This window comes from Diuraphis noxia, unplaced genomic scaffold (genome assembly GCF_037042655.1).
Source record: "Diuraphis noxia isolate RWA-SAM2 unplaced genomic scaffold, SU_Dnox_SAM2 contig0005, whole genome shotgun sequence".
Taxonomy (NCBI): Eukaryota; Metazoa; Arthropoda; class Insecta; order Hemiptera; family Aphididae; genus Diuraphis; species Diuraphis noxia.
The window spans coordinates 14,105,406-14,249,584 of record NW_028301715.1 but is presented as its reverse complement, the minus strand read 5'-3'; the positions used below and the strand labels follow the sequence as shown (position 1 = coordinate 14,249,584).

The 144,179-nt window shown below is 30.1% G+C and overlaps 1 protein-coding gene and 1 long non-coding RNA gene across 2 annotated transcripts; both read left to right on the top strand.

The window, feature by feature from the left end:
• Positions 1-35,449: 35,449 nt before the first annotated feature.
• LOC149054947 (uncharacterized) lies at positions 35,450-68,706 on the top strand. The gene is made up of 5 exons (XR_016192130.1): positions 35,450-35,753; positions 35,852-35,926; positions 39,162-39,301; positions 54,510-54,634; positions 68,245-68,706. It is a non-coding gene; the product is annotated as an uncharacterized LOC149054947 (long non-coding RNA).
• A 4,913-nt stretch (positions 68,707-73,619) lies between these two features.
• On the top strand, positions 73,620-123,278 carry LOC149054946 (sperm flagella and cilia-associated protein 1-like). The gene is made up of 11 exons (XM_089229776.1): positions 73,620-73,758; positions 73,951-73,996; positions 78,433-80,160; positions 83,413-83,474; positions 120,548-120,680; positions 120,761-121,074; positions 121,986-122,161; positions 122,229-122,344; positions 122,417-122,618; positions 122,695-122,786; positions 122,959-123,278. The coding sequence occupies exons 7-11, from the start codon at positions 122,002-122,004 to the stop codon at positions 123,043-123,045; spliced, it is 657 nt and encodes a 218-aa protein (XP_089085902.1). The 5' UTR covers positions 73,620-73,758; positions 73,951-73,996; positions 78,433-80,160; positions 83,413-83,474; positions 120,548-120,680; positions 120,761-121,074; positions 121,986-122,001; the 3' UTR covers positions 123,046-123,278.
• Positions 123,279-144,179: the final 20,901 nt, after the last annotated feature.

Below are 144,179 nucleotides of genomic sequence, written 5' to 3'. Positions count from 1 at the left end.
CTATTTCGATTGTTATTGGATCACTGCACGTGGCTATATCTGGACGGTTTTGGATTTTCGGACCGGTATACAACCATTAGGGGGGGGAGGGGGTTACTGAACGGGCAGGTGAAACCTCTAAATAGCGGACACTCTTTGTCACTGAAATCACGTCCGCAATTCGGAGGTGACCGCTATCCAGAGCTATACGGTTCAGTTTGTAGAAACTCTGTAGTTTGTTTTAAAAATTACATGCTCTAATTATATAGATGTCGGTTGACGAGCATTATACGCAGTTGCCCTTAGATTGTCTACAGTGAATGAGTGCACTTGATGTAGGTACTCGCTGAAGTAACGATAAACGCTCTGCTGTTTTGGTACAAAAAACTGTTTATTGCGTATTATAAAGACCAGACGAAAAAATAATGTTTGTAAATTATAACTGAAAATTGAAAACGTAAAATGATTATGTTACGAAAAACGTCGACTTATGATATGTGGCACGATAAAAACGTGCTTATACGATCGTTATATATCATACTCGAGAGCGAGTAGAACAACTACGGTTAAAAACAATGACTACGAAATCGTATATCTCTATGCCCGAGTACCTACCTTCAGTTTTTTTCTGGACGCTTATGCAGAACACTGATGGCTGATTACGACGACGACGACGCTCTCGCGTTGAACGAAAACGTGACGGTAAGGGTGGGCGACGTGTAAACCACCGGAATTAAGTGTAACATATTCGCGCATAATAATGCACCTGCGTTAGATTATGCATCGTGCGAATTTCGAGACACGTGATGGTCAAAGTTTAGGGCCGCGAGTAATTCCTTCGCATTTGCATACCACGGTCAGCGTACGCGATGCGAGAATCCGTACACACGCGAATTCCATTTCGAGTAATGTGGTATACGGTAATCGCGGATCGACCAGCCGCTGCATAAATCGAAATCGCGCTGTATTATATACGATCAGTTTACTCACTCTGCTCGTCTAGTGTAAAGAAAAATTTGTGGAAAACATTATATATGTTCCGTACGAGTGTTCATCATAAGCTCGTGATGCATAACTTTTTGGCAGGGTGGGTCAAACCAATTATGATTTAGATATACTTAAAGAGATACTTTAAAATATTTTATCAATCCAATTTTTCAACGCATTTGATTAATTATTATCATTGAAAATTGTATATTGTAATTGTTGTTTTATTAAAATTTTATTATAAAAATGTATCAGGTCGCAATGCGTATAACGAGTGCAGTATGGATCGCAGAGTGGGCCATGCCTAGTCTGGCCCACCCCGTACGCACGCCTATGCAAGTATTATATTGGCTTACATAATATGATATATATTGTGTTTATCAGTATAATATTATGTTATGCATAATATTTTAAACTCCCCGGTAAACGACGACGGACCGAGACCATAAAATATAATATAATCGCCTAATAGGTGGTCGTTTCAAGTGCCACATCACTTATTATATATATTTTCAGTGTAAATAATATTATGTTCAATAACTATAAATCTGAATAGGTACGGATAAAAAAATAATTTTTGTCTGCAATAAAAATCAAAGATATTAAGATATGTTTTTTTCATAAGTTATAGACAAATTCGTTGTACATGCTATGCATAATGTTGTGCTGCTTTAACTTTTGTCTTACACTCAAATGAAATATATACTTATTGTATGTATACGATTTTATCCGATATACTGCGTTGATTAATCAGCATAAAATTAGATTTTGATCGTCACATATCATCAATTATTTCTGTACATACGAAACACGTAAATAATATCAAATGCAAATGCAAAATAAAAAAATATATGTACGATATACGATTGAGTTTGTTGGTCCAAACTGGCGTAAAAAAAAAAAAATAATAAATCTCACCGGGAACTATAACATTCGATGATTTAGTGCGAACATCCGTATGCGTTTTTGGTTTACACCGGTTATTTGAGCGAACAAATTTCCCTGTTTAATGTTTAGACAGAATAATAAAGTATTACTCGTCCACCAAAATAATTAGTGTATGCAAGACCGGATACAAGGGGGAAAGGCCACGGGGGAAATTGCCCCCCCGCCTCGTTAACAAAAAGATATAAAATATTCCATTTTTAATTTTTTTTTTTTTTTTAAATGGACGATGATCTTTTTTAGTTGATAACTAAAAAATTGCCCCTTCCCCCCGTTTAGAGCCACTGCATTCGCCAATGAGTGTATAGTAAGTATTACATACGCAAGTGCACGACCCAAACATTATTTTTAAATATTTAAAAAAAAAAAAAAACATTGTTTTTTGCATTCAAAACGTTGCAATGCATTTTGGTGTGACTTTCGTGTTGCATCAATATAATAATTTAACGCATACGTTTTAAACAGATATTGTGCGATAGATGTTGTTAATATATTATGTTATTTATTTACAGGAATTCGTATCACCCTCCAATCATAAGCGTCGTTGATTGATCATCTCATACATTAATGTGTACTTTTATTTAGTTTATGTACGCGAGTTGCCTGAACGCAAAGATTTTCAAATTTATGTCTTTCAAACTTAATGGTTTATATGAAGTATGAGACGTAAATACATATGTATACGTATATATGTATTGGACGTTTCGTCCGTTTCCTGTTTATATAAAATACATGTCTATATGTAATGATATGTTCGATGCCACATCTCGTTTCCGGAACCGTCGTATATGTATAATAGCCCTAAACCCTTTTCCTCCGGGTAACCAGACCAACCATCGATTCAAACCGTCACTACCACAGCACGTACCCAAAACGAATATTGACTTCCGATACGCCTGCTGCGGCGTCGAAGAAATCATAACAACCGGAGAAATCTCCAATTGCTGTTCTTCCGACAAAGCCCGCGAGTCGTCTGCCAGTTAGCGAATAATATTCGTTATTATTTCTGGTATTATAAGTATAATATTTTTTGCAGCCAGTTTGCACGGCGCATCGGTATACCAATAATTTACTAACTAAACGTTTTTTTCTCATAACGATTATATTGTCATTGAAAAAATATCTAATTTTCACAGATGTCACGAGACCTGCGTCTTGTTTTTTTTTCCTATATAATAAACATAATTTCAAACTGTGGTAGTTTCCCATTCAGGTTGTTTTTTAGCGAAATAAGGAAATGGGTCGTCCATACTAATAATTTGATGTAGAAATACGTAAAAATAATAATATTATAGAGACACTATATACTTATATAGCTATGTGTGGATCGAGTGTAGACAGGAAAGTTTAGGACAATATTGTTAAAAAAAAAAAAATAGCATATACAACTCGCAGGTCTGTCTAATACACCCATCATTATAAATAGTGAGAGAGAAAGATGAGTTAAACAACTAAGACAACAGCATTTTCGGAAACCTAACGTTTACGATTTGAGACTACATCATCGTGTGTACAGGTATTGGATCTCATTCTAATAATTTTGGCGCCATACATGACCTAATTATAAAATCTAGCACTAGGCAACTATGTCAGGGTATGAGGGACGCCATTGCAGGATACGGAATTTCTGTACCTTAATTAAACATATACTTTTGTATCAATATAACGGAGAAAGAAACGACTGCTGAAGTTCTCTCTGGCTTCAAAATTATAAAGTAACTAAGATTTAAGTCAACGAGAAAAGATATTCGTTCGGTCGATTGTTTTATGTAACAGAATTTTGTATATTGCTGCATACATATAATATGTCTGATATAGATTGGAGGCACACAGTCCACATTATTATATTAACTCATTAAACTGATGATTGATGTTTCGTCTATTGCAAGACGTATTGACTGTAGATGATAATGTTTGCCATAATAGTTTCATATTTTATTATTATTTGATTTTATATCCGAAATAATATTTTATAATTTTTTTTTTTTAATAATATAATTTTAAATGAATATTAAATTGTTTTAAGACAAAACGTTACGTTCCGTTCTATCAAAAATATTATTCTCTATAATTTATGTGATTGATGATTTTACTTTAAGATTACTCAAGGCCAGATAGAGAGAGAGAGAGAGAGAGATAGAGAGAGAGAGAGAGAGAGAGAGAAAGAGAGAGAGAGAGAGAGAGAATATTAAATATTATGTCTTACATACGTCTGACGGCGATGGAAAGTTGGAAATTGGGTATGGTCATCGGCCTGCAGACCAAAACACACGTCTTCGTTTCGTCTGGATCGTTAACCAAGTGTTGAAATTCATAAATTTTTGTGTACGATGTATGTGTGTACCACAGACGATGACAACTGAGAGCGTTTTTTTGTTTTCTTTGGACGAGATCCAAAGCTCTTCTGGGTTCTTATAACTCAACGGTTCGAACGCGTCGATAGAATGTTATTATATTTCACGCCGGAAGAGAGAGAGGTAAGACGGTGAAAAATAAAAATGGCGAAAACACTTAAGTTTCATATTAATAGACGAACCGAAAAAAATTGGTGTACTCTCTATAAGCTGCACAATATTGGTACGTGGCATTAAATTATATGGCACGAAGCAAAATAAATCTCATAAACAAATGTTTATCAAAATACACAAAATATATGTTAGTCTGTAAACTATATGTATAATATAATACAGTCGAACTCGAAGTTACTGCAATAAGTCAAGTGATTTTTTAAGGTGGATAAAAATTCGCTTCGAAATATGCATTATTCTTGAGATATCTAACTAATTAATAGGGGAAGAATTTTCTAAGAGCATAAAAAAAATTGAGTTTTTAAGTTTTTCTATTTATCGAGGTTCGAATTATCGCGATTCGACTGTATATAGATCGATCGAGTGGTGTGTTCGTATACAATTATAAGTGTATTATTTTGTTAGTAGGTATGTATACATTTTTTTTTTTATTGAGTTAGGGTCTCGACATCTGAAGTCATTAGCCGCCCGAAGGTTATTATTAGTCGGTTTTTACACTGTGCAGGGGGGGGGGTGGAGTATACGTTTGATTTGGAACATGTGTAATATGAAGTGAAGATTGGTCAATATAAATACCCGAATGGTCACCCATCCGGGAGCTAGCGACGCCGGGACGATGCTTGATCTCAGAACACGTATTAATGGCTGTGGCCAATTACCGAGGCCACGGCAGGCCACAAGTCGTATATTGTAAAATACAATAATTTACTTTAAATTTCTTTCTACGCGCATAGCAATATGCGATATAAAAATATGTACCTACCTATTCTGTTTCATAAGTAAATTAGTCGATATATATATATATATATATATATATAGGTATATAATGTTAATAAGTTAACCACGTTATGCGGGTGAGTTAAGCTCTCGACTCAAATTGTATTACACACATAGGTCGGTAACTACACGCGAAAGTTATCGAACTGAATAAATAATAACTACTTAGAATATAAATTACATAATATAATGTTATATACAAGGACGCCGCCGCGTAGTGTACCTACGTCCTACACGTACCTACACGCCGCTCTTACGATAATATATCTGTATAATTTGCAGTCAAGTTTTGCGCTAATTTAAAATGGATGGTGCTATATTATGCCTGTTTATATAATTTAATCAAATCGTCGTCGGGAAATTGAACTTTATCGTTACAAATCTAAAAGACTTTTGAAAATCTATTGTGATGAGTTTATACGAGTGTAGTGCGTATTGTAGGTACCTACACACACATATTTAATAGTAAGACTTATACATTTAATAAGTTAATCCAAAACGTCAGCCATTATTCACAGTGTCGTGTAAAATTGTAGTTATCATAGTAACATATACCGTAATTATGTCTTCTGCTCGGTAGGATATTAAAGTTAAAAGCAGCTATATACAATAACATTACTGCAAGAACGGCGCTCAGTGAACGTAAAAAAAAAAAAAATGCCGTCCATATTATTATTACGATGATTACGTCAACTAAGGTTCCATAAAGTTTTCCGACATATTATTATTATTATATAGTTATTTCAAGGGGTACCAAACACGGTTCTAACCGTTATCTTGGTCATAAAATGTTCGGAATACTTACGCGAAAAAATTTCTAGTATATAGCGAGTTAGAGTAATTCAAAATGTGAATAAAATATAATATAATACATAATTGAATAGGTATAATGTATATACAAATAATAGTGTGATCGATTTTTTCTCACATATAATATATTAATAGATATTATTAATCTTCATTGTCAAGCGTTGAAAAAATACATTTTTTATGCTCATATTTGAAATTAAAAAATCTACGCATATTTTATGCAATTAACTTAAAAGCCTTTATGTTGAAAGAAGAACGTTTAAGAGGAAGGCTTGTTGTAGATAAGAAGTCACCAACTTATTACACTCCTGAATTGAGCTTATATTGTATATAGGCTAAAGTTAGAGGACACGATTAAGAAGAACTTAGTCTTAAGGAAGAATTACCGGATTTTATATCACTCAATTAATAATAATAATAATAATAATGTTGGGCATAGTAGCATATTTTTGCATCGGACAGCCGATGGCCATGTCACTGACTTTTTATTCTGAAATTCCATTGGCAGTTTTTATTGGGATACGACGAAGTATTGACCTATTGTAACTATTCAAGACTCTATATCAGGGGTGGCAAACATAAATACGTCCACGAGCCAAATAGATAGATACAATTATGTCGTGAGCCACAATGTTTATAAATACATTTCATAATTTTTATTATTTTATCGTTAATTGGTAAATATTGTTTTTTTTTTTTAATAAGTCGCGAGCCGCAAGTTCTGACTAACAAAAAAAATTAATACGTTCCAGATAAATTTAACCAAAAAAATATCGAATTTAATTCTAAAAAATAAATTACTTGACTTAGATAAATATTTTTATAATCAAAATTGTTCTTATAATCAGATTCACAAATAAGCTATTTTGAATATATTAAACAATTTTTTAATTAAATTTAAATTTTTTATTTTCAGTACTAAAATATAAAGACAAACAAAATGTATTATACATGTAGCGCTAGGGTCACTTAATGAAAAAAAAATAAATATTAATTTGAACAAAAGTTATTCCAAAAGTCAGTTCTGTCTGTTACGCCTTGTATATAGAGTCTTTAAGTACAGTGATCGTTGTCATAACACCATTTTTGTGTGTGTGTGTGTGGGGGGGGGGGAGACTTTAGTCTACAACATTTTAGATACCCATCTTTATAACATATATTCTAAAAATTATAACTAAAAAAATATACGGGCTTCGTCTATACCAATTCTTCGAACCTAGCTTCTTCAAAGAAACAAAACGCCGTTGTCACTATTATTATTGTTATATTGCCCTAATAAAAATTCACTCGTCATCGATCCTATATAATGTACGGTGTACATATGTATTGCGAACATTGTTTCGTGGGCGAGTGGCGAGTGTTATTTAAACGCAACAAACAATTATTTTAATAAATCTTAACATAACATACACGTCACAGTTCATTATCATATCAAACGGTTATGCAATGTCGATTTCCGCACGCGTCTTATACCGTTCATTTATACATATATCCTATCGATTTACCCTTTCGTCGCACTATTAAAATATAATATGCCATTAATACGTCGCATTATTAATATTCCGAGTGGATTCGTTTTATACTCACACGTCGTATAATGGGTACACAATACACATAACACCTACTGACGATTGCTTATCTTTTTACGTTAATTTCGCATTAAAGCGAATGTTGTAATACACCGAAGGAAAAAAAAACGTTTCAGAGTCACTTTCGTATTGCTATTGCTATATACAATACAAATAAAATATTATGCGCATAACATTATTTACATAAACATTACACAATGGTTAGAGTTTTTTCCTCTGTAATTTGATATTAAATATATATATATAAATTATAAATATTATTTCTCTGAATTTTCTTATTCATCTGTTAATATTTAAATGGATCAACATAATATTATATTTGATGCGTTATTCTTGCGCGATACCTACTACAGTACAGAGATTCCCAAACTGTGGTACGAGTATGGTAAACAAAATGTGTTATGTATACATACATTTTAGTTTAGTAACTAAGAAGGGGTACCCAAAACAAAAATTAATGGTAAAAAGGGATACATAACATTTTGAGAATCACTGTGCTAGTAAATACATCAGCAAGAAGTGTAAAACGATACGATAATAATAATCAACTCTTCACTTAAAATCCAAGTACAGACGTAGTTGCTGCAGTGTCTGCGTGATTATGATATACATAATATTATTGTCTTATGGTGACCATACGAACTTTTAAACACATCTGTTCTTAGTTTTCGTGTCTGGTTTAGAACCTTCCGAACTATTCTATCGTTGTTAATACGTTATATTATGTAAATGTTTGAATTCGATTTTTTGATCCGTTCTTCAAAATGTTTTGTTTCTATATAATATATATGCATCATTATGCGATATTGTCTATTTATAAATAATTATTATTATTGTATCTCGTGAACCAATTTCTCTGAATAAAACCGACAAAAAATGTATCATGATACTATATAATATATAATATATACAAGGGGTAACAGATAGAACTGACTTTTGGACTAACTGTTTTTCACAATAATATTTTTATTTTCATTTTTTTTTTTTTGTTCATTAAGTGAACCTAGCACTACATGTATAATACATTGTTTGATGTTTTTTATTTTAATACTGAAAATAAAAAAAATAATTTAATAAAAAAAATTTAGGATAAATTCAAAATAGACTATTTGTGAATCTGATTATAAGATCAATTTTGATGGTAAAAAGATTTATCTAAGTCAAATAGTTGATATTTTTAAAATTTTTTTTTTAAATTTAATATGTTTTTGGTTAAATTAATTTGGAAGGCAATAACTTAAAAAAAAATATGATTTTTGGGAATTTGCTGACATGAGTATATTTCTAATATTTTTTATCATACAATATTAAAAAATGTTGTCATACAATGAATTGGCATAATTTTTTTTTTTATTGTCAGGTTTTTCTCTTGCACCCTGTATAGCGATGTAAAGGAGGTATTTTTTTATTCGTCGTTGAGTATTAAACAACCTATACTTGATCGTAGGGCTGTTGCAACTGCGCCTTCGAGGAACGCTCGCGAGAAAAATACCGGTACGTCGATTTTCATGGGTACCTACACTTTTACAAATTATTTTCATACGATAAATGTCTGCTCTCCATAAAACAGTTTTCTCGATAAATCATTTTGTACAGGTGTACAATAAGTAGCTCGTCGTTTCTGGAAATTTTCTCTCCGTAATCTGAGAAAAAGCCATAAGATATTACATGATGTATACAAAATTTTTTACGATGTAAATTTGATTTTCATACATTCTACATTGTGTTATTGTCTATATTTAAAGTATACATCATTATATTCATGACAAACGTAACTCAACGGCGTAGGTTGCATAACGTCATGATAATAATATACTTTTGAAGAATGCCCAGTACACGAACCAACCCGCACTCTTCTCAACATACCACTCAACATCAAAGAAGCTCTAAATGAAGAACACACTTTAAAAACTATCGAATTCATCACCAAAGACAACCTTATCAACAAAATATAGTTTTCAATATAAATCAAATTGTAAATCTATTTAAACAAATATTGTAATTTTCAATATTGTAATTTACTTTTCCTTTTTTTTTCTTTTTTGTCTTGTTAAACTTAAACTTAAATGTTGGCTAATAACCTTTGTAGTTGAAGCCTGTAAACCTTAAATAAAAAAAAAAAAAAAAAAAAATAATATACTTTAAGGATGATGCTTTCTACATAATATAATATGTTTGTCAAGATTTGTAGCTTTCGATGGATATTGTATTCCCGACTTTTGCAATATTATTAATTCGATGTGCGAAAAACATGGCACGCTCCGGGTTTTATATACGTACCTCGGTTCCGCAGAACATAATAATATTATTGTATGGGATAGAGTTTTTGAAATCGAATTAATAATAGTTTCTTAAAACTAATTTTGACAAAATGAAATTGCTTCGACTGATATAGCGTGTAACGCAATAGTCGTCGTAATTTGTTGTATTGCTGCAGTGTGCACACACGTCTACATCAAATTCTTATAATACAGAAACTTGAAATAAACAAAACTTATTTTCTATTTATTTATTTATTTATTTTTTTTTTTGTTGTTTAACGATAAACCTCGGCATCGAGGCCATTAGGAAAGTACAATTTTCTCTCTTTTTTTTTCTAAATATTTGTAACAATGTTACAACTTAACTGCTAAGGACAACAGATATAGTAATATGTAATAATTAAATTTCAACATATACTAACACAATAATATTGCTTAAATTGGCCAATCCTGCAATTTGCTGTGGAGGGAGGAGATGTCGTTGAATGATGGAAAGTTTGGTCCGAAGTTTTCGAATATGTCCTCTCAGGTAATTTATCACTGATCCTATTGTGTTATGTATTACACTCAGTCGTCAAGAATGACTTATTTGTATCGTTATGAAATGCGATTTCCGAAATCCGCAGCTGTAGTCCGGCAGAATTCGCGTCGCGGCCGCCGTAGACATTTTCGGTTGTTATTTTGCACCGAATTCGAATGTGATAATTTAATAATATTATACGTAGGCACCTAATAAGACGTTTCGCGATCAAATATTAATAACTGACGTGAGCACGCACTGCGTAAAGTGTAAGTTCGAACGTTTTGTTTGTAAATCAAATCGAAACTTTTGAGAACAAAAAAATAAAAATAAAAAATACGAAAGCCGTAACGCCTCAAAAATGTGGGATAAAACAGATCATAATGTAATATATAATATGCCAAAAAATAGACATGCACGTACGTCGATGTGCGGGTGTGCGTGTGTGTGAAATATTCTTTCGCAAAACGAACGAAACAAACACATCGTTTCCGTCGTCGTCTTCGTACCGTAAAAATGTTTTATTTTTATTTTTTCAAACTTTGCTAGACGCGGTCTGCTGCGAAAGCTTTTAGAAAAATTGCCGCCATACATACTCGCCAATGTTGTCATATTTATAGGTGTATAGCAGCGGTAATGTCAGTATTCATACAAGTTACAGAGTTTGATATTATGTACGTCAGTCGCGTTTTGCTGCAGTCGGTGAATCGTTTATATACCTACATATAGGATATAGGATACCGCCCCGATTCACTCATCGACCCCCAGACCAGACTGCTGGACGGATTTGGCATACTAAATTTAGCTACTATGACATAGGAGTCCGCTAAGATGAAAGGATTTTTGAAAATTCGACATCCAAAGGGGATAAAGGGGATAAGGGGTTGTAAGAATACAACAGTAATGCCATCTATCAGGCAAAATCAAATTGTAACATGGAAATAGATTAGTGTCAGGATGTCAAACTTACGAACTTGATAATTGAAATAGTGGTCTCTCTAACGTAAAATAATCTAATAGTGCAACTAAAAAGGATTTTTCGATATCTGCATTTTAAAGAGGTGGTCAAATCTTGGGGTTCACGATGAAAATTGAACATTTTTTTTTTTTTGTTTCTAAATGGTTGCCATCGGTCACTCGATTAGATCAGGTACAAGCATGCAATAGTTTACAGTAATTATGCAAAATTTTAAAAATAGAATTTCGTATTGTCACAAGACATTCCTTAAGTCGTACGAGTAATAATCTCGACGGTTAGAAAATAATAATATGGTCTTTACTATATTTTAAGTACGTATGTTAGTGATTCCAAAAATTAGATTTTGAATGACAGGTAAGCATAATACTTGTTAAATCACTCTGTATTTTAGTTATTTATTGATATTGAATACGGGACGAGCCCTATTACGTTGTTTTGCATTGAAAAATAATTACAAGATTATAATAATACATTATTAAATATTATGGTATTTAATATTATAGCATATAAAGCGCAATTTTTATTTTCGTACATTCATTATCACGTATTATGTATACTTACACTGTTGGCGTTTTTTCGTGGTAAACACACACACACACACACACACACACACACACACACACACACACACACACACACACACACACACACACACACACACACACACACACACACACACACACACACACACACACACACACACACACACACACACACACACACACACACATATCAGTAATTAGTCGCAGTATAAACGCATATTGTGCACTGGGATGTGCGTACAAAGGGGTTTATTTTATCGAGCAGATATCATCGAAACGTGCGTAGGTCGAACGTTTTTATTAAAACAGTTATAATATGCGTTCGCATAATATTATAATACGCATCGTATACGATGCTGTTATATATATATTGACGATGGGCTAGACATTGTGTAGTGTAGGAACGCAAATGCACTAAAATAATATCACAATGTAATATTAAAAACAAAACGGAAGGCGGCACTGCCAACACTGTATAATATTATATATATACAGGATGTAACAGAAATATATGACAAACGAAACGTATAAAAACATATTATAATACCTAACCTAACCTTTCTGTTACACACTATATATACATATAAATAGGTACTTGGTTAATTGACTACGTTTTTTATCTTCACTGCAGATGAGCTTACGAAATTAACTGGCGTCAAGTGTCATAATATCAATCATTGAACAATTAATGATATTATTGTCAGTTGAATGAGTGCATTATTTTAATTTTGGTCTTACCACCCCTTCATAATTATCACGGTTGGTAGGTAGCAGTTTGATGAAAAAAGTATATCAATAAGTCACATGACAATGAGGCGATGTATCGTGTATATTATTATTATTATTATTATTTTGTATAAGAAATGTACAATCTGTTCTTAGCTAAGACAATAAGTAAATGTGCACCGATTAATTTACACGTAAATCTTTTGAGGGAAGAAGCCACCCGTTAGTGACACTACCTATTTTGAGTTTTTATTTTTATTTTTTTGATTTATTAAGTTAAGCTATTTTAAATTAGAAGGTCGCGACAACATCTCCGTTTAAGTCGTCTTGGGGGATTAGGTATCTGGAATGAACAAGGAAGATGGTTATTTTTATAGGGTCGATTAGAATGGAGAGGTAGTTTGGTGTGAAATCTTTTGTAGCAGCATTTTACTTCATAAAGTTCTGTTGCTATTTTTAGATCATTATGGAGTGTAAGATTGGAAACAAAAGGAGGGGAATTTTGTTATTTTTTTTACGGACATCATGTTTATATAATAATATTTTACGTAGACTTGAAAATTTGATACAATGTGTAACATTTTAACGACGATAATTATACTGTGACGACTTAAATGACGATGAGGAATAAGCCAATAACATTATATAACCTCCTGAGGCCCAATGCCCATTATAATGGACAATTATTATCACTGATTTAGCGCCCAAGCTTAATTTAGTTTTTGTATTTTTATAAACCCGTTGTCCATTACAGTGGACATTTTCTCTTATCCCCACAAAAGCCCGCCAATTTTTCTTTGCTTATCTTATACTTCTATCAATATAACCTTAAACTAGTAATAATTTGAGAGGAAAAACATGGGTTTGATAATTTTTTTAAATGTCCATTGAAATAGACATTGGGATTGTAGTACTACAAAATGGAAATACGTGATGGGCCTCAGGAGGATATTAGTATTATAACAGGAAGTGCGATCACTGGATGATTTCTTCCATCGCCCTTTTCATGTTTTATTCTTAAATTATATTGTAGCACATATTCTAATTATGCCTTTGTGTATAGATTCAAGATTGTATATATTTTTCTTATAAAAATTAATAAAAACAAAACAAGTCAAACATTAATAATAATAACAATAATAATGATAGTATATTATATATAATATAATAGAAATGTAGTGCTCACAATGAGCTCGTTTTTAAATGCATAAAATAATCCTTAACCTATAAAGAGTTAACGAGATACAGTTTCATATTATATATAGTATAATTGCTATAATTATTGTACAACACGGATCACAACTGCAGAAGTGTTTTATTTACTTCTATACTTGAGACACGTGATGATGAATATATGCGTTCACATGGACAATAGAGACTATATTTTTATTTTTTTTTATTTAAATAAGCCTCGGCGTCAATGGCCATTGACATACAAGGAGTTTTTAAGCTTTAAGGTTACCAATTTTTTAGGATACAGTATATTTACATGTTATACACTATCTATAAGATTGGTTTTAATTAAAAAAGGTCATCATGTGACTTATAATATCTGTACGGAAAGCTTCCGCTTCCGACATGATAATTATTGATATACTACAGCTTCTCGTTTGTCTGTTTCATAGAAACGGTTTTCGGATACAATGTGTTTGATTGATAGGTTATAGGTACCGCAACTGGCGCATATAATAGAGACTCGTACCTATCGTGACATCGGTGTGGCGCGGTCGCTGCAATCAGCCACGCGACGTGATTGAGAGTACGCACCGGATGGGTGACCGCCCGGGTCCTTAGTGGAAAAACCCTTGGTACACATGCTTGTGTTGCCAACCTACCGTACCAATCGCGTATTAACCCCTACGGTAACCCCCTACAACAGTTAATGGCCATAGTTTCCGGACTCGAGATCAATAAAAAAAAGACTCGTTCCTCTACGGCGCACCGAATGTAAACGAAACTTTTGAAAAATCAAGTCGAATTACTAACTCGCGCGTAGCGAATGCTTAATACTTATATACAGTAAGTTTAATAACGTTATGGTGTTGTTATAATATAAAATTAAGTAGCAGTAATGTTATACTACGGAAATCCTGCACGAGTCGTCGTTTAGCCATTATTTTTAATTGTCTTAGAAACCCTGCGTATGCGGATTAAGGAAATCCTGATGCAAAAAGTTGCTTACAGAACTTTTTTCGTTCCCATCTTATAACGATCTTGGAAGGGATGAGGGAGAAGAGATTTAATTATTTTCGACTGACATTAAAAACCAAACTTAGTTTTTAATCAAACTCGATTTCTTCACATATTAAGTATAGTATTCATAATTTGTTTTGCTAAAGTAAGCGTACCTACTTTCAATAGGTTGGCAGGTATATGTATTAAGACTCATTAACATAACAAGATATTTTCTGAATTTTTTTGTTTCAGTAATTATCTACAATTTGTTTTTTTATGTTTTTATCGTTAAACATTTGAACGGTTAAAAAAATATCAAAATTATTGCAAAAAATAAAAAAGGTTTGTTAAAAATCATATGCCGATACTTACATTGATCTTACATCAGTGGTAACCAAACATTGTTACCTATGATCGTAAAAAATCTCAGAATGCCGTGACTTAAGGGTTTTGCATTTTTCCTTTAAGTCGATATAACTAAATTGATATTGATGATGAATAATGTTAGTTTTCTTGCAAGACGATAAGTACAACAGACGTTATTTATACTATTAAACGACGCATGTAGGTTAGGACGAAAACGTTACCTATACCATAAATTCCTATTTCTGATCAACAACGCATATATAGGACGGCGATAAGCAATGAGAAATGAAGAAATATTTATTTATATAAACAAAGGTGCGTTACATATTTTTTAAATCAAATTTAAATCGATTTATTTTTAAATTTTTCAATGTTTATTCAACAGTCTCGCGGGATCATAATCATCGATAAATGATCGTGTGCCGTGTGTTTGGGCACCACACTGTACAAACACGATTAAAAACAAAATCTATATAGATAGTTCTATTTCAGATTAATATTCTGATCAACTATGAGTGACAAAATCCAATTCTGAATATTTAGTTTACAAGATAGTCATTTAAACTTTGTGGTACGTAATTCTCGGTGGAAACGTTCGCGAAATACATTATTTCGCTATTTCGGCACGAACTTTAGACACACCGTTCACGCACGCACGCGCACACATACGCACACATTTTATATCCCAAAGACTTTATATTATATACAATAATACGTGTTCTGAAATATGTCATTATACGCATGGTTGCAATATCAAATGAATTTCAGTGTCATACATATATATTATACTACTACATATGGACCATTAATTCGAACACATAAAATAAAATATTAAGCTCATATGGATTTAGATTGTCTTTCAAATAAATTTTAGATTTTACTCGTCAAATTTTAATTTCCGTTGAGTTCCCGTACGAAAAATACTCGATTCATCATAATCGTTAGTAAAACAATAATAATAATAATTAGAGAAAACATTTTTACTCACACTCGTGGTTTGGATTTTCGAGATAATAAATTATCATACATGCTGTATACCTACAATAATATACACACAAAATCGTGGTATAAATCATATACCTGCACGTTTTCGTTACCAACATACATCATAATATATCATATTATGTGCTTACTTAAAAAACGTTGTATTGGGTTTCTTGTCTGCGGGGAAACGGTGATGTATGCACATATTATAATAATACGCTCAGAAAGCGAGTTCGGTCCAAACAATAAATGTAATATATGGTAATGAATGTCGTGTTTCTTCCTAGTGACAAATGACAGTATATTAAAATGCACTTGACTTTCAGAATGCGTTATTAAATCAGACGATTTGCTGGTAAAAACGGAAGTAATAAGACAAACCTATGTATATGTATTGTAATTGTAGTCGTGCAAAAGCTTAAAACTGTGCAGTTTTTATGCAGTGAAGACACACACTATCGCTGTGTAGACGAAATTGTTGCCACTTTGAAAATGTCAAAGAAAAACTCTTAAGCTGCAACGTCTTACCGTTTTGCAATTTAAAACATGTCACAGGTTTTCATCATATCATCGTGTTCTATGATATTTTAAACTGCACAAAGACTATACAGGCTGGTTCTTTTAACAGTAAGAATTAATTATCTATAGGAAAGTATTGAGTTATTTAAAAAAAATAAGTTGTTTTTTACATTATTTAAAGAAGTTATTAGAAAAAAATTTTTTCCATCGATAACGTGTTTTTAAGATTTTAGAGTCTTACTTTATTGAATGACGAATTGCATTTTTAATTTCACAACTCCAAGCAATTATAGGTCGAAATATTGGTCCACCACTATCCACTATCATTTATACTTTAAATAATTATAAGTTACGGTTAATTAACTGTTGGTCCGAAATTCGATTTGTATGTGTTGAAACTATTCAAAAATTATCTAACTTGATAATATGACCCTTGAGTATAATATTATGTATATTACACCTACTTAAAATTTCAAAATTAAGAATTTAAATAATTTAAATATATTACAATAATAATGTGAATGTTATATTTCCATTAATTCCAATTTACAACTTAGACGTATAATATACATACATGTTATAAATATGTAGACGGATCACCTCCAAAGTCAATGATGGGTGAGTTGTAGAGTTTAGGAGAGAGATACTGAACTGTATAGGGTATATTATTAAATTACAAAAATTGGGTTGAGGAGCATGTTGGCTGTTCACCTTGCAGACATAATACATAATATTATATTATAATATATATGCAAGTGCAGGGTATGGCACACGCTAGCTAATGTCTACGTCCCGACGAGGGAGCAACCGCGCGCAGGATGCAGGATGCAGGATCCAGGAGGCTCGCTGCGATAAATATCAAAATCTGGCATGTGGCCATTTATCATAGGTCATATTTTAAGGCGAAGTATAACGATGTCGCAGTGCATTACGGTTCGCCATTTTCGGCTCCGCGTGTAAATAAATGGTATGCAAAATACTATACGTATAGGTAAACATCTTTCGATATAAATTTTGTTATGTACATTGTACATTGTTATATGTGTTTATACCTATAGTGTTCGTATACAGTGGCTAACATATACCTGGTGGTTGGTACGTTCTGGTAGCGTTGTTACGACACAATTTTCGTCACAAAAAGTTTTTTATCTGTTCATGCCGAAGATATTTCACCCGGAATTGGTCCATATTGCGTATCCGTTTTCTTTGACGAGGTGATTAGTGTTTTTATGTTTTTTTTCATCAATGGAGATTGTTATACTATAATACGTTAAATACTGATCATCGTGCCTCAATCTGAGTATGACTTAAAGTTTTATGTCTTGCAGATGATATAATAATTTTGAATCTAAATATGCACATATACTTATTGAAACCATTATTATTATAGCGTTAGATCAGATTTGTTTGGAATGAGTAACTTTGGAGTACCTACGATTTGATAACAATTTTAATAACTACAAAAAATATTCGGTATGCACTTTTTTTGTTTTTAGCGCAGTAAGCGATGACGTGTTTTGTGCACCACACTTAAATATATATATTTTATATTTATTGATAGAGTTATTGTCTATGATGCTGGGAATCCGATTCTGCAAAACAAACGACTGAGCGACGAATATTATTGTAATATATTTTGCGGTAATGCGATTCGAAAGTTCCAACACAATATTATGACAATTCCGTATTATATATAGGTACTTGAATAAATATCTGAAAAGCATATATGACCGTATCATACAATAGATACCCTGAATAGTATTGAAGGTATGAAGGTATAATAATAATCGGTTTAATTTTTTGTGTCAAATACAATTTTTTATAGTATATAGAAAAAAACAAACAATCAATACGTCATATTATTAAGTATGATTCAATAATATTGTATCTATACCTGACTTTGGAATATAATGCCCCTATGTATAATGTACGTAATATTATATTATTATGAGACTAAAAAAAAAATGTACGAATTCATGTCCATTCAATTTTAAAACGTATTAAGGTCCATTTCCCCAGCCCCCCCATTTTGGAATTTCGAACTTTTTTTTTTTTTATTCGATTGTGCTACGTTAGTGCCGTTTGTTCTACATGGTCTCACGTTTGTGCTGACTTCCTAGCCCTATGAAATTAAATTTTAAGTATGGCGGGGCTGACGAAATGTTAGCCCCCCCATTTTGGAATTTCGAACTTTTTTTTTTTATTCGATTGTGCTACGTTAGTGCCGTTTGTTCTACATGGTCTCGCGTTTGTGCTGACTTCCTAGCCCTATGAAATTAAATTTTAAGTATGGCGGGGCTGACGAAATGTTAGCCCCCCCATTTTGGAATTTCGAACTTTTTTTTTTTATTCGATTGTGCTACGTTAGTGCCGTTTGTTCTACATGGTCTCGCGTTTGTGCTGACTTCCTAGCCCTATGAAATTAAATTTTAAGTATGGCGGGGCTGACGAAATGTTAGCCCCCCCATTTTGGAATTTCGAACTTTTTTTTTTTTATTCGATTGTGCTACGTTAGTGCCGTTTGTTCTACATGGTCTCGCGTTTGTGCTGACTTCCTAGCCCTATGAAATTAAATTTTAAGTATAGCGGGGCTGACGAAATGTTAGCCCCCCCATTTTGGAATTTCGAACTTTTTTTTTTTATTCGATTGTGCTACGTTAGTGCCGTTTGTTCTACATGGTCTCGCGTTTGTGCTGACTTCCTAGCCCTATGAAATTAAATTTTAAGTATAGCGGGGCTGAAGAAATGCTTACGTCGCAATATTGGCGTTTAAAAAAAAAATAACACAGTTGATTCTTGATAAACACTATCAATTAGTTGCTTAGTAAGATCACTAAAAATTTCAGTTACTTAATTAAATTATAGTATAGTGTTAATACCTTTTATTATTTTATTATTTTCCCATTTTCATGTCCTTATATCAATCACTTAATTAATATATTACTATAATAATTTCTAATTAAATATAGAGCCTCCTATATCTATATTATATATAAACAAAACTGATATGCCTAATCAACTTATAAACTTCCGATATTTGGAGGTGTTTATTTTTATCATTTTAGTATCGTCTGTTTATCAGTTCCAAAATATCGTACATCAAATGTACATCAATATTCCGAACATTAAAAGGGTATAAAAAATGGTATTACATGATGTATAATATTATATAGATAATGAATGATTAAAGATTTTTAAACTTAAAAATAATAAAGATACATAAACATTTTAAGTTGAATTTTGACAAAACTCATTAAAAACTCGAAAACTTAATTGTATATAGTTAAATGTTTACTAAACCAAAAAATCCCAAATATACATATAGTTTGAATAAATAAATAAATAAATTGAAAATAAAATATATACAAATAAATAAATTAGTTAATTAAACTCTTAAAATAATTTTATAATTCAATTCTTGGTAATATTGTGATGCCCGTTATTATTTTTATAATTAAACCTTTTTATCTCACTGGTGGTGTACTTAAGACAATGTTGTTCAATGTAGTCAAGGTTTTAACGTTCAGGAGACAGTTATAAATGATTTTGCCGTGTTATTAGCAACTGATTAATACAGTACATTGGTGCATACCTATATATTTTAAAACAGAAATAAATATGCAATAACTGAGAATTTAATATTGAGTGAGTAAATTTAGAGATAAGCTAATTTTAAGATTAAAGTTAGAAAATAACTTTCGCTTTTAGGTGAGCACCTTTTTTTAAATTCTGTTGTTAAATAATATTGATGCACAAATGATGTAAAACATTAAAATGGTCCAGCGCAAACATTGTATAATTCAAAAATTGAATTATACGCAACTGTCTCACAATTATAGTACTATACTATATTAACAATAGACAATAGTAATGCGCAAACGACAACTTGCATTATTTTTTTATAATAATAATTAAAAATGCATTATTATTATCCAACATAGGCTTTCTGTATTAGCAATATTATGATTAGGTATAGAAATTAGAAGGTGATATAACTACAGCAGTAAAGTATAAAGATGTTAATCAGGAAATTTCTCAAGGCCGTACATGACTAATAATATAAGATCATTTTTAAATATTTTTTGTTAAAGTATATGTATATTTATATTTAATACCTATTGTGCTACGTTAGTGCCGTTTGTTCTACATGGTCTCGCGTTTGTGCTCACTTCCTAGCCCTATGAAATTAAATTTTATATAGAGCGGATCAGGCCTGTTACCTCAGTAGGTACTACCAAAGTATACATATATAGATACACGTAAAAAAAATATTTTATCGATTGTTATTTCATTTGTATTTATGTGTAATCATAATTTAAACATTTTTTCATCTCCCCAATCTCGGAAAAATAAATTTTCTCGTGGTGTTACTAGTGTAACCTTAAACCAATACCATTCTTAATATATGCAATCGTTTTATCGACTCCAAAATGGTTCCAAAAATGGCTCAGAAAAAATTGTATAAAGATTGTACGAGAAAAAATATTTATTAATATTATTATTCAAACACAATATTGTTTTAACTACATATTTTATGGCATATGTTCTATAATTATATATTATATATTATGTGTTAGAATAAAGGGTGGTTCCATTTTCCTCCAAAAACGAGATATCGTTTTTCTCCCCTGTTCATTTTCCTTGACACAGAATTTTTGACTAAAATTATGTCTATTTTCCTCCGATGTTTCAGTCCAGTGGCATACCTAGGCCTCTCTTACGGGGGGGGGGAGGGGGGGAGGGGGGTGAAATATATTTTTACCTAATCTTAAAATTTCTTAAAAATTTACGTCACAGCTAATCTAACTTAACGGAAATTGTATTCTAGTAAAATACCAGATACCTATTACATAAAACATTTTAATAGGTACATAAAAAAGAAATTATTGTTTAATTTAATAATATAGTATAATTCATGTTATAAAATAATTTTATTATAATTATAATTTATAATACAAAGTCTAGTCTTCTGTTTTTCATACGAGACAATCGTGTGAAAATCAATGATAAGAGACAACGGTCGAACCACAGACCTCGAATTAATATTACAATTATTAATTATTATTATATTAGATTAGATTATATTATTATAATATATTATTATCAAACTAGCTGACATCGGAAACTCGGAGGCCCTGTGGATTCGCTGAAAGTGGATATTGATTTTGGGGCCAAGTCGTTGGATTTATAAAAGTCGAAAGTTTGTGGAGGTGATAGAGGTTAGGATTTGTGATAAGAATGATAAGAATTGGTGATAAGGCTTGGAGGTTTGCGCATTACTATTGTCTATTGTTAATATAGTATAGTACTATAATTGTGAGACAGTTGCGTATAATTCAATTTTTGAATTATACAATGTTTGCGCTGGACCATTTTAATGTTTTACATCATTTGTGCATCAATATTATTTAACAACAGAATTTAAAAAAAGGTGCTCACCTAAAAGCGAAAGTTATTTTCTAACTTTAATCTTAAAATTAGCTTATCTCTAAATTTACTCACTCAATATTAAATTCTCAGTTATTGCATATTTATTTCTGTTTTAAAATATATAGGTATGCACCAATGTACTGTATTAATCAGTTGCTAATAACACGGCAAAATCATTTATAACTGTCTCCTGAACGTTAAAACCTTGACTACATTGAACAACATTGTCTTAAGTACACCACCAGTGAGATAAAAAGGTTTAATTATAAAAATAATAACGGGCATCACAATATTACCAAGAATTGAATTATAAAATTATTTTAAGAGTTTAATTAACTAATTTATTTATTTGTATATATTTTATTTTCAATTTATTTATTTATTTATTCAAACTATATGTATATTTGGGATTTTTTGGTTTAGTAAACATTTAACTATATACAATTAAGTTTTCGAGTTTTTAATGAGTTTTGTCAAAATTCAACTTAAAATGTTTATGTATCTTTATTATTTTTAAGTTTAAAAATCTTTAATCATTCATTATCTATATAATATTATACATCATGTAATACCATTTTTTATACCCTTTTAATGTTCGGAATATTGATGTACATTTGATGTACGATATTTTGGAACTGATAAACAGACGATACTAAAATGATAAAAATAAACACCTCCAAATATCGGAAGTTTATAAGTTGATTAGGCATATCAGTTTTGTTTATATATAATATAGATATAGGAGGCTCTATATTTAATTAGAAATTATTATAGTAATATATTAATTAAGTGATTGATATAAGGACATGAAAATGGGAAAATAATAAAATAATAAAAGGTATTAACACTATACTATAATTTAATTAAGTAACTGAAATTTTTAGTGATCTTACTAAGCAACTAATTGATAGTGTTTATCAAGAATCAACTGTGTTATTTTTTTTTTAAACGCCAATATTGCGACGTAAGCATTTCTTCAGCCCCGCTATACTTAAAATTTAATTTCATAGGGCTAGGAAGTCAGCACAAACGCGAGACCATGTAGAACAAACGGCACTAACGTAGCACAATCGAATAAAAAAAAAAAGTTCGAAATTCCAAAATGGGGGGGCTAACATTTCGTCAGCCCCGCTATACTTAAAATTTAATTTCATAGGGCTAGGAAGTCAGCACAAACGCGAGACCATGTAGAACAAACGGCACTAACGTAGCACAATCGAATAAAAAAAAAAAAGTTCGAAATTCCAAAATGGGGGGGCTAACATTTCGTCAGCCCCGCCATACTTAAAATTTAATTTCATAGGGCTAGGAAGTCAGCACAAACGCGAGACCATGTAGAACAAACGGCACTAACGTAGCACAATCGAATAAAAAAAAAAAGTTCGAAATTCCAAAATGGGGGGGCTAACATTTCGTCAGCCCCGCCATACTTAAAATTTAATTTCATAGGGCTAGGAAGTCAGCACAAACGCGAGACCATGTAGAACAAACGGCACTAACGTAGCACAATCGAATAAAAAAAAAAAGTTCGAAATTCCAAAATGGGGGGGCTAACATTTCGTCAGCCCCGCCATACTTAAAATTTAATTTCATAGGGCTAGGAAGTCAGCACAAACGTGAGACCATGTAGAACAAACGGCACTAACGTAGCACAATCGAATAAAAAAAAAAAAAGTTCGAAATTCCAAAATGGGGGGGCTGGGGAAATGGACCTAACGTATTATACATTATACGTATTACATACATATTAATACATATTACGTATATTACATATTAGGCGTCTGCCAAACGAACAATGTACAATTTAATAATATATTATATGAAATACCTATTCATACGGACGAAATTCGCGACCTTTGCAGAAACGGTCAGTGGACTTTTTCGATTGTGATCAGAACTGTCAACAGTCACTTTGTTTACGAGACGATATATATTATACTTTTAATGATATTTACACTCGTCGTGAATTTCAAACGCCTCTCCGTGATGCGTATAGATATCGGTATAGACTATAGATATCGGTATGCGCGTTGGTAAGTCGAAAGTGTAGGCATAATACATGCAATTTTTTTTCAATTCTAACTCGGCCGTCATAATATCATCACACGGATCGTTGCGTCGTTACGACTCAGCGTCCGTAATTAAACGTGTCAATCCGATATTCGATAACGGCGACGACGTTCGCGATTTATTTATTTTTTGTTTTCCGTGCCAAACATTCGGTTTAATATTGAAATATTATATACCTGATGACGACGCATTTTATGTACGATAACGCCATTTTACCATATAGACTGCAGTATACAATGAACAGTGAATGAACCCAACCAGCTGCTATAGCTAACTAATTTTTGACAATCTATCTAACATTAATTAAAAAATTTAACTGACATATCCTTACGCATTATACATCGTCGTAAGTGTCGATTTGAACGGTTTAATTTTGCTGTCCACCGACCGTCCAGGGAAAGTATTTATTGACCGGTAGACGGAAAAAATGTCGTTTTGCTGTACGATTTAATCGGCATCAAAAATCGAAATTTTCGTGCATGCGTGACAAAAAAAAGAAAAAAAAGAATTATATTATATTATCCGTCGCGGCGGCGAACTGCACTCTCTAAAGCTTTCTTACCGTAGTGTTCTATTTCAGTCGGTATCGCTTTAGTGAAGTATCTATATCATATCTACCTGCCTCTTTTTTCTTTATAATTTTTATCCACACACCAGCTTTTCTGTCATTAAATTTTAGTTTTTTTTTAATCTCTCGTTAGGTGAGACCGGGAATCTTCAAACTAAGATTCACTGACAAGATTTTACTTGCTCGCTGTATAAATACAGTGAACAATTCAAAAATTCATTATATTATAATATATATATAATATATATATATTACTTTGATTATTTTTCATTTTTTATTATAAAATATAGTACACTTCTATCACTTTTAATCAATATTAAACATAATTGTTGTATAAAAAAATTCGATTTCAGCACTAACTTTGATTAGGTACTCGAACTCATCTAAGCCACGGCGTATATAAACAACAGTTGAAAATGTACACTTATTTATTACATTTCTCATTTCTGCAACATTATGATTATAAAAATCACAAATATAATTATACAATTTATAATATATATATATAGATATATGATTCAGCACTTAAATTTATTTTTATTTTTATATATGGTCCTAGAGTAATACGCAGTTTGGAGATCTCATGTTTCCCGGGGTTACACTAAAAACATATATCTAGTATTTATAGATGGATGGATGAAAAATCTATTTCCGCTCCACGTGTTCAAACTTTAAAATCTATTGAATTCTATATTGGATAACCACTTTTGTTTTTATTCGATATTTTACGAACAACCATTTAGTGAGAAAAAAAGATTTTATCCGTTGGATTTATCACTCTCCGGCTATAAGAAAACCGAATTTTCACCATCAAAAAAGAAACTTTACATGTGCAATATATATTTTATTATTATTCACAGTTTCTTTTATTATAATTATTCGTCATTCGCTCTTCATGACTGTTGTTATAGTTATTACTATCGTATGCACTCACTTCTCTTTTCATATAGGTATAGTTGATGTTTTTAGTTTGTTGGATTACATGTTAGTGTTGTCAAAAAGTCACGCGGCCGTTGCTTTGCATAATAATGTTACCTATAAATTAATATTTCGAGAAAAATATAATATAGCTGTGGTTTGGAGTTTCTCGTGACAACGGCAGTCATATAAAAAAGTCAATACATTTTGAATAACCTTGAAAGTTATAAACGTCAATTAGATTGTTTTTATTTTTGTAAAAATGTCATAATTACGCGATATAAAACACTACATTCGCTTTCACTTCATTTATATAAATTATAATATTTAATAAAAATTTACATCAACAATTCGCCGAAATCCCTTTTTTATTTTGCTGTTTATGTCAGTACAGCCATACAAGCTCAGTCTATCGTATGTCTAAGCCATGCTATTATAGTGCTCGACTTAATTATATGCAGGTGATTTTTTCCATCATTTCTGTCATTTGCAGTTAGAACAAAAAACGTCCGTTTTACGGAAACGAAATCGTCGATGCTAGGTACTTATTTTTATCGTATCTTTCTGTTTTTTTGAATGAAACAATAATAACTGTTGTAAATATTATCAGTTATTTTATATCGGGGGGATCATCAATCATGGTTTAGGCTTTTATTCTACTTAATAATGCAGTTATTAAAATCTGATTTTTAAATTTTTAAATGTATTTAATTTTCTAAGACTATTTTCGAATACCTACATTAGGATTTTTCATACTTCTGGAGTCAATTGTCCAGAGAAGATTCTAACTTCTGTTTTTTAAATGAGAACTTCGTTTTCATAGAAGATTGCTTAGTGTATATATATTTTATTTTATTTTTTGAATATGTATCTAATTCAAAATTCAAACGAGTGGTCTCTCGATTATTTAAATTTTTATACAACTAACGATAAAAGTCCTTAAAAATAGTTTTATAAATATATGAAATATATGTGATATTTTATGTAATATTTGTTATCCTTGTATTATTTTTCACAAATTATGAATTTTATAATGGATTAATCATTAAACTACGATAATTTTTAAATAACTATAGGTACCTCTTATAATTCTTATTTCCCAAACTCATTATCTTCAACCTAGGTACGTGAATACAACTCTTGCTATACAAAGGTAAAGAACTCGAAAACTACTCGTTGGAACTTTGATTTTCACATTTTTGTCATTCTTAAAAAAATGATCCAAATAATAATGTATAGTTTGAGGGGGGGGGATTAAAAAAACTATATAACTTGTACAGGATATACACACAACGCTCGTTAAATAGGTTATACAAAAAAATCTCAGGAATTAAAAAATATTTTTTTTTTTTAAATATATTTTAAATTTAAAGAAAATCAGATTTTGAATAACTGTATCGCCGAAGAAAAAAAGCGTTGAGCATGCTTGGTGAATCGCTTTGTATAATATCGTGATAGTTTGAAAATCAGTAAATCGGACTGCATTTATAATGCGTTGAAATTTAGTTTCAGAGTGCACGTAAAACGGATGTACTAATAATTATCTATTCATTATAAAGTATTAAAGTCGTGTTATTGTTACATTAAAGCACACGCACAAGTAAATGCAACAAAGAGATTTGATAAGGGTGGAAGTATTGTATTGCATATGTGTCGATCAGATAATATCGCATGAAAAAAATTGCCCGAAGTAGAAATTAAAATTCCCTGTGAAATCGACTCGATGTACTTTAGTTCCTTCATCACGATTCACGAACTAAACTATACATTATATATTTTATATTATTATACCATTTTTGGCTGGAGGAGATATAAGGTACATATACGTATTATAATAATATAAAATGTAAAAATATGATACAAATGCCGACGATATTCTTATCAGAGATAGATAGTGAACACGTGATCATCAGTTATTATTCTTATCCGACATCGTAGAAAACAGAATATATTATACACATAGATCAATAAATATTTTTATTTTTTTTTTAAATTCATGCACATACAGTTAATTATAATGTAGGTATATCGCATGTAATGAAAAACGTCAAACGCGTGCATGGTAATATTAAAATAAGCTAATGTAAAACAATCGAATCGAATCGAAAAATTTTATGATATGATGGATAATTTCATAAAATTACTATTAAAATTATCATCAAAATCAATCCGCCGTTTTTATCGTCCATAACAATATCGTCTCTACTGTCATTGATATAATTATAATGTTTTGTTCGCATCAGATGCATTAAAATCGCAGTACAACGTACTAATGTTATAATATATCGACAGATCAAAATATATACAATGTCCTATATTTGCGTATATTACAAATAAAATATAAAACAAAATGTAATAATCTGAAAAATTGTGGGGAATGTGTACGCGTATATATTTATATTCTCGAAAGGTCATAACTTTGAATAGAAGTATAATAACGCGTTCAAGTGCACTCTTCGTTGTATCCTATGGATGTTTAATATTCAGCTCACACTTTTACTAATACACTTGACCCGTGAAAATTTGTATTTCGGTCTTGTTTTACTACTGTTTCCATAGAATACGATGGTATACATAATTATGTGTCAGGAACAGTATCTCACCGAGAAATATGGATTTCAGCAAACTCTGTATACAATATATTATTACTATGTGATATTAATTCGAAAATTTTAGGGCCGTTACATAAAATGTGTGACGATGACGTTGTGTTTTACAGCAACTTAACTATTTAACATTATAATAATATAAATATGAACATATAGACATAGGTAACATATTATTATTCGACTTTCGAGTGTAATGTAGTATTTGGTTAAAATTCGATTGTTTAAAAAAAAATTTAATATATTCACCTGAAATATTTGGATTGGCCAAAATCGTTCATTGAAAATCAAACCGAAGAGAATGAATATCATGTATATTTACATGGAATAAATTGTTTTAGTGCGATGGACGTCAATAAGTATTAATGACTATTGACTATATTATTTTATTAGTCTGGATAAAATAGCCATACGGGTACTTACTCATTCTGCAATCATATTATAATGTATGAAAATATTTATCTGATCCTTTAATATTGTTGATAATATATTAAGTCAGCAATAATCATGTTTCGTTTAAGTCAATTATAAATAACAGCTTTCAAATATTGACACTGTGTTTTTCTGATAAAATCGATCACATAATATTATATGTATTTCTTTATTATGTACACAGACGATCGTCTGTCCTCCGGCGTCGTTGAACTTTCTTATTGTAGACGTACTATTATAGTATACTTTACCGTGCTCTGTGTTTTGTGTACAAGTGTACAATAACAGCAATAACAACAACAACAATAAAGGTTTGGCCAGTCAAGGGTCGTGTGAGTATGCGGTTAGTGGTTTATACACATCATAATACACATATTATAATAGTTCTCAGTGTTCTTACCAACCAACAGACTGTGTATTATAGAATTAATAACCACGTAAGCTCGGTATGGTACAATAATTATATTGTTATTATACTGTCGTTTCTGTTTATTTATTCGTTGAGGGTACTCAGTTTATCTTTATAATATCGACAGACCTGAAATCGTTCTGAAATCTTGACTAAATCCGATCAGTATATTTGGATATTATAATTTTAAATTGAATGTTACAAAATGTATTGTATTTATTTTTATGAATATGTTTCAAGTGTACATCATACTAGTGTGAGTTGCCTCCGTCTGACTGTCATACAACATGGTAAATTTTACGTTCAGAATAATCTATTTAACTCTGTTCTTTTCAATATTATGTATAGTATTGATTTATTTTAAAATTTGAAAGTAAGAATATCATATAGGCATGTATGCCCTTTCAATATTTTTGAAGCAAGTTATGAGTATTTTAAAAATTTTGAATGCTCACATCTTGAAGTCTTAAAATAAAAAAACAAAAATAATTCTACGAGGGGTGCTAAATATTACCATACCTCTAAATGTACCTTAACCAGTAAAATAACTCTAATATTATAAACAACACTGTTAAATGGATTAATCTGTCCGTAAAATGTTCTATATTATGCATTAGAGTAATACAGCACATTTGGCTGTGACCATGACTTCCTCTTAATTGGTCACAGATTGACATTTAAATGCAACGGTTTAGGTTTTAGCTTGTTAGTAGTATGGGATGGAGAATTATTGTAGTTTTGACGGGGCCAACACTCTGCCATCCTCTAAAGACGTTTCTGATAAAATACAAACACCGTAATATATATTATTATTATTTAATGATATAATGCATTAAAATCGACGTTGTCAAAACACGCGGCCAGAACTCACGAACGTGCAGTGCGTTCATTACGTCGAGATGACTAATCGATATCGGCCACGGCGGATCTATATGACGGGCAACGATAATAAAAACGGATCCGCGACCTTTATATTACTACCTATATACCCGGTGTGGTGTATATACATCCTCCGAGACGTGCACGTCCGATGCACGACAACAATGATAGTATTATATTGTTGTACTTATACCTATACGAATGACGATGACAATAATAATCGATCATCGACCGGTGCGGCGGTGACGATGACTGGACGGCTATGATGATAATAATAATAATAATATGCTTTGCGACAGCGGTGAATCGACGGCTAATTGCAGCCGTGCACGCGGCGTATTGTACGACGCCAGTGTTGTACATATAAGTAATAATATTATATTATATTATTATAACCGTGCAAATACGATAAGTAACGTTTTTTCCACACGTTTATACACACACTCACATCATCTCGCCGACGTTTAGCTCCTCTCAAAAGATGTCTCGCGACGATGACGACCGTTTTCACCGCGTCGCACAATAACCCACCTTTACCTATAATATATGCCTACCTACCCATATTCTACTCACAAAAAACGAATAACGTATAAAATATAAAATATGTTGTGTGCGTAGCCACCGGCGAGTCGATCGTGACGGATCGTATAAGTCTTATATAATAATATCATATCATTGTACCCAATGCTATACATCGCGCATTGTCCGTGATGCCGCGGTCTCCTCTGTATATAATATTATTATATTAGGAGGTACCTATGTTTCGACTTTTTTCTTCTTCTCCCGGGCCAAAGGAACCGCGCGTCACGTCGGATTGTGTATGATTTATGTTGGTTAGTGTTTTTTTTTCATTCTTCTTTTCGTTTTCCAATTATTATTATAACAGTTGTAAATGGTCTGTCAACCCAACCGGAGACGAACTTGGGAATCGAACGCTGAGCCGGCGGACCACATTGTAGATTTTGTATATCATATACGTACATATTATTATTATTATTATTATTATTATTCCATTTGATAAATGGCGTCTGCTGACCCGAGAGGATAATAATATAACAACATAACGTGTGTTTGTGTCGGAAATAAAAACGCGTCATGCTTTTTAATTAACGTCGTTAAATATTATATAGATTATAGGTTACCTATCTGTCAGTTCTAGCGTACAAACATTTTGATTGTAAATGCAGTGATATTGCTGTTATTCCGATTGGGCACTGCGACGACAAAGTGACATATTAAACGGTTCTAGATGCCTTATTACTTTTAAAAGTGTACCTTACATACGACGTACTATATAAAGGATTTAGAAATGTGCACGATATTTATTTAATCAAGTATGATCATCTTATCATTATTATTATTTTTGAATCACTCGTTTTTAAATACCGTTTTTCCTGGAAAAAGTTCTTAAGTATATCGACCGCTGTTTCAGTTCAAAAAAAAAAAAAAAAAAATGTAAAACTTTAACAGTAAATATTACGTATTGTATTACTTTTGTTTCTTACGACTTACAATTTATACACAGTATCGTTGTACAGAACACGTCTTAAATATCATAGAAAGTCCATGTTAAAGTATTTTAAAATATTATGGTTCTTAAGTGTTTTGAAAATCACTATTAATGAAAAAATGAGGTATGTATGCTTGGTGAACGCCTTATGTATAATAATAATTTCTTTGACAATAAATGTTAAAGATGTCGTAAGTACATATAGTGTGTACTTATAATAAATAAATTGTGCTTAAACCATACACGGATATGCGTGTAACATATAATAATATCTATACTGAACGGAAAATAATAATAGCAGTATATATTATAATAATTAAATGACACATTATTATTGTTATTAAAGTTGTTTAATTTTTATTTAGTATGATGTTGAGCTTGAGTTAATGAAACGAGCAATTTCCATGTACAATTAACATCGCTACCCACGACTATTATAATTAGTATTTTATATATTTGAGACGACGTCACTTGAAATTTTAAATTTCTTCAGAATATTTTAATGAAATATATCACAATTGTGGTACCGTGGTATATTGTTATGATTATAGAGAGTATAGTCGAGTACATGGCTCAAGAGTTTTCAACAAAAAATATGAAAACCAAACTTGATCACGTTGGTAAATATTATTGTACTTAAGATACTTACTTACAATTAATTTTTTTTATTAATAATTAAAAAGTTCAAAAAACAGTTAGCGTGATAAACAACTATTTAAACAGCATTATTTAACAATTAATAATTTCTATATAGGTACATAATACACTAACAGTATTTATAGACCATCAAGATCGTGAGGTTCAAAAGTTAGGTTAGGTTGGGTTAATCGGCCTTATGACCTTTAATAGCTAGGATCGTCTCGATCACTGACCAAAGAGCTGTTATTTATTTTCAATCAATTTTCTAAAATTTCACATAGGTGCATATTATAATAGGGTGGCAGTATTGTGCTAAACAGTTCCCACCCGTTCCCGGTGTTTCAAGAAGGAAAAAAAAAAGGTGCATATTATAATATAATTTATGCTATAAGGTGTCATATTATTTTTAATCGTGTTTTTAAATACAAGTACTAATTAGTTCAAGAAAGTATATGTGCTATATAATATGTTATTATAATATTATTATGTACGATAATTTCTAACTGCTGTCATATAATTTTTTAAACGTATAAAGGTATTAAACTATTAGAGTATATGAAATGATAATACACTTAAAATTGAAAAAAACGTTTATAAAAAATGCATTGATGTAGTAAAAATTAATGGTTCACGATTTTTCGAAATAATTTAAATTTCAAATATTATAATTTTTCGATTTACAGTGGTTGCTTATTGCAAAAGTGTTATTTCTATGATTTTTATAATAATAAATAATTTAAACACACGCATACACTGAACTGGAACAGCAGATCAACGAGTCACATAATATATGTAGTTTACTTAAATACGTGTAATACATGTTTGTGCGTGTACAGAAAAATCTACTAAAGCCTAATGATATATAATATATATGTGTGTTACTCTGTATGTGGATTTTGAGCTAAAAGAAAGTAGAAACCAATTTACTGTTATTCGTGGCAACAGCCAATAGTTAATCATTATGTTACCATACGATGAAAAAATACACGAAACCAATATTTTTTTACTATAAAGTGTTATACGCGCATATTATAAATACTGCAGTATTGAACAAACGTACGTATAATTTGTGTTCCGAAGTGATACGGACAAAGAGGGAGGTGCTTTAAGGGATTTCGAGACCGACATTATCATATACCCCTTACTGAGTTTAACGCACATACACAAGCATATCTATACAGTATACACATACATATTATATAGACAACTCATGACACTCAAGCATGTACTGTATGTATATGTGTGTATGCGTTTTATGACCAAAAACCATTATTGTATTTTTATTTAACTATATAGAATGGTATGTTCTCTGGTATAACCCACATAATAACAGTAACCTAGCAACGAGCCGAGTATAAAATATTGTCGGAGGCGATTAAAACTGAATGATTATAATACGCGTAAATAAATAATAATTGAACCGTTGGCGGTATAATAACACTCTTTGGTGTGTTACGTTATACGATGTACGCATACAATAATATAACACACAATATTACGACGTAGAGACTTGTCATAATTCCTAAGATTATTTTCGAAACACTCGCCAAATATGCTCTCACCTTTATATATATATATATATATATATATATATATATATAAATACTATATAGGTTTAAAAGAAAATATAGAATTGTCTGTGCTTACTTCATAAAACGTACCTATCTAAATGTGATCAAAAACTGATATATCGCATGCACGTAAAAATAAATAAAAAATAATACAACAACCATTACTTTTAATGACTATATACTATTATACATATTTCCTTAATCATGCTCAGCACGAGGGGGCTTTATAAAAAAATCAGTTTAGTGGGCGCAAAACTACATTATATTATAAATATATTCTAATATACTGAGTACTGACCTTAACTTAGCTTCCTCATCAACAATCTCCCTTGAGAGTAACGTAACAGCCAATATGTATTGAAAATGTGTTTACCTTACGTTTCTGGATAATTTGCTAAAATAAATGCAAAAACATATTATTACTTTATCAGTATAACCTATAGTTGGGTGTTTTATTATTGAACTGTATTTTTGAATAGGCTAACGATAATATATCAGCCGTGTTTCTTTAAATAAATCAATTGATGCCCTGTGCACACACAAACGTAGTTAACGTAGCAAACTATATTTAATGATATTAATATATTTGTCTGATCACGATATTGTCGTGGATTGTCGATACAATTTTATTTTGGGATTACGTTTTCACCGAAAATCAACCGCTTAGGTTTTCAATATCTACCAACGACATGCATCATTCGCTTTGTATACGGTTATCACTAACTTATCACGAATTATTGTTCGGAATTGCATACCTATCGCTTTAGAATAATATCTAATGCATACACCATAACTCCGTCTGTTAGTCGTCAATAGAGGGTGTGTGTACGTACCTATGCCGTAAAATGTTGTAGCTTTTGGTTTTTTCTTTCGGACGCTAGCTGATATAAAAATATTGTATTGGGCAATAGTCGATATTATAAGATCGGTCCAGACGATTTCGTTTTACTTTTTTCAACTTGGGTACCTATCTAGATCCCGACCACGAGTCGGATTTATTTTTCACATAAATTCGTTCAGTAAACACAGTCCAACCATGAATGTATACAAACATCCGATCGTTTTGTATGGCAGCTGACGTGACGTACATAATTCTGCTGCTTTATTCCCAAAATATTTAATGTCGCCGGGCAATCGCCAGACAACGATCATCGATCATTGTCGTCTTTGGCGGATAAATAATGGTTGCATCGGGCACGTTGTTCGGCGAAAAGCTTCCGCCGCCGCCGTCATCCACTATCGGCTGTCTTATTCGTGTTATTCTCACGAATCCGTTGTAAAATTTTTCATTTGATCATATCGTAACAGGTTAACTTCCCGGTAATGGCTGGTCCAAATCGAGCGTTACCGATGTTTATGTCGACCAAACACGGGGTGCCAACCACGCATGTCGAAATTCCGTTTGGAACAGAATAATATTATATTGGATTTTGTTAGTGTGTGTGTGTGTGTTTTTTTTAATGTAAATGGAGACAATGCGTATATTGAATAGGTGAACTTTGAAAAAATATTTGTTTTTCTTTCATGACAGAGGCGACTTGGACGATGTAGTAGAACTTCCCGCCTTAGAAACTTATACACCCACAATTATTATTTTTTCGTCTCGATGTTGGCAACATTTTCTTAATACAAATTCACCAGTTGGTTGCTGTGGTGGTGGACCTGCAAAGTGTTCGCTCACGCTTTAAGTGACTGGAAAGTGGAACTCATCATTTAGTCATGACAAACAATAAAATTGACAGTTCTCTCGGTCGAAACATTATGTCTAAAAGTTATATTTTAGACCGAATAAAAGTCATTAAACATTTACTTAATTGTAGGTCGTTGCTAATATTGCGGTTTAGTCTAATAAAATTATCATGGTTTCACCTGCAAAAATATTTTTCTTTTTTCGATTATATGATTGTTTTTATCAAAGTTATTGTATCGGCGTTCATTTTGTGTGTATTATTATGTATATTGCTTTTTTAAGTCGCGTCTTATTAGCTGAATATCTTAAAAATCAAACTGCAACGTTTGCATTAACGATTATGTGTGAGTTAGAAATTGATAAAAAATTGTTTTAAATGATTTAATAGATAACCAAACAACAATGATAATTAATAATTGGACTGTGTCTGTTCTAATTATAGGTGTAATGTTGGCATGTTGCGCATGATGGTTGAAAACTATTTCATTCATTTTGATATACTCATCATACAAGAATGGTATGTAATGAATTATATTATTATAATGAATGTATATTTTAGTAATTATAATAATTGTTAAGAAACACAGAAACCCATTTTTATATGAACGTCATCACCATCACCCATATTAAATAATTGTAATTGTCACCATTGTTCTATCATTTTAAATATAGAAATGATTGTCGCCGTGAACTTAACTATGGGTTCCTAATAATATTTATACCCTTTAAATGTTGTTCTAAAATATATGAGCTGCATTTTAACCGGATTAATAATTTGTGCTGACCACAACCACACGCATAAATCAATTGCAATCGCAATAATAATAATAATAATTATTATTATCGTTTTGTTACCACATATATAGTATATACAGCTAGGTAATATACCTAGTGATTATTATATATTGCCATTGTATACACAAAGCGCACACCCAAGAGAATTTTTAGACAATGTAGAATGCATGCATTAAATTAGATGCAATATATTAAATCAATTTCCATGTACCTATATATAACAATATTGGAAAGTGTCATAACCATGCATAAGTCGTAACTTATAATACGACTGTTTGATATTATTACTTATTCTTGTCGTAGTATACAACCCTAAACCAAAGTCGTCGATACGATTCTATCCGCGGTGATTTGTTTAACGCTATCGTTTGATATTTTTTTCGTTTCTAGTGCCATATAGACTCAGCTAGTGTGGGTTCAATTGAACCTCATAATACATATATATATATATATATATATATATATATATATCAACGGTAGTTAAAACTTCGTTCTTGATGTCACTTTGGACTTACCGAATGTCCCGGCGAAATGTATTCATGATATTAGAGTTCAAAGTTCAAAATTATTTATTTTTTTATTTATCATTCAATTTCACGATTATTATTATGCTATACGCCTATATACCTAAACCATTCATTTTAAACATTTTCCTGAGTAGGTATTAGAGTGATTGAAGCTGAAGATGTATTGGAAGCTATTCTAATTTAATATTGATGGTAAATACTATTCCAGGTCATAACGTAAATAATATGATAGTTGCTTTGTGAACTAAAGAACACTCTACTACAATATTCGAGTATAGGCACAGTAATAAGTATCACTCAATGCAAATTCAACTTCAATATGACTTTTTTTTTTAATTTCACGAGTACATAAATGGAAAATTATAGTCACTAAAAAGTCTAAAACTTAAAAAGTATAACAAAATTGAAAATAATTAAATTAATTTAAAAAATTGATTTAGGTAAGTAAGTAGGAACCAAGTACCTACCTATATATTTATTTCGATTAAAAATTTAATTTATTTATTCATACGTGTATTAAAATTTAAGTGGTTGTGTAATAATGTGTTTCTGTCACAAACAATTAAAAAATTTTACTCCAAATTAATGAAGATAATTTTTTATATGAACAACAGATATAAGATGGTTTTTCAAAAAATAGGATGATTTTATTATATGCATAAGCTATTCAATCATTAATACCTAAATGTCCCGGCCAGTAGTCAGTACTTAGATGTTTATGATAACTATAAATTTTAGTATAACAAATAATAATATATGAATATTGATACACGAGTTTATTTTATTATTTTTTTTTAATCAAATGAATTGTGTCAATACACCAAGTATTTTTTAAATGTTAATTATTTTATTATGAATCTAATAATATTATAATATAGACTTATTTGCAATATGATTTAAAATTATATATGTAGATAATTGTATTAATGTGTATAGAGAAAACTTTTTATTTTATTGATCACAAAAAAACATGGACAGCAAAGGCTAGTTACAGAAAGTTAAAAAATATGCATAAACAAGAGAAAACTTTGTAGATGTTTATTGAAAATTGAAATTGAATTAATTTATATTTTATTATAATATGTTATTTATTATTGTTAATAATAAAATTGTTTTTTCTGTAATCAAAAATTAAATTTTAATCTTAAAAACGAATGAATATAAAAATAAACAATTTAAAATATAATTTTTTTTTAAAAAATACTTTTATAATAATAAACGTATAAAATGTATAAATAATTTAATGGTATTTAAATGAATGCATAATAAATATCTTGTCATTGTGTTTTATTCGAACTAAATTATTTACGGTGTAGTGATTTTCCACAGCATCTGTTCAGTGTAAGTTCACAATGTAAAACAATAACAATAAATGGCACAATGTTAGATACGTAATATGTACTTTCCGACTTTCCTTTGGACGTCTGCAATTAGAAATACATTATTGCGATGAGCGCGCGCGCACGTTCAGTGTATAATAATATGTTATTTTTCATTATAATAAGCTGAAAAGGAGGAACGGAGACGTCTATAGAAATGATGAAAGAATAGATTTCTTAATAAAATATGAAATAAAAAACACAAAGGTAATTTTTTTAAATAACACTATATAAGTGTATACTATACAGAATACAGATACGATATTATTCGAGTTGTGTTATATATAATAATAGATAAATGGGCAGCAGTGATAGGCCAGTATAAATGTTATGTGTTCTACGCATGATTTGTAAGTAAGATGGAGGTAGGCTATACAGGTAATCAAAACCAAGGTACGGCTGATATATCTGCTTAAACTTTAAACCTTTTGACAAGTATTTTATCACTGATTATCATAAAATGGCATATTATATCCATAACATTTATGTATTACAAATATTTTTATCATTAAAACGAATAACAGTTGTTTTCAGTTTTCACCATGACGTTGTGATATACTTTGCACCCAACAAAACACATTTTATTATTAATTTATGCGTGTATTTTTAAGAATAATAATTATTATTACCTAAATTTCATATAAAATTGTTCATTTTTATATTATCCATTAACTTTTCCATTTAAAAATTAAATTTAAGTTCTTATAGAATATTATATAATACTGCCATTTCAATAAATAGCAATTTTTTCAAACCGTATGGATAAAACAGAGTAAAATACAATATATAAAAAAAAATTAAAAACGGTTATTTATTGATGAAAATTAGGACTCAAGTTGTGAAACATGTAAGAAAATAATGCTTGCAACAAAAACTATCTATATAGGTACTAGATCAAAATGATTGAAATAAGTTTCCCTAGTTTCATCCTTATTACTTCATCCCTATAATTACGGTATGCATACCTATGTAAATAATGTAACTTAGTCACAATAAAGATCTCATTCAATTATGCAATTTACGTTTTATTCATAATTATTAATGTTTACAGAAGTTCAACAGAAATTCGTCTGTGAAATAATATTTATGATACGTAAAGACGACAGGTACCTGCTGCAGACGGATCAATATTAGATAGGGGCAGTACGAACTGCGGCTGAAGAATAAATATCGCGACATCTTATTATTTAGGTGAGTTAGTACATAATTAATTTTATAACCCAATTTCACAAAAGGACAATAAATCCTGATTTAAATACCTACTATACTTAGTTTATACAGTTTTGTATAGGTACTTACAATATAATATTATAATGTAAATTTTTTATACTCCACATCTGTACTAAAACTATATGTGCGAACTGGTGAATATCATCACTTCTTTAATATGATTTTGGTTTACCACAAAAGTCAACAATAGAATATACCGTTTTGTTCCTCAATTTTTTTTTGTATATATTATGAATTTGCTGTCACTGATTATAATAATAATATATTATGTACACTAAAGTCGTGAGGGATCGGAGGAAAAATATTTGTGTTAACGAACCGCGCGTGAAACTTTTTTAAAACACCGAATATTTATATTATTGAAATAATGGAATGCGATGTAACTATATTATATAACTGGCGTGTACCTACTGTACCTATTATACACCTATTAGCTATATAATATATAGCTAATATAATTTTGTGATTTTCCTATTTTCGATGCATTTTTAGTTTATTATATATATTATTATTACAATAATATGCATTTATTCGATAAACCTATCTTATCACGCCAAGACTGTAAATTGTTAATATGCCTCATAAGATCCATGTCCATTGATCATTGGATTTAATAATATTAATATTTATTCATTACATTGCTTTAATCCTTTACACAAATTTGCCACTCTTATAATATGGTCTACGCCCTATGGGCGATCAGTGTACATCATAGACCTATACATAAGCGTGCGTAGGTATTCTTGGCAGGGGAGGCAATATTTTAGCTAAGGAGGTCCAGACTCCAATCCACCCACCCGATTTTCTCCAATTGGTAGGTATAATATTATATTTTGGTGTAGAGGAAAATCTCGCAGGGGAGGCAACCGCCTCCCCTGCCTCCCCCGTGCGCACGCTTATGGACCTATAATATACATTTATTCTTTTTTTTGGTTCACGTTCTGCACCATTACATTACATATACATATATGTATATATACTTAAGCTAAGGTTATATATTTGTTATTTATTAACTACGATAGTCTATTTTCACCCACTCAGTAAATTTTGGCGCTTTTGAGATATTTTATACTTTAAATTTAACTTATAAATTTCTGTAGAGTCTAGGGACTATTCCCAGAGAAACTCATCGTTATTCGAAGCTAGTCATGGTACTTTTGCGCATGTGCATATTTTAAACATAATTTAATATACTCGTATGTATTATATTGTAGTGATATTTATTTGACTCAATTGATCGGGAGGGATGGATGAGTGAGTCCCATATTGGGAGTTCAGAAAGTTTTCGGGTGCTATCAATAGTCTATATATATTTAAACAAATAAAATGAAAATTATGTAACATTGATAACTTTGGCGGTGTTTCAATAATAATATTTTTTAATTGTTTCGCTGCTAATGCAGTAATTCTTAAATGCAAGCGCGACTTATAATAATATATATGTCATAGTATACCTATATAATATGCGCATGCCACCCAATAACAATACAATACATTATTTACCTTGCAAGATTCGCGTGCGGTCCAGCTGCATGTTATAATATACATTACATAACATATTATTATATTACTGCAACAGCAAGACGCCACTGGGCACCGAATAATTATTATCCGTCATTTACACATAAAGCTTGTTGTCACTTACTACTACGCACTGTACATAATATAATAATAACAATATATTATTTCGTACATACATAATACATACACGCGCATTGCATGCATTTAATATGATACGTTTAATATTAATGATGTCAGTAGCTCCGACGCCGTCGTTTTTCGCGTGTTTAATAAATATTATTATTTGGCACAGAGTTCGGTGCGTGTGCGCGTTTTAATATACGATTTAAGCAGTTTCGGACGACAATAAATTTGCTTTCAATTCAGCTTATGTAGAGACACCTCTACACCTATATATGTAGGATATGCATGTATAATATTAATATGTAGCGCGGCATTGCAGACGTAATATGCATACTATAATATTATAACGTCTTACTATAACGTACGCGTATACACCGCAATAAATAGATCCTCTGTACTCGGTCAAGTTCTCGGGAAAACGATTTTTGTTCCATGCATCTTGTATCGCCGCATGATATGTATAGGTAATATAGAGCCAGGTATGATAATAATTATATTTATATACTTATGGTTTTCAATCCACCATCCGTGCATCTTTGCGCACCAAGCCACAAAAAGAAAAAAAACGACTTAATGCAAAATAGATGGAAACTGTACAGAGAACATATTGTTATATTAAATAACACTATAATAATTAATAAACCATAATATTATGATATTATAAAGAGCCTATGTCATAGGTCCATCGTTTACTGGAATCCAAAGTTTAAATGTTGACTTAGGTGCTTTTTGGAATACATTGTAATCCATTATAGTAAGCTTATATAAAAATAGATGAAAGAAAAGCCGATTTTCTGAGATCCGACTTGCAGGTTTCTCCATTTTAAATAACCTAAACACAATACACATACGATTTCCGATTGGCGATCAACGAAATCAGTAAGAATAAGACGATACGTTCAATTGCCTTCATTCGATATATTAAACTTGAAATTATTTGCACAAAATGCTTGTACTGGGAAAATTATATTATTAGCATATTATGGTTATACATAATATCGTGTAGCTTAGACGATCGACAATACGCATTTTTTGGAACCAAATTTAAAAAAAAATTCTTTATGGTTTATCGTACTGTAGTTATAGGTTTTAAGTGATTATCAGTAAATCTCTGCTGAAAAATTATTGTGTGTAATACATTGTGTTAACCTGATTGTCGTTAACATCATCAATGGTATCCCGTTTGTATATCTATTAATAATAAAAAGCGCTTAAAAATTTTAAAATATAATTCGATTTTTTTGACTTGTCCAATTAGTCACATTGTCTATGCCCTACCCATTGTAGCTTTGAATGATAATAATTATAATGAATAAGGTACTGACTAAATGCCATGAAATAATAATAATATTACTCGTCGTCTAGGACTGCAGTTAGTGTACAATAATATAGTATGTGGACGTGACAGATGCGTCACCGCGCCGCGTCGATGAGTCATTCAGACCTATATATGCGCTATAACAATGGTCGCCGTGGGGTTGAAGCGAATTGTGCTCGCCCACCCCTCTCCTTCAACCCCCTTCACACTAGAGTCTATCACCCCTCCTGCCAACGCCAACGACGCTGTGATGTGACTAATCGCGGGCCGCACCGTTGTCTATGCAACATAATAGTAATAATAATAATAATAATAGTAATAAGTACATAAAACGAATAGTTGAGTCTTTTGTGCGAATTTCGGTCTCCCCAGAGATATAGAGGGCGGAGAGGTCGATGCTGTGGCTGCTCTGCTGTTGTGTGCGCGTGGGAGGAAAAATTTCCCAAAACTAATTCGAATCGCCCTCAGAGACGGTCAGGGGTGCACGCGTTTTTGGCAGACGGCGAGAAAAACGATCGAATGTTAACCATCTATTGATATACATTACCTAATATATATATTATACGATGCAGCTGTTTACCGTGTGATTTTGAACACTTGTTATTTCGTAAAGTATTAAAATAATTTTAACGAAATTTTCTCTTTGGACAATTTATTTTAGACCACATTTTATAAAAGTTAAGATAGAATTTGATGAATATTTCGTTTTTATTGTCGATAGAATCTGTGGTGCATATAATGTTATAATAGTTTAGACTCAACATGGAAATGCAATTAAATATTTCGGGACTTCGCTTAGATTATAAAATTAACAGTACTCAATATGAAAATGCACCAAATAGTTGTTCCTCATCAGAATCTACCTATATTATTCTGGCTCTGTTGTAAGCGACTTAGAAGTTAGAACACTTAGATTATACGTTATTAATTTATTATAATTATTTTGATTTCTAGTGGGTCCTATGCCTTTCAAAAAAATTTAACCGATATTAACGATTCGATTGCATATATGCGTTACAATAATACTAATCGCTATGACGCTATATAAGATATAACACATGTTTCATTATTTTAATTTTAGCCTTAACAAAAAGACACAGTAATATTTGTTATAATTAATATAATAGCAATGTTTATATTATGTAGGTAATTTATACCTATCTGGCACTTATAAGAAAAACCTCCGAAAAATTCAATTTATATATAATATATTATACTTATGCATCGCTTGGCCCGTATACATGTACCTATTGTATATGAGTATAAATATTTTTCTACCTCATCTGCGCACCGACCCTTGAAAAATTGTAGTATTTTAACGGACTGTGATTTAACATATTAATCAATTCGAAGATTTAAAATTTCAGCGGCCCCGGGATGTGGGAAGCCACATGTGGTCTGTGGGGAAATCGCAATGAATATTTCGCAGTGATGCAGTTCACATATGTGTCTATATTAGTACGGGTTCCTCCATACATGCGTACATATTTATTATTACAGTACCTATACTATATAATTATTGCATCTATTTAATACTTTAAATTTTTAGATTTATAGGCAATAAAAAAATATTAAAGTATGCAAAACTTATTTTTAGAATATATCAACATTCGAAATTATTTATACCTACGTATAGAAATAAGAAGCTATAGTTACAAAAATAAAATTTTATTACTATAAATGGATAACCAACTGCAACTACACCAGTTCCGACAAATTAACATATAAAATAATAATTATAAACAATAATTATATAACGATTAAATAAATGTTGAATCAGTGTTTTCCACTAATAAATTCTCGAGAACTTTAAGTATGCAATTATATGTGCACATGGATCAAACTTTATAAAAAAATATTTTAGTATATCGAGAATGAGTCAAATCGTAGACGCATGACAACCAATCGAGTTTAATTATATGAAAAACACGAAAACACGTGTAGGTAGACATTCTAGCGCTAGTCATTTATTGTAGGTACGTTATGAATCTGTATACCTTACCACTTATAAACGACCACTCTCTGAACTCAAGTTCGCCAAAGCTGCTAAACGCGTAAGCACTATGTTTATTATTGCTATCTTACAAACTGAAAATAATAATTTACTGCAAAGTCATACCGATATTAAAATATTCAGTCAAAATTAAAACATTATATTAAAAAACAAGTCAGGGGCATGCCAATTTATATTGAATATAAAGCTCCTTAACGTTAAGTTAAAATTGATCCTAATTCTCTATAGAGTTTACAAAGACATGAATAATAATGAAAAAAATACTGAAGTTCGCTTAAACTTTGGAAAAAAATGTGTAATACGTTTAATTATTTTCTTATGAGATGTAAATGTTATTGAATATCTGAAAGTTTTAAAAATAGTTTTGACGTTCGTTTTTGTAAAAAAATTCTCGTTCGCTATTACTTATAATTGTGATAATTAATATCAAACTTTTGGCAAAGTTAACATTTGTATTTTGTATATCAAATGCACATTGTATAGAGTAAGTTTTGCACAGTAACTTAAAGGGATTAGTGGTGGACATTAATATTTACTTTCAATAATCATTTACAACGCACCCATTAACAGAAGACCCGCATGCATACAATTTTTTAATTCAAGCTCCTTAAAAACTGTTCACCATCGATCTCCTTAAAGAAAATATGTGAAGTTTCGAAAATTAAACAATGTTAAGATATAGGATACCTTTCATTTTACACTACAGCAGCCTTTGACAAAGTAATAATAATATACAAAAACCCTGGGACTTATTTACCGTATTTTTTCTCCGTTTACCGATAACAACCAATATTTTTTGGATTTAAAACCTTACTGGATTGTATTTATCCTCGTTTCAAAATAATATCGGTCTCGAAGCCTACGATATTACTGATCACTGCAGTGCTTAGAATTCATTACACATCACTGCAATAAAGAAAAACTTCACATATTATGTGTGCATAATTTTCTATTATTGTTATAAAGGTAATAATATCCCACTTATCTTCATATCATAGTTCGTAATTATTGTCACAGTATTTATAGTTCATCATTACAATTAGGGCCGGCTCTATCTCTATCAGGTCCCAGTGCAAGTATTATTTCGGTGCCTTTTACCTTCTTTTTAAATATAGAGTCAAATAGACAACCGTGCGCCCCCCTGATTTTGGCGCCCTGTGCCGTCGTACTCGTCGATCGTATCTAAAGCCGGCCCTGATTATAATAATTTCTTGTTTTATCGTATTTCAAAAAAATATATTCCTTCATAATTATGAGAATATCTGAACAGTATGCTTATATATCGTAATATAGCTAATAGTCAACAGATTGATAAGTGAACTGGTGCAAAAACTAAAAAGCTTCCAGTAAAGTGAGTGTATAAATTTCCTGTTCGGTATAATAGAAAATCGTGGTGAACACGATGCGTGTGTGATTGATAGATGAATAGACAACTTAACGTCGAAGTACAAACCTGGCTGATAGCAATATCACCATGTTTTATAACTTAAATTTGAACATTTTTAACGCATTAAGTTGAGGAAAAAACGGTTATAGTATAAATATATTTCTTCTATTGGGTTTGTTATGCGTTGTTGAAAACAAAAAATTTCCCGAGCTGGTATATTTTTTATCAATCCACACTAATTTACAACATTAAGCTGATATAAATTAAGCAATTTCGTGATTTTTTATTTAAGTTATGTTAAACGTATCGAACATTTTTGCAATTACCACCGAAATTACATCCTATCTAATTTTATGACTGTGAACCGTGGTGATCATCGATCAACGATCACAAAGAATATACGCATTACGATGTGTGTAATTTGTATGATATTTAAATTCCAACAGGCAATCATTTTTATCAAAAATATTTGGTATACCTACTATCAATCGGTTGATCATAATATTAATTATTCGATTTGAATAGTATACCTATGCAATATGACTTGCGTTTCTAAAGTTATACATAATTCAATAAATTTGTAATTAATTCATGTTTTTAAAATGTAAGTTCAATTCATCTAAAATGTATTAAAGGAAAATATACGAGCGCTTCAATTATTTTTTGCTCCAATCAAATTATACTTAATTAGAAAAACGTTGCCGTCCGTTTAATTATTATTGTTACGTTCAAAATACATATAACGTCTAAAAACGTAAGAAACTCATAGCATATTATTAAATTATACTTACGTGAAGAATCAAAATATTTTAACAAAATTGAAAGATACTTTATTCTTCTTATTTTTACTATGCTTTTCTCCCTCCAACGCCAACGGAGACGGCCATTTTGATTTTCAGTCCCTAACATCAAACGCACTTTATATTCGATACAACTTATAGCCATCAAGAGACGTAATACATATATGTATATATATAGATATGTCTGCAGTAAAGTCAGTTAAGGCCTTTTGTCTTCCATCTCCTCTCCCTCGACATCCTCTATACTTCAATGCTGATCTCTGTGCAGCACTGTTTCTTTCTCGTATTTATTTTAGTGTATATATCATATATCATATATATATATATATATATATATATATATATATAACCTATAGAGGTATACACTTATTGCATTTCACATTTTTTTTTCAATTATCGTTACGATACCCGTTATTGTCAATTGTATTGGTGAGTATATATATCATATATACGTACTTAATGTGGTTGACGTTTAATTTTATTTTTGGAAAACTTTTACTATCAACGCCACAAGTTCGCAACACCCAAATTTACATTCTTTGTATTCTTTATATAATTAATATATTATATAGTTACGTATAATAATATAAGTGTGTCTTTGTCTTTTGGATCGTGGGGGGGAAGTATTCAAAAACCACTTATCATTATGGATATACAACTCGATAATATATATATATATACGTATTTATTTATACTGTATAATATATGCTCATTAATTAGTACTAAAATACAAATACTGAATTTCCAAAATTGAAACAAAAAAATACAATTATAACGCAGTAAAATTAATTTTCTTATCGATGGTTTTGAGTTTTTATAGATCACATCTAATATTAATGTGATATAAAAAATACCATAGCAGAAGTTAGTTTTTATTCATATTTTAAAAACGTTTCAACAAAAGCATGATCGTTTCCAAAATAGTATGTTTAGAATAGTTAATGATTTAAATTTTTTTAAATATTATTTTCAAATGGATTCATTGAATATTTTTGATAAACTTTATAACAACGACGAATAGCTGTTTTTGGTATTTTTGAATATTTAGGTATACAGTAGTTAGTAGTTGCGGTTAAAAAAAAAAATACACTATGATTATAATTTAAATTTCTTTATATTGCATCGAGAAGACTCTGCATCAAATGTAGAAAACTTAAAATGTATAATAATAGCCAATTTTGTGTAACTTTGGGTATACTTTTATAAATATTAAATATTAAGTACAAATCCGATGTATGCCTCTGAAAACCAAAGTCTGACTTTCCCCCTCCCCCTCCCTTACCACCAAGAAGCTTACACTTAAAATACGTTTCTTTAGGTTAGGTTATATATATATATATACATAATACATATGTATGTATTTATATACACTGTAATGTGTACGATGTATTTCTTGCCATCGGGAAACTGCATCACGTATACAACAAAAATGACAATGACCAGATATTGTAATAATAGATTTTATCAAATCTGGTAATTTCATACCGAAGAGTACTTACCCAACATTAATCAGCAAACTTTGGTCCAAAACCTTTACGAATCTAGATATATATATATATATATATATACTATATAACACCGAGACCTTTTATGTCCAACCATTTGTCGATGGTCGGCCGTTCCGTATAATCCACCTTCATATAAGTTGACCTATGAATTTTTACATCGTGTTGACGTGTTGTTCATATAATATGATATATAAAAACATGGACTTCGCGTGCGATTGTTATGGTAATTATGTGTTTTATCAGCACTCATAGCACATCTATGATAAGCTGCGATTCTACGACTGTTACACTTAATCAATATTTGGTTCCCAATACTTGCCTCACCATTGTAACGGTATGATTACATGATAATTAATCACTGGTGCCATTCCAGATATTTTTGGTAAACGTGACACGAGTTAATGAAATGGCCAATAAATTGTTGAGTAATATTATTCTTGGCAAATTTACCAGTCGTCGGATCACAAACTGTACTATTGCCAATGTTTTATTAACTAATTAAATCACATTTTGATTATTGGTGAAGTATACCACAGTCATAAGACACTGACTTTATAAGTAGCATTATTTAGATCTTGTAGCCTTTTTTTATATATTAAGTACAGTTCTATATAGTTTTTTTGTAAGTTGCATAATGTAGTTCTCTGTACAGTCACCACTGAATTTGCACGGAAGTTTTCGAGGTTAGATCTAAAGTTTTTTTTTATTATTTCATAATTATATGATGGATGTTAGCCAAGCTTCAGTGAATTGTGCGACATTTTATATAAACTGTGCTAGAAACCGACTATCGTGTATATAACCTTATATTTCGCACCAAATTCACTTAAAATTGATATATGATGGTCCCACTTCGATCCAGCATGAGTTGCTCTAAAATTTGCATGGATGGTATTTGTTAAAAAGAATGATTTTTTTTTGCTATAGCCTTGAGACGTGGGTATACTTTCAGCTACCATGTATAACATACGATCATTGACGATGAAACTACCTATATCAAAAATACATTCATTTGGTATACTGCAGGTATGTCTAACGGGGACAACAATTTCCCAAAATAAAAGTCGCCTATAAAAAGTACAAGATTTCAAAACAAAAAAATTAAAAATATATTTTATTTTAGGTATGATTTGTTTGATTATTATAAGTAATAAGTATAACAAATAGGGCTGCATGTAAGAGTATATAAGTGGCATAATTCCAAATCATATCTCTCGTGAATCTTACCACCACACAGAGCGAATAAAGCCCGAACATGATAAAAATAAAAATAAGATTATTATTACAAAGTGCGGTAACTATAATTTTATAAAGATGTTATAAAGACTGTTTCTTTAGTCCTGTTTTTATTATATCGTTCTAGAAGCTTTTATATTCTACAATGTGCTTGTTTGCTGTTGAAAACAGTCGATTTTATTTTGAACATATACACGCGTTCAATATTGTTTTATGTTCTGCTGATTTATTTGGATTATTGTGTTTTAATCATTAGAGCTTTCGGCATTTTAAAAAACTTTTTTTTTTTTCTTGCAAACATTCATTTTCATACTAAATTTATTATTAGAAGTCTTGGCTTTTAGTGCACTATCCAGCATAATGGTAGATATATATAGCATGAAAAAAATAAAGAATGTATTTAAGACGTTGATATTGAATGATATACAAACTGACCACTATTTTCATATGATGATATATTTTATAGCATATATTTTGCAGTCGTATAAAATATTATAAATTCGACCAAAGCTTATATTATATACGTACAAATTCGGCGTGACATTATTGTTTGTTTAATTTTTATTTTATGTCTCCTCGTGGTTATTATCATATATTGTATATTATTTCACGGGAACCTCTCCCCCAACCATCACCTCTGCTCTATTTGTCGAACAAAGCCGAAAACCAAATGATTAAAATATCGTGGGTTATTTTTTTCGGGGCTATTGTGCGCTTACCACTCACCACTATATACATAGAGCTATATAGCTACGTTTTTTACAAGTCGACTGGATGTAATGCAATATAATATTATATTATAATATAATACACGTGGCTAGTTAAACAAGACGTCTGCGAGTGTGCGTGTGTGTGCGAGTGGGCCCGCGCACGCCAGTTCGTTTTACGACTCCCCTACGGGCACGCATGAGTGGTAATAGCTTTTGATTTTTACCAATGCGAACGTTTATTTTTCCACACTATAGAATTCGAAACGAACTCGTTTTCACTGCACGGCGTGTTTCGGAGGCCATAACGTAGTACGTTATAGTTTTGTTTGTCAAGTAAAAAATATAAATAATATGATTTTATCACACACAATAATAATATTCGGAGTGAGAGCGGCGATTTCGGTGAAATAAAAAATACGCGTACGTAGGTATCGTAAGTACGCTTTGCTTATGGGCCACGGGGTAGTCAGGGTGGTAGACCATTGACTACACTATGTGAACCTTTTTTTTTGAGGTGTACACGATTATTATACCCGGCTAATAGATGTTAACCGTTAATATATAATATGCATAAAGAGTGCTGCAGTATGGTCTAGTTCCATTCATTGTAAATATTTGTATTTTTAATCAGTGATACCACGTATGAATGTATGATATTATAATAATTATGCTAAGTTAACCGTGTTAACGCTATATAATAGAATGGGACTATGGGAGTATATAAATAGCATGAATATTGTTATTTGTAAATATTGTAATAGGTTGTATATTCATAACTTTTGTAAACTCGTAAGTAATGTAAAAGATTATTTTTTATATTTAATGATGACTCCGATCTCGCCTATAAGCTAACCACCCAGCCTTCTCATTAAAGATATAATTTCAAATAATATTCTTGGAAATCCACTTCGATGATTTGCTTACCTATGCTGTAGGTAGTATACATTATAGTACATACCGTATAACTCTAAATGAACCCTTACTTATAATATCCAGTAAATAAAATACATCATTGGTGGGTGTCTTATTTATATCACCCAATTCATACCACACTTATTCTAAAAAATAATAATTTACAGATCGTATATTATTTATTAAAAAAATTTATTCAAATGTATTTAATACATTTAAGTGATTATAGTATGTGATAATCTTCTGTAATTAATGAGTTTAATGTTAAGAGTAAATAAAAAAATGTTACGATCACTACCTACGCCTTCCAAATAGTTTTTGGTGTTGTTGTGTTAACCGCTTATGTTATATCTGTACAAGTGCTTGACATTAAAAATTTACGCTCAGTAGTTCAAGTTTAGCTTCGTTAATTTTAATATTAGAGTAAATTGATCTATCATAATACCTAAAGTTAAAAATGTTTTCTGTGGTTTATTGGTATTAGGTATTTGTTTTCTTTCAATTTTGATGTAAGTTATATAATAAGTGTGTAAATAATCACAATTCAAAAATGCTCATACAAATCGCTTAAATATTTAAATATCGATAAAAACACTTTCAAATAAGCAAGAGACAATTTTTATTATTTTATCTGCCAATAATGTCTATGCTTGATTTAGATATTTTTATGATTTTTGTGATAATAACGTAGATACCGTCGTCATATCCATCGATAGCCGAAAATTAAAAAATGCTCCTTTGTGTCCTATGAATGCAGATACGTGCCTAAGATGTAACTATCACGCATTTTACAATAATTTAAATTTTTATGAAGGTCGATGAAAAAGTCTAAAATGTTATACCTATATTATACCCACAGTATTGCATATCTAATTTCAATAGATACAAATTAAGCGTAGGTACACTATTAAAAAAATTATTAACCACCCCCCTCCCCCCAAAAAAGCGAAATTTTACGCCACAGCACGTTTATTAAGTATCAGTAGCTTAATAATGTTATAGATTGTCAGTATCCCCTGCAGTATACCGAGATGGTTTTAAAACGAATCATAAATAGTTATAGTTTCTCTCCTGATGAATAATTTCATTCTACACCCCCATCATCCTGCAACACCTGTGAACGCCTTTGGGTATAATATCAGAAGGTGTATTTTTTTTTTATTATTAATTGCTTATTATTATTAAAATAACAAAAACGAAAATATAATCTACCACCTTTAAGCACATGCTTGTGGTGATAGTAGAGAGTTAAGAAATATAACAATTTTAATATAAATACCTGATTGAGTAATCAAAACATACAAATAGAATACCTACTTATATCCAATATTAAAATTATACAGTTAAATTTTATTTCCTTATTATTTAATCAAGTATTGAAAATAACCAATTTTGATTTTTTTTTTTCATTCCTGTAGTTATAATATTCCCTTCTGTATAGAATATTTCTTTTTTTATATTAACTGGTTGTAGTTTTTTGGACCTAGATAGTCTATGAATTTTTGACCAAACGCTTTTTAGAATATTCCATTCTAGCATCAAATGCTCTATTTTCTCTTTTAGATATTATTATCTTTTTCACATCCAGATAGGATTCAATGTTTTTAATTATATAATAGTAGGCACGTGTCATCTGCGTATGTTACTATTTGACCATTAATTTTCATATCACATATAGAATTTATGTATAAGATAAATAATAATGGACCCAATACACTACCCTGTGGTACTCCACAATTAATTTCCATCACCTCGCCCATGATGTCATTAATTTTAACTGGTATTTGTTTTCTGTTTTTCAGATAGCTCTTAAACCAGTTTAAACTTATATTTTTTAAACCAAAATTCGATAATATGTTGACTAATTCATAGTGATTTACCTACCGTATCAAATGCTTTTTCTAGATCAAGAAAAATCGCTGTAACCTTTTTACTATTATCAAGAGCATTGTATATGAATTTACTCACACTGTACATGGCATTTTCTGTTCCCAACCCTATGGTATAGTGTGATGTCTACGAACACCTTCTTACTTAATTGTGTACAGTATTATGATATATAATATTATATAGTATCTATATTCTATAGGTACATATAAAACGCGACCTTCGTCCTTGTTCCTTATGTGTTGTATAGCTCGAGGTTTATTTTAAACAAAACATAGCACCTTCATGCCTACGTTTCGTCCCTGTAAATACCACTTTTGTACGCGTCATTCTGGTTATTCTCAATAATATTATATTGAATACCTAATATTTTATCAAACGTTTATATAATAATATATTCATATATAATAATAACTACACAAAAGGGTTGCGTTTTTATGTTTCAACATATACCTTTGATATGTAGGTACTATAGAACTACCCCCTCTCCTGGAGAAAAATGTATGACAATCCTACGTACATTACATGTGGCATTATGCATACTCCCTTTAAAATGTACGATGCCCCGGAATAAAAGGTCTGAAATAAACACTGATATCAGCGCTTTGTTTATTTTCACTTTCTTGCCTACGAGGCTACGAGCTACATAGACAATACACATTTTCGTAGATTCATATTTTTTTCAATGTTTTTGAGTAATCTTAGAGTAAGACCCTCATTAAAAAAACGATAGAGAATAATATTTTTGAAGGTTTTTATCAATTTATCTAATCATCATCTCAAAACAATTTAAACATAATTTAAATTTACAAAAAATAAAAATAATTTTTAAAGTCAAATAATAATAACAAATATAAAACCGATATGTCATATACTCACGAAAATATTATCATCTATAATTTTTTTTAATGAGGGTCTTACTCTAAGATTACTCAAAAACATTGAAAAAAATATGAATCTGCGCAAATGAGAATATAAAAAAATTATAAATAATGTTTTAAAGTGAAAGCTATTTATGTATGTTACACTTTGGTCTAAGAGAAAACAAAAACAAATATTGCTCTGACATCTTCTTAATCCACTTGTACACCTCGTTATTACGTAAATTATACAGCTATAAAATACTAAATGTTATGTGTTTATAGAAAGACCTTTTTCGGTGGGTGCGTTATTAAACTAAAAGGCAATCTAATATCTTATACAAATCAAATGTATTTGAAATTTTAATAACAAAGTACTACAACTGTAGTATAAAATCTTTAAAATCAAAATCCTGTACGATATAGGTCGTGTTTAAAATTCAGATTATGTATTGGAGAGGAGATGTACCGGAGTACCAATAGTTAACTGTTAATCTTCTATACAACTATACTTTAATAAATAGCTAAACCATCTATACACTTGAAATAAGTACTTATATATAAATCATAAACTCGTAAGTAATTGACTTTTCATTCGAAATTTGACTTTATTTATTAAAATATTTCAAATATATTCTGCTTAGGAAATTATTAAAATTAAAAAACATGTTATTATTCAAAAACGTGTTGCTAGTTTACGAAATAATGAGTGCCTCACATTTAAAATAAAACATAAAAACACCTTATCCGTATAAATTATATAATAAAAGATTTGAAAAAAAAATAATATAAAGAAATTTACTAGGTAGTACCTATACACTTCTTAATATTTATTTTTATTTTTTAGAGACTTTGAAAAATACTTGAAAACTAAATTGTATTAAATTTTGCAGTAGTTGTACTAGAAACTTAGCAGCAAACAAGAAAAAAACAACCAATGCTTGTGAAAACCATATGCCACTAATGGAAAACTTACACAATCAGGATATTTAAAGACATTTTGCTTCAAATTTACAAGGTTAGCTTAACATTTTACAGTTTTTATATACCTAAGTTATTACCTATAATTAAGTAAAGCTTAAATTAATTACCTGTATAAATAATAATAATTAAATATAATAATACAGCATAATTTATTAATGTAATATGAAATTGTACCTGTTTATTAATAAAATAATAACAGCTAGTTTTATTAAAAGTATATTATGCGTGGTGACTAATACGTTATCACTGACGACTGAAGAGTGACGTTACGATTAAATACTAATGATACAATGTTATACATTTATAATTATTATTAGGTGTTACTGTGGTATATGAAACCACAAGGACTATACAATTGCGGCCTCCAATAGATAAATGAGGTGTTTATTTATTAAAAAAGAATGTATTCGTTTTCGTTTGGAATTTTGAATGGACATTTTTTCTATAATATGATGTGTGCATGAACGTAGACACGTACACGTTGTATAGACTGTTGAGCATTAATGCTAATAATAGTCGAACCAAATAATATAATATCCAGTTATAAAAATAATATTTCAAACCTTGATTTTTATAATAATATGGTATAGACTATTAATTAATGCTAATACAAAAAAGTCCGAATTTATAAATTATTTGTCTATTATGATTCCAGTTTGGAATTTTTTTAAACCTTCGTTGTTCAGTTTTTATTGAGATACTTTGGTTGTCATAAAATTGTGTGCAACATACTGATATTGTAATAGTAATTTAGTATAAATATATATTTATGAAGATAATAAATTGGACACACCAAACAAGTTTTTGTATGGGGGTCCATGAGGTGTATAGGAAAAAATCTCTCAAGTTTTTAAATTGTAACTTTAAAATTTAAAATAACGTTTAGGTTAGGTTTTAGGTTTACTTTTCATGATCGAACATGACGAAAGTTGTTGTAATATAATGATGATGATGGCATGCCACAATTAATAAATTATTGTACTTGCTATGATTACGACTGTAGTTATATATAACTTCAATATTTTATAACCAACAGCGATGAATCGATTTATCTGAAAATCCAGAACAGAAAATATTTTATTAAATTCGATTTCTTTTGTCGCAAATTATTGTTATGAAAACGAATGTGATGATTATTATGAGTTTTATTTTTTAATTATAATTTTCAGAAAACACACATAATATAAAGGGTGGTTAATGCACTATAATCTTCTCATATGTTAAGTTTATCACGGTCAGAAATAACATGTAAATTATTAAGTATAAACTGTATGAATTCATAACGAGATTTTTTTTATTACGATTTTTATTATTTTTTTATTACGTGAATTATTCATCGGTGTATAATATTATTGTGTAGGTATACATATATGTTATGCTATGCATACCAAAAAATTAATGTTTTCATCAAACTACATTAGAACATCAAACGTACATGATCAGCATCCAGTTTGTACACGATGCATTTCATTTTTTTATCTGTAATTTTGTATAGAAAACGCGTTTGATAATTTAATTTTTAACCTATTTATACGAGCATTTTTATAATGTGATAATTTACCTACTATGAGCTACAGTTACTCGCTTAAAAACTGAAGCATCGTAAAGTTCCAAAGCACCAACACATATCGTAGTGTTTTAAAATATTTGATAATAAATTAATTCACGTCGAACTGGGCGGTTTTTCACTAATCATAATTCAAGCCACAATATAATATAAAATATCCATTCTGCTTATTGTACCATTATAATATATATAGATTAAATAACATTCTAAAATTAGTAATAACAATAAAAAAAAAAAATGGTTGATAATATGTAAAATAATTATTCACTGACTGTCTCTTTCTATTTCGGAAGAAAAACAATTACTTATTCACAGTACACAAACGTATACTTATATATATTTAAGGGATGTTTGGTATTATTTATAGATTTAGGCGTTGCTGCGGGCTGCAACAATTATTGTTATGGTATAAGTAGTATAATATCTCAGTGCAATAAGTTTGCCAGGAAAACTTTTCGGAAGACATGACCCTCGTCGAAGGGCGATGGGGGTGTGCATAGCATAAAATGATTGATGTCCGAAAAGTTTTGCTAGTTGAGCCCCACATAAGGAGGGTTCTCGCAGCCGGGGCAATGGCTAGGTTAGGTCGATTATTACGATACAGTCGTCGACGGACTGCACCGCCTTCGCCATCGTCAGATCCGATTTCGCTCAAATCTGAAAAAAATCCGACTGGTGTTTCTGATCATATACAATATATATTAATATAATATACATACAAACAATAATAATAATAATAATAATAATAAACGACAAAGACGACGACAGCTGTAATAATCCATTTTGTTCGTCTCCTGCGCTATATCGCCTATGTTATATTGACTCTCCCAGATTAATGTTTCCCGTTGTGTGCAGTAGTGCAACCGCCGCCGCTTGTCCCATTATCGTAAAAACGAGTGCGTCTCACCCCTTTACTGTCAATCGCCGCTGTATTATATTATGTGCACAATATTGACTCGACAAACATTATAAGTTATAACCTTTCGCAATGTTACGAAAAAAAAATACATTATAATAACCGACTCGCCACGATATTTATTTTATTAGCCGTTTTCTTCTTGTACCTATACACATGTACTCGTGTGTGCTGCAGGTATATTGTGTAATAGTTATCCGTCTCTCTCTTTTTCTCACTCTGGGTGCCGATATTTTCTCAGGGTCTTCGAGTGCCCGCGCTGCGTATATATACAATAATATACAACTATTATTATCGTAAACACAACGACGGTAATGATGGGGCTTGATGTATTGTTAAAGTCTCCGCCGCTGAGAACGCGGTGACAGATCATTAAAAAAAAAAAAAGAAAAAAGCGGGAAAGAAACACAAACCCTGTTTTTCTCTTTCATTCCTTTAAAAAAAAAAAAAAAAAAAAACGTTTCCAAGCGAATCGCTTCCGTTTGTCTGCGTTTTATGTTAACGTGTAGGTTATAACCTATACCCTATACGTATAATATTTTTACATATCGCACTTTCGACACGTTCCATGAAAAATATCTTGGCGACGAACACGCCAAAAAGTTCCTGTGGAGCCAAAGTTGTTTATTCACGTTTTGGGAGATGTGAATCCTTATGGGCGCCCGGCGCTGTCTTTGTTCCCGAAGGGTCGCTATCTTTTCGAATGATTTCCGAAATTATTCCCGAACCCTGGTGCAGCAGCAGCCATATGTACCGCTACCATGGTCACCGCGCACGCGTACTTATTCGCGACGCAATCTTCACGGCCGGTCCCCTCGACATGACGATGGCGGCGTCGTCATCCTATAATGGATCGTATATACACAGGGAAAACGCTCTCGACTGCAGGGGTGGTCAAGTCGAACACGAAAGCGGTGAAATCCTTCGCTCCACCGTTCCCTAATATTATTAAACGTCTCCTGCTCGCCATTTTTCCTGAACGACCGATCAATAAACAGCGTAAATCTGCAGCAGTCGTAAAATGTTATATCGTAAGAATATATGGGTACAAAACAATTGCATTAATATTCTAGACTACCTACACTAAATTTCCCCATTTGATTTTAAATACAATATGGGACTATAACCATCATGTGTACATAAGACTCGTATTTACCCTGCTGAATCGACGTATTATACTGATGGAGCAGTTTTGTCAATATGACAGATTTTCACATTACGAATTTTTCAAATATTTACTGACGATTATTGATTTTTTTTTTTTTTGATCACAGAATCAATTGAGACAATTCAAACAGTAAACATAATATACTTTCGATTCGTACCAATCAAAAGATTTTTTATTTATTTTCGTTTTAAAACTAAAACTAAATCAAATAATGTTTTATGTTAGGTATAACCGTTTGATTATAAAATATACATAGTTATAAATCAAAATATCTTAAAAATTCCTTTAATTTTAAGAGATAATGCGTGATTCACGATTTGAGAACTACGCTTGTACAACGTGTATCAAGACCTTGTCACAGACAAAAAACTTTTATTTTGCTATGAATGAATAACGATCAACGGGTGTCGGGTATACTTAACACACAAACATATTATATAATAGTATATCATATTATGATAAAGGTGACGATGTACTGTTGTTTGGTCTGCTGTGGCCATCTCTTCTTACCAAGTTCATAAAAGTTCATAATAATTCACGTAGTCATCAAATTGGTACTCACTGCAGCTGACATAAAATTAATCGAGATTCATTTAGTTTTGGTTACGTTTGTACATACGATAAATTTAATTCAAGTATCACTTAATCATATCCCACAATATCGCGTGCATAATTTCGGGATTCAAATTATAAAATAATGTACAAAAGCTGGCGATTTCCAAAAAATATGAAAATTCTTAAATTACCCACTATAATTCATATTAATGATTACTTTAATATACTCTTATAAGTATACTAGGTATAGCGAGATTATAAAAATATAATGTGTATTCCATTAAACACAAATTTTTTGCTTTTAATTAATTTTAACATTTTAATTTAAGCATATACCCAAAATGTTCTAAAAATTAAAAACTATAATTATTCTGGGTGTAGTTAGTCTGTTAGTTGGACTGCACTCTTATAAATCAAGCGTTTAAGGTCCTACACCGCATTCATGCGGATATCTTAAAATCGTACTATGAATTAAAGTTTATACAAATATTTAAAATTCGGTGCCTATTGGAACCGCTGCGGTAATAATTGATACTTAATGTATAAACGTGTGTATTTTTATTTAAATAAATATTTAATATTATTTACAAGCTTTATAAAGTACCTAATGGGTACAATAAATGAATTTTATGCGAAAAACATGCAAAAAAAATCATATGGTTAATATCTATTGTATAATGGACGGTATACCTAAATATAAGACTAATAATTACATAACAGTAAATTACCTATTTCATAAGTGTCTCATTTCATGAATTTTTTTTGATACGATTGATTATACATAATGATTACGTAGGATAAGTTTTTGAGAACTATTTAATTTTCAACCGAAAGGGTATTTAAATATGAAACGATTAATTGATAAAAAAACTTAATTTAAATTTAAAATGATACAGTAATAAATAACTAATAAATAATTTCGAAAAAACAAATAAGAACCATCTACATATACCCACCATTAAAATTTAATACTTTACAGTCTACAACGTTGGGAACATAAATCAGTAAATGCAATAGTGCAGTGGTTATAAAATTTGTTAATTGTTAATGTTCACAAATTGTTACTTAATATAGTTAACTAACATAGTACCAAACAATTTTTTTAAATCGAAATTTCGACCTTGGGATGTCAGCTAGGGTAACCACCTATATTATAAGGTATGTCTGATGATGGTATGAGCTTTTGTCAAAACTTCGATAGATAGGTAAACGAGACGTTTTTCGCGAGTCATTTATGTATTCACTTGTATAAAATATAATTATAACAATAATATAAGCGTTAAATATATGCTTGGATATTATAAAAACGCGCTGTCCAAACAAACATTTAACACCTGTTTTTTTCTTAAAGAAAATCTAAAGGAGAAGAATGTGAAAAAAAAATGAGCGCATCTGAACAGACTAGGATGGGTCCTTCGGTCGACTCATTGTGCACACGTAATTTTTTTAATTTCTTTTATATTTTCGTCGCGGCAATAACCATTTATATACACGCCACATATAAGTTTTTGGAGGTCATGTGTACCTGTACATATACCTATACATAGTGCACTTTACAGACGTATATAAAAGATACATCACTGTAAATGTTACCTATGTATATTGTGTCACCGCTTATCTCGGCTCTTCCGTCTTTGTATTATGTATTTGTAATAATAATAATATATGCGCATTATTAACGCATCTCTGTGTCTTTGTATAGTATTATTATTGTCTATTGACCGTCACCAAACGAAGGGTAACTAGCCATGGTCAATGACGATATTATATGTTATTATTATAATAGTCACAACTTCGGTGTTCCATGCCAATCACGTAATTAATATAATGATTTAAATATAATGTAACAGTAACACCTATATTGATAAGAAATCGTTAGAACCAAAAATTTCCTAAATAAAATAACCGCATAAGTAATTATAATAATTGTATATACTAATATATACCACGACACCGATGCACCATAAATTGTTAACATTTTCTATGCACTTTCCATGTCGTAGCATCTTAGCCAATTTTGTATAACAATAATCATGCATTGTCTGAAAATGTAATTCGTTAACATATTTTAATTAATGTTCAAAATGTAAATTACAAAGTCGTTCACATTTTTTAAAACTTTCTGAAATAAAAATGGCCATTTATTTAAGTTATTATTTTATATATCATTAAATATAACATCAAGTAAGGTATAATAATCAAAATAATTTTTATGTATGGAAAAAGGAATTAAATTTAATATATGGTTTAACATTTATAATATTAGATTACATTATTTATAGTATATAATAATAATATATAAATAAATCATAAAGCCAAAATATTGTCCCCTTTCTGAATGCTTAACATATTCATATAGGTAATAACTATTATAAATTTTAATATTTATTTTAAATTTAAATTATATGACATAAGTCTTAAAATGCTTAAAATAACCAAAATTACCAAATTTATAGTGTAGAACTATAGATCGTGCATTGACCGTATAGGCCACACTACTCACACCGTATTGTATTTTCATGGTTTTAAAGAAAATATTAAATGTATTACAAAACGATATGAATTTGCCGATATAATACATATGATAAACATTGATGGTATGTATTATTAAAATAATGTCTAATACGGAATTTCATTTAAAATACCTAAAAATCGTCCAAAAATTCCTTAAAAACATGAGTTTTTTCACGTTCACGTTTTATTTATTTAATTTTTTATGCAAATGAGTGAGTGACGATCACGGTGTAGTTCACCAAATATTAATGCGTTCTTTCTAAACATTGCAATAACATCAGAAATATCTATCGATAAGTCAAAAACCGCTTTTATATTTTGTAATGATACCTATTAATAGTATTTTAGGCGCGTGCGTGACCACATTGTACACCACATTTCTCGAAACCACAAACACATATATGTATTTATTTACACTGTATATACCAGTCTGGTAGTTACACAAAAAATATTAATCGAGTAGTGCATACTGCAGTGTTATGTATTTTTATTTTTATTTTGACGTCGTATGAATAAAACACGTTCACGATGCGAAATATGCCGATACAAGCGTTTTTGTGCGATAAAAGTATTCATTTCTTTCGGTTTTTAGACAAAACACATCTTTATTAAGTACATGTTCAATGTGTATATAATATATATTACATAATACTATATATGGGTAAGCGTACCTAAAGCGTTGTTATAATTCAGCGTCGAAAAAGAAAAATATTTTGACTGAATATAGCAGGTACTAGGCGGTATTGCCTACCTATACAGCTACCTCTTATTTCTTAATCGTCATATACACGCGTTATGAACATTGAAAATAAATGAATGACGTACGTGGGGGAGCATATAATATATTATATTATATTGATATATAATATCTACGTTATATTATAAGCTCTTTGTTTATTCGGTAAAACACTCATAATATACGTAGGTAGAAAACACGCACGCTGAAAAACTTTGAAGTATTTGTAATCCCGCAAACGCGTGTTTTGTTTTTATACGAAATATCAAATAACATCAGTAGACGTATCACGCTATATATATTATGCGATGGGCAGCCCCATTTAGAACGTAGGTACTTAGAAGTTTGAGAACGCAGCAAAATGTATACTATTCAGAAAATAATTTAAGCTCGCCCATAAATTTATTATAATAAGTGACCGGGATACGACCTGATAAAATAATACATAGGTATAATACATGTGTGTGCGATGTGCATACGACTGTTGAAGAGGTTCGACAATGTATAAGAGTAATAACTTCTAACGTAGTTAAATTATACACGAGAACTGAAGAATGTAGCTGGACGGTCAGTACCGTATTCAATATAAACATTTACAGGTATACGGTGGCAAAAGGACAGGTTGATATGCGGTTCTAAACATACCGGTGTTTCCGAATTGCGGACAAAAACCGTAAAAACATGTGAGTTGCGGACGAAATCTAAAAAGGTAACATACGAAATCGCGGACACAAATATAAGATACTAATTGCGGACAAATTACCTATTATTATTTTTAAGTCATCCTAATATATATCAATTGATCGAGGCCCTAAATGAAGTACAGACTAGTAGCTATACGAAAATGAATTGTTCTGCAGTGCGAAATTTAAAACGAGCAAAAATAACTGTTGAAAAAGAGGCATTTATTAGCAATCAAATTTTGCAATATTCACGTGGTGAAATCAGTTCAGTAGAATATCATATATACAGGCTGTTTCAAAAAAATTTTTACCAAAAGATTTAAAGATCTATAAATACTATGACGATAATCTATAAGTATTTCATAAACAATTTTTGTTACAAAATTAAAACATTAAATAATTTAACAACATTTTAATAATAACGATTGCTCTTTTACAAGACACAAATATTTTTAACCCCATCACCTACCAACTTTTTGGTAGCTTGTCCTAAGTCCTGAAAAAGTGGTGAAGGGAAATATTTGTGTCCACAACTCACCTGATTTGAGAAATGTGTTTGAGAAAAAACCTCTGTACGCAACTAGTACTACGATAACAAAACTCGTGTCCGCAATTGTTATGTTACAATATTGACCTGAATAATTTCGTCCGCAACTAGTATGTGTCCAAACATACATAGTCCTATTTATTTCGACCATTTATAATCTATACCGTTTCCACCAAAATTAAATTTTTTAGTTTACTATATTAAAAACTATTTCGCATTATCTAGAAAGACTATTGTAGAACACCACTATATGAGGCTCCTCTCATCTGACTGCATTTTTTTGTCAATTAATCTCGATTATTATTTCAAATGAAATTTGTTTATTTTTTGTTGTATTGCAAAACGTATATTTTAGGTTACCTACCCGTTAAAATAAACAATTTTAAATGTTCAAAGAACTTTTCTGCTATAATAGGTGTATAATTACAGATGGTCAATTCAAGGATTGTAATTATTGGATTTTAAATACATAACTTTTTGGCGTGCACTACACACGAATACTAAAATCGAGTAATTAAAAAACATAGTTGTCATTATAATGTATTTAAATAAGATCATGCCTAACCCTTTATTCATCAAAGCCCAGCATTTATAATACAATATATTATAAATGCGTACCTACCTATCATACGGGTGGTGAATGTGATATAATTATTGTACTCTGCGCTCGTTATGGTCGGGTGAACATGAATAGATTTTGAAACATGCCCAAGAATATAATATTATTATACAAAAAGCTCGAAAATTAAAAATAATAATATTTTTTGGTTGTCAAGCCGTGCACACTCATCGTATTATATATGTAGACTGTAGAGGTATACCGTATTATAATATTATATTCGAATAAACATTAAAAAATGGCAGACTTGACTGCATTAAATTAAATAAAAACAAATGTACATAGAGTAACTGGTATCCGGTACATGATATTATGATACGTAACGTTCTGCGAAAATATATATTATTATGTAATAAAGATCGCGCGTATATTAAATGTCATATATAACGGTAGATAAAAAAACATAATATCCGACTTCAAACGGATTGAAAACGTGCACTATAGTATAGTGCAATACGAATGCTTCACTTGCGCCTCGAAATCGTATTTATTATTATTATTATCATGTACAAATAATATGCACGATATACAATTTAAACTAAACAATATAAAATATCGAATAAAAGACGATATTAATTGAATGTACATTACTAATTATAACATATAACTATATTATTATATTGTGTCTCAGGCGGTAATATATATATATATTGTATATACCTGCAGTATATCACTTAGTTATAACATTATAACGTAGGTATATTGGTTTATGAGTGCTTTACATTTCACTCTATACACGTCGTATTATGTATAGGTTCGCATATTATTATATTTTATATTCCATAAATCATAACCTATAGGTATATAATGTTATGTCACATAATATTAATATATTTTTAAAAGACTGTAATTTGCCATTAATGCCATTATACACATTAGTATTTCAATAGTATACATATACGATAGTACAATCGTGAAATATGCGCTTGGGCATAATATCTTTCTCTCTCTCTAACTCTGTGCTTGTGTTTCTTTCTCTACAGCGATGTATTATCGCGTGAACTGCATATATATATATATACACACATCACTGGCGACTAGTAGTCGTGTGCAGCTTTCGTATCATATATAATATATGATATTATTATATATCATTGTGTTTTGCTGACGAGGGTCACAAACGCACGCGCATCTGCGCGCGATTAAGCGAGAGGGTTTCTGTCATCCGAAATGTATATTTTATATTTGTACGTATATAAAAAATAAAAAAAAAAATAAAAAAGGGGGACTCGTAACCTTTTATACGAATACAACGCGCATGTAACATATATAAACATTATAAACTGCTATAATATGATATTGAAAAAGCGAATAATATGTGATGGTAATGAAATTGATGAGTCCCGAGCGAGCACGAGCTAACGACGGGCGAGAAAAAACAAACGGACGTTAATTTCTAAAAAATAAAACCGCTGAATACATATTACTATTATTGACATACGTGACGGTGACCCAGTCAGAGGTCGGAATAACGGTGTCCATTCTATGGAGCCGCGATAGATGCGAGGACCTTTGCCGAAACCGGAAAGCCTCGCGGTACCGGGTAACGTATAATACACAGAAATAATAATAATAGTAATAATACTAATACAGTCGGCGGAGGTCTCTTCCGAGCGGCAGATGCCGGGCGCGCACGTATAATAATAATAATAATAATATAATATACACGCGGGACGGACAGCTGATAACCAGCTGCTGTCGCGTGCCCGAGTTCCGATTACCGCCGCGTTTGCAGCTGTCGGTCCACCCCCCGCCAACCGAAAATTTCTGTAAAACTTCGCCAACGACGCCCCCCGAACGCGGTGGCATAATAATAATAATAATAAATAATGATAAAAAAAAAAACCTAAACTAAGCACCAATAAAACTGGTTCCGGTGTTGACGCGCGCGCCCGCCCGACGACTTCGCCTCGCCGTTGTTTCAGACGTACCTACGATACAATATAAATGTGCGAGTGTGAGTGCGCGCACCGTTGTTCCGGTCGGGCGAGGGCTTATATTATACACACGTTTACGCTATATTGTACATTATATCCGCTCGCGTACATTATACGTATAATATTATGTAAGCGGTTATTTCTCGAAACACAAAAGGTCGCAGTTATAGGCGTTATAGCTGCAGCAGTCGGATTAAAAGCCTTTCGAACGTCACACGACGGCGGCGGCGGGCAGAGGCACACGTGTTTAGATAACGCACACGTCCGATAATTTATATAATAAATGTATGCGAGCGCGAAACGCACCTATATATATATATTTTATTGTTTTGTGTGAGCGCTTTTATATATACATATATATATATGTACACAATATTGATCGGCGAGCACTTCAAAGGAGAAATCCATTAACGGTAGAAATCGAAACGACCGGCGGCGGTTCCCTTTCGAACACGCCATATGTCTACCACCGCCGCCGTGACGGGACTCGGGGATGTAGAAAGAGAGAGAGACACACACACAAAGAAGAGAGACAAAAGACGTGAGAGGGAAGAGAGAAACCACTAATTAGATTTTTTTCCCAGACCCCTAAGTCTGTGCACACCGCGCTTTAGTGTTCGCAGACGGACCCAGAGCGCTATTATATGCCTATATATGTACAGTGCACACACACACACTTTGGTCTGGGTCGTAGACTCGTAGGTGGAACGTATACTTCTAAACGTAAACTCGTGCTGCAGATATACATTGTACTTTGCGTTTGCGAGTTGCCAAAATCCGTCCGATAGTCGAAACCGTCACTTGTGCCAGGTAGGTTTTCGTTCGTTCAACTCACACGTAGTCGTCACACTTAAAGGCATACTACCTACCACACGATTCAAGGATGAAATATCCACAGATAAAATAATGTTTGAAAATTTAGAAATATTTTTATTTTATTTTATTAGCATAAAAACAATTATAGTTCGAATACGGAACAGACATATTTTATAAATGTTGTTATATCAAAATAAATGTAGAATACAATAATGTCTAATGATATTAGAAATATAACATAATTTAATATTTAGTGAGATAGGAACATCCTTATGTACATACTGTATTTTTGTATACTTACATATTTTGCATTTCTCACGACTGATATTATGATTGAATTAATTTTTTGTGGAACTTCTTTACATCTGCGTGGTGGACTGTCGTGGCCCAATGATATACCCATTATTAACTTTTAAGTCAATACAGACATAAAATTACTGTGGAAAAAAGTTATTTTAAAAATTTTGGTTATCTGAACATAATTATTAAATAAAATAATTTTTATTATTATGATATGTATTTTTACATATTTTTATTATTACATGTTCTTGGACACATATCAATTGTGATGGAAATGTAGAAAGTCAACTCCGATGACAATAATTCTTTTGTAATACAATCCTCAATAATGAATAGTTGTCATTATTTTTATTTGAAATCGATACGAGCATATTATGCGTATTGTTATGCCCAGTTATTATGGCGAATGACAATTTGTTGACTGCCTTGTGTATCATAACTCATAATATTATGTGATTCACCTCAAGCTTTCGATAATAATTATTGGCCTTAATATTTAATTTGCAAAGTCCGTCCAACGTATCGTTTTATTTTTGTATATGATACTCAAAAGTTGTCGAGATCATTTTATTTATTTATTTCCCAATGGGGAATTCCCTGTGCCAGAATTTCATACAATTTATTTGCATAAATATCTGGTTATCATAGTACAATAGGCTTAGGTTCAAAAAACTAAGTAGTGCGTATTTTTAATATGATATACTCAAGTCGTTCGTGACAAGATCGATAAAATTATATAATTAACAACCGTATTATTGTTAAAAGCGGCTATTGTCGTGCAAATCCGACTGATATAGTTTCTAATACTGAAAACGGCAAAATTGTACAGCACACTAAATTTTACCGTTTCTTTCGTGATGTGAATAATATAAGTATCATCATATGAATAGGTAGCTAATGATATTGAATGTGCACGCTACGTAAAATCTGGTGATTGCGATATTTTTAACGGCTTCTAATATCAATAACAAATTAAAATTGAATATAATCGCATTTTTATATCATCCGAGAGAGCGTAACTACCTCATTTATATGTATTATTATCGACGACATAGTACTTATATTGTTATATACGTATATAACAATATTGTTCATCTTACTGACCGTTTCATTTCATACTTAGGTACGTCGACTTTTTGATACAATAATATAAGCTCTTTGAAATTACTTGCGCAAAAGACAAAAAATTATATGACATTCACCTACTGATTATAAGCTTAGGGTTCTTGTAAAGAGATACAATACGAGACTTACTTTTTTTAGTAATTGTTTTCTCTGCTTTTCAGAAATAAAGGTGCAACAAATGGAACTCGCTAAAGAATAAACATCCTTTATTACCCGTTCCGGGAATGTTTTCTCGTCGACAAAAACTCGAAAGAACAACATCACACAATAATAAGTAATAACATAACTGTGTTGGAAAAAGTCTAAATATCGTTCCATAATATAATATTTTTCGTGGACTGTTGTCTGTTACCTACTCAAAAAGTCAAAACTTATTTATTTTTTATAAGCCATCAAATGTATTATTAAGAACGCGAGTGAGCTGCAACACAGATACATCACTTGCAGCAAAGTATACGGCGGGTACGGCGGCTAAAGGCAATCGATCATACAATTTACGGTCTGCAGATGTATTTAATACGAAAACTTGTTTGAAACTTCAACGTAAAATGATTGTGTATAGGATATAATTATTATTATATCGGATACCGTGACGTTGAGCGAGAAGTTGCCGACAGGGGAAAACTTACGTCAGCTAAATATTATATATTATAATAATCGGGTCTGTTAAGATTTATAATATTAGTATTATTATATTACAAGAGAAACTATTGTATACTTGTTATCGATTTTAGCTAATATTTCTGCTTTAAGCTTGTAGGGTAGAAACGTTCATAGATTTTTGTTTTACTTTATTTGTTTTTACAAAACTTATCATCATATTATAATAATATGTGTTGCTAGTTTGAAATTATAGCTCAAGATCATTGTAAATAATTATAAAAAAAAATACATTCTTACAATACCTAATAATCAAATGAGCGCGTTTTATTAAATATTTGAGAAAAAAAGGTCTCATATAGTGGAGGTGGCAACATTATGTTTATTATACTTTTGGTTTATCGTTGTTGAAGAATATATGATTGCATTAAATTAAATTCTGAATTTTGATTATAATACCTTAGCGATTTAACTGATGGCTGGCTGGCTGACTGACAACTATTTAATTATTTTGCATTCACCAAGTTGTATAGTAACAAAAGTTATCGAAATAACACAAGCTTATTGTTTCATAAAAATATTTTGATGTAGGTACCTATCTATATATCTTTTTTCCGTACCTATGTGTTTTTAAACGTGTTGTCTACACGTCAAAGTTAATACATTTTGTATAAAGTCGAAAGTTTACTCTCACTCTTAGGTTTTATGATAATTTCGTTTTAGTCCGTTTAATTAATTTCATGATTCGTTCAAATCAATATTTAAAAAAATGATTTCAAATGGAAATTTTTCAGAAAAATTAAAAATACCATATACCCATATATTTCAACTTATTACAACACGCCATGCTTGCATCAATGTATGAAAAAAAGTATTCCAAAGAATAAAAAGATTAAACAAGTAGGTACATTTAAAATTGTAATATCACATACTTTTTAAAATACTCATTACTTATATTTTACAAGCATCTATACTAACATTTTTACATATTAGAATAACTTAATATTTCAATCTGCATAATCGATAATCATATAAATTTAGTACACCATATACTTACGATTTACACTGCACATCATCTTGTATAAAATATACGATATACGTATATAAGATTGTATTTTATTATGATTGTAGACATATTTATGGAACATTTTATGTTTAGAAAACATGATGTAGTCGATGTAGAACAAATAGAAGTAATTGTAAAGACAACTTTTAATTTTACTTTCGACAAAACTTTTATTTTTTAATCTTTTGCATAAGTAAACTTTTTAAAAGGTTTGAAACTTTAGCAAAAGAAAAACTAAAAATGCACTTTAAATATCTTTCCGTGTATTGGACATTAAATTTGATCCAAAGTATTTTTGAATTGTATAAAAGAAGACCCTTTGGTAAAAATAATTATATTTATAATTCCGTATTATTTAAATGATACTCAATTTGTATTACTTTAAAATTATCAACATGGTATTATATACAGGTATATTAATATTTAATATATTCCTATACTGTTAATCGTAATTGCATAAAATGAACGAATCCATCTTATAGACTTGTAATGGGTTATGAGTTGTTATATCAAGTATATATTAAATATATGAAGTGGGTATATAATTTTATATTGTATAATATGCATTATAAATTCTACATGTTTAATGTACCTCTATTCCTGATTCTCGATTAAAGTTTCTAATAAAAAATACACAATTTAGTGCATACCATTTTCAACTCATAAAATATAATAAACTAAACTATAAAATAATAGATCCATTTACTTTAACTCCATTTGATGAATAATCACACGCAGTGCTATAGTTGTACCACTACGTTGGTATTATATAATAGTAATTACTGTAGTGTAATACGTAATCTGTTTGGTCATTATAGCCAAGATATATTTTAATAACACAACATATAATAAATTATACGAACAGCATACAATAATATCATTCTATCATAAAATTTTATGTCTGAAAATGGTGCAAAATTAAATGCGTAAAATATTATACACTTATATAAACGACCAAACAACTAAACGCTGGAGATACACTTAAACCAATATACTAAAACTAATTGAACTACTAAAAAAAAAAAAACTTAAACTAACTAATAATTGATATTATAAGTACTAGCTGTTTGTAGATGCACATTTAAAATTTTTTACTTAGTGGTGAGATATCTGATTGATTGAGATATTTCCATAAAATGTATTATGAATTTATGATGTATAATATTATTGTAACATGTTATTTTGTATTATGATTGTATTGGTGAACGCAATTATTGTTGGGGGGGGGGAGCTCGAGGGAATCCTCGAACCCCTTAAGACAATGCTAGATCATCCCAAATCAAGTCCTAAGTGCGTATTGAGTAAAAATAATTTTTTTTGCGATGATTTAATATTCAAATAATAATAATAATAATAATTTTATTGAAATTGTTTTTCTTGTGGAATGAAACGCGTTGTAAATAATATACATAATAAATTATATAAAGTCATAAGAGGCTGTGAAGTTTAAGTTCATGACACCCACAAACAATGTTTAAACACCGCGGGCTCCGTGTTTTTTAGCGAACAAAGTTTTTTTTTGTTCCGGATCGTGCATTTCCAAAGAACTCACGCGCGTAAACATCTCGGGAACTCGGCGTCTTGCCCTGACCTATCTCAAGGTAAAAAGTGTAATCACGTCGCCGGCAATAATACGTACCTACAACGTACCTATAACTACGACGTAGGTATGTAATTATCCAATAAAAATCCGTAGCATTATAATAATATTCGTTTTCCTCCCGAAACCACTCACCGGCGACAACAGGTTTCAGCTCGACTACCAACCTATGTATATTATATTATGCATAATATTAAAGTTCATGTACCTATATAACTGTTGGTGGGACTACTATACCTAATATAATATTATTATGTAATAGAGTGAGCTAAAATTCGCGATTTTTTGCATTTCTGCTATATTTTAAAACGTAAAACTAAGTCGTAAAAACAATCCTCATACGTAATAATATAGTCATCGCCAAATTAAACGACAAAATATATAATGTTGTTGGACGTTATATCATTATTATTAAGTACATATTATATTGATTTGGTTTACACAGTGCAGTGACAAACCTTAGGATAGTCGCTCGATACAAATTGAGTCAGTAAAGTTGTGTACCTTATAATTTGTATTCAATTGATTATTTAACATTACCAATCTAAAAAAATATATATCATAATATTGCACTACACGATCCTTGTAATATATTTGATGATCCGACGAATTGAATAATTTCGAGTCAGCCTAAGACACGAAAAAACGGTTTATTACATCTGTTTAAACCTTAAAATATTAATATTTACGTACTTACGTAAAAATTGTTGATATTTAAGTTTAGGAAGTCATAATATTTATGATACTATCACAACCAATATCACAAAATTATAATGTACTTTATTTTTTGTATTATAGGTAGTGGATAGTATTTAAAAATTAAATATTAGTAAGATGCGATACCGATATTTGGCTTGGTTTTCATGAATATTATAGCTATAGGTATAGTCATTTTATAGCTATACACATAAAATTTGAATTTTTGTTGAAGCCATGCAAAAACAAGTTTTTATTCGGACGAATATTATACACTTAAAAATTGCAATGGATCAGTTTATTTTTTATTAGATTGACCTACTATATTTTTCCGTCAAAAAAAGTATTTTGAAAAAAATTTAAAATTCAAAAAAAATCTCTCGTATAACATGGTCTTTTAAATTTCAATACTATAGAATGATTATTATATAATATATACGTTTTTGTGGTTTTGGAAATACGAAATAAATAGTGATGACGGCGTCTCACGGCCAGTTCACGATGTCTGTGTTTATCATTATCCATTATCTATCAATGAACCATAATATTATTAAAAACGATCATCTTCGGTTTTAATGACATAGGTATTGCATATTATATACATAAAATTATTACATTAGATTTCACGACAAAACTATAAAACATCACATCAGTAAGTAGACATGTGATGAGGTATACAGAGTGTTATTTTTTTTTTTTTTTTAACGGCGGATACGCTCGTTTTGCCTATATTATGTAAATATAACCATAATATTATATAAGCTATGCCATTCTTCAACAGTAATTATTTCAAGCGGAACGATTTTAATCACAACGGTTCGATATCATTACAGTATTATACACGAATAGTTGATTATCGATAAGAGCACCTACTTATACCTATATTTAAAACGATGGTTTATGCTCCGGTAGTGCCGAGGATTACCTATTATAGTGAAGTATAATAGTGACTAGTGGCGAAGGATGTGCCGTCAAAGTGTATAATATATGCTATTTTATTATACGAAGAAAAACAATTTTAATCATTTTATATTCTTATATTTAAATATTTTCATTTTTCGCGGGCACTTGAATGTGAAAAATATTATTATATTTCATAATATGCGCAGACATTTTTAAATGCAAAGTCTTCGACAAAAGTTAATTTAGCCCACGCTTCATTTTAAGTTTACCTATTACCACTGATTTTAGAATATATTAAAGTACTTATAGTAGCTATTACAAGGTAAGTATTATAGGTACCTACTCTAGAATCAATGTTATTACTATAATAGTAAAATAAATAAAAATACCATCAACGTTGATACATTATTCTAACTTTTGGAAATTTGAAAAATATACAAAATACGATTAATTGGTCACACCTACCATACACTTAAACATAGACGAGTGTTGTAAGCGAAAATCGGTTCAGTTTTGAAATTAAAAATCAGTATTAGTGTATATTATAATGAATGGACCGATAATCGATACTATATTATATGTTGCAGCTGAAAATAAAACAATATTATAATGTAAAAATATTACTCGCTTACATCCAATATCATGTATTATAATTTTTTTTTTTTTGGTTTATTTTTTAGTTTTGAAAATGAAAAAAATTTAAATTTAATAAAAAATGTTTTGGATTAATTCAAAATACCATATTTGTGAAGATTCAGATGATTCAGATTCAGATGATTATAAGAACAATTTTGATGGTAAAAAATTCATGTAAGTCAAATTGTACCTATATTTTTTAAAATTCAATATTTTTTTGGGTAAATTAATTTAGGACGTAATAACTTTTTTAAAAATATGATTTTTGAGAATTTTCTGACTTGAGTATATTTCTTAAATTATTTAATTATCATATAATATAAAACATTTTTGTCATACGTTTAACTAGCATCATTTTTTTTTCAGGTCTTTCTGTTACACCCTGCATACAAAACGAGGCGCATTACAGCAGGTGAGTAAAATAATATCATACCTATAACATATATGAAAATATTAATCAAAATAAAAGAGGATAGCTGGCGTTAATATATTATTGTGACATAATATGAGTATTAATATCTACACGTTATATGGTTATTATCATAGTTTTAGTGTTGAGAAGTTTCATTAGTATAACATATATAGTAGTACGCGACCTATATTCAGTTTTCGCTCGAGATACGATTCATTCGGTTTTCGTTTTGCATTAAGAAAATTGAATATTCGTGTTATTGCCACAAAAATCCATTTCACAGGCATCATCTATCAATATCGGGATATATTATAATAATAATATAATATAAACATAATATTTTATTCTACCAGTTAGGTATGACTGTATATAAGTAGTCAAAACACGGCACGGATAATTGGGAGAATCCTGCAGACCAAATACGAATTACGAGTTAGGTATTACTAACTTTTTTTTCCTCACCCAATAATAATAGTATTATTATCAACCATATGGATTCGAACAATAATTCTGTACTTAATATTATGTATTCCGGTCATGTATACGCGCTTGTGGCTTGTATTAATTACGACTTTGCAGTTCCATAATATTATACGTACAATATGTTGATGATAATAACGTATTATTGATAAATGATAATCGAAAACAATATAATATATTATTTATCTTCGGCTGTAATCATTACTGCGTGCGATACGCATTGATTTCAAATTATTATAATAATAATATTGTACTATATTATGTGTCTCTGCTACTATAATAGGCAACATTTGATTAATATTTCGTGTTGTTGTTGTTACATTATAATATTGTACCATCGGCGCGGCGCCGCAAAATGTTATGATACACACGCGTGACCATAATATTATCTCATTAGTAAGCCGGCAAACGGGTGATGAATAACATCGATATTAATATAATATTATGTTCTGTAGACTGTAATACGCCCCACAGATAGGTACACAGATTCAAAATTACACCATTTTTGAAAATGTAATGTTGATCGACGAAATGTTATTGAAACGTGTTCAACGAGACGTCCGTCACGGTTTGTGATAGGTACTTACCTAATAATATTATACCTATATTACCATAACTAAAAAAAAAAACACTTAAGTATTAATCATGGTTTTTGAAATAATTTTTAAATACGCCAAATTCATGTCCATTTGCCGTTTGGCGTTAAAGGTAAAATAAATAAATAAACGTATATGGTATACAGTATAGCTACTCATTATTCTAATAAGTATATTCTTGTGTGTATGTATAATATTATTCTATGATTGATTGTTGTATTCATTTTTATACTACGCGAATGAATATTTAAATTATATAGATAATAATACGTATACAATAAAATATGTCACGTTCCAATTTAATGTCATAATATTAATATAATATACATTATTTATGTGCGCAGCATTTACAAGGTTATTATTGATTCCCATACTCGCATTTGTTTTTAATTTTTTAATTTTTTTTTAAATTTTGGGCTTATTCGTTTTAGTGCATCGCGCATCGTAGTGATATTATAATAATACCTAAATTATAATTACTGCTACAGGATCCAATAGGTAGTTTAAAAAAATGAAAAATGTCATCAGATTATCTAAAATCTAAATCGTTGGACTTCAGAATTATGCGTTTAGTCTGAAGGTGATATTACACATAATGCATACCCGATGGTATAGAAATAAACGAACCCATCATTATATAATCGTCATCGTAATGCAATATGCACAGATATATGGAAATGTTTTTTTTTCTTAAATTACGAGTTAAATAATTATAATAATTTTATCATAGTATTTATTATTAGCACCACAGAGAGAGTGTACGATACCAGCGATTTCAGTTGATCTTTTCCATCATATATTATACACTTTTGCGTATTATAATGTTAATAACGTAAAACGTTTCGCTTCGATGATTGCATCAATATTCAATTGTTAAGTCGTCGCGATAATATAAATATTTTATATATTCTATTATGTTTGAAAATCAAAGTAAATGTCTATATGGGGCTTATAAACTTGGAAACTTCAATTGGTACCAAATTTTCACACGTCATATCTCATGTACATTCGCTGAGACTCTGCAAAATAGTGAATTCTTTGTTTCGTCTTTCAAAAGTTGATATAGGTGGATTTTGTTTTTGATCACGAAAATCGGATAATATTTCTGTTTAGAGTTGCCATTAGTTACGAAAAAAATAAAAATAAAAAATATTAGTGTAGGCAAGCTTACTCGCCATGAATAGAATAATTATATTTTATTAATATTTTTGTTATTCAAATGTACATAAAAAAACAGTGTTCATATAGCTTATATAGACTCAAAAACAACTCTACTATTCCAACGAAATTTTAGGATATTTTTCTTGGAGATGTAGGGAAGATTTAGTGAGTAGTTCCAAACACGTCCGAAAATATATAAAGTGTCTATGTCTAATACTCTAATCCCCCACAGTCGTATTGCCCATCTTGATCGAATTAGATTCCTGCAGAGCTAGGTAAAGACCGTTGCCGATTTATCCATAAGCTGAGTTACATTAAACCCTGCAAGATATATTGATAAAACGTAATATTTATGTTTGTTCATTTTTCTCCCTCAGTCGAAGTCAGCTAATTTAATTAGTATAGCATATTATTTTAGTATATAAACTGTAGTATATTAAAATACGCGTTAATTCGTGTGGAATTAATTAAACGCGAAATCTGCATGAAAATGTAACAGTGTGACAGCAATATTAATGAAATATTTAACAACAATACCTAATTATATTTAATACATATATCCATGTACGCATAATACATATTATTATTGTTATTATGAGTAAGTCGAACGGAAAGTAGTAAAATATTTTTTTTTTTTTATTAATAATATATACTCGGCAACATGGGCCATTGGGCTTACAGTACAAAAATTATAAATTACAGAAATTACGAAAAATTGTATACATATATAAATTGTATATATATAAGTTACATTAAATTTTGAATATAAGATTGATGGCTATGATGAATTGAATTATGATGTTTGTAATGGATTGAGGGAGATTGCATAGAATTTCTGATAGTGATTCGGGTAGGCTCGGCATTCCATGAGTATATGTGGTTGATGGTGACTTAAACACTGCAAGTTGTGCATATTTTGGGGGTTCTTTTTTGGGCATTACGAAATTGTAGGATATTTTCATGTGTCTAATTCTTATTCTGGTTATTATAATCGTAGAATATTGCATTATATATGCATAGAAGTACGCTTTTCCAATATAATAGGTATACGGTTCTTCACCATTTAGTTCATAACAATGATGATATCATTATCCGATTATACTTCATAATAAATGTGTAGGTATAATAAACACACTTTAGAGTGCATGTAGCAGTAGCACCAATACTGTACTTGAATATGGCGCAGAAAAATATTAATAAGACATCTGCAGAGAATATTGTTATACATATATAATATAGGTAATTATATAATAATATATATTTTATCGGAAATATCAATTTTAGCATACCTATATCGTGTATATATGCGACTATTGACTCTGTGGGAATAATTATTATAATAATATAAACAATTTTAAAGAAAAAGGAAATGTCTACTCGAATTTCTACCTTGCTGTTGCGTAATAACAAATATGACCCGACAAAAATAACACTGTGGTGACATCGCCATACCTGTCCTATGCATAAACATTGCGTTTTCTAAACCTATATAATAATGCAGGTAAATAATTTACACGATTTTTTATTATGCTCTGATGTGTACGCCGGAAAACACTAAATTCTGCAGTCTGTAACGGCCTGATGCAGAGCACCAATTATGTAATTCGTAAATAATTTTGGATCGAAGACAATTATATATCATCATCAGGGCTCATGAATTCATGTCCTATAAAAATGCTAAACCAAGTGCAGTAAACGTATGCGCTAAAAACAGGCAAAATATACAATGAAATATGACTTCAATAGTTAAAAAATGCATTTATATGCACTAAAAATCTAAAAAAAATTAAGATAAAATAAAATAAATAAATGATTCGTCATAATTATAGTGTAACGTTATCGAACCCAATGAAAGTTTCTGAATTATTATTAAATATTTACTTTTCAACGACGACGACGTTTGACTAGGGGTCGAAGATTAAACGGGGACAGAAAATCAGAATGTATAATCTTCTAATACATAATAATATAATATGATTTGAATATATTTTTCAAATAACGTGTCTCTTATTTGCGTGTTCTGCTAGAGTATTGTTATTCGTTTATCCTATTGTATTGTGTAATATCCAAACTCAGAAAATTTGTCCACCCCATAATTCACCCTACCCCCTTTCATGTGTTTGATGTCGTCGTCGTCTAACACATTCGCACACTGGTATACACAATAATATAATATGAGCATTTTTTCTATGCTTGCAGGGTTTTCCACGTATAGACGGCAGACGATAACAATAAGAAACGCCGAAGAGCACGGTGGCCCGCCTCGCGGTTATTATAAGTAGGTAGGTATAAACAATAATAAAAAAATAATTATTATAATATACTACGCGTAGGTATCGTCACTATCGATAAATCATTTTTACATAATATTATAGGTATAGTTACATCTGCAGCTACATGTTATTATTATACTAAATCGCACATGTAATTTGTGTTCTTAATTTCTTATTAAACAAAATGCACACACGCGCACATACTGTATATTTTGCGTGTATATACCTTACCTACCTATATAGATGGATTCATTCAGCGTTAATAACCAATTCGAAATAAGAATTCGTAGGCATATACCTAGGTACCAGTAAAACGACCACACGTTGATACACGACACCGTCATCATAAGTCCACAATACTTTTTCATGCACGTACGTATTAAGATCGTATATTATACTGTTATTGTAATATTAGTATATTATATTATGTCATTGTTATATAATATTGTATTCGAAATAATAATAATAATATGTAATATATATATACATATAGTGTTTTTCTGGCGCACAGGACCGGAAGAGGAGACCAGGCCTACCGGATGGAACGAGTATTATACGATATGTAATATGTATGTGCGGTTCGCATGTATATTAGACTGTTATATATATATATATATATATACGTGTCGATGTACTACACCACAGCCACCGGGTGTGTCATCGAGTTACCTTGGTACTGGTTCTCTGGGGCAAATTATAATCGCATGTATATATAACGTATATCCACGTGTAGTGTGTACCTATTATATTCTGTTTAGTGACTAGAATAAGTGTGCATATAACGAGACATAAACAATGTATATTACACACACAGACTTATAATATATATGTCGTGTATTTATGTACAATTATGTTGTGTACGTTCGTCGTATGGTTCATCGATGCAAACGTATACTTAAAATAATAATAATATTATAATATAGTTATTGGTTGTAATAATAATACTCATAATTTAATATACTTTAGCGTATTATATAAGCAGATCGCCTTCGTGAACGTAAAGCGAATAACGACACCTGCCGGCCAGTTAAACGCGTTTTCAAACATCGCATTTATCCAAAAACATAATAATATTATACTCTAAAAACCTAAAACCAATATTATGATACGAAATGTTTTTTTCAAACACCAAACATAAAAATTTAAATGCGATAAAATCGTACGTTAAGTTATATACAGTATACCTAATATCATACCTACCGTAATATGAATTTATTTAATTTACTTATACTTGTATACAGATGAGGTGGAAACTTACTGTCCGTGCCCTTGTAAATAGCTGTATACCTATATATGTCTATATTCTACTATTTCACAAATGCATATATTTTATACTGTACTTTCTGTAAATAATGTACCCATCGTCTGATTTTCATTTTTTTTATTAATGTACTAAAAAACGTGCATAACAGCCATAACATTATATTATATTATATATATTGAGATTAAACCTTTATATTTTACGTCAGTAGCTAACCGGAAGTGAGTAAGATTTGAAAATTCAAAACTTAAAAGTTAAAATATTAATCAAAACTTTAGAATGAACTTCTTGCGGATGAAACGTTCAGCGTTGCACTAGCTTAATAAAGGTGAACAAATTGTCTTCGCGAAAATGTATGCTGACGGAAACTTCACCTCGTCGCCTTTATATAATGTAAGTTTCGTTTTCAACACAACGACGGTCTGAACAAATTAATTGTTTTATTCATTACATAAAAAAAAAATGTATACTACTTTTAGATATCAAACGGCAAAAAAAATGCTCGATACATAATTATATTATAATAATATTAAATTAGTACATTACACACTATTATTATAGTATGAACATACTTAATTAACGAAATAACGACTGCGGTGGATTAAGTTATTTTCCCTAGCCCCCTCCCCCACCGTTCATACCTTTGCTATAATTTGCTAACTTATGATGCTGTTCATACGAGTATGTTATGATGTTAGATGTATCTATATTTTGGTATTATTTTGACGATAAAAACTTGAAATAGGCACTCTACGTGCCAATTTATATGCAGATTACGTCTCAAGTCTAATGTGTGTGTAGACCAGATGGTATTGTTGTAAGTATAATATAGGTTTATCGAAAACAGTCGATTCTAATTTCTAGGCCTCGATAAGTTATATGGCAACAACGTTTATTAACCGATTCGACGATTATATTCACAATATAGGCTGAATAAGTGTAACTCGCGGACGAAAATTACGATTTCAACGTGTCCATGATATATAATTATTATTGTACCACTACAAATAAGTTCGATAGTGATAATAGTTGTTATGCAATCCAACATAATATTGTTATTAATAATATCAACACTAGCGTTATAAAACTCCAGTTGTTCATAAGTCATTAATTATTAGACAATTGCCCACAAAATTCCGGACGAATAAAAAAAAACCGAAAGTAAGGGTATAATTAAAATAACGTGTTTTAACTTTTCGGTTGGGCAAATATCAGTTACGCATCACTTCACCCCCACACTGAAGCTCCATCAGGGCTCTTAAATAATTACCGGTTTTAAATTTTTAATTGATATAGAAAAGGCGCGAAATATTTACCAACAGGCGGTGGCCATTTTCTTCGTTTTTATAAGTTTAATTTAACTAACTAATTATTTATTATTATCAACAAGATATCATTTGAATATTCTCTGTCTTTTTTTTGTTTTTTTTTTATCGAACCAATCACTGCTGACGTATAATATTATATTGGTTGTCCACAGTAAAATAATAATAATGATAATTGATTCATTAAACTCAACGATGAAACACGCACGGAATGGTCTTATTATTATTATACTAGCTGAATAACCCGGCTTGGATCGTGTGTAGTATAGTTATTGCTTTTTCTAAATTAAATTCTTAAATCAAATGTTTATTATTTACCTTCTTTCTTTTTTCCGTCCCTTTACAACATTCCTTAAATAAACGACGTGAATTTTCAAACGAAAATAATAGCACGTAGTTTGTACAATTAGAGTACCAAGTGCCATCACAGCCAATATTTCCTCTGCTATATTAATGAATTTATTTCGTATTCTGATTTTCGCAATTTTTAAACATTCTTATCGTTTACTGTTAATTTTATTTTCAAATACTTAGAATTTTATCATACCATTTAAATTATTTTAAGGGGTGTAGTGTGGTGATTCAGATTTCTCTATTTCCAACGGAGATAACTTTTTCAAAACATTTTATGTACCTACATTTTAAATTTAAACGAGCATAGGTAGGTACTGCAACCACCTACTTAGTTTTTTTTGTCATTTAGTTTTTTGTGCCTTTGGTATTATATTATAGGTCAAACACAATACGATAATAATAATAATAATATTATATTAACACGACGACACCACTAGATGTTTTTTTCTTTATCCTCTCGAATCGTGCTGGGTCACGTAACAAAGACACACTACGCGATGGACCGGAGTTGTTGTTGTTGGTCCTATATGTAATATTTCGTCGTCGTCGGTAACAGTATATAATATATTGCTTTAATATTATATATTGTATTGTATATAATAATATACTCGAAGGGCACACACACACACACCTACACTTGCGCTTAACGAGTATACACGATCCTCGAACCTCTCTCGTTTTCCGAGTGTGTTTACCCTAGACGACGGCGGCGGCGACTGTTCACGGCGGTTAACTAATTTCTCCCTCCGGTCGAGAGCGCAGTCATTGTGCATCACGGTCGGCAGCTATATACCTTATAACATATACCTATATACCTTATAACATATACCTATATAGTATTTATATATTGCGCGTACAGCCTCCTCGTGGGTGGCCATTATTCAGCCCTTTAATTTATTATTATTATTTTAGTCCCAAACGCGACCCACTAGACAATATCATTATTTTTGTACATAATATTGTACATCAGTAACCAGTAAACGTACATATATTATTATTGTATAACCGTCGCGCAACCGAATTTCACGACATCTCCAACCACAAAAATATTATTATATTACATTATTATTACTTGTGATGATTATGATATTTGCGGTGTGATATACTGGGTGATTCACCAAGTATGATCATCTCCTTTTTTCTTTAATAATGAAGTCATTTAAAATCTGTGTGAGTGCCCTGTGGCGATACAAACTTTTGTTATTCAAATAAGAACCCCAATTTTTTACTATGAATTATTTAGCAGATAATGTTTTTGAGAATATTGATGTATTGAAATCAAAATTCTAACTAGTAGTTTTTGAGTTATTTAACTTTGTGTTCTCAAGATAAAAAGCCACGGTTTATAAAATATGTGGTCTATGGTGGATTTGAAAATATTAATCATTAATATTAATCTATCAATATAAATAATTTGTAAAAACTACCTGAGTATCATAAATACTAGTTCTAGTAGTACTTGTATTTTATAATTTTTTAAAACTATTTTTAAGGATACCTATTATCCTTAGTACAAACATTTTAATAATTATAGGAAGCTACTCGTTCGAATTTTGATCTCGATACATCTAAATTCTCAAAAAAATTATCCGCTAAATAATTTTCAGTAAAAAAGGAGGGAGGTTCTCATTTGAAAAACAAAAGTTTGTATTGCCACAAGATACTCCTTAGGTATAGTACAAAAATCTCAAGAATTTGAAAATATGGTCTTTGAGTTTATTTAAAAATTCCAAAAATCAAATTTTGAAAAATTTAATCATTAAAGGAAAAAGGGGTGAGCATGCTTGGTGAATCACTATGTATAATATTATTATATGATATTGTGCAGGTCATAATGATTCGTGTAAAATTCGTCTCGTCGTGCATTGCACAGATAGATCGGATTGTAATCTACTATATTATGATAAATATGTGTAGAGTAAGGAATATGGTCAATATGATAATAATGTGAATATTTATTTTTAAGGGTGACGTATAATCAGCTATATTCATACGCGCAACCAACAATAACTCAAGATGACGTCACAAGTATGTACATATATTAGTTTTATGAAATACATGTATTTACTGCAGTATACACAAAAAAAACATAAAAGCCGATGCACATGCGTGAACTAGGACGAAAACAAGGTGTTGAGCATATCTTCTTATTTTTTATACTATATGAGGTACATGACGTATATAACGTATATATTATATATTATATATATATATTATAAGATGATGCACATCACAAAATATAGCATAACAATATCTTTATCGTCTATGTATATAATCGCCGCCCTTCATCGTATAGGTATTATAATAAATTACGTTGTTAATAATACATTAAAATTATAATATAAATATACAGGGTGATTTTTTAAGCATTCTTACCGCTATTTTTCCCTTTATTAGTACAAACATTAAATACATTTTTAGAATTTTTAAGTAGACTTAAAGACCATATTTTCAAATTTCTGGTATTTTTGTACTACTTAAGAAGTATCCTGTGGCAATACCAGCTACTGTTTTTTAAACGAGAACACCCTATATTTTACAAAAAACTATAAAGTGGATATTTTTTTTGAAAATTTTGAAGTATCTAAATCAAAATTTTAATAAGTAGTTTCTGAGGTGATAAAATGTTTATTCTTTGTTTAATAATCCTTAAAAATGGTTAGGTTAGGTTTTTTTTTATTAAGAATAAAAACTATACGTTATGTTAGATGTAATATTTGTTATATTTTGATCTTTTTTATAAATTATTTGTATTGATAAATCAATAGTAATTATAGTAATTACTAACTTTTTCAAATCGTCTTACCTCCCTATCAACTTAACTCATTACCATAGATATATTATTCTTAAAACACAAAGTTATATAACTCAAAAACTATTAGCTTGAATTTTGATTTAGATAGGTAGGTAGGTCTCATAATCCTAAACGATACCGGACCTGGTGGCAGTATTGTGCTAAACATTTCCCACCCGTTCCTGGTTTTTTGAACGGAAAAAAAGGTCTCTTAATCCGCAAAAAAAAAAAGAAGAAGTTTGTATTGTCGCAGGAACATCTTGCTTAATTGACACAAGAAATGTCAATGATTCTAAAAACGGTTTTCAAGTGTATTTACAAATTCCAAAAATCTGAATTTTAATATAATATGCATAATTTAACCATACAAATAGGATGATCATTCTTAAAAAATCACCCTATATATTATGTGTCTTGTAAGAGAAAACGTTTTTCGCCCCGCGCGATGGCCTGTGACGTGGAAATATTTGAATAATATAATAATAATAATAATTATGTAATAATGATACAATAACACAGTCGTGGGCGTGGAAACAAGTCTGGTCTGTTTGTTCTCTCTCATAATATTCATTCGAATATGCCGACCAAAACTCGCGTCAACGCCGCGTATATTATATAGTGTACGTCATTATACCGATTTTCAGACACGTGTGCGCTGATGAGCATAATAGCGTGTGTGTATAATATAATACGGTCGTTGACGAGGTAGTCGTCTACACAACACTCCAGCCAGACAGGCAACATTATTTTTATTTTTATTTTTTCGAAATCCACATGTGTTCAATAATAGTACTACATTTTTCGGTTTTATTTTTTTTTTTTAATATTTTTTTTTATCGTCTCGATCTTTCCGTTTTTTTTTTTTGTTTTTTTGTTTACGTATAAATCTATTAAAAACGACGAGGCACACACATATGATATGGGCCCCGACCCGCTAAAGAGTATTCGAAATCATGTACTTATATTGTATTACCATCACGAAAATCGTTTCATTTTTACGGTTTAAAACGTCGTCGTATAAATATAGGTACCTACACGATCGTTCGGTCCCGAGCACACACATTTGGTTGATTTTTCTCGTTCAAAACGACCAGTCCGTAGTCGCTACTAAATATATTATTATGATATTATATATATATATATATATATATATAGGTGTTGGTTCGATGGTATTTCATTTTAATGCGTTACGCGCGTATCGATGATAATGCAGCTGCTGAACTACCAGAAAAAAATACGGTTCCTAATAATTCTGAAAACGAAAAAATTGTCGATGCTTAAAAATGAACAATATTTACCACTTGGAAAAAATTTTATTAGATTTATAATATATAATATTATATGATTTTTCTAATTTTGTGAAAAGGATTTGGAGAAAATGCAAGTGTTTATATTGGTAGGTATCCAATATGATTTGATATATTGATTAATTTATTTTAATTACTTATATACTTAATAGTACCATAGTACCTATGGAATATTAATGAACCTGTGCCGTCAAAATTATAATAGGCACCATAATAATTACTCCAATTTATATTATGTAGGTGGCATTTCATAATATCGTTTAGTGTGCTTACCTAATATTATTCGTTTTGTCTGGTTTTATCATAAATTTCCAGGCTCTACCAACTGCCTAATATTTACATCCACTTATTATGGGATGGGACACTGAAACAAATTATTATTTGCCTCGGCGGGCTCATAACGGTCAACTAAGCCGGTCGCGCTACGCAGCTGTTATGTGATATAATCTCGTAGTTTCAATATAGGTGAAAAAAAATATAATAACAATAAAAATCGAAAAATACGATTTAAAAAAAAAATTAATTTTACGGAATTCGAAAAATGTGTAAAAAAAAAATACAAAACATTATTTTCCTTTTATAATGTTGTATAATATAATATTATTATGATTTTATTATAATACCGTAGTGTGCAAGACTTCATGTTGCAGCCACGACCACTAAAAGATAATCGCATCGTTTTGTGTTCGACCTGACAGATACGCGAGACAATAACGCAGGTTATTGCGTCATATATATATAGTACACAACACACTAATATAGAGGTGTAGGTACTCATGTGTGTACAGGGTGCAATTGTGCCATAAAGGCTTATAGTTTTGAGATGGAGATAGAGAGACGGCCATATATATAGTGATGGTGGGAGAGATAGTATATATTATATAATATATACTTTTATTTTCGACTATATAACGTTTGTCTTGCTCGTGGACCACTTTCGTCCCATATTCCCATTCTTTCTCATAACACTTAATACCCTTACACACACACACACACACATATATATATATGTATAAATACGTTCAAGTTTTTATCACCGACCTTCGCGTCGTTCTTTGAGTCAGCGCACGCATGCACACACACGTCGAAAACAATACGATTATTCCTCCCTTCCGTTTTCAACGTCGAGACAAGTAGACAACATAATATAAATATATATATTTTATTTTGAACTTTTACAAGTAAATTTGACGAGTTTATATTCATATATATATATAATATATATTCTGTAGGTCTATAGGCAGATAAACGCACTGTTGCCACTTGTATAATACTATACATATGGTGTTTCATTAAGAACGTCTTGTTATCACTTTATTAAAAAAAATTATTTTGAACGAGAAAATTCACAGAATATTATTATTTTGTGCCATGGCTACAAGCAGAACCGGAGAGCTTACAATTATAAAAAAAAAAAGTCAGCCAACACAAAAAACAAAAAAACCAGGAAAATTACGTAAATCCGGCGTTCCTAATGAAACACTTTATATAGGTATATTATACACTAGCTGATCCCCGCGCACTTCGTTGTCCGTTAAAAATATTAACTCTTTAGGTTTCAAAATTTGTGTTTAATTATCGTCGTTTAATACTCGGCGTAGCTATAATGGTGTTCAAAACTTCCCGTGACAAATTCCCGTGAATTTACCCTATTTTAATTAAATATTTTTAACACGGTATAATATAAAATACAGGATTAAAATAAATTATTCTCAATCATAATATTTTCTCGCATTTTTAGCTTCGTAAAGGTGAAACAATTTTTAAAATTGGTACCTATTCTGACAAAGTGCTATGATTTCTAATTTATACATCTAAATTGTATATAACAAATAATAACCCTGTACCAAACAAAAATATATTTTATATTTATTATATCTTTAATTTCCTTGGAGAATCTCAAACTTTCAATAAAAAAATTAAGAGTCACTTATCAAGATACCCGATAGATTCATGAGATAGTACGCAGCTTTCTGCTAAAAATATTTAAAATCGGTTTAGTATAGTACCTGCAGAGATTAAACCGAACAAACAGACAATAATAATATGAACAATTACGACACGGTCTCGGTTCCTTACCTATATCGTAAATTATCTATTTAACTGTTCGTCCAAATTATGTGCAGTAAAAGGGGAAACAAGTCTTTTGTTTTAAACACTTGAGACAGTAAGTTTACTTATTTAGATAAGAATTCATAATCGTTTATAATATGACTACCAATAAACATAACCTAACGAATTTAAATTTTTGCAGTTTTTAGTATAAAAACTAATTTTGTGAGACTTAAATGTAAAAGTTAGACATATGCCGTCACAGACTTTCTTGAAGGCATTATCGAATTCTACAACTTTTTTCTCTATAATATATAATCATATATCTCTCATGTCAAGGCAGCGTTTGTAAGACACGTTTTCGTTCGATCGTTTTTTCTCCGACTTACTGTGCAAATCCGACTACCACGAAAAAGTCTTATTATTTTTCAGTTTAATAATACATAGCCTACGACACTCACAAATAATGTGGCTTATTTCTATTGGTAAAAGAATTTTCAAAATCGGTTCAGTACATCCAGAGATTACCCACTACAACCTATACAAATCTTAAATCACTTATTATAATATGATGTACTATATGATATGGCAAGGCTTGACTTAATAATTTTCACTTTTCGACCATATATATATATATGTATGCGTGCCGGTGGGATGTATCGTAAAATGTATATCTTTGTGTGTATTGTATAATATACGAATTCATTCTATCTCGCACAACGAATTTTAAACGGTTGAACGGAAAGTCAAAATAAAAAAATAAATGTCGACTTTAAATTATTATTACATATTTTGTGAAGCGTTAATGTTCCAAATATATGGATCACTTTATTAGACTGAAATTTCGTAACTATATATGTAGTGTTATCGAACCGTGCAGACAAATTTTATTTTTTTTAACACGAAACACATTTGGTTTTACGATAATGTGTGCCGCTCTTTGCTCGCATTTTTTTTTTTTTTTGATGATCATAAAAAAATACCTAAACGTTGTATGTGTTTATTAGATCAAAAATTTGAAACATTCGAAGACACTTTAAATGTTCGTTTTGTTTTGTTATAATCGCTATTGTCGGTAAGGTTATTGATAATAACTACGCTATCATATACAATATACATGCATACATTTTAGCGAATAATTTTCTATTTTTCAAGATCTTGACATTGATTAACTTATTTTATCGGTTGAATTTCACTTACATTGGTGAATAATTTATTGTTAAATTAAAAACTACAATATTTTCCCACCTCCAAGTATCAACACAATATTATCTGGATCAGCAATTTTTTTTTTTAATAATTTAAAATAACAAAACAATTTTACCGTGTTGCAACAGACATATAATATGTCACTGCGTAAAATATTGGTTAAATTGGAAAAGTTTTATTTTTTTCCGTTTCATTAAATATATTTTTAATCCCTTTAAACAATAATATACATGGTATAACACTATATTATGATGGTTATTAATTTTATTGTCTTGGTAATATTGTTTAATATTTACTCAAAAATGGACATACCGTTTGATGAAAGCTATCTCCAAAGTTTTGTTTTCATTGTGATTCCGCACAGGGCAGGTCTCACCAGAATTCAACGCAAATAAATTTTAAAAAAATACCTACAGTTAGGGTAAATAAAGAGAACTCTCAAGTCATCAGGGACTTTTGTGATCGAGATAATTGTAAGTTAACTTTGGTAACAAATGAAATTGTTATGAAAGTGCTGTAGTTGCTTTAATTAAATTTGTGATTCCATATAATTGAGTAGAAATACCTTCAGAAAATATTATACGTTTTGAGGTATACCCATCATTCACATTATAAAGTTTTCGCTTATTATACAATACGTATTATAAATTAATATAATTTAATTGCATCGTTACGAAATTAGTGTATTCTAACTGGGAACGATTAAAAATAAAACTAGTATAACGATTAACGATGACTTTCCACAAGGATTAAATTTACTTGTGTCTCTATGGCTCCTTATACATAGTAAACAATACTACTTAATGCATTTGGATTTGGATAATACAGAGAATGATGGGTATCATAACATTATTATTAGTTTTCAAATTTGATTTTCGTTTTTGAGAAACGCTATTTGTTAACAATAATAGCGGATTTAGTAAAATTGCTTCAATTATAGAAACATATATAAACACATATACAGGGTGATTCTTTTATCAAACAACACTTATATAGTGTTTGTGTCTAAATACCGCCTAACATACACCTATAACACACAAGCACCACTCAAAACCACCCAACTTTGGGAGGCTATATCTTGTAAACGGATTAACGAAAATTTTAAATTTAAACGTGAAAATTCATTGAAAAAATAGCCTTTTTAGTTTATGACATTTTAAGTATAGGTTGTCATTTGAAAATCAAAAGTTGATAATGGTTTACCTGATGAATATAAGGGTGAAAATATTTCAAAAAATATATAGTTCTAGAGCAAGATGGGTCTAAAATTTTGAAAAAAAAATTGAAAAAAGTCAATAGTTTTTGAAATAATGAGTGTTTTTTGATAAAAGAATCATCCTGTATATTTATTAGTAATGAAATTTTTTTAAATTTATTCTAACGTACCAACTTCTAGAACATTAGTTACACATAATTAAATCAATGATTTTCTTTAATTAAGTATAATATATCAATATGTTTTAAAAACGAGATGGTTTTGTTGATGTTGTCTTCGATTGGGTTAAGGGATTCGAAGAGATTGTCAGACATTCCTAAGCTTTTTCTGGTTTCTATGTGGTATAAAAACCAATTAAGGCCTCACGAAAACAACAACGTTCGGAGAATATTAAACGTAAAATATCATAATTATAAGGTTTTTATTGGTTAATATAATTCGGTTGTTAGTGAGAATAGGAGGCGAAATTTGGCTGATGACGAAAAATAATTGTTTGTTTTTTTTTTCTTAAATACTATAATAATAATATAACTGTTAATTCAGTTCAAAATCACTTAAAGGTTGGAGACATATCAGTTCAGATAATTTGGTATTTTTTACAACTATTGAAAATTATCATAAAACTGACTAGGTATTAATATTTTCGATTAGACTATAGAATCTTGATATACTTCAAATTTCTAATCTAGGCGCCAGAGTTGCGATCAACACGAAACAATATAGCCAATATATTATTTATATATATATATATATATATATATATATATATATATATATATATATATATATATATATATATATATATATATATATAAATAAATATATTGTTATTTTCTATATTTATTTATGTTTATATGTATATATTTATACACTAAAAATATATATATATAATATATAATATATATAATATATATATATATATTATACATTTTTTTCGACGTAAAACAGCGGGGAATCACATAACAAATCAACAAAACTAAATATATTGCATAACATTTTATTGTTATTATTATTAAATTGGTGTTCAACTTTACTACTATAGAATAATATATCATACTAGGCAATAATATATAAGATATCTTCCGAGGAAATTTCAAACCTCCATGGCTAAAGTATACTCAACATCTATGTACATAGTACTATAGCTGTATTGTATAATAGGTAGGTATGTATTACATAATATTATATCTCTTAAGACAATATTGTATATGTGTAGATCGCAATAAATCAAAAACAACGAATATTTTATTCTATCGTTCGAATAAAATACGAAACTCATACATATAGATTACTTTGAATAATAATATAATACTAAATAATATTCCTATAAGTATTTACGATGGATCTTCGATATCTTTAGGTTAGTTACTTTTTTAGTGTATAAATATATACATATAAACATAAATAAATATAGAAAATAACAATATATAAATTTATATGTATAAATATTGTTTTAGATATTCTGAACGTCGATAACATTGATTTAGTACCGATGACGCTTATGGCATTTGTTTTTGTTGGTCACAAAAAAATTTTTTGTAAAAATGAATCGGTCGAATTGTTATTATGCCATATACTCATATATATAAATATATCTGCCGTCTATAGATTAGCAAAAAGTCGGGTGGAATATACAAGAAGTGGTCCCATATTTCACATTGCTGCCTCGGTGTAAAATTTTAATTTTAAAATTTTAATTTCCTGATTACCTCCTTCCTCTCGACTTGCTTGTAGAAGTTTTCACATCAACAAATGCACATCATGCAATTTACACGCTGCAGACGTTGTACATTACAATTAAACTCACGTCACATTTTATTTGTATGATATTAAGGTAAAAATTGGAAATTTTGTTGATTATACCTCGTTTGAATTCACTTGATATTATTACGTCGTTTTGAGTTTAAAAACACTTCTGCCCTCACGTTTGCCTACACATGCACGATGTACAATGATTTCGGCACAATTTTTTTTATTTGTCATTGTTTTACACCTTAAAATCGGCCGGGCGCGCATATAATATATTATAATATTATGTTTCAAATATTGACCTTTGCCCTTTAATAAATACGACGTTATACACATATAATATAATATGTATTAGGTACCAATTTCATTCCGAGCTCGCCCGTGGAATGTGTTGCCGATTTTACGATTATGTGGTTTTTTTCTTTCCTCGGAATAAGCTTTTTTTATGGCAATCGCTGTAAAAAGCTCGCTGAGAATATAGCTACGACATGCTTGCACCTCTCTATTTATATAGATTGGAAATCGGGAACATGTGGTACACACCTATAAACCTGTGTAGTGCACTGGAGACTGGAGAGAGTTGGTTTTTTTTTCTCGAACTTTTCCAGAAAAACGTGGCAAAACGAGTGTGAGAAAATGTGAACAGAGTATATACCATCATATATTATGTGTACCAATTATACTATAGTACGATAGTATGCGCGCGCAGTCGTTTTATCGATATCTTGACCGTACGAGACCGGACTTAAGTTAGGTTTTTATCGCATGGCATTTCCTAAAACGGGAGTGATACGGACATTCCGAATAATGGTCGAGCAGATATTTTAGCAGAAGTCGATATAAATACGCGACAGCCTAACGACTATATAATATTCGATAGAATTACAGCTAAATATAATATTAGACGAAAGAATAATTAAACAATACCGAATAATTAAAAAAAGTTCCAATCGATCTGACCAGGAACTCGTCGATCGACACTTGTGTGTGTCTATTTGACGACATATTATAATGACATCCATGGTCCATTACATTTCGGCAAAGGTATAGGTAGGCGTTAACTATATTTAAAAAGTTCATTTATTTTAATTTAACTATAGTTAGTTTGTTCACTACAATCACCTAGTGAACTTGACTAGTTTAATTTATTGCTGAAATATCTTATCTCCATTGTCAGTCGATTTAAAAATAATCAATCGAGTTAAAAACATTTTGAACATTTTCGTTTATACGTAAATATTTTCAGTGTGAAGTAAAAATAATCCTGCAATACTATAATGACGCAAATATTTTTGTTCTTTTTCTCGATAAAATAATTTTGTATATCGATATATTTTATTAGATTGAATAGAAACAGTCACTTTTTATGTATAATCTACATACTACAATTTAAAAAAGTTGAATAACTTTTTTTTAAACTGGGTTCAGTTGATATTTTTTTCCATGTTAACTTTTAACTTCCATGTGTTCTCTTAACTTGATTGAGTTAATTATTTTCATTGACTTTCCAATACCTTTGCGTTTCGGCATATTATGCGCATGTCGAAATTTCGTTATCATTCGTGTGATTCGACGTAAAAACTTCAACGTCAGCTGTGGCGAATCATATTGATATGATCAATAATATTACTGTAGACGGAAGGAAGGAAAAACCGCGTTTTTTAAGCTGGCGAAAAACTGAAAAAATTATCTCGCCGACAACATTTCCTGCACACTATTTAAAAAGTTAAAAAAATCCACTCTGGAGTTCTCATCGCCTATACAGTTATTGTATTAGTGGCCTGCAGAGTTGCAGTGGCGGCGGTCGCTCATCACGGACCGTTTATTTCGACAACAGAATATAATGGTGGATGGAAGAGGGGGTAGAAGTGGAAATGAACACTTCCGACTTTGGCCTTTTTTTTGCCAAGCTTTGTAGCAGATGCACAAAAGCTGAAATCATCGCATCGTTACGACCGTCAGCAACATATTATATTAAATTCGTATACGCACTGCACCGCGCTTCATCACTGCGCCAAAGTCATTTATCGCGCTGCACTCGATGTGGGTCGGAATAGTAATAATAATAATAATAATTACCCCGGAGAGACGGCCGGTGGATGTTTAAAAAGGACTTGTCGAGGAGATGAAGTTAAAATACCGCGGTGATGGCTACGACGGTTTGAAAACAGAAATATATAATAATATAATATTATATCATACCATGACAATGCAACGAGACGTATTTAGGAGACATTTCGGGATGTTCGCAATTACTAGTGGCACCGAACTTATACATTAGGGGTGGCCACCACCACCCCTTTTAAATGGGTGGGTCGTGGGTGGTGAGTCAGATGTTATGCAGATGGGTAAATATATCTAACAAAAAAAAAAATTGAAAAAAATTTGAAATAATTGTAAAAATACTAAAATATTTTACATGATTGCTGTCTGATGATAACGTTAAGGTATAGCCACATAGGTTTAATTTAACGGTTATGGGTGGGTGGGTAATTGGTCACTTTTTACTAGTTGGCCATCCCATTTTAAATTGAGTTCGGTGCCACTGACGATGACCTATATTATATTGGTACCGCCTACAGATATATAACTATTAATATAATTATGCGTATATAAAATGTGTATTGTGTATATTATAATGTGCTGAATGGTTATTTTTTAACGGCAAGCGTATAGTTGTTTGTTTCGAAAAGTGTATTATCTCTCTTCAACACTTTGTTTTCAAGAGCTTGACCGTTGAAATTTAGCAAAATGCTGCAGGTACCATGTCACGAAGTATTATGGAATTTACCACTGGTATATTTTACACATCTAACATATTAATAAATGATGTAAACGGTTACGATATTTTGTCGAAACAAATATTATAATTAGTTCAATATTCTAAAAATACATTTTCAGAAAATCGAAGTTGCCGTTCATAAGAAACGAACTTCGATAATGATGGTTACCCACCACCTGTGGAAGACGAAAAAATTGGTGCTGTTCGGTGTTGTCAAAAGTGTCGCCCTGTACAGTCAGTCCACCGCCGACCACTACCTATACGTATTTACACCTTATATACACACAATAAGTATATGCGGACAAAGAACTCGTTGGATGGTTTAGTCGAATGCCAATGCTAATGTAATGACAAAATGACAATGCTCGAGAAGTGATATCACGAAATTGTGGAGACGAAGCGCAGTTAGGTATATCTCAATATCTCATACACACGAGGGTTGTGTGCATTATATTATCGTATAGAAACTTAAGGCTGTTGTCGCCAAAGAAAACAATAATAATTTCAGTAGTATAACATGGTTATATGGGTAAGACGTAAGTACGTAGTGTTTGAAGTAAGAAACATTTCTCGTGAAACATTGACATTTTTCCCAGTACAAATACTAATGATGATTATTTATCAATATACCCTTTAATCATAGAAAACCATCACTAATTAGAGTAGTCGATGATTGTTTTCTCTAAAATTCTAAAATTGTGAAGGTTAAGTTCCGACAGTCATACGTTTAAAAAAATTTGTTTAATTTGAGTCCGTTTCGATTTTATGGCTTTGTCACAGATTCGAAATACGCCGTCAGTAGCTCGTTATTATTATTGTCTAATAGGTATGCAAAAAATGTCATATTATAATATATTGTACTTTAAATGTCTCGCATATTGTGCTCAGATATTATTACTATATTATGTTATTAAAACAGAAATATGCTCAGGCCGTGTATGCGTGTGTGTGCCTTTCACGAGGATCGCGGTTTAGGCCTATCTCGGGCATAAAAATATATTCTTTGGTAAAAACCTCGTATGCGTGTGTGTGGGTGTGTGTGTGTTTGTATACCATCGATGTGCGTCTGTTTGTTAGGTATAGTTACAATGCTGTTGCAGCGACGAGTGACGATGACGACCCCTCGAAAACCAGTTGTGCGTTATTATATAGACGTCTGGTATGTGCGGTATGTGTGGTTCGGCTGCGTCTTCGGGACGCCCATATATATATACGATTATTAGTCGGTCCCGACCGTACATGATGTGTGTATGTGTGTGTGTGGTGCGGTCGCTCGTCTTGAACCGTTCCGTCTTCGGAGGCGACCGTAAATAATATATATTAAACGTATGTGTTTCGGGTTCAAAAATAAGCACCGCCGCTATCTTAGGGGTTCTATTTTCGGTTGTCTCCCGGCGATGCAGACGGTCGTCGGGTGCACACACATAAACGCCGAGCGTCTCGATACTAATATTATACTCTTATATATTATGTATTATATCATCTTATTCCTGCAGCCATACTTAACCCTCCAGTGCGTGTGTGTGTGTGTGTTAGTGTATTTTTTTCGGACTACCTGTGGTTACAGCGTATCATGGGTATAAACGACGACTGGTTCATCCCCCGATCGTCGAAAGATCCGAAGAAAATATTCCACGGAGTATATCATGACGAAAAGGTCTCTGAAGTGCCATTAAAATTATGTGATTTCACGGTCATGGACCAGTAGTTGCATCTAAAACGAAATTTTTATTTTTAGAATTATTGCGCCAATCATAATCATAGGGCACTATTTAAGTGCGCTTGCCTTTTGGTTTTACCATCCGGTTTGAATCTGATTTTGTGCAATTTAATTCTATCAACGTTGAAATTATGTGTCAATTATTTAGCTACCTATAACAACATATATTATAACAGTTAAAAATCAAAAAGTATTTATTGACTGATTTCAAAATATATATTGAGTAACTGTGGGTTCAATAATTTTAGTTATTTATTTTTTTTTTAACACGATATTCATGTACTCAAAATATTAATAGCCCATTTGCAGAAAAAATTCTATAATCTTCAGTAATTTTATGAATCGTCATTATTCCCTGCAACATTACTTGATTGGCTTGATTTATTCTCCGCACTCGACAATACTGTACCTATATATAATGTCGATATAATTATGTAATAAATGATGATACTATATTAGATGTGTGTAATATTATGGACATTTATTTATTTTTTGCTTATTATAAGTGTTATACATTGGATATATTTTGATTTATTTAAGTTAAGTAATTTAAGTTGTACGTAATGCAATACATATTATTTTTAATTTAAAGACCACAACGGCTATTACTCAACACAATATAGTAAGTGTCTATCAATCCTGAAAATGATCGAGCACGATAATATTGGCCTATTTATTGACCATAATAATATGTCCCAAGTGCAATTGTTAAAAAAAAGTGGTAATTTTAAACTGTATATTATGGTAAACTTTTGTAATTTAATTTTAAAATCGTACCTATACCTATATCTTTACTACTACGAGATAGTGTGAGTTATGTGTGTGCGAAAGAGAGAAAGAGAGTGAGTCTGAGAAGCGAATATATATTAACTAAATGTCGAAGATCACTGGCGAGTAAATACAATATATTATATTATTACCGTCACAGCGGCATAATAATATGTATAATGAAATATTATATCACATTCAGCCTCGTAGACGTGTTTTGACGAAACTTAGGAATGATTATTGGACATTGCATCGGTAACAAATATTCGCTTACATATAATGTTGTATAATACATAATAGTATGTGTACACAGTATACGGTTTCCAAACAAATAATAATAATATCTATATAAATGTTTGCAACGTCGGTAAACTTTTATCACTACCCCATCCTACCGAAAAATCGTAAGGCGTATTGTATCTGGACGCTTAAAAGGTTTTCATTGAACACTTCATTGTGATGTCAGCAAAATAATGGGAATTTCAATTTTCACCTCTTCACAGTGTATAGGTTAGTATATAGGTATAGGTACCTATACGTAAAGAGTGTCAACTAAAATAATCGTAACCGACAATAAAGGGACCAACTAAAACTTTTAGAGTGTCGTTCACGGGTTTACGAAGAGGTGATTTTCGAGAGAAAACGTACAATATATAAAACGTCATTATTATATTAAAAAAAAACGATAACAATTACAATATATATATAATATATATACTTTCTAACCACGCGATTTTTTGTTGATTTTACAAAGTTATTATTTCTGGCTTTTTAATACAATATTATCGTGTTTATTTTTTAACTTTCGTAGTATTGAAACGTCCTATTAAAATGTAGTCGAGGCCCAACCTCTGGGCCCCAACCAACTGAGCGCATTTGTTTGTTTTCATTTTTATTTAACGTAAATAAAAACGGCCACGAGAGGCTGTTCAAACATTTTTTTTTCTTCATCTGACAGCTATAGTAGAATATTATGACGATCGAAGTTAAGTAGTAATATTGAAAATATGGATCAATATAATAATTCACATTCAAGCTCCCCGTCATCATTCACCACGACAGAGAGGTAGGTTTATAATATTCCATAAAGATGATGGATACTAAAGTCAAAAACCGAAGCTATTTATAGTTACGCGTGTGGAAAAGCAGAGGTTAAAATAAAATTTAACTAGTTAAACGATAAAAAAAATGGCTTTACAGGAAGAACTATCACGACACGTAGATTGGCGTTGGATTATACGATCATATAATGAGAGTCTGATTGGGATGATAAAGTTTATTATGTATGTATTGATTTTACAACAATGATGTTTTTATTTCTATATGTGACTGAAGACACTTTTTTTAGTAGCAAAAATGCTCATCGTTTCAAATGTTATTTGCAAATTGGATCTATTACTGGTACTTTTGGGATGATGTGAAATTAGAAAATTTTCAGTATTTTTCAAAATACCTAATCGAGGGAAAAAAATACAAAATGGTTGTAAACATTTTAATTTATTAACAATCCTGATCAGCAAACAGTTAAGAGACTTCTTCGCTCGCTCAAAATAGTTTTTCGTCGTATAATGTATATTGATAAACTGATTATTGAATTTAAATTTAACACATTCATTATTATCTACAAAATAAATAAATGCCTACACGTCTTGTACAATTGACACCTACTGTACAGCAGAGAGGTTGCGTTATCCTTTTTTTTTTTAGGGAAGCATTATTCAAGTTACATGATCACATTGGACTCGGATTTTTAAAATTAACTTTAAATAATGATAGATTACAATTATACACTTTAAACATTAATTGTAAAATTGTGAATAAGTAATGGTGATGGACGTGATGTATTTTCTACATTAGAAATCTATACGGCTTTTTTTCTTTTGTTTATCTCTCAAACGAAAAAATAAATTATCAAAACTTGACTAGGCATATACCACGAGGCGGCGAGAGAGAATTTCCTGTGTAAGTAAGTGGTTTTTAGCAAAGATTAAAATATGTATACCTTTACTAGTATAATCAATGTTTTTAGGAATTGTACAAAAACCACACGAAATCTCAAGCCTCACGAAATAGTCGGGCCCTTAAACCCCGAATTTGATCACTTATCGCGATATAAACTATATATATATGTCTCTTTATACTTTCACACATCATTACTGTAATCCTCACCGTCGCGAGGGTACACGACACTACAACAGCTGCAGCTGTGATAAGAGCTAAACTACGAAACGTTTTTGAGCGTTTAGTGTACGGCCATAATATGTAGTCTAAAAATAATATTATATGTTACGCGTTTAGGGCAAACTTGACGACTAATTACTTTGTGTTTGACACGGCGCGTCTGTCGGATCGAGTTCAAATGTAATTAAAATATGTTTGAAATAACTCGACTATTATTGTATAATTGTTGAATTATAATAGTTACACTGAAAGTTCTAAAAATAAAAATAAAAAACTCTACTGTTGTGTTTGTACCGTTCAATTTTAATTTGCACGTGATTATACGCCTCTGCATAGCCGACGTAGCCGCAGCAAGACTTCCGGACTACGAGTTCGTCGTGGGTTCCGGCTTAAGTTATTATTGGTTAAAGTTACCCGCGTTATATAAACTTTACTGGGATTCAAGCCGAAATCGACACACGCGTCGTTAGCGTATATTGACATTATAACAACCAAGTCGATGAAAACCTGCAAGTGCAGACAGTCCGTCGAGATAAAAAAAATAATAACAAACCGATAATAAACTTTATCGTACACGTCACAACAACAACAATAATAATAATAGGCACCAACGATTTATTATTGTATGGTAGCAGAAAATACAAATCATAACCGCAGTGTGTTTTAATGTAAAATCGGTGTTTACAAGCATATTTGGACTTGCAGGTACCTATATATGTATAAAGGCTCGTTCTTACGTATTATATATTATATATATCATTAATATCATATTATGTTTTGCGGCAACAAAAGCCGGAAGTGCACGATTTACGCGTATAAAAGGTATTAATAATAAACTTTATACGATATAAAAAGAGTAGCGATGAAACGAATTGTGTTCCACAAACAACGATCATATAATATAATATAATACCTGCTGCTTTTTAAATGCCTACGAAATTGATCTTTATTGTTTTACCCATTTTACTCTTTCATATTATATAATATCATACCATAATAATGTATATAAAATACGATTACAAACAACAATAGAAAATGTTCTGAATTTACATTATCAAAACGTAAAACACGCAGAGATGATGAGCTACATTTGTTTGATTAAAAAAAAACATTTAAATGGCTCATTTCGATATTAAATTATAAGTACCTACACATATCTATAAAGTCTATAAATATCACACACAAATAGCTGTTGATACTTACTATGACTTATTTTAGCCAAAGAGTTATGAAAATCTCTCTTTTTCGTCTTCACCAACATTAGTGTCAAGAAGCAGTACAATATGAAGGACTATCTGCGATTAGGTTCGACTTCGCAAACGTCACGTGCCCGCTTCGGAGAATTTAAAGTTTGAATGTATTGGATATTTTATTGGCAGTGGATATGAGCTGCAGTAGTGTGTTATTATGTTATTCTAATATACATATAAATGGCTATTTTTTAGCCGTCGAGTTCCTGTGTTGACATTGTTGAGTTCCTGTTGTTGTACATTGCTCGAAACGTTAAAAAATGAAAAGTATTGGAAACATAATAATATTTTTAATGACGCAGCCATACAAAATGGCATTATGGTAACTATATAATATTATAATAATATATACGAGTATGATGTGAAAAACGTGATTTTCCTTTGGTTCTTCTTGCAGTAGTTCCAACCTCGTTTGGTTAAAACCATTGGAACATTTTACGTGTTCAACATGTCGATGAGACTTAATCGTTTACTGCAGAGTAGTGCGTACATAGATAAAACGTCGCAGGTAGGTGTACTAACACTTTAGATTTGATTTGCAATCGATTGAACACCCGAGAACAGCTGCTGCGCTATATTATAACTCGGTAAACGTGTGTTGTTGTAAATATATACTCGGTCAATTTACATTTTTCGTTTTCAATAATATTATTTTTGTTTTACATTCGTCCGAAATTCGATATTACGCTAGTACGGGTAGGTACGACATAAAGGTAGGCGCCCATATACATTTATATGCGGGTAAATCTGTCCAGTACGTCACGGAATGAAATAGGATATTATATATGAGTACTGAATACTTATATATATATATTTACGATGAGATGTGTTTGAAATTAATTGTTTCGGAGATAAATTGCTTTCTACACACCCGTCATCGACAACGGTCACCCGTTATTCTATCTTTTCGTTGTTCGTATATGTATATATACGTATACGTTCAATTCGCCATGTATATTACGGACCGTATTATTACATCCCGAAGGACCCAAAGTCTTGATGTATCTGAGGTACCTGCAGCATGAAATAAATATATATAATGTAATGTATGCGGTACACCGCCGTGGTACAGCTGGTATGATATTGGTACCTACAACCACGGGACGGATGAAATCATTGAGAGGTTTTTTAAACGTTATATCAAAAGGTACCTGTTTGCTATATGTTTTCAAACTCGAAGAAAAAACACTGCTTTATACTCGTGACCTTGATACTCTGAACATCTGCTGTCGTCTCCGCACAATTATTATTTCGGTGATGGTATTTCTGGCGAACGCCTTCCCACGTGTTCTACTGCCATTTATTATTATTATTAATATGAAACGTCCCGATCTATTATGCTTGTCTGTGCGTGAATACATATATACCTACGTTCGATCATTAGACAGCCAACATCCTCATCGTGTCATGTTGCGCAGTCTCGCAAATGCAAACCATATGTGACCAAAGAGGTCAGTCCGTTTCGACCCGTTTTGACGGTGTTGACGCTTATAATAATATACACTATGAGCAGTGGCGTATTCAGAATTTTTTAAGGGTGGGGGGGAGGGTGGCACACACTGTCTATGATTTTACTATACACACAATAGCTAATACCAAAAAAAAAAATATAAATAAACCAAGTATTTAATGTTTTTAATGCAAATAATTTATTTATATTTTCAGTCAGCCATTAATAGTAATTAAGAATATATATATATAAGCATAATAATAAAAAGTAATTTAATAATAAAAAATGGTTAATCCAAACAAAATTAAAAGTGTATGAAAACAATAATAACAATCGTATAAAACTATTTTGACCAATCTACAAGTTGCAGTTTTCTTGGTGCTTTTTTTGTAAAATCTCAATAATAATATCAGTTTCTGAAATGAACTCTTTTTATTTATGTTTACTAAAGCTAATCCATTTAGTATGTTTTCAGTCGTTTCAAAGTAGAAAAAGTACGTTCTGGCATAGCTGTTGTAACAGGAAGAGTTCTGAATATTTGTGAAAACAATTTATTATCAGGCACAATATTTGTACAATAAGGTAAGTCTCAGTAACAGTTGGAGGTTTATTCTCTGTGCTATTTTGTTCAACGCCTTTCCATTGATTTCGCCATATACATAATTCAGCCTTTAATGTAAAAGTTGCATTTAACGGAAGATAATTTTTGAATATTAAAACAGAATATTCATTGGTATAAGTATATTGTTGTAGTAGGTATGCGTTAATGTATATACGAATAAATTTCAATCTTTAAAACAAAATCTAGTAAATATGGCCAACGAAGGGGGGGCCATGGCCCCTGTACCCCCCTCTGGATACGCCAATGAATATAAGTACTCTATTGCCGTGCTGTGAAGTTTGTTAAATTTTATTGTTAACTGCATACGTATAATAACGACGATTTAACGCACTCACTGTGATAATATTGTGTCGTTTAACGTCAAAAAAATAATATGTTGTCTATGTAACGACGACATCTGATCTTATACTTTTCTAAAATAGATATGAGTACCTTATACTGACGTTAGAGGATGTTATGTGACACGTGTTGAATTTATATCTTAAACATTATTTAATTATTTTATGGAATTGGCAACGACTAAATAATTGCACTAGGTATTTGACTGTTTTATTGACATTTTTGTTGCGATTTGGTCAGCACTAAATTTATATCTGTCTGAGGTCTACGAATAAGAAAAATCGACATCACTAAATTTGTATGCATTAGTGTTTAATAATACGCGTAGTACTCATTATACTCTAGTTAGGTAGTACATGACCTTTGACTAGTTATATATTTGTTTGTTATCAAATGAAATTATAACTTGATGATATTGAATTTACTTTAAGCTTACCACCTATCAATAATTGATTGTGGTAATCGGTAAAATAATAAACACTTTTAGACCAGACTCTTGGGATCGGGTCAATAATTGCGTAATAATTATTACAAACAATAGGTCGTCATTATTATTGTTATTATTATCGTAGGTAGTCAAAACTGTTAAACATCTAAGACGTCTTCGTACGAGTTGATTCCCGGGTCATTATATATTTTTTTCAATGTTTAGTAAAATATTTAGCCTATTAGCATAACCCAAGAGACACACGAAGAGGTTGGCTGACAAGTTTCTCAAAAATGTTGTTATCTTAGTTTTTTCATATTTTGAAAATAATTCAATTTTTATTTATTATTATTTTTTTGTACTATATTATATTATATTATATTTATTATTTATTAAAAGAATTATTAAAAACATTTAGTAATTACTAATTAGGTAAAAAAATACAAAAAATTTAGTAATTTGGTAAAAATGTCTATCACAAAGTTTTTACAAATTGGTATCTGCAAGTAATGAGATTATACAACAATAGGGAATCAACTCATATATGCCTATAATAATGACCAAGGAATCCACTAATATACATAAAATAGATCTTGTGAATCAACTCACCATCGCGCCTAAGACCTAACATTGTTATGTACTGTTAAATTATTCATTTAGTTTGTCAAATTTTGAATCACGTGATTTAAAAATTAAATATTTAAAATATAATTTTGAATGACAAGTTAATAAATTATAATTTACAATTATCTAGATACTTAACTACTTAAAGTGCGAATGAATATCGTGGAGTTATTTATAGCTATGTACGCAATTTCACCGAATTTTTTTCACACCATTTCAATCAGTATTGACCTATTTTCCATGATTTGCCAAAACTTGAAACCATACAGTACTGTACCTACTATGAGAATAATAAGTTACTTATAGTTAGCACTGTTTTCACTAGGAATCTTTTTTCGTATAATGCAATTATTTATCACTGAATTCTAATTTGACACTCACATTAACAGTTCACATTTTTTACGAGAATTTAAAAAATAATTAATCCAAAACTTTGTCGTGCATGATGGTTCGTTTTAAAAGACATCGACGGCTTTTAATTAACGAAATTGTATTATCTATATTATTATGGTGCACTTAAGTCAGCCTTATATTTTGTGGTGATTGTTATACTCTGATCAAGGTCGTTAAATTAATGTAATTAAGTAGGTACCTACCTACTTGAGTTTTTTTTTCAATTTTAGTAGGAGGATTTTTTGCTTAGCAAATAGCATTTCTGAAACTTTTTATACAAACGAAAATGATTCAAAAGTCAATTATCCACGGAAGATAATAGCTTTTTTTCCTGCGAGATAAGAAATCCTCTAATAAACTACGAAAGCGTATACAGATGATATATACAGATGATTACTACAGCAGGGTACGACGATTTGAATTCATCTAACGCGTATCACTTTAAAACGGAAACGTATAGACTTAAACTTTATCAACATTTGAAATTATTCGAGGGAAACATTCGATTAAAAAAATACGATTGAGTTCACACATAATATATTATTAAAGTTATCATTTATCCAAGTAGGTAGTGAAAATTTGCGGATTCGTGTGTTGGTTTTAATAATCAGTTATTGTGTGTTCACGCACGATTCCGCATGCAACGTCGCAACCTATATGTTATGTTCGTTAAGTCCTGTCATTAAAATATTTATAAACTATTTCGTATCAAATATTACCGTTTAATTAATGTATAAAAAGAACCCTGGAGTCCGGAAACGTGGTTATTGCCATGCGCTTACAGCTGATGAGTGGTCACATATAATCTCTACAGATTATAGAACTGCGGGTAAAAAATATTATTATAAGCATAAAATTTAAATAGATAAGACAAACATCGTATGTTGAAATAACGGTTATTCATCATACAATATTATTTTAAAAAATGAATGTATTTTATTGTTTTACAGAGTTTTTATAACACTAACTACGGACGTAGAATTTATATTGAATTGAGTACTGCCTATGTAATATTATAATATGAAAAAATAATATCGGTGGACATAAATTTGAAGTATGAAAAAATCGGCCTTATGCCGACAAGGGAATTGGAGAATATAATTACTTCTCATTATTAAAGTTTTACCGGGTTAATGTAGGCCGAAAAATTCATTATTATACATTAATGGGTGAATTTTAATCAAAGCGACGTTGAAATATTGAACTTTTAAAAATAATTCCTTTCGCCGTAAAATATTAATTCATATTTTATTATATCAGCTGTTTTAATCTTGAAGTCGGTAAATAATAAATAAACAACTCGTCATTAACAAATCAACATACACATAAAAATTAACGTCGTATGCACACCTCTAGATACCGGACTCTCCCGAACGCTGACATTTTGTCACTGTTCGGTTTGTAGAAAGTTTGTAGTTGATCACCCCTAAAAAAAAAAGTCCGCTATTTAGATGAGGTGTCCGCCTATTTAGGGGTGTCCATTAGATGATGAGTTTTCGCTTCGTTACATAAAAATGTTTTGATTTCCGTAAAAACGTTGCTATAAATTTTGGTTAAATCGTTATCGCACCGTTGCTCGTTGGTAACATAAGTGTTATTAATATTTAATATTGATATAGAAATATTAATGTGTCCTCATCATATTCGTAGAAATTTCAATGAAATAAATGGATTATGGCTTGGTAATGTTGTGTACCGCGTTTTCCCGCAGATAATAATATTATAATATGTCATAGATGCTGAGTGGTAACCATATTATATACGAGTAACTCCGTCGCCTGCAGACATCGCGTGTATAATCGTTACGTATATAATCGTGTTAATGATAATATGATTTATACACATCACATTATATTATTATGATGTACTAGCGCCGCGTAATAATCAAAACATTTCCACATAATAATATATCACATTATTATTATATACGCATCACACACGTACAAACTACCAATATCGACCGCACAATGTACTATTATACTATTGCAACGTCAATTCATAATAATAATAATCATAATATATTAATATATATTTATACGTATATCAATCGCGATTCTCGAGGAACTTTATCATTATCAATAAGGAAACTGTTCCATTATGCCACGCATGCAAAGTGAATATATCTATCCATCGACCACATTGTAACTATATAGATGCCCAAAATACAGCGAATCACGATTCACGGGAAATCTTTAAAAACACAAAATCCCTTCGTCCTGCTCTCGGCGAAGAAAACACTAAAGTAATTAGCTTACAAATTTTTCCACTACATTGGTTTATTTCATAAATTGTAAATATTATACACTGTGGATACGTTATTTCTGTTTGATATTATGTTACAATTGTAGGCTGATAACCTCTAGATGTTAAATCGTTTATTTAAAAAAAAAATATATATATTAATATGTAATTTAATATTATATAAGGTGTAATGTTTGCACGGAAAACAACTATGACGACGAACTAAGGAAGGTATTATATGAGCGTCATCAACTCGACCGGCCCTTGTTGAATAGCGTCGCAGAAATGAACGTGTATGTACCTACCTCTTATGTATGTCATGTATATGTATATAATATATATATATATATATATATTATTTATATACCCGCCTATATACTTACTATTCTAATAATTATTAGGTGCGTTATATTAGCGCGACGTGCAGTTATAGTATTGGTAAGGATGTAATGTCTATGTATACTCTAGACTGGCGCCATTATGCATATATATATATATATTCATAAAAGCGCCGGATGTGAATTCAAAAGCTTGAGCGCAAGTCGTTTCGTATTAAATCGGTTAGAATATATTTATTTATATATATATATAATATACATACACTATTATAATATAATATATGAGAACTCGTCACCGTCACAGTGTCGGAATTAAGTGACTTTTGACGGACGCCTTTCACACACCGGCAGAGAGCTGGTGACAGTGTTGACGATAGAGAGAGAGAGAGAGATAGAGAGTGTACGATGACGATATATTTATATGTATATACCTGATGCGGCAGAAACATATATACCTACACATAATATAATAATATAGATTTATAATATAACACATTGTATATGTATATATACATGTGTGTGTGTGTGTGTGTGTATAAATGTGGTCTCGATTGCGGCGTATGTAGGTACGTCTGTGCGGGCCCTTTTCGGGAAAACCACTTCCGTTTCCTCTCTCCGCTGCTACGCGCGACCGATATCTTTTGTGAGATCCACTTCCGACTTTTGCGTATAATATATACTTATAGCTTTTACGTGTGCGCCAAACACGGCACATTATCGTCGCGTTAAAATATAATATTATAATATTATATACGCGATTCAGCTGATTATTCTTCCGAGACTATATGTAATCAAATCGCACGCTGATGTTATATATTATTATTGTTATGATATGCGCACATATATGGTAATAAAATTTAAGTAAGTATAAGTTATCGCGATACAGGCCGGGCCAGAGTGTGATTTGGCGATGGAAAAAAAGTGTTCGTCTTCCGGTAAGAAAAATACAAAATATACGTTTTTTTATGATCGTGCACTTTCAACATTTAATATGACTGTGTATCGCATAAGATATATTTCGTATAGGGTTCACGCGCACGTAGATTTTGTATAATATACCTACGACACGACCGGATAATAGGTATAATAATATCATATAAACACATACCAGCTAGATCATCGTATGTGTGTTTTGTGCAATCGAATATTATTATCATAAACGACGACGCACTGTTTTCGGCTGGAGCAGCTGCGTGCAGGCAGCAAAAATATTATATTAATTTACGCGTTTTATCGTTACGCATATATATATTTATATATATATATATATATATATATATATATATATATATAATGTAGGTACGTGGGTAAAAGATAAGTCGGATCTATCTAGTCGAGCACTCTGTATATATATTATATAGGTATTACAAACATCGTATTATACAGCGAGATAACGTCATCGTCGTCGTGCGTCGAACGGCATACCTACGACCTACGACCTACACACACACACACACACATATATATATAATATTAATAATATATATATATGTGTGTGTGTACCTACACGAAGCGATAACGCAGCGTGCGAGTGTATAATATGTTTTCGTCGGAATAATGGGTGAAATTGAGTGTAACGCGCAGAGAAGAGGGTCGTAAAAACAGTATTTTATGAAGTGGAAAACAAACCAAAATTTCACCTTATGAAAAAAAATAAAAAGGTACAACTATTAAGTCAACGACTGATCAGCTGCTCGAAAATTTACGTTTTTTTTTTTTTCATCCCCGACACGCGGTGCATTCCTGCACGATGTGGTATATATGGGTTGGGTAGGTACCTACCACTATATTAGTATTTATAGTACTACCCACCCATACATCTCGTGTGTGTGTGTATATATGTATATAATAGAGGTGTGTTCGAAATCGCGGCGAGTCAAGGGAAGGAAGAGGAAAAAAAATACAACGAATTCTTAACGCCAGCAGCAGCAGCAGCCCTCCTCTCCCGTCCACCGGCAGAAAGGGAAGAAAAAGAAAACTGGTTGGGGTAGGTAGGGGGAGGCTCGCGATATATTTTGTCGTGTCGACCGGATGCGCGAGTCTGGTTCTCATGCGCATATATATATACCTATATATTATTATATTCACAACGATAATTTATAATAATGTAATATAATGCGATCGGTCGGTTAGGTCAAAATACAATATAAAATATATTCACTGCGTTCAATCACGTGTACGATCCGTCGTCGTATATATGTGTAGGGTCATTCGCACCAAGCAACGTTCATTCCCATTTTTTTTCATTTCAAACCGAACATATTGAAATTATGTTCATTTTTTTAGTTTCAAAATACCATCATACCCGAGAAGTATTTTCAAATACTTAGACCGTCCTGTATAGTGATTAGTGAGCGACGATTCCAACTTTTTTTTTGAACGAGAATCATCGATTTTTCCTTGTAAATTGTTAATCAAATGGCTTTTTCGAAAATGTCGATGTATTTAAATCGAAATTCGAAATGAACTTAACTCATGTGTACCTATAGGTAGGTACTACAGATATAAAAATATGTTGGAAAGATATGGGGCCATGTTATGTCGCTGTATGATGAAACAACATAAACATTTTCAAAAAAAGTCGTCAACTCAACAATTTACAGGCAAAAACAAGGTGATTTTAAAATAACAAGTCGGTATCGCTACAGGAAACACTCTTATTAACATAAGACGTATGTATGTATCAACAAATTTAAAAAATCAGAATTCGAATGTATATGTATTAATTATTTATTCTTTTCATTATTATTTTTAAACTTGGAGAAAGTAATTGATATTGGATTAACCATGTTTGATAAGTCACCCTGTAGATAGGCTGTAAATTATAATATATAATTATTTTATTGATTTAACCGGGCATAATCGTGGACATTAAAAAATACCTATTGTTCTTTTTATTTAAATTATTTGTATCGAGAAAATATAAACGTTTCCTCGTTATGGTTTATCATCGTTCAGTTTTTTCGAATAATTATACGCCACTATTATAGTGCTCGCGTACGTACATAATACTATGTTTTAGCCTACACATACATTTATATTTTATATGTACCTACAAACTTTACACTCCTCACTGAACTAAATCAACACGTCTCTTGTTCGACGACGGTTATTTTCGAACGTCGAACGAAAATTTTCGTATGCACTAATTTATATAAATGGACACTTTTTATTAATTTATTTATCTAGAACTCTGTCAACGGATGACTAACAACAGCGCACGATTGATGCCAAAATATAAAAATAACGTTTGCACAGCGATAATATGTACGAGAAAATGGTATGTGAAATGATATTTGAAAATGATTTTATTATTATATTGTTATTATTATTATTATTTTTATAATACCAAGGCCAATCGACTCGCGTTGTTTAGAAAATTTAAATAAATATACCGACAACTGTTATACAAAAATATCAATTAATTTATTTCAACACAATTTCACATAGGTACGGTCGTTTTAGAAAACGACAATAACAATAAAATCGAACGGTTTTGTTATATAATTTGATCGGCCGCGGCGTTCGGCGATATTATATATTTTGTTTCATTAATTATTTTCTAAAACGATTTATCAGACATTACCGGTGTCTTTTGTTCTCTCACGCCGAGACAAAATACATCGATTAATCGATTAATGGCCACGATGTTTGCCATAATTATTTAATAATATTTCATAACGTGACGTCCGCATGATGCGATCAAAAAGCCGATATTATCGTAACAGTAACATCCGAATTTTAACAATATAATTATGGGTGCAGTTTAGGAAGATTAGACTAGGGGTACGAGGGGCCGAACAATTGGTTGAAATTCGATACGCGAGTTCTAGGGGCGAATTTATGTAAAGGTACATTTATACCTAAGCTTAAGCTGCTTATGAATAACTTCGTTCGCTACACTATTTTGTTCTTTGTGCCTCCATATAATATAATAATAATATCATTTCGCGTATTATCTGACGCTGATCGCACATGACTCACAGCAATTCCTATGTGAAGCACATAACGAATAAAGGACATACCTACATTGAAAAGAATAAAAAAAAAATTTAACAAAATAAAATATTATGTCAACATCACACATATATATACGTATATCAGTTAGGTTAGTTAGGTTATATATATATTTATAGTTAGGTAACGGTTGTTTCAGACAATTTATAGGTTTGTTATTTTTATTTTTGCAAAATAAATAACGATATGTTAATTTTTCTGAATCGTTTTCGATGTGTTCTCATAATATAATCCATGGGTCATAAAACTAGCAATAATCCATATTGTTTGTATAGACCACCTCATTAGACATATTACTAGATTCTACCTAGTGTATCACATAAATCAGAAAAGTAGCGATCGCACTATGTATATATATATATATGTTACAGTTAAAACCCGAAATCCGTCGAAACTAGTTTTAACTAGTCAAAACTAGTTCCCACAAATCCCTTTAGTCACGTCTGGTTTTAACTAGTTAAAACTAGAATTAACCGCAGCTTCAAATAAGTCAGTAAAAACTAGATTTAACTAAAAATTTGCATGTATTCGAACTCGTATAGTATACTACACAAGTGAAGAAAAATGCATGTGAAGAAAAATTCATCACGGAGAATCAAGTTCCGAAAAATCATATTTCCCTCCGTGCAGCCACAACAAAAGCATCAACGGGGTCAGGGCAAGGCTTTGTAAAATGCACATGTAAAAAATCCTGCGGAACAAATCGCTGTCTATGTAAAAAAAATAAAATTCTATGTAACTCTAAATGCCACGATAGTTTGTCCTGTCAAAATAAATAATATAATAAATGTTTATATTTAATAATTATCCTAATATGTACTTATATTTCTACTTTCCCCTAGTTAAAACTAGTTTTACCAGCTATCAGTATAAACAATACGCATTTTCACTAGATAATTCTAGTTTTCACTAATATATTTTAGACACAACTAATTCTAACTAAATAAAAATAAGTTAAAACTAGTTTTGATGGTGATGGTCTTAGTAAATTCTAGTTTTAACTAGTTAAAATCAGAAGTGACTAAAGGGATTTGTGGGAACTAGTTTTGACTAGTTAAAACTAGTTTCGACGGATTTCGGGTTTTAACTGTGACATATATATAGTCAAACTGAATAACGGTTATGATGCATGTACCCATAAAAGCTTATGTATAGGGCTCGGATTTTAAAGCATAATAAATAACAAAAAAAGCACAAATTTAAAAAAATAAAATAAAAAGCAAAAATGAACTATATTTAAATATGAAGCATGACCAAAAATTAACACGAATTAGCTATAAAAACTGAATGAAAAAATTGAAAAATTAATTAGAATTACTATAGTCCGTTTCACTACAGATAATCTTGCCGTATACAATATATGGTAGTGAATTGTTTTTTTAAATTCAAATTAATTTTCAAAACAATTCACAACCCTATTGTATTTGGCAAGATTGTCAGTAGTGAAACGGACTATAGTCTGACAGAATATAAAAAATACATAGAAAACTAACGCTTCACGTCCACTGAAGTGATCAGTGCATAAACATATACAAATTTCACAGACAGAATAAATTGAAAAAAGCAATAAAAAATCAAAAACAAAAACACCAAAAATATTGGTTTATTTCAAATCAGAACGACGTGAAATGAATTTATGTATAAAAATCTCATACATAAAAATAGAAATATTTGGTTTAAAATCTGAGCACTACTTACTATGTACATTTGGGTACGATTCAACGATTTCTTTAAAAATATAAAATTCAATTTAAAAAAAAAAAGGAACCATTTCAATAACGAATTCAAAGATATTATAAAAAAAAAAAAAAAAATATTTTATAAGTTGTTAAGCTATTGCTTTTGAGAAACGCCATTGTAAATTTTTAGATTATTTTCTGAGTTTCACTATACGTGCAAACGTTCTGTTTGTCAATAAAAGTATAGAATGTGCAAACAATTAGCCAAGTTTAGTCCATTTATGGTTCAAAATCTTTCTTGGAATTAAAACTATTAATCATGTAAGAAGTTAGAATATTATTGTCCTTGCAATACGTAGTATAAACGCTATTAAGAAGTATTTAATATTTTTATCTCTTTTATTTGCTGTTTAAAAAAAACATAATTGGCGAAAGGGACGTATATGACCTATATAATTACAACGTCTACCCCTCCAAAAAAAAAAAAAAAAAAAAGAGTAGTGCTAGTTGTTCCATAGTTGCGCACACTGTTTAAACAAACGTATACAAAATATATCTATAGAACATTATAATATTGCTTGAAGTACCTATAGAAAAAAAATTTAATAATTTTACAACGCATAATACATTTTTTTTTTTTTTGTTTTTAAACATTCAAAAAATATACAGGGTCATTCAAATGTCATGTTGTACAAATGATAGCGATTGCGCAATAGCTAATTGAATTCTCCGCCAAAAATGCATAACATGAAATCGGAACGACCCTGTACAACGGGGTCGTTACTTTTATGTCTGATTAATGCGCGATATTGAGTGAATTTATGCGCATTATTGTTATATAGAATTTCAAATTAATAGCGCGATCAAATTTATTCGCTTTGCAACACGATACTATAGAAATTTGAATGAAATAAACATTTTGCGATTATCTATTATATACGTAGGTAGGTACCTATTATTGGCATTGTTGTGAATAAACCGATGTAAAAGTTCCGAAGTTCATAAATTTATATTAGCGGCATAATATCTAATATTATTGTGCAGATGAACTGACGATCATATTGTGGAATTCGGTATCGTACTAAATACCAATAATATCATAACCACTAAACCATCGAGCGTCAAATAAATTATGATTCGAACAAAAGATAATATTCGATATTGTTTGTGTATCGAAATAATAATATTAAATATTATTTTCCTTAGCTCCGAGTTACCGGCAGCGTATGTAATATAATAAACCATACAAATCAATAATTAAACGACTTTAGTATTATAGTACCTACTCTTCAAACACGCCGAGATATTTGGTCTTAATTAATAATCATATTATTAATTTAGTTGTTACTTGGCAAACACTAAGGCAGTAAGGCGTATATAAAATGTTTTTTCGTTAGCTATTGGGATACTGCAGGTAAAATTCGATCGTTGCAAAACATAACCTAGATAACAAAAAACAATAAAAAAAATATCATCTCTCAGGATGATAATAATAATAATAATAATTTATACAAATATTAGTATGAAACCACTGTCGGATCGTTGTCAGTTGTCTAATACTTTAAAATGTTATGGGTTTTTGATAAGTATAGGCATGCAGGTACAAAGGGAAGCAAAACCATAATAACCCGTGGGTGGGCAATAGTTATAATAACATTTTATGTAAGTCATTTGATATCAGTCCCGTGCAGATGACTTCAACCGCCGCATAAGTATAGTTTATTTCGAACTTGCACATTGTATAGTGTTCGAATACTGTCTCATACATTGTTGTGTGTCACGATGATTCATCAACTTTAAACACTGGACAAACGCCAAGATTCCACTCCATTTATTTTAATAATTTTCGCACACACATGGAGGCTATATAATATTAAAGGTCAAAGTGTATACAAAGCGTATAATTTTATCGTGTCACATTCGTATGGTGCTATTTGGTATTAAAATATGGAACTTGCATTGGCGGTATAATAATTTTTAAATGCTTTGAGAGAGAGAGAGAGAGAGAGAGAGTGAGCAACAGTGAAATCGGTCTTCTCAGTTCTCTGTCTACAGAACACTCTTGATATAGTATTATGTCGTAAATAAACTCATACTTAGCTACTTCAAACCAGCGACGACCTGTTACAAAAATTAACGAGATATTATTATAACGCATTGCGATTCCTTTAACTGCAGCAAACACCATCATCATCTCAAAATTATGCAAATAAAATGCACAAAAACATGAAAATTATGTTTAAATAACTGATTGGCTATGGATATACCTAATATTCTTATAAATATACGAGTAATATGTTATAAAATAATAAGGAACAAAAAATAATCAAATATTTCCATATGTTATCAACAAATTATCATAACTATGACTAGGATAATTGATTTTATGTAGGTACCTATTTAATATTCCTAAATTATATAACTATACATATTATGTATATAACATTTAAATAGTAAAATATATGTAGAAGTACTACAAGTTTCTGAATTCAAAAATACAAAATTGTTAAGTTTTTAGAACAATAATACCACCAATAATAGGTACAATGATAAACATTATGGTACTATATTTATTATAATAATGCAATGGGCTATATGTATAATATTATGTATATCTTTAGGTTGAAGTGAAGTATCTACCTATAACGAATATTCACTAAAAATTAAACAGCCATGTTTATATTAATGTATTCACATGAAAATCAATTAGGTATATATTTATAAATTAGTATAAAAAAGGTTTTGCAAAAATGTAGTATAAACCTTGGCAAATAATTAGTAATTGCATATATTTTAGAACCTTTTGAAACGTGTTCAACACCTGTCATTCAGATAATTTCTTATTCTCTACTTACATACAAATCCGAGCCCTAGTTTCAACCTTAATAATATATGACATAAATTCAGACGCACAGTAATAATTTTAGCACAATAAAAACGGTTTAACACGCATTACATACATTCAACATTCAAATCATGCAACATCTAACTCCAAACTTCCAAAATTGAATTTCTGACAAATTTGTCTTGACTCTTGAGCTTGAATAATTCGGCAGTTGTGCATTTCAGCATTTGTGCATGATGGTATTATTACTTATTAGTAAATAGATTAATTAATATACTCATTATCTATGGGTTTGAATGTGATATAGATATAGAAAATGGTATAAGACCTGGTATAAAACTATTTTATATTCGTGGTATAAGACTATGATAGTATTAGTATCATTATGAAGGTAAAACGGTAAACACACCACAAACATTAAAATGTATTATTAGAATTGCGGATAACATACAACAGGTATATTATAATCTCTTGTACTTTATTAATGCTTTGAGAGAGAGAGAGAGAGAGAGAGAGAGAGTGAGCAACAGTGAAATCGGTTTTCTCTGTCTACAGAACACGCTTGATATAGTATTATGTCGTAAATAACCTCATACTTAGCTACTTCAAACCAGCGACGACCTATTACAAAAATTAACGAGATATTATTATTACGCAGAGCGATTCCTTTAACTGCAGCAAACACCATCATCATCTCAAAAAATATATACCCTATACCCATATGTGTTTTTGGAAATATTTTTTTCCGAATAGGTAAGTTCAGCCTAATTCAGTCATATCGATACACAAAATGTTTGAACAAATATTATATTTCTAAACGTTAAGTTTTTTTTATACATTTTTCCTTTTATACTGACGAATGGCAGCTTTCATTTTTAGTTAAATATTCCAAAGCAGAATTATTGTCAGAATTTTAGTACATAATTATTAAATTTTTAACGAGTAATTTGTAGCAATACTAACATAATTAGTTAAATAAGTACTTAAAGTTTAAATGAACTGAGTGGTTTCATACCACTCTGAACTTTAATTTCTTTTGACCATAATCAACAACTCACACAGATTTATAGTTCAAATAGGATTTTAGATTTTCAAAATAATATTTGGCATCGAAATAGAATTTTTTTTTTGTAGGGACTTCAAATTATGCAAAAACACATTTCCAAAACCGTTAATAGGTACTTATTTAGTTTTTAATGTTTAAATATATTACCTATAGCGTAGTACAGATAAAATTGGTTAAATCTGTCGTCATTTTATTAAAACGCCTTTTCGCTTTTTTGTTGTTGATTTTTTTGCCGAGTTGTGCAAACAATCATTAAACATTCAACAGTGAGCTAATGGTTTCTTAAATATTATTTAATGGCTTATGACTGGTCCATTAAATTTGGTGAACCAATTAATTAATCAGTTTTTTATGTGACCCGACTCAGCAGCCTTATAACTGTTATAGACATTCTCAAAAATCAAATTATAAAAAAAGCTTCTGACAAAACTTGGAATATGTTTATTATTAATATAGGTCATAAGAATCTATTTTATACAATATACATAGTATCTTCACTTCAATCGTAAGTATAGTCTCGACGACAGACGAGTGCAAAGTTAGCAGAATCGTAGCTAGCTCTTTTTTAAATATTTTATTGGATGTGCAAACAATAAGACGACTACAATAGGTTTTACCGTGACCCTATTCTTAGTATGGGTGTTAACCGTTATAAATTGTACAAATAAGTTTGTCTGTTTATCTTAAGTCAAAAATCTATATGGATAAAAGTTTATTATAACATGTTTTTGTTTGTTCGTTTTTTTGTCCAAAGTTCGAGCACCGTCTGTCGAATTCAAGCGTACAGCGCAGGTTTGTATCTCTATTACTTTTATATTTTAGGAAAATTCGTTCTTTCTCAATTTATTTTGTACCGTCGAAACGTTGTTATAAATACACGAATACAGATCAATATGTTATTATGCATTGTATTACGTTTATTATTATACCTTAACTGTATTTGTTTCTTATACAGGCATTCAGGGTCGACCAATTTGTTCGACATCGTAATGGGAATTGCATTAGGTTCTAGTGACCTACCTACTACTATATACCTATATAAGTACTAATGTATAGTCTCTGTCATTTTCGCAACATGAAGTCGCAAGACACTCTATTGGTCCTTTATACGGTATAATAATATAATAAATTATATATTCCAATAACTCCATTAGCACATTAGCTAATAATATAATATGTATATGAAATGATAAATAGACGTTCATTTGTACTTACGGTAAACAAATATGAAGTGACACTGTCTTTGATTAATAATAAGTAATAGGTAATGAAATATATTAACTGCATCATAATAATATTACGTATATTTCGAAAAAGAAACAAACAAATTATGAGGGGATTTACATTTTTTGTGTTTTTTGTGTTTTTTTTTTTATTGATCAAAGTGCATCGACAACCAGGCCATTAGTAAAATAAATTTTTTTTGTTAAATTTTTAGTATTTTAAGTATAAATTTTGTAGATTAAATTGTACAATTCAGTTTTTTTTTTAAGAATAAAATTAAGTTTTTTACATCCTTTGGGTTTGGTCCAAGTGCTCGACAGATTTGTTCGGATATGTGAAATTGATTTCGATACTGGTTGCATTTTTGACATTCAGTGATAATATGGTTAACGGTTAAAAGTACGCTGCATGACTCACATAGTGGAGGATCGTCTTTACTCATCAAGTAGCTGTGTGTTAAGTGTGTGTGACCAATTCGGAGGCGGTTTATTATGGTTTCATCTTTTCTATTGAGTTCAGGATTTTCCATGGGTTTATATTATTTTTTATTTTGTTGAGTTTTCGCCAGTGAGAGAGTGTAGGTTTATTTCGTTCTTTGCATCTGCGAATTTGATGGAATTTATGGTTGGAGTTGATGTAGAGACGATTGCATTATAAGATTCTTGGTCAGCCATTTCATTTCCGGGAATACCTATGTGCCCCGGGATCCACACAAAAATAATATGTTTATTTTTTTTTCCTGCAAGAAAAGTTTTCTCTTGGATGAGCTTTGTGATATCTTTTGTGTTTTTTTTTCACCTTTTAATAAACGCTGCGCATATTTCTGAGTACTCAAGTCATAACTTATGAATTTATTTTTCATGATTTTGTCGGATCTCAATAATATTGTGTGCATACAGTCTAAATAAATAATACAATTTCTCGTAGCAGGTACCAATTACTTATAATCATTTATGTGGTTATTTAAAATACACATAATATTACGCTTGATTTTAATATTTTTTACATGTATCGCATAACTCGGGTAGGTTTAAAAAATAAACATGCATACCATAATAAAATATTAGATTTGAAGACGTTTGTATTTGAAAATTGTTACAGTTATTGTGTTACTGATAAACTTTATGACATGTATCATTAAGTTTATGCTATCATAAAACTGTGTATACGGTAGTTTGTATGTTTTTAAAGAAATAATTTATTATTAAAATAATAAATATCAGTTGTTGAAATTGTGCGTTAATATTATTTATTTTTTAAATATAAAACCGTCATTGTTTTTAGGTCGTAATTGGTACCTACATAGGTATTTATTATTTTTAAATTAATATTTTTTGATATATTATTATGTATAGCCACTCGCGATAGTTGAAGCATGCAATAAATTTATGAATTATTATACCTATTCAAGTTGTTAAAAATGCTAAAGTAATATTAACACTGGAACTATATATGGATATTAAATAGTGCAAATTGAATTTGTTTTGAAATATCTGCAGTTGATTTCTTGTACCACTGCTTAAACTTAACGGTTATTCTAAATTATTTATTTTGGTATCGTTTAATTAACCCTTTTTTATACATGTAATTATTTTTTAAATATTTTATAAATATATATATATATATATAATAATTTGAAAACCCCTTACAAATTGTGAAACACCTATTATGTGATATTTACTCAATGTTCTTAAGTTGTATTGTTATTTGTTCCATAGTCCGTTGGAAATGTATTTTATGAATTGAATACCAAGTACCTATATGTATAGGCTATGTAGCGTTTGTTAGAACATATTTAACTCGCTGTATGGAATACAATAAATAAGTTTAAGTTTAATATTTCTGATACGAACTATTATCGCAAAAAAAAAAAACTACTTTAAAACAAGGCAAAAACTAATTAGGTTACGGAAGTGAATGCTGCACATAGGAAACTAACTGTTTATGTATTATTTTATAATTTCCTATTTCCGTCTAATGAGCTGATTGAATAATTAAAAGTCTCTCAGATGTATATTATTATATTGGATGAAGTTTTTATCTCCTTAAAACTGTTAAATTTTATAATTACATATTATTTTATACATACAAAATAGTTTTTTTTTTTTTTTTAAACAAAAATTGTTGTTAAAAAAATCAATAATATTTTATTCAATGATTTGTGTTTCGCAAAATTTAAGAAAACTAAAATCCTAATATTTTATACTGACCTAATTACAGTATGTTCACCGGAGTCTTTTATGGTAATCGTAATATAATATATTTTTAAATATTTATAGCCATAATGGGTTTCAAGACAATTAATCTCTTTATGTCATATTTTGTAAGTTATTAGTAATATTTAAATGAAAAATAGAAATGCATTAAATTTCAATTCACATACAGAATATATTTTAAATGAAATCGTTATATTATACAATAAAGCATATTTCATGCTCAGGGACTAAGTCTTAAGTTAAAATACATTTTTTAGTTAAATCGATATAAAATAAATCCGTCATAGAACGAGAAAGATATTACATAGGTTTATTACTGCTGTGTAAATAAAAGTGCATAATATCTTCTCATATGTATAATATATAGCAGTTTAAATAGTACAATACTAAAATACTCTTAATAAAAAACTTCTAAATAAAACAACTCAACCTACATACATCACAATGTATATCAAATGTAATATTATGTTTACGAGATTTTAGTTAACTACCTATCGAACGTCGATGTGTCGTATATTATTTATTACCATTTTAATAATAATAATAACAAAAACAATTTTTCTCATCTATAATTTATTAACATACCTTGCAGTCCACCATCATTCGACTGTTTAGACGACACAGCTGATGGATTTGATTCGGACAATAGTTGTGAACAGCGGCCTCCCTGTTATACTTCACCAACGAGCCTAGCAGCTTATGTAAACGATGGATCCATTAACATGGTAATATACATACATTTATTACATTTATATTGACAAATTATAATTATTTAGTTTATCAATGAGAACGACGGTCCTACCAGTTCACAGTCATCCTGGACGCCGATCGTAGACAAACATTCTACAGGACACGATTCGGAAAATTTTACTCAGTACCCCCTATGGTATAATAACCGTATAAAGTATCCACCAACGAGCCTCGCAGTTGATGAGACCGACGGTCCAATTTCTTTCAACCTCTCACCATCAACACCCCAGTCATCAACGACAAAACTAACTAAGCGGAATGTAAAACGCAAACCGCTTGTATAATATTGAGTTAAATAAAAACAAGCGTGATATTTAAAAACAAGTTTTTTCATTTATCAGAAAACAAGGCACAACAAATATTTACAAGGTATAAAGCAATTACTAGATGTTATATAGGTTAAAGTTTTCTAACATCACCACTAAACGGATTATAAGTTATAATCTGGTCATGTAGTATTAAACAATAAGCTGCAGTCTTTTCTGGAAAAACTGTGTCCGTTTCAAAGTCTATATTCGTAGGTTACGGTCGATGATTTATAACGTTGTCGTTCTGGTACGACAAATCGACAACGACGATTGGTACATAGTGTTGAAAAATAATCAAACCAACATTCTTAATTCGTATTGACAGTGATTAACGAATGCTTCGATACTTCATTCATATTTTCAGTATTTAATGATGGTTTGACTCCTCCTCAATAGGGTCAGTGATTAATGAATATTTTTATTCTTCTTTAATGTCTACTAATGAAATTGACAAGTGATTGTTACAACTAACAAATAACAGCCTGGATGAATATATGGTATTCCTATTTTATGTTATAATTTTCAATTAATCAGTAGGTATTTTATGTTCTACCAATTAACTAAATGATTTAATGTCATTTAATTGAAATCAATTTTTTATATATAAATATGAAATTACATCAATTTGATTCCTTAATTATAGATATTATAATATATTTTACTTTTTGAAAAGCCACAAAACTACTACTAAGCAAATCTCCAACTCAAATTGGGCTACGTGGTTACACTTAGGAAGGTATTTGGAACAACATGTGAAAAAAAATTGGAAAAAAGTTGTATAGTATCGTCAACAAAATGGACACATAAAAATGGCCTATTATTATTATTATTATATATATATGAGTATCTATTTGTACTCAATCTTAATAATAATTTTTTAATCTTTCGAAAATAAAAATATATGTTGCCTAGTAACTAGTTTTATTTTTGTCAATATTTATTTTAATAACGTACAATTATTTTAATAAATAGTTGTATTTCATTAAAAATGGCGAGTCGAAGTTCTACTTTATACAAATCCATGTCAAAACAACATATTTTGCAGGATAACGAATATTCAATGGATTTAAGTGACATAACTTATTGGATCAAATCTTTTAAGTTTTCTCGTCCGATAAAAAACATATTCCGGGATTTTTCTGACGGAAGTATGTACAATTTATTACTTATAGTATCTTCTATAAATTTACAACTGAAAATTATTGTAATACCTAGCTATGGCCGCTGAAATTATGAATTATTATTGGCCAAAATTAATAGACCTCCACAATTATGTACACTCAAGCTCATCGAAGACTAAGATTTCGAACTGGGATACATTAAATAGTAAAGTGAGTTTTAATATAGCTACCTACAAGTCATCATATTTTTACATAATAAATCTTATTAAATGTCATCAACAGGTATTAAAGAAATTTAAGTTAGGGCTTTCTAAGGAAACTATTGAAAAGTTATCAAAGGCGGATGAAAATACTATATTAGAGTTTTTAAAATCTTTAAAACTTCTAGTTGACAAACATGAACATGAAGAACAATTAAAAATAGAGATAAATCAAAACTGTGCACGTTATGTCATAGACAACGACGAAATGATTCAAGTTACAGGTATTATTAGTATACAAAGTTATGAATTTAATGGTTTAATTTAATGGTTTAATAATATTGTTTTGTTTTCCATTAGGAACTCAAGTTTGCACTAAAGAATATCTAAGCAATGAAGTAGTTGGATTTATAAATAAACTTGAAAATAAATTAAAGGATGTGGAACACAAGGTAAGATTATTTTAGTACTTTGTGATGTAATTAAAAAACAAAATCCTCATGAAATTGTCATAAGATTTGTAATTGTTATGTTAAATTATATATTTAAAAAAATATGTTTTTGTTTATTTTGGTATAAATCTTAATTATAATAAAAACTAAAGATCAAATATTATTTATTTAGAATGAACATATGAGCTCGTTGTTATCTGTGAAAGAGAGGCGGATAAAAGAACTACAGTTGCAAATTCAGTTGTTGACTAAAAGCTAAGATTTCCTGAATATTATGTTTAAAATAATCTATATTGTTGGGTTGTCAAAAATTGAACCTTTTTATCTTTTTTCTGCAACCATATTTATTATTAATGTACAATTTACATGAAGTATTAATTTATGTCATACAATTTAATACAAAAATAGTAAGTAATAATCTAATAATAAAGTTTTTAGTTTATTTAAAACTTAAAATAATATATTAAAATATCAAATCAAATTGTCTTACAATTTTACAAGTGGTTCCATCTTTGTTGGTCGTTAAGTAATTGCGATATAAAATGATTATAAAAAGTGATTTCACGTGAAAAAAAAACTACAAGGCATTCGACATTTATAATATTACCTATTGAAACTGAATTCATTCTTATTTATTTGATATCAATATATCATAAATAAATTTAAAAAAAACTACCTAAATTATATTGTTTTAAAACAGCGCACTCCTACATGTTGTTTTAAAACAATATAATTTAGGTAGTTTTTTTTAAATTTATTTATGATATATTGATATCAAATAAATAAGAATTAATTCAGTTTCAATAGGTAATATTATAAATGTCGAATGCCTTGTAGTTTTTTTTTTCACGTGAAATCATTGTTTTAATTTTTAATTTAGCTTAATATATTGCAGTCCCCCCTTTAGGCAAAGCTTGTGCTGGGGGCACAGTTCTTAGATAATAAATATATAACAAGGTTTATATTGATTACTAATTAATTAATAGAAATAGGATTAAAAAAAAGAGAAAAAAAATATAAAACAATGTTTACATAATTGATGATTGGCAAATACATAAGTATGCAAAGAGGAAAGAAAATATTATAAATTAAAATATATATATATATATATATATAGACTAAGATTTCGAACTGGGATACATTAAATAGTAAAGTGAGTTTTAATATAGCTACCTACAAGTCATCATATTTTTACATAATAAATCTTATTAAATGTCATCAACAGGTATTAAAGAAATTTAAGTTAGGGCTTTCTAAGGAAACTATTGAAAAGTTATCAAAGGCGGATGAAAATACTATATTAGAGTTTTTAAAATCTTTAAAACTTCTAGTTGACAAACATGAACATGAAGAACAATTAAAAATAGAGATAAATCAAAACTGTGCACGTTATGTCATATATAAATATATAAATATATAATATATATATATATATTTTAATTTATAATATTTTCTTTCCTCTTTGCATACTTATGTATTTGCCAATCATCAATTATGTAAACATTGTTTTATATATATATTATATAATAATATTCTACATAGCTAACTGGTAATTTTAAATGAAAAAAATTATAAATTTAATTGTTTTGTTTTATGAATATGATAAATAATAAGGGACCTAGGACAGTGCCTTGGGGTACACCACAAGTATTTAAGTCAACACTAGAGTATTCATTACATTTAACTCTTTGAGTTCTACCACTCAGAAAAAAATTAAATAGATTATTTGGCACTCCACGTATTCCAGAATTTTCTAATTTTTTTCACACAGCAGTTCATGGTTAACACAATCGAAAGCTTTTTGTACATCCAAAAATATACCCACAACTTTATTATTTTTATCTAAGTTGCTTCTAACAAAATTGTCAACTTTATACAGAGAATCGTTAGTTGATAAGCCAGATCTAAAACCAAATTGTGATTTCGAAAAAAAATCTTTTTTTTTCTAAGAAGTCAATTACTCTAAATTTAATACATTTCTCAAGGACTTTTGATAAGGTTAAAGATAATGAGATTGGTCGGTAATTACTGCATAATAATTTATCACCCGATTTGAATAAAGGTATCACAACAAATTGTTTTAATGACCTCATTTATTATATTCCAAACTAATTTAGAATCAGCCCGAGCATGTTTTAATTTATTTTGGTAAAATAATTGTTTAGATTGTCGTACAATTTTATTTAGTATATTTCTATACAATTTATAGTATTGCTTTAATTTAATATCAAAAGGACTGGATCTTAATTTAGCAGATAATTTTTCCCTATTTCTAATAGAGATAACGATTCCAGTAGTAGTAATCCATTCATTTAATTTGCGCTTATTATTTGAGTTATACATCTTATATTTAAAAATAGTCGAGTATTTTATCAATGCATTAATTTTAGTATTGAAAACTTCAACCATATTATCTACATTATCACAGTTTAAAAGAGCATGCCAATCTTCAGTTTGAATTAATAAATTTAGATGATTAATGTCTATTTTATTTGAAAATAATTTACTATGATTGTAATTTTCGTTATTATTGATATTGGATAAGGTCAAAATTGTAGCATAGTGATTTGTAATATCACACCTTAAAAAATATATGAATTGATTTTATTTGAATCTATGTTATTAATAAAAAGATGATCAATGCAAGTTTTCGAGTGATTAGTCACTCTAGTGAAATTATTATTATTATTTTTTTTTTTTTAAATTTAATATAATATAAATTTACAATCTGTAATAAAAATAAAACAATAAGTAAATGTGAGATTTTTATTTTTTATTTACAAGGTTAGGAGGCTTGACTGAAGGGAGCGTCCATTGACACTACTTCAAACTGGTTATTATTATTATTATTATTATTTTTTATTATTTAGCGAAGTAAATCACGAGGCCAATTACGTTTTAGTCGACGGGGAGGGTTATCCGGGAGAGTCTTGGAGGAGAGGTTAGAAATTAGCGGGTTTGGATGATTATTTGTTTTGGAGTGCAATTTTTTATAGTGTGTTGAAGCGAGGGTGAGAAGAGTTGGAATATTCAGGTCTTTATGGATTGTAAGGTTACTAACATACCAAGGTGCATTTGTCATAAGACGGAGACTGATCGATTGAAAAGATTGGAGAAGATTTAGGTTTGAGTTTTTGGTTGAGCCCCAGATTTTTATACCGTATGTCAATGCAGGACGAATTAATTGTTTGTATACAAGAGTTTTGTCACTAAGTGATATTTTTGAACGAAGAAGTTGACGAAGTTTATGAAGTTTTATTTTCATTGATTTTCTTTTGGTTTTAATGTGAGTGGCCCATGTTAATCTTTGGTCTAGATGAATACCTAGATATTTTACAGAACTTTCTCTAGGGATAGTTTCGTTATTGAGAGTAACCGAGGGGCTGGTATTTGGTCGAAGCGTAAATGTTATATGAGATGATTTATTTTCATTTATTTTAATTCACCATAGATTAAACCAATTTTGTAAATTATTAAGATGAGATTGAAGGTTCTCCGTTGAAGTTATTATATCTGGATCAGAGGATATTATGCATGTGTCATCGGCAAAAGTTGCAAGGCTAGTAAGGTGAGAGTGAGGAATATCAGATGTGTAAATATTATAGAGCGTGGGTGCAAGAATGCTACCTTGGGGAACACCTGCTTTTGCAGAATAAGTTTCAGAGAGAACATCGTCACAGCGCACTTGGAAGGTACGATTAGAGAGAAATGAGTTGATAATGAGATAGAGGAGCAGGAAGAAATCGGGTTTTGTATAAAAATCCTTTGTGCCACACTCGGTCGAATGCCTGAGCAACATCTAGAAATACAGCCGAGCAGAAATGTTTTCTTTCTAGAAGTGAAATTATTTATACAAGATATAAATCCATTTCTCGCCATAATATTTCAATATTTAACATTAATGTCTCCACTAATAATATTTATATGTTGTTTATTTATTTGTGTCTATGCCTGTAAGAAAAGATTTCAAATTATCATTTGGCGATCTATATATACATATTAGTGAAAATATAAATTCATTTATTTTAATTATGAGTTGTATTGAATTATAATTTAATAAGACTTGTTTATCAATTTTTAATATATTTATTGATTCTCTAATTAAGACAGTAATTCCATCACTCTTGTTTAAAGTACCTAACGAATTTATAGTTTTATAACCATTTAATTTAAATTCATAAAAGCCATGTTTCGCACAGTATAATAATATTAAAATAATTTTTCACTGAACCGAATAAAATAGTCAGGTCATTAAAATGAGCACTAATACTACTAATATTGATTTGAAATAAATGACATAAATGAATACTTCATGTAAATTATACATTAATAATAAATATGGGCAATTTAAATAAATAATATTAAATCTTTAGTTTTTATTATAATTACGACTTATACCTAAATAAACAAAAACATTTTTAAAAAAAGAGAGAATTTAACATGAAAATTACAAATCTTATGACAATTTCATGAGGATTTTGTTTTTTAATTACATCACAAAGTACTAAAATAATCTAACCTTGTGTTTCATATCGTTAATTGTATGGTTAAGTTTATTTATTCATCCAACTACTTCTTTACTTAGATATTCATAGATAACATAAAGTGGACAGTTTCGATTTCTCTCTAGCTTTAATTTTTTTTCATGTTCAAATTTGTCTACTATAATTTTAAAGATTTTATAAACTGTAATATAGTGTTTGCATCCGCCTTTTCAATAGTTTCCTTAGAAAGCCCTAACTTAAATTTCTTTAATACCTGTTGATGACATTTAATAAGATTTATTATGTAAAAATATGATGACTTGTAGGTAGCTATTGAAACTCACTTTACTATTTAATGTATCCCAGTTCGAAATCTTATAGTCTTCGATGAGCTTGAGTATACATAATTGTGGAGGTCTATTAATTTTGGCCAATAATAATTCATAATTTCAGCGGCCATAGCCAGGTATTAAAATAATTTTCAGTTGTAAATTTATAGAAGATACTATAAGTAATAAATTGTACATACTTCCGTCAGAAAAATCCCGGAATATGTTTTTTATCGGACGAGCAAACTTAAAAGATTTGATCCAATCAATTATGTTACTTTAATCCATTGAATAATCACTATTCAAAAAATCACCATGCAATGACACAGGAAAACTTTTCAAGATTACTTTTCTAGTACGTACAATATGGCCTATGAACGTCTCATACAAAATCCAAAAATCCAGAAACGTCAGCACCAACAACTGGAACGCCGCTGTCGCAGACGCTGAGAGCCGCCCAACTATGAACCTAACCGACGACCGTCGTATCAGCACGACACACCAGCCACACCGAACGTGTGCGGAGTGCCAAGGACGTCAGCGCATTTGTGAATAATTTTGTACTATTATAATTTTATATTATTAATACTATAATTTTGCTGTACGCCTTTATTTTTATTTGTTTTTATTACTGTTGTGGGTATGGAATCAGAAAGGTAGAAAGGTTATTGAGGATTATTTAATTATTTAATTTTGTATGGTATGGTCATAGATAATATATACATGGATAGGACATCCCTATACCTATTATACATGGTATGCTGTGAGCGAAGAGTCTACTTGTTACCATATTGGTTATATGCGGTTACAGATACTGGTTTATGATAAATAACATTTTTACCAATGTGATTTGGGCCAATTTTTGAATCAATACAATTAATTTTTAATATTAATTTCATTTTAATTCATTATTTATTTATTTTTTAATATTATTTATTTAAAATACTCATAGAGACCAGTTAACAAATTTAGTGATATACAAATACTTGGACATCAGAATGTTTCACGAAATAAAAAAAATGAACGAACAATCAAAAATTAGATCAGAGTTCACCAAATTAATTTTATTTAAACACCCAACAATAATGTTTTTTACCATTGAGTTATTTAATATTTCTTTGACCAATTAAATGTGAACTATCGAACATGTTATAAGTTATAATCAACTTAATACAAAATACAAATAATAAATAATATAACTTTCCAGATTTTTCACCTCGATGTGCGCCAAAAATTGCGTTTTCGTCATCACTTATGGTTGCTACCACACCTTAATTTTAATTAACCATTATGGTAACTAGTATGCTCTTCTATGTATTCTACCAAATACTATAATCATTTCTGATTTCTGGAAACTATGCATTTAAATAATAATAATTATGAATATAAAATTAATACATTAGGTATTATTTTTAGGCATATGATTGTTTGAATGATGAAGGGTATGAGCACTTTAAAGTCAACCACAGCATTAATTTTAATGATCCAGATACCAATCAACATACAAACACGATCGAGGGACTATGGTGACATGCGATATCAGATTTCTGATTCGAACTATTATCGCAAAAAAAAAACTACTTTAAAACAAGGCAAAAACTAATTAGGTTACGGAAGTGAATGCTGCACATAGGAAACTGTTTATGTATTATTTAATAATTTCCTATTTACGTCTAATGAGCTGATTGAATAATTAAAAGTCTCTCAGATGTATATTATTATATTGGATGAAGTTTTTATCTCCTTAAAACTGTTAAATTTTATAATTACATATTATTTTATACATACAAAATGGTTTTTTTTAACATCAATAATATTTTATTCAATGATTTGTGTTTCGCAAAATTTAAGAAAACTAAAATCCTAATATTTTATACTGACCTAATTACAGTATGTTCACCGGAGTCTTTTATGGTAATCGTAATATAATATATTTTTAAATATTTATATAACCATAATGGGTTTCAAGACAATTAATCTCTTTATGTCATATTTTGTAAGTTATTAGTAATATTTAAATGAAAAATAGAAATGCATTAAATTTCAATTCACATACAGAATATATTTTAAATGAAATCGTTATATTATACAATAAAGCATATTTCACGCGCAGTGACTAAGCCTTAAGTTAAAATAAAATTTTAGTTAAATCGATATAAAATAAATCCGTCATAGAACCAGACAGATATTACATAGATTTATTGCTTCTGTGTAAATAAAAGTGCATATAATATCTTCTCATATGTATAATATATAGCAGTTTAAATATTTTAATACTAAAATACTCTTAATAAAACAATTCAACTTATATATACAATATCACAATGTATATCAAATATAATATTATGTGTACGACATTTTAGTTAACTATCGAACGTCGAAGTCTTGTATATTATTTATTACCATTTTAATAATAATAATAACAAAAAAAAATGTTCTCTTCTATAATTGGTGTGTTAACCTAATACTTATTATTTTTATGGAAGAAAAAAATACTCACATATACAATTCATATTGAATGGATAATAATATGATTGACTAACCGTATATATTATTATTGTTTAGATTTACTGCAATAAATTATGAATAATATTCTTACTAATAAAAATAAGGTAAGTTTCAACATTTTAATGAACAGTTAGACTTTATAAGTAATGACACGGTGGTTATTTTTCTTATTTTGAATTTCACTATTGACTATATTCTTAGCCAAGGACGGTCAATAATACATAATATAATAAATATACGTCACACCGCAATACTATAGATAGCAGTTATTTGATTCTTGAAATTTATTGAGCTAACTAAATACTATATAGATAACGCAGAGTAGGTACTCGATACATTAAAAATTGTATAAAAATTCGATAATTTCTATTATTTGTGTTTTTAAAATGTTTTTATTGGTCATAAATCGTCATGAATGCATTTTATTTAAATATTAAAATAACATGTAAATCAGTTCATTGCCTAAATTTAATAAATTCGTTATATCTCAACATATACCTTATACCTACAATATTTTAGCGTTGACGTTATATGTTCTACGGAAAAATTTCAGACCGGTGTATTATCTTTTTGTATTAAGAGTTTTGTTTTTAGTGACTATATTATATATTATTGTCGCTTGATAAAATCCATTTTTTGAAATACTGAGTACATAGAATAAAAAATTTCTATAAAAAATACTCAGTATACTCGTATTATACGTTTCAGAAGAGTATGGTGAATCTTAATAGACCTAATATATAGATATCACATATTTATACCTAATTTGTATAATATTTTTTGTCCTCGATACGGTCCATCCTTGTTCTTAATTTTATGTTTATGAGCTATACTCTATGACATTATGTTTTCAAATGTTGCTGTATTATGACAACATTTTTAAAAATAAAACAACGTTTCAAAAATAACGTCATGTTTATAAGGTCATTATGACTAAGAAAATAATTTGGTTGAAATTATGTGATAAGTTAAATTTTTAAATAAATATTGTATTCTCATATTATATAATATGTACATACTCATACAGTCATACGGTAGTGCAATGTAGGTGTAATATATAAATCGCGTGGTGCGCGTAAAAATATACCGTACTTTTACTGTACTTTTACCGTAATCTAAATATGTACCTATAATGCACTATAAATAAGTACGATGCATATGCTTATGAAAACGGTACGTCACGAAAGGGAATTTATTATTGAAATGATATAATGTTGTGCTGAAATCAGGCCAAATTTTAAAACGTTTCCTAATAGCAATTTTTGTATAGAAGTAAAAAATTCACGTTTACAAGCAGGTGGTTGTGCTTTACACTTTCACTGGAATAGGTACGTATATGTAACAACGGTTGGCCAAGTTTTCGAATATACTATTCTCTGACGTTACGAATTCATGACGTCCTGTAATTTGCATATTTTTTATTAGATTGTATTTTGTAATTGTAAGAGCAGTAGTAATTTACAAATATTCTTATGGAAATGTGTCGCCCCGTTTGTTTTCTAATATCTATCACGCATAGAGATCTGAGATTAAATCAACTTCCAAAAGTATGAAAATTATTTATATTTGAGGGTCGTTTTTGATCTATAATTGATTTAACATTGATTAAGTTTAAAATGATTAACACTCATAAGAAATGATTTATACCTGTTCAATTAGTTTTAATATAACATCAAATATTGCCCATTTAACTTATTCAGTCTATACTTAAAATCAGAAACGCTGTGGTCAAATCAACATTACTATGAGTTTAATCAAATTCTTTTTGGTAGTTGAAATTACTACATTTAGTGTCAAAACTAATGTTTTCATTTGTACATAAGAAACTTTCAATTTGACAATATTATCTTGTAATATATGAGTAGTGCGTATAATTATATAATATTATAAAATTATATTAATATGATCCAATGATAATAATATATGCGTACGCATGTTTCTCAACTTCCCGCACAATATCAAAGAAATCCTCGACGAAGGACAAACCCTAAACATTATCAAGCTCATAACTTTGCAACCTCATCAACAAATTGTGACGCAGCCAATCTACTTTGTAAATACAATTAATATTGTAACTGTAAATATGTAATATTTTTTCTTATATCTTTTCTTTTATTCTCAATAATTGTATACATATTTTAATATCAAATCTGTTTAAATGAATAAAAAAAAATATATATAATATATATATATATATTATATAATATACGGTATATATGAAGTTTATGGAAACTCTACCATTTCAAATATAATTTTCGAATGCACAAAGTACAAAAAATGGGTGTTAACTAGGTAGTATATCAATCGATTTTGGATGTATAGATAATATTTATTACAATTTTATTCTTGTAGCTTCCAGTAGTTCATTTTTTTTTTTTTATTGAGTGTCGGAAAAATGTATTGTGAACGTTTATTTATTCTCATCGATTACCAAAACAATACCTATCGTATTTGGATTGATTCGAGTGATTATTACATTTTATAAAAACGTTAGAACGATTTAGGAGCCTAAAATAAGCGATCACCTGCAGTCGTTCCAAGCAGGTATATATTAATCAAGTCTATGCTTTTATATTCTTGTAGTGTTTATCTATCAATAATTAATTTTTCAAAATAGGAAACAATTAATCGTGGACGACGAGGGGCGCAATCGAGTAAATCTTCTTGTCTTATAGCTTATTGCTGCTGCAGAATTAGTCGTTGATCAATCGTCTCGAATTTCTCCATTTACCTTGGATTATGAACTCGCTGATGTGTTGCTGTGTTATTGTTATTGTTATTTTTTTTTTTTATTAGAGCTGCCATTTATTGTTATTATTATTTTGCATATCTTGAAAGCAAAAATATACCATGGAGTATTTATTGATTATTTATTAACTTTAGAAAACCAGGAAAAGGTATATAATAATATTATGTAAATATATATGTACTATATATTATGTACAAATTGTTATAGACATAATATATCGTATATGTCGTAACGAACATAGCGAATGCTGAGCACGTCTTTTTTTCAAACTTTAAACACTCGTAAAGCAATTACGATATTTAATACACTAAAGTGATGCACATCTTGTAAATATTATGTAAAACTTCATGAAAAAAATTGCTCCTCAATTTATTTAGAATTAAGCGATAGAATATAAAATAGAATTTTGTAATTGAATCGCAGTCGTCTTGAACTTCATAATCAAAAGTGAAAAAAGAAAAAATGGAAATATGATTAATGATTACTAATAAATGTCATTACAAAAAAAAAAAGATTATATTAAAATTTCAATTTGTTCATTTGTAATATTAAACGCAAAAAAAAAAATCTTATTTGCAAAACAATTTGATTTAACTTGATTTTCTTTTTCATCGTGGCCTCAATTGAAATCATTATTCAGTATTTTGTTTCTTCTAAGAATAACTGGTACGTCTTGATATTTTACGATTTCGATTTCAAATTTTATTCCGTTATCAGCAACTGCATGGGGTGTAGAATTTTTGGCACCTAAGTAGTGCTAGGGTCACGCTTCATGTTGATTATAATATGTATTCGGAAATAATATTATTCACGACAGATTGGAAATCGATTTTCAATTACAGATTGCTTCCGGCGCAGTCCGAAAAGCGCCGCTCGCACAAAATTAAACTCGACATTATGGAGTTGTCGACAAAACGATCAATTACGTATAATAATATTAATATACGCACACGACATGACGTTTAGTTATACAGGATGCGTGCTGCCACGTTGATCTATATATGTGTTGCGCTATATATGATTTACAGTGATTAAAAATATTTACTTGTAAATAGCCTCATAGATTGGTCTATATATATTTCGATTTTAATGAGCCGGAAAATACGTGTCTATATTATATATCAGGGACGGTGACCATTTTTTGCCAGCGTGTCAAATAAAAATTTCGGTTGCATATTGTCTTCCCTGCGTGTCAACTATAGTTTGATAACAATGATAACCCTTTTTCATACTTAAAAATCCCTACATCCATGGTTCGAATGATAAAAAACAAGTCAAATATTACATCATCGAACAATTTAAATATACTATAGATACCTGCAAAAGTATAAGTAACACGCGTAAGTAGGCATGTAAAAAAATAAAATTTATAAAAAATAAAAAATATTGAAATGTTTAAATATAAAACTGTTATAGGTACATGCAAATTTAATGAGAAATTTGTTGCTGCATTTTATTGGCTAATTAATCAATCCTTGGACTGTAATTGGTTGATTTTAGTTGAACACATGCTTCACTTAAATCTGCTCCAAGAAGATTCCTTACAGTTGACTAAAAATAAAATTCATTAAAGAAAAAAGCTGCTCACACGCATAAGTGGGTTCAAACATTGTCAATAAAGAAAGAGCTAGTTTTTTCATAGATGCAAACGAATTTGGAAGACTTTTCCACTCATTACCCGATTTAACATTCCTACCAATTTCACTTTGATTATTTTCCAGCTCATTATTCAAATTAATAAATTTATTTCTCCGAATATTACTTCCCTGAAATTCTATTAACTCCATTTATACATTTTCAATACTTAACCACTCAAAAAAATTAAGTTCAATTCTTCGTCAAATTTAATATTATGTGGATTTATTGAAAATTTTAAAGTTGAATCTAGACGACGAAATTGAATTTGTACAGAATCTATATCATCAGTATCAGTGCCTTATGTTCGTATGTACATGTGAGATATGGAGAGTTCCCCTGGGAACTTATTTGTCAATTATTTATAATACTGTGATTTCGGTGATAAGTGAACCACCCCCTCCCCTTAGAGAAATTAAATGTTTGTCATGTACGAGTATGTACCCCCCTCCTTGACAAAATTCTGAATACGTCAATAATCAGAAACGTTGTTTCGTAACACTGAGTAAATCAAAAATAATTATTAATTCTAAAAAAAAATTGGCCTTGGGGCGAGATACACGCGATCAGTTTTATATAATATAGCAGGTATATGCTCACATTCGTTTAAATATATTATTTAGGGGAAACGGTTTGAATCCATACAAATTGGCATATTCTACTGCTCGTCGCACGTGCAGTCCTGAAAATAATATCTCGTTAGTTGTTACACAATTTTCATTTTAAATTCTGTGGCCCACTGTACTTACGTAATATTCGTACATTTTCCAGAAAAAAGTCGTCGCGCTTGTTCGGAAAATGTAATTAAAATCTTGCCAATCGATTGAAAATTCCTATTTATTATCTATACATAAATATTATTAGCCGACACATTATACAGGTATTATATACGTGTTAACGTCAGCGTGAAACAGGAATTTATACCATCTAATACCATCAAATGTTTTCACCCCCCCCCCTCGTACATACGAGAATTAACGTAACCTTAAATCCTATCAGTGGTTCATAAAAATTGAAAAGAAATTTTTTAACAAAGTTACAGTGGTTTTTACTTTCGACATTTTATGAAGCCGATGGCAAGTAAACGTATTCTATATAGGTACATAAAAACATTTTTTATAGTGAAATCATAATATTTTTTCATCGTTATCATCGTCATATTTTTTTTTTTTATTGAATCGATAAGTAAATCAACGTTTTACTTGACGGCACAGTAAAAAAAAAAATTAAAAAAAAAAAAAATACCTACAACATTTTCGATGCGTGAGACACCAAAACAGCAGAAAGAGAATAAAACATACCCCCGGGAAGGTGATTTCCCAGTAGACACATCAAGTCGAACATCGGTTTTTTTTCTCGAAGGGCAACGGCTTACTTCTGCTAGGGATGTGATGATTTAAATAAACATTTTTCGGTTCGTCGTTTTTTATTTAATACATTAAAAAAAAAAAAATGGCGATTGTTTTTTTTTTACCGTATATACCTTGTCGTGTAATTATACACAACATAATGTTCTAACATAACTGAATATAAAGCGCACTACCATTATTATATCATAGTATATTATATAATTTTGAAATTAGGCGTCGTTTTTTAAAGAAAATTAGTGATAGATAAGACATTATTAAAAAAATGTTATCACTGAATTATGATAAATATAGTTGTCGTTAAAATGCATAAAATTGCATATATAATATGAAAATTTAACAAATCTCGTGTACACGCTATAATATATACCTATATTACCTATAAGTAAGTGTAGGTCGTCTGATTCTTATATATATTATTTTAAAAGTGGAATCGAATAAGTTTATTTTATAGGAAATTCGGAAATATAACGTTTTTCAAACAATCGTGCTGGAAGATTAAAATTTGAAAATCAAAAATGCAATTTATATGAACATAGAACTCCAAAAACCAAAAACGCGAAAACAGCAGTTTCCATTCACCTCGAACACGCGTCGTCATATACAAATCATAAATATTTAACACGATATTTTATTTTATCCTTCGGCCGAAGCGAGATTAGGACTTGGGCGAGTAATGTTTTCCAAGACATTTGGCGTCTCTCGTCGTATAGTTTTATTCCTGTCATATTAGTCGTCGATGTAAAGTCATATTTTCACCGAATACGACCTTAGCTGCACCGTTGTCGTTTCTATTGTGATAATTATTTCAATTATTATTATTTTAGCGTATAACATTATCGTATGTTATTATGTAAGGACACGAACGCAGCGCGTGCACAAGATGTGACAGAGGGAAAGAGAGAGAGAGAGATAAGCTTTAACGGTGGTGCACACTTGAGCTTATATTATTATGATCAATGGGTATCCAATTAATTTTGCTTTTCATTCGGTATGTTCGAGCGCCGCCGGTACCGCTGAAAACGGACGACTTTTTTACGCGCGAACGTGTGTGTAGGTATGTGTGTGTTTCATTTGACGAACGTCTTATTCTTGTCTGCGGGGAAGGTCGAAAAAATTCATATAATGCGACGGTAATTCAGTGCATACATAAGACGTGGGCAACAGATTTCGTACAACAACGTCGTATCCGTAATACGACCTCGCATCAGATGGTTACCAGGGATACCAGACGGTTTTTATTATTCAATTAGGTATTAAAACCGTTCTTAATGGGCCAGTCGGGGAATATGAATGTAATAACATGTACGAGAAAACGCCAAATTTTTATGGAAACAGAGTGAAGGAGGAAAATATGAAAATAAAAAAAAGCATCTAAAAAATAACGGCCACGGCCGTGTAACAGACAGCCATCGCTCGCGTCGTTTGGGTCCGTTATGCAGTGCATGCGTAGACCGATTGAGGTGGCGGTCGAGTAGAGGTTAGGTTTGACTAGAGTGAGGGAAGACCTTTGCCGAGGCGAGTTGGTTGATTGTTAATTCCACTGTGTTAGTCATCGATGGAAGCAGTGGCTAAATAAGCAATTCGACGGGATATTATGTTCGTGTGATTGCTTTCTGAAAAAAAAAAATCACTATAAATATGATAAATATAGCTATATATACGTAACAAAATATTACAGATGGTAACTATATATATATATATATATATATATATATATATATATATATATATATATATATTATGTATGCTCTGAACCGTAATTCGATTTTTTTCCGACCAAATACGTTTTAAATTTCGATTAGAAATTACAAAATATAAATGCTAGGTAGTCTGGGCTGTATACGTATATTTTAGTACACCCCGCGCGTTTCCATAATAACACATACCCCATGTTATACCGACACGGCGGTAGTTTTGAACGTATTTCAGAAAATACGTGTTATATTGTCTGCCGCCGAATACCATTACCTAGGTATAGTCTTATAATATATTAATATTATGATTTTCCAGACCCAGAGGTACTAAATTGTGTGTAGGTTGCAGGCGACATCAAAGTTTAACTCAAAATTATTGATTAAAATTTTAAGAGGTCGTACTGACAGCTCTGTTACGATAGGAAAAGGACATTCAGACAAAACGGTATTACAACAGTTTTTTAACTGCGCAGATATTATACTCAATAAAAAAAAAATCCTACCGACACACGTCGTATTACACGCATTTAACACTTATGTGCTGACCATGTTTTATTATACTGCTAATATTATTACTCTCTATACTTTTTTCATAAAATTTAATCAAAGTTTCTATATGAAATAACTACGCAGGGCAGAATTTGGATTTTTTTAATTATATTTTTGGGAGGGAGGGTACAATAAAAAACATTTTTCTTTTTAAATCTAAGATTTTAATATTTAATTCAAGATTCGTTATAATATTATGTTTGTCTACCTTTATCAAAAAAAAAATGTCCACTGAAAAGTCAAATTAAATTAAACAGTTCTAAGCCAAGATTCACTAGCGCTCCCAATTTTTCAAATAAATTACAAGTATAGTGAGTTAAAAATATAATATCATAAAGACCAGATTTATTTGTTTCTACAAATCGTTACTGGGTCTATGCAGTTTTATAAGAGTAATGTAGACGATTCATTCGATTCTGATATATATAATTAATATATATATATATATATATATATATATATATATATATAAAGGGTTTGATTATTCCGAAAATATAAGGGATAATTATCCGGAAAATTTAGGGGATGGTTATAAGAAAATATTAGGGCTGATAATCTAGAAACTATAAGCGCTGATTATCCGAAAATTTAGGGGATGATTATTAGAAAATATAGGCGATGATAATCCAGAAAATATAGGGGATGATTATTCGGATGATAAAGGGGATAGGATAATAATCCAGAAAATATAGAAGATAATACTCCGGAAAATATAGGGGATGATTATCCCAAAATTTAGGGGATGATAATCCAGAAAATATAGAATATGATTATCCAGAAAATATAGGTGAAGATTGTACGAAAATGCGAAAATATTGATATTTAAAAAAATTGTAAAAAATCAGCCATTTGATTTAAATAAGTGTTTTTACCATATAAATTTTTCTAAAAATCAGATTTACAAATTGGCTATATTGAATATTTCGAAAAAATTTTTTATCAATTTTTAAGTTTTTTATTTTCAGTATTAAAAATTAAAAATCTGTTCTAAGAATGTAGCGCAAGTGTCTATGAATTATATTTAAAAGAAATGTTTTAAAAATATTGATTAGAACAAAAGTTATTTCATTTGTCAGATCTCTGTGGGACACCCTGTATTTTCAGATAATCATCCAATATATCATTCTGTATATTTACGGAATAGGTTAGGTTAGGTTAGGTTATTTTCTAATAATCATCCCCTAAATTTTTCCAGATAATCATCCTCAATTTTTCCCGGATAATCTTCCCCTAAATTTTCTGGAATATCATCCCCTAAATTTTCGGATAATCATCCCCTATATTTTCCCGATTTTCATATCCTATATTTTTCTGGATAATCATCCCCTATATTTTCGGATATTCATCCCTTATATTTTCAGATATTCATCCCCTAAATTTTTCTGGATAATCATCCTCAATATTTCCCGGATTATCATCCCCTATATTTTCAGATTATCAGCCTTTATATTTTCTGGATTATCATCCCCTATATCATCCAAATGATCATCCCCTAAATTTTCCGGATAATTATCCCTTATATTTTCGGAATAATCAAACCCTTTATATATATCAGAATCGAATGAATCGTCTACATTACTCTTATAAAACTGCATAGACCCAGTAACGATATGTAGAAACAAATAAATCTGGTCTTTATGATATTATATTTTTAACTCACTATACTTGAAATATATTTGAAAATTTTGGAGCGCTAGTGAATCTTGGCTTAGAACTGTTTAATTTAATTTGACTTTTCAGTGGACATTTTTTTTTGATAAAGGTAGACAAACATAATATTATAATGAATCTTGAATTAAATATTAAAATCTTAGATTTAAAAAGAAAAATGTTTATGTATTTCTGTCTAAGATAATTTGAACTTTAAATGCTTATAAAAAAAAATCGTGTCTATGTATTTTTAATATTTTTCAACTGCTATTGTTACAATGTGTTAGAACCCTTGTATTAAATTTTCAAGCTTTCTACCTAACAAATAAATTTGTATCGATATTTATAGAAAAAAAAACTAAAAGAGTTGAAAAATTAAAATTCAGTAAACAGCACAAAACAAATATAAATATTTTGAAAATTGTATCAAATATAGAAAATGCCTATATAAACATTCAGTGAAAATGTCAAGTATCTGCGGTCGTTTGTTATAGAGCTACACCAAAATAAGAAAATTACTAAATATGAAATCCAGTGAAAATCCGATGTTTTCAAAATTTAAATTTCAAATACTCATAAGAATTTAATTTGAATTTCCAAAACGAATACAATCTGGTGATAGTATAAACTGCAATAGTTAATAGGCATATTAACATATTCAACCTTATTTTAATATTAGTATACTTAGACATGCAATTACAGAAATGTTATGGTCACTAAGTAATTTTGGGGTTAATAGAATAAATGTGAAATTGATCTTACTGGGTAATAGATGATTAAAAGTCAAACTTCTTTTTATAGTTTTTACATATAAATATTTAATTTTATTTCAAGTATACAAGATATTAAGGAAGTTAGTACACTCATATACTTCTATCTCTTGTTCACATCATTCACTAACCCATAGATATAGTATAGGTATTTGTTCACAAAAACTGAACACCTATTGGATGCTTTTCCAATAACACGTATTTATTACATATAATGTAAAGTAATTTTTTTTTGTGTCAATTTAATTATAAACAATGCGAAATATGAACTATATTATAAAATGATTCACGAAATTCACTTTCAAATGTTCTAAAAGCGTGGTAAATTATATAATATTATACATATTATAATATCAATAACGAGAATTATATAATATAAATATATATTACATTAAATAAACACAAATCAGGAGCTATATTATAAAAATAAAAATTGTATTAATTTTTATCAGGTTTCAACAATATAATATATTATATACTTATAGATATAACGATATTATATAAATACTATTGTTAATAACTGATTTTCTGGGGCGTGTTGACATCAAAAAAATCTGAGTGTGGTCAAACAAATACAAACAAATGACGCACTATATGTTGGCTAAAGAAAATTTGGTAAAAGTGATATGTGGGGGAGCTGGTGAAACGTACGTAATATTTACTTCTGCCGAGATAGTCTCAACGTCCCAGCGGACTGTATAACTTTTACGACACGTCTATGGCGTTTTTTTTTTCAAACTTATCGATTTGTACGGACGGCTTTAGGAGAAGTCGAAACGAAGGAACGCTCAATCAATCAAGCCACTAACCTACACTCGGGTGTACCTTACACGTTAAATATTACCACCGTCAATTATTATATGGTATCCGCGTATCACTTCATCGATTACGGGCTGCAGCAATGATCGACCAGTGACCACAGAGAGTCCGCTGCCTTAGTCGTGCGCTTGCAGCATGAACAGTACAAGGCAGATACATCAATTATACATATTATATAGTAAAATGTTTTTTTATAATTACTCATTTTTTATAGTAATTCATTTTTTATTTACCCAAACACACTATGTATTATACCACAACCAATAGCCTTTTTTGGATGCGAATAAGATATTTCATCACTAAGTATATATCTATAAGTGGCGTGTTAGGATTTTGTCAAGGAGAAGTAGATATGCGTTAACAAACATTAAATTTCTCTTAGGGAGGGGGGGGGGTAGTTCTCTTACCATCGACATCACAGTATTATAAATAAGTAGCAAATAAGAGACCAGTGGCAGATCTACCTCCTCCCCCATAAACATACTACTAGTGATATCTATATATTAATAAATTATAATGTGCTACGCCTTATGCCTGATTGAGTGATAATTATGACTGCATATGTATACGGTGTAGGTAATTGTCGTACAATAAATTATTGATAAGACATATTTTTGATGAATAATATAACGTCGAGCCGACTGGTGGGATGAGTTCAAGAACTTTCGTTCAATAATAATAATAATAAAGTAGATATCTACGTGTGAAACGTATTATGTGTGTGTGTGTGTACACGTTTACAACGTTACCATAAATCATAACCATTATTTATCGGATACGACTAATTGAGATTGATCATTGAACTAACCATGTAATTAATAAATAGGTATTATAAAGTAATGCAACACGTTTACTTATAAATATAATGATATCACGAGAAGAACGTTTTGGTAAAAACTATTCAATTTTAATTTTTTTACACTTTTTGAACATTTCTTTCTTTTGTAATAAAAACATCAATGGAAATTCTATATAACTTTATATTTTCTATTCTGTTCAGTGGTCTTTCATATTTTATGCGTTCATTATTTTAATGAGCATTTTGAAATTGCATGTTATTTTTTATGTAAAAGTATTGTTTACATAAAAAAAAAAAATATTTCTAATATTCTAGTGCAGTAAAGTAATTTCTGCATAATTTTAATAGAACAATGTACACGGTAGTTTTATTATTAAATAACTTCGATACCTATATTACAATCCGGTAAATTCTTTAATTATTGTTTTTGAAAACAACTACACTTCTATAATAAATAATTGTAATTTCAGGAAATTATAACTCATTTATACCAACAAAAAAGTCAACAGTGGGTAATAAATAATATTTAATGCATTTTTTATTTTTTTATTCGTTTATAATTTAATTACACTATTATACATATATGTATAAGTTAACTTAATTTCTAATCATTAGCACATCTAACACGATATCAATGTATCTGCAATGCAATCGATATTCGTTTGTCTCGTTAATTAAGTTGAGTGTAAAGTATAACTACAGCTTAACGTTCATCGAGTGATATACACAGTGACCCTGGAGCACTTAACTGGAAAACTTTGATGATTTGGGTCCAATTGCCGATTTTGTCTTTAGATTTGTGTTTTCTTTTCCATAGATATATCTTCACGGATTGTGAATTATATATCAAAACACATTAATATATAATACAACTCATCAATAATTATGGTTTACTTCAGAAAATTAACATTTCCGTTGATTAAATAGTTACTGCAGTAGAGTGTCGGATCTGTTTTTAGTATAAAACTTACCTCGTCGTAGGAAAAACTCACAACTCTCGATACGATGAGATTTCGAAAATTATTGAAAGATGAAAACAATACGCTGGTGACCAGTGGCTGGTCAGATCGGATTCCAATTATTGTAGAAAAACTATTTTCAGAAGTTGCAATTATTAATATCTACCTAAATAAATCGCTTAATTTCCGAGTGATTTTAAATGTATTTCTTTGGCATTATATTTTAGGGTTAATTTAAATATCGATTTCTAATGCCACTGAATATAGCTTTCCCTTTTCAAATAAAAAAATGTTTCATAATCCTAATTTTATTATTCTAAGAGCGATGGTCGTTTTTCGTGTAGATTCATTTTTTATCATTGAAACAGTATGCGAGGTTTTATTTTTCCGTATGGTAATGAAAACTGAAATTACGTGTAACTAGAAATTCTCTGAATTTTCGCCTTTTAATAAATAACCAGATATAAAAACGTTAAGCAAATTACTTACTTCGTTTATCGTTTGTAGATTATTTATTTATATATTTTTTTTCTTTTTACAACTTTTGCTACATTATGATTAAGAATCAGAAATTTAGTAAATCAAGTTTTTTACTTTATAAAACACACTTTTATTTATTTATTTTTTATTCGTATTGAATACATCTCGCGCAAATTTTGTTTTATATTCGCTTTTTACAAATTGTGAATACAATGCGACCAATTATTATACTTAGGTATAATAATATACCTATAGCACAATTTGACAATGGAGAGTAAACTCAAATTAAGTTAAAAGTTATAGTTATTATAATTATTTTGCACAACGCGTTCCATTTACCGAAAGCAATATTATTGTTGTTGAAAACGCTGTTTAAAAATGTTATTATTTAGTTTTCTTCAATAATATCGCATTGCGACGTTCTGGTTGACGTCTGAGTGATTTTTCTTAACTCTGATGGAGGAACATAATTAAGTGGAAAATACACTGCAGGTCTACTGCAATGAATAACTTACGGTTTTTGTACATAGCCAGGGGCGAACTCGCGACACAATCCCCCACAATGAACTATAAGTCTCTTCAATTTTTTGTTTGCCGC

Coding starts and splice junctions, on each gene's coding strand:
- LOC149054946 (XM_089229776.1), top strand. CDS start 122,002: ATGGCGAGTCGAAGTTCTACTTTATACAAATCCATGTCAAAACAACAT. Junction 122,162..122,228: donor CCGGGATTTTTCTGACGGAA/GTATGTACAATT, acceptor TGTAATACCTAG/CTATGGCCGCTGAAATTATG. Junction 122,619..122,694: donor CGAAATGATTCAAGTTACAG/GTATTATTAGTA, acceptor GTTTTCCATTAG/GAACTCAAGTTTGCACTAAA.